The 130,619-nt window shown below is 29.7% G+C and overlaps 8 protein-coding genes and 3 long non-coding RNA genes across 21 annotated transcripts; 7 read left to right on the plus strand and 4 right to left on the minus strand.

The window, feature by feature from the left end:
- Positions 1-11,627: 11,627 nt before the first annotated feature.
- On the minus strand, positions 11,628-15,630 carry LOC114367890 (eukaryotic initiation factor 4A-3-like). Its single transcript, XM_028325132.1, has 8 exons — positions 15,223-15,630; positions 14,186-14,426; positions 14,003-14,083; positions 13,078-13,185; positions 12,829-12,948; positions 12,556-12,723; positions 12,174-12,260; positions 11,628-12,064 (listed from the first exon to the last, which is right to left on the minus strand). Exons 1-8 carry the CDS (start codon positions 15,525-15,527, stop codon positions 11,951-11,953), a joined length of 1,224 nt encoding a protein of 407 aa, XP_028180933.1. The 5' UTR covers positions 15,528-15,630; the 3' UTR covers positions 11,628-11,950.
- A 3,637-nt stretch (positions 15,631-19,267) lies between these two features.
- On the plus strand, positions 19,268-23,299 carry LOC114367518 (ATP-dependent zinc metalloprotease FTSH 2, chloroplastic-like). 2 transcript variants are annotated; one of them, XM_028324718.1, is made up of 5 exons: positions 19,268-19,400; positions 20,236-21,426; positions 21,497-21,810; positions 22,014-22,254; positions 22,671-23,299. In XM_028324718.1, exons 2-5 carry the CDS (start codon positions 20,254-20,256, stop codon positions 23,007-23,009), a joined length of 2,067 nt encoding a protein of 688 aa, XP_028180519.1. In that variant the 5' UTR covers positions 19,268-19,400; positions 20,236-20,253; the 3' UTR covers positions 23,010-23,299. The 2 variants fall into 2 exon arrangements, with proteins under 2 accessions (XP_028180519.1, XP_028180520.1); XM_028324719.1 differs by lacking the exon at positions 19,268-19,400 and adding an exon at positions 19,448-19,682.
- A 3,467-nt stretch (positions 23,300-26,766) lies between these two features.
- Positions 26,767-35,553, plus strand: LOC114367517 (potassium transporter 10-like). 4 transcript variants are annotated; one of them, XM_028324714.1, is made up of 9 exons: positions 26,767-26,970; positions 27,658-27,812; positions 28,971-29,196; positions 29,673-29,918; positions 30,483-30,533; positions 30,684-30,944; positions 31,062-31,229; positions 33,269-33,523; positions 34,124-35,166. In XM_028324714.1, the coding sequence occupies exons 2-9, from the start codon at positions 27,690-27,692 to the stop codon at positions 35,164-35,166; spliced, it is 2,373 nt and encodes a 790-aa protein (XP_028180515.1). In that variant the 5' UTR covers positions 26,767-26,970; positions 27,658-27,689. The 4 variants fall into 4 exon arrangements, with proteins under 4 accessions (XP_028180515.1, XP_028180516.1, XP_028180517.1 ...); XM_028324715.1 differs by having other exon boundaries at positions 26,767-26,965; positions 27,653-27,812; XM_028324716.1 differs by having other exon boundaries at positions 26,767-26,965.
- Positions 35,554-53,501: 17,948 nt separating this feature from the next.
- LOC114425645 (ethylene-responsive transcription factor ERF098-like) lies at positions 53,502-54,100 on the plus strand. Its single transcript, XM_028392588.1, has one exon. The coding sequence runs from the start codon at positions 53,552-53,554 to the stop codon at positions 53,948-53,950; it is 399 nt and encodes a 132-aa protein (XP_028248389.1). The 5' UTR covers positions 53,502-53,551; the 3' UTR covers positions 53,951-54,100.
- A 6,309-nt stretch (positions 54,101-60,409) lies between these two features.
- Positions 60,410-61,037, plus strand: LOC114425420 (ethylene-responsive transcription factor ERF098-like). Its single transcript, XM_028392344.1, has one exon. It carries the CDS (start codon positions 60,466-60,468, stop codon positions 60,832-60,834), a length of 369 nt encoding a protein of 122 aa, XP_028248145.1. The 5' UTR covers positions 60,410-60,465; the 3' UTR covers positions 60,835-61,037.
- Positions 61,038-76,814: 15,777 nt separating this feature from the next.
- Positions 76,815-77,336, plus strand: LOC114425736 (ethylene-responsive transcription factor ERF098-like). The gene has a single exon (XM_028392687.1). It carries the CDS (start codon positions 76,853-76,855, stop codon positions 77,264-77,266), a length of 414 nt encoding a protein of 137 aa, XP_028248488.1. The 5' UTR covers positions 76,815-76,852; the 3' UTR covers positions 77,267-77,336.
- A 5,765-nt stretch (positions 77,337-83,101) lies between these two features.
- Positions 83,102-83,783, plus strand: LOC114425639. The gene is made up of 2 exons (XR_003669259.1): positions 83,102-83,320; positions 83,471-83,783. It is a non-coding gene; the product is annotated as an uncharacterized LOC114425639 (long non-coding RNA).
- Positions 83,784-87,699: 3,916 nt separating this feature from the next.
- LOC114425123 lies at positions 87,700-88,513 on the plus strand. The gene is made up of 2 exons (XR_003669195.1): positions 87,700-88,034; positions 88,210-88,513. It is a non-coding gene; the product is annotated as an uncharacterized LOC114425123 (long non-coding RNA).
- A 1,074-nt stretch (positions 88,514-89,587) lies between these two features.
- On the minus strand, positions 89,588-91,793 carry LOC114425622. The gene is made up of 3 exons (XR_003669253.1): positions 91,693-91,793; positions 90,327-90,549; positions 89,588-89,740 (listed from the first exon to the last, which is right to left on the minus strand). It is a non-coding gene; the product is annotated as an uncharacterized LOC114425622 (long non-coding RNA).
- A 15,584-nt stretch (positions 91,794-107,377) lies between these two features.
- LOC114425430 lies at positions 107,378-108,211 on the minus strand. Its single transcript, XM_028392358.1, has one exon. The coding sequence runs from the start codon at positions 108,109-108,111 to the stop codon at positions 107,818-107,820; it is 294 nt and encodes a 97-aa protein (XP_028248159.1). The 5' UTR covers positions 108,112-108,211; the 3' UTR covers positions 107,378-107,817.
- Positions 108,212-113,500: 5,289 nt separating this feature from the next.
- LOC114367277 lies at positions 113,501-127,061 on the minus strand. 7 transcript variants are annotated; one of them, XM_028324431.1, is made up of 11 exons: positions 126,765-127,061; positions 126,387-126,527; positions 126,000-126,087; positions 122,897-122,965; positions 121,396-121,498; positions 118,631-118,987; positions 117,526-117,635; positions 116,378-116,854; positions 116,124-116,288; positions 114,862-115,277; positions 113,501-114,293 (listed from the first exon to the last, which is right to left on the minus strand). In XM_028324431.1, the coding sequence occupies exons 6-11, from the start codon at positions 118,963-118,965 to the stop codon at positions 113,667-113,669; spliced, it is 2,130 nt and encodes a 709-aa protein (XP_028180232.1). In that variant the 5' UTR covers positions 118,966-118,987; positions 121,396-121,498; positions 122,897-122,965; positions 126,000-126,087; positions 126,387-126,527; positions 126,765-127,061; the 3' UTR covers positions 113,501-113,666. The 7 variants fall into 7 exon arrangements, with proteins under 7 accessions (XP_028180232.1, XP_028180234.1, XP_028180230.1 ...); XM_028324433.1 differs by having other exon boundaries at positions 126,312-126,527; XM_028324429.1 differs by lacking the exon at positions 122,897-122,965 and having other exon boundaries at positions 126,387-126,544; positions 126,782-127,061.
- Between the last annotated feature and the right edge of the window lie 3,558 nt (positions 127,062-130,619).

The raw sequence follows: 130,619 nt of genomic DNA on the forward strand, positions 1-130,619 counted from the left end.
ATATAAGATAAAAAAGAGAATGTTTGAGTTAAACAATTTGTTAATATAAATTTTCATTTGAAATAAAATTAATTGAATTACTTATATGAACACCATCTAAGGTTCTCTAACATGCAAATATTGATTTGTATAGTTGTGTTGTAAAAATTCTTCACATTATCAATGCATTATATATATATATATATATATATATATATATATATATATATATATATATATATCATTATAACTTTGATAACTATTATATTATTATATAATTTTCAATTAGATGATGTTGTTTTTAAAACTTATCGTTGAATTGAAATTTTTTCCACATAAATTATATATGCAAAATAAACGTAATATAAATATTTTAAAATATATTAAAATATGGATCATTTGATTATCTTTTTGTGATTGTTTAATTTTGATAAAATTTGACACAGACGATCTTGATAACATGTAGATATAATTCAAAATGATGTAAATAAATAAAAATTACATTATATATTAAATTATAAAAATGGTGTAATAATTATCAAAGTTATATGGGTCTAATTTGATCTATTGTCTCTCTCTCTATATGCATAATAGGATGTACTAATATTAAATTTTGAAATTTTTCAAATAGTATTTATAATAATATCTTGTTAAAAAAATATTCTTTTAATTACTAAATTAAGTACTATTGTTATATAATAATTTCCAATACAAAATTTTATGAGATTTATAGTTTATAAATATATAATTTACTAGAAATTATTTTTTATATTTTAAATAATGAAAATCAGATGGTGTAAAAAATATTAAATTGTATAAAATCTTATGAATATAATTTAGTTTATAAAAGTATAAAATTTGAAGGAAAAAAAAGTATAAAATTTAATGGTTAGATTAAAACAAATATTTCTTCACCAAAAAAGAGATTAATAAAATATTAGTTTACTTTTGATGTCCATTAATCTTATCCTTCTCTAAATATGAATTAAAATAGCCATCTTAAGGAATTATATGACTTTTAAGAAAACTTGACTTATGTGTTTTAATATTGATTATTCATTATATGATCTACTCCCTCTAATTTTAAATATATAAAAAAATCAGACACATAAAAATGTTAATTAACTTCATTTAATTTTTCCAATTCTATCTAAAAAAATGAATTACATTCCTTAAACCATCATTCACGATAAAGAGAACTAGCATAGTCGAGTACAGGGTATGAATAATTGTAAAATTTCTAATATTTTTTTTAATTCGTATGGATAAAAAAAACAATAATTCACGCTAATTAATGAAAGAATTTAATTGTATGAGTACTTGTTTCAAATGCAAATATTTTGTATATTTTAATGATCACGTGGTTGATATTACAAGAAACAAAGGTCATTCGTAAAAAAATGAAATAAAAAATTAGAATAATATCATTAAATAGTATAAAAATAGTTAAAATTTATTTACATTTTAGACTATCATATATGAGTTTTTTCTTATTATTTTCAAGACTAGAGGAATTATTCCTCCATTTTCAATCTTTTGTTGTTTTGCATTTTGTTTTTTTTTTTCTTTCAAAATTTTGATTGTTTCAGATTTTCAATATGTAACTATGCATTTTCTTCCAATTACATCCTTACATATAGTGCAGTAATTAAGGCTATATTTAGAGGAGCATTAATCACTTTGATTTTTACAAGGTACTTATAGTGGAGCATTAAAACTATTTCTTAATGAAATAGTATAGAAAATTGTAAATTAAACAATAAATGGAGATATTTAATTTTACTATTTTCATTTTAAGATTATTTTTTTAATTGTCTTTCATTGAAACTTGATATTAAAAAAAATTCTTAGAAATATAATCTTAATTAATTAAAAGGTGTTTTTGAGTTAATATCATTAAATAGAATAAAAGTAGTTAAAATTTGTATATATTTGAGTTTAAAAAAAAAATTATTACTTATATTTAGGTCCGAATGGAGTACTTATTTATTTGTGTAAAAAAACTTAAACAATCAAATATTGGGAATTTAAGATGTAATAACTAATATTTATTATTTTTATTGTCACATAAAAAAATTAAAAACACTAGCTAATTTATTAGTATATCAGATCCAGTTAATTTATTAATATATGCATTTTTTAAATATGTTTTATAGTGCTTTATTAAAAATGTAAATTATCTAGTTTTATGAACAAAAATCTAATATATTGTGTATTTTTTAAATTTAAAAATCTGGCTTGAACAATATCTGTTTATTAATTATAATTCTATTTACTTTTCAAATAGAAAAATACTATTAAATTTATAGTTTATTAATTGAAAATAAGTTTTACTATATAATTTACTCTTGAATGTGTATGTGTACGTGGTTAATTGACACAGAGTAAAATTCTTAAAATCGAATCTAATTGTTTTTGTTAGAAAGGTGTTTATATGTCAACAAAAAGAAAAAGAAGAAAGGTGTTTTTTTTATTAAATATTAATTATTAATTTTTGTTACTTTTTTCATCTTAAAAGGATTAAACGTAGCTCTTAATTTGAGTGACTCATTATAAATTTTTGTGTTATTTTCTTTCCTATTCTTTTATCTGTCATGCATTATTTGTGGACGGTCTTGATAAAGAAGTGATTTTTAATAACAAAAAAATCATTTTTTCTTTCTTTCAAAATACACCACTACACTACACATAAATGACACAATTCAACCTCCTTCGGTCCTTCTTGTGTGTATCGTTGTTTATTTCACTATGTTAATTTGATCAAGTTTATTTTGTAATTTTTTAATCATATTTTGGATAAAAAAATAAAGAGATAATATAAGGTGATAACAATGGAAACAAATTAAATATTAAAAAATAAATAATTGGTCATTAAAAATAAAGTATTTTACCTTAAATTAATATATATATATATATATATATATATATATATAATTAAAAATTTATATAAAAATAGACAATAATGTGAGTTAAAACTTGAAAAAATATAGTTTTTGTTATCGTAAATCGATGACTCAAACTAATTAATTAACCCTTTTAAATTGATTCGATCTATATTTTATTTTATCCTAAATTTGAAACCAATCCAACATTTTATCCTAAATGTGTACCAATCCAAAAAAAATGTATACAGTTTTTTTTAATTCAAAATAACATATTAAAATATTTTAATATAAAGTAGATAGGTATAATATATGAATGTTAAAAAAGAGTATCTCCAATTGTATTTCTTAAAGGATTTATTAAGTGAAAAAAATTATTTTCCTATTGAAACAAATTTATGTGGCAAAAGAGTTTTTTTAAAATAAGATTTATATTTTATGTAAAAAATTATTTTTTAGCAATAAAAAATAATACTTATGTGATACATAACAACATTATAATTTAATTATTTAATTATAATTAATTAAAAATAAAAAAATATCATAAGAATAAAAAAAAATATTATAGAAAAAAAATAACTTAAGAAATGTAATTCAAAAATTCTTATTAAAGATGCTGTTATTAGATGTGGGCATTCCTAGACGGATGGAAGTGGGGTTTAAAATTGACCGTCAGGAATGAATTTAGTTATCCTGTACTGACATTGAAAATAAAATTTTAATTATTTTACAATATTTTCCTATTAATACTCCTATTTCCTTTAGAAAGTATATATATTAAAAGTATTTTATATTTTAAATATAAATATTTTTTATTCAATATTTTATTTACAAAATAATATAATATTTGAATGAAATTTTGTAAGAAAATAAACACTACTCTAATGTATAATCACTTTTGCTATAAACATAGTATAATTTTATCTATTGTGAGTAAATTAATTCAGAAAAGAGTTAAATTATTTATATAATATCTTATAAAGTATTTTTAATTCTATTTTTTAATTTTAATTTCTCTTAATTCAGTTAATTGTATGAAAAAAATATATAAATTAGTTATATCAATATAATTTCTCGTTCATAATATTGCTTAAGTTGTGCAGCAAAGTTGTATATGGCTTTAATCGTAGGAAACTCAATTCTCTTTTGACACAGGCAATTGGGTTTCTGAAGTTAAATGTTGTGACTGAAACTATGCAAACCAAACAGTGAAAACCTTATTGAGCAGTGCTGTAATGATTGGCTTTTGAGACCGAATTCAATTTGGAAAAATAGAAAAGAAACAAGTACACTTTCTTTTTTACCAATACACAGTAATTGTGTTAGCTCTTCGAAAAATATAGCCTGTACTGTCCAATCAATCATGCTGGTCAAATTCAAATGATATTTATTCAGTTGCGTCAAAAGTTCACATTCCTCTTGGCTGTTATCATGCAACAGTATATCATTTCAAAAAAATAATAAGGGGATATGTGGGGAATAAGAATAATGCTTGAGATGTAAAGTTAAAAAAAGAGAGTTTAGTATCACTATTACATGTAACAATCCTATAATTAAATTGTATAATACATATTACCGAGTTAACTAAATTTGTTTACTAAATACGTTAAATTTGATAATTGATGGTCACCATCCATCACATATGCCCTAATTACTTTTCTTATTAAAAAATTATAAAGTAAAAGATAATGTCTTATTCTAAGATAAAAAAAAAACTTTTGAATTCAAAGAACACTTATAAAAAAATATTTATATTTATCTTATTTTAAGGAGAGATGCAAGTGAATGTTACAATTTGTGATCTATCAAACTGTTTTGCTCCACTCTGTCAAGCCCTTGGGTTCATATATGCCCTAGCTAATTACTAGAAACCTATTTATGTAAAATAGTGATGTATTATTTTGATTTTTTAAAATATCTTAGAGAATTATAAGAATTCCCGGAGAAAAAATCACAAGCCGTTATACAGTGAAAGTAATCCAAGTATAAACAAAATACAAATGATACAACATGTACAAATATAGCTATTTGCTCAAATATATATATTCACACATTTGCAAAGTATTTAACAAATTCAGAAATCACTAAATGTGTTGATACTATATGAGGTTAATTAATTACAAACTTAGGATTGCCTGGATTATGCACATGGTCAATTCAAAATCACATATTTTTATCTTTACTATTCTAGTGAATGGCATCATCAAGGCATAAACAGTGTTATGAGCTTAGGGTTGTGTTTTTTTCTATACATAGCTCAACCTCGGTTTCTAGGCTGGTCATATGACCAAAGCCTCATTCATTGGAATCTATCCAGAACAGTAGTATTCATGGTCTGTTCCTCATCCCCTCTACTATTTCTTTATTATGGATTTTCAGTAGAGAAGACACATATATAATTCCAAATTCGTCTTAATGCTGCTGGCATTTGTAAAATTGCATATGGCAGAGTTTCTGGTGGAGAACATTCGCTAAACTAGTGTGAGTGTCATACTTATATTAAGCAAATAAATTAAAGTTTCTAGTGAGGTTTTTGTAATCTTGATAAACCAGGGTCACAGAAGAATGTGACAAAATAGTGAAAGGCAAGAATCCGATGCTGACTAGAAAATTTGCCTTTTGCATTCTAAGCTTTGACGGTGAGTTTTGAAACTAGTATTTATTTATTCCATAATGTTACTAATATTATCTATGACACTTTCTTTTTAATATTTTTTGTGATGGAATGGAATTTATTAAAAATTATTAATTTTAATAATTTAATTACTTTTAAATTAAGAGTTATTATCAACAAGAAATAAAATCTATCAAAATTAATAATTTTTAATCGATTTCGTCAAATAAAAAATGTTAAATCAGAGTATCGCTGACATTTCTATTAGTATTTATTAAAATGGTTTGTTTTGTTTGCCATGTTAACTCTCTGGTTCACTTATTAATCGTTTTAGTTGAAAATTGGAATGTTGGTTTTAACTCTTTAAAGCTAAGTTAATCCAATACTCTTCATTACCTATTATTTTTCCACTTATTTGAAATATAAACAAATATATTAAATATAAAAAATTCAATTAATTTTATTTTATTTAATAATATTATCTCTAAAATATTATTCATTTAATTGAAGTATTAGTTTTAATGACACTTTTTTATTCTTGATATATCAAATGTTAATGAAGGATAAGTTGAAAAAGATAATTTTTTAATTAAACATGACTAATTAACTTTCTTAGTTAGCCGGACATGTTTTTTTTCCTTCTTATATTTGAGATCAAAGGAAGTACATACGTAATGTTTTCATGCATATGAAAATTTGTGCATATACCTTACTCCCTCTATCCCAAAATAATAGTTTTTACTTATTTTATATGAATTAAGAAAAATTAATAAATAGATAAAAGAGATTAATAATTTTACAAAATTAATCTTACATCATCACTTATTCATTTTTAGATTTATGGTTTATCATTAATATAGAAGAGATAGAATTGGGAAAAAATAATTAAAGTTACATTGAAAAACTAAAATGATAATTATATTAGACAAAAAGAGATTTTCTTATACAACAATGTAATGAGATGAAGGAAGTATTGCCTATTGCGAGACACTAATTTTGACGAGTAAAAGAAAAAATAATTATTTTTCATCTTTGGAAAATTTAAGATAAGTTATTTAGTGCATGTTTAATTTCACATTGCATAATTGATTTTGGATAGTTTCTCACATATTCGATTTTATGTTAGAGAAGATATCAAAATTAATTTTGTGTTCATAATTGATTTTCAATTGAAACAACTTTAAGTAGCTTTTGTGTTGTATTAAAAAAATTATACTAAATTTTACTTCAAAATTAATTCTAACTAAAATCATCAAAACATAAATTGCATTACTTCAAATTCAATTTAATTTTATTGAGAATCAATTTTGTCAACATCATTCAAACAACACTTAATTCCTAAAAAGTTGAAATCACTTCTATTTTTTAAAATTTAATTTAGCAACCTATATAATTGATAAGTACATACATGTTGTTGTAGTTTAATCAATAGTCTCAAATGTCTAAAAATTTAATACTCTTAAATGTGTAATTATGTCTAAATATTAATAAAAAGTGTTTTACCTTTCATTCTCTCGTCTCAAATATAAGAAAAAAAAACTTCATTTATTAATAAAGTTGTTTAGAATCATTTAATAATATCAATTTCATTTAAATTAAATATTTTCCTAAATTACCATCTTGAAGCTTGGTATTAAAAATAAAAGAAAGTCGTTCAAAACAAAATTTCAATTAAATGAAAATATTTTAAGAATGATTTTATTAAATAAGATAAAATTAGTTAAATTTATTTATATTTAAAAAAATGAGTTTTTTTTTCTTATTTGAAATAGAAAAAAATAGTTATCTTAGACAACTTTAACAAAATTATCTCTTACATAGAATATTCATTGTCTAGAAAAAAAGTTAACATTCTTTATAATATTATACATAGCAAATATATAGCATAACAAAAGTAATGAGATTTTTTTTACATCGATCACATAATTCGTAGTATTTTTTTATATAAAAATGCAAATATTTATTTATATAAAGAATACACTAATTTGTGAAGCACCTAAAACGCAAGCCAGAAAAAATGTTGAGTGGTAAAATATTTTGAAAGAAAAAAGAGACGAAAGATAGATAGCCGCAGCCTGAAAATGTTGCGCAGCAACAGCAAGTTATATTTTGCTCTAAATATGGACTACAAGAAAAAACTCGAAGCATTATATCATATGAGCATATAATTTTACTCTCCTGTTTAATGTTTTACATGTATATTGCATGTGTGGTGAAAATTTTAATATTTTAGTGTATATATATAGAGAGTATTTCTAAATTTTATAATTATTATTTGATATTATTATTTATTAGATAATATTAGTAATTTAATTAATTATATTATAATTGTACTATTTTTGCTTGAGCCAAACTATTATTATCAATCTTTTCTCCAAGTATCTGACAAAGAAAAACTACATAGAGAATTCATACAAGAATACTACAAGAAATTCAAGCATTAGTGACAAAATTTTGTGCCTTTAATATTAATATCACTGAAATTTTTAGTGACAAATTATATGTAAATTACTTTGTCACTATTATTAAGGTTTTTTTATTCAATAATTATTTTTTAAATGATTCATATGCACTCAAATAATTTAGATTACATTAATTTTTTTCATTTATTTAGTTGGTTTAATTTAATCTCTTCATTATTAAAAGATTCAATTTAATTCCTTAATTTATAAAATGGATGAAATGTTGCCATTTCCATCTAATTCAATTAACGTCATTTTACAAATGATTATGGTGGTAGAAGGTATTATCTAGTCATCGTAGAAGACTATACTAGATTAACATGGCTATACTCCTTAACTCACAAAGATAAATAGAAGCATTCAAAATGTTTTATATATTAGTTCAAAATATAAAAAAAATAAAATTGTATCACTATTATTAAAAGTAATCATGGTAGATAATTTGAAAGTGAAAGTTTTATATCATTTGTTGAAAAGCATGATAATCCAGCTCATAACTTTTCTACACTTAGAACACCAACAAAATAATGTTGTTCAAAGGAAGAATAAAACATTACAGGAATCACACACATAAAAACTATCTAGTTGAATAATTTTAGGTAAAGGCATTTAATATCACATGTTATGTGTTAAACAAAATCCCCATCACGCCTATTTTAAAAATGGCTATACATAAATTTTGAAAAGGAAGAAGACCCAACAACATATTAACATATCTTAATACATACTTTCGGTTATGAACATTTTTTTCTTAACATTAAAGAACAAGTTGGAAATTAAGTTTTATTCTGGAGTGAATATAGAAATATTTCTTGGATATTCAGAAACATCTAAAGCCTATATAATTTTTATATATATAGTTTATAAATCTAAACACCTTTTGTTATTAAAGAAACTATTCGTGTAATTAAGTTTAATGAATGCTATATAATATCACATTTTGAAGATGATTTTGTAGGTTTATGAATGTCTAAATAAAATGGAAGAAGCAAAACCAACAATGAAACCAAAAGAAAATATTTGGATAACCCAAGAACTACCAATGTTCATTGCCTATCAAAATCAACCATTTAAGGCACCGTAACATGCAGTGTCAAGATTAGATTAGATTGAAAGATTATAGTACCTATTGGTTTGGTGTTGCAATGTTAAATTATGATTGAAAAAAGTGGTGTGCAGTGATTTGTTGTGAAGAAAGTGAGATAAATGATTCAATAATGAAGTTGAACAATTTCTTTTCTACACAAGGGATGCTTGCTTAAGGGTGATTTCGATCCAATCTCACAGGATAATTAAGGCTGTTGACAGTTCTAAAAGCTGAGTTGAGAAAATATTTTTCATTTTCATGCATAATTAAGAAAAGGCCAGTTTACTTGGATGGAAAATAAAAAAAAACAAAAAAAAATGCTAAAAATATCTAAAAAAACAAAAAATTAAATATTGATAGTTACTTATGTAAAACATTTAGTCAAACTTGTATTAACACTCCAATGCACATGTGACATGCCCCTGTTATATTACTCTACTTCTGTGCCCATAAAAAAAAAAATGTTACTCCTTTTTAGAACCTTTCCTTGATGACAGGATTATTTAGGGAAGAAGGTAACGATTTGGAGATTGTAGGATTGTCCTGTGGTTGAGCTGAGTTGACCCGTCCAGGTTGGTGGGCCAATATTTATTGGGCCCAAAATTCCTGTATGAGAACAGATGATGCTGATTCAGCTGTTACTTCCTGCACTTCCTTAATTTCTTCCTGCCTCTAATTTGGAATGTAAAATTACATTCCAGATTATTCTCTTCAAAATGTTAATAAGTGTAAGAAGAAAATTTTAAGGTGCAGAAAGCAACTGCCTGCTGCTTCTTTCTTCGATACCATACATGTCTGGTGGTTGCTGCAGGTTGTTTCATAATACGTTCCTTGCCCTTAGAAGACCAATCAGAGAAAACAATAACCGGGTTGGTGAGGATTGTGGCCTTTTTGTTTTGTTTTATTTTGCTAAACGTGTCCTTACTAAATAGGCAATAGCAAGTATTGAATGAACAATATGTTTATGTTTCTAATAAATTAAATATTTTACTCTTAATTAGTACTTCTCATTTCAAATAGAAAGGGAGTTAATTTAACTTAGTTGAGTGTAAATTATTGTAGATTTTTTAATATCTGTTTTTATTCCTACAAATAAAAATAAATATTTTTCATTTCAAATTGTTAATTAATATTAATTTTACAAAACTAGTTGACAGTTTTTCTTTATAGGTATGGGTACTTTCACTTGCAAGTCTCATGATAGAAAAGAAATAAAAAAATTGGAGAAGTATTAGAACTAGACAAACAATTACTCACTTTATTTCAAAATAATTGTCACCTTTATGCTTTTAGTTTGTCTTAAATCATTATTTTAAAAACCGAAGAAACATTAATTACATTCTGTAACTTCATCATTACTTTTTTTTAATATACCCACTGAGTGAAACAACATTTTTAGAATTGAAAGGTAGTATTGTCAAGATAAAGCTATATTTTCCTAATTGAGTATTTGATGACTCTTAAAACTTGTGTATTCTATAAAAAAGTTAAAATTGTTTCTAAACATAAGTATATAGCAGATTAAAGGCTTATAAGGATCACAGTAAATGGAATTCTTGCTGTGTCATACGCATGTGTACGAGTTCAAAGATCCCATTTACATGAAAATGGATTACCTGCAGTTGTTATTTTAGTTTTTGGTAATCCAAAATCCATGCAAAGATTCCATTTACGATGTTGAAGTATCACCGCACTGTTCTTATGGTGTTAAAAGTTAAAACCAGGGCTGGAAGTGGAACCCATATTGTTGAGGAAGAGCACTTTTCATCATTTCATGCACCTGAAGAGATTCCCATAGGGTTACAGGCTACTTCTGTCTCATCTTCTTTGTTATTTTCAATAGTACGTCATCATATACGTGATTGCTGCAACAAATTTGTAGCACTAACCAGTGATACCACTCGTCTTTCACGTGTCCATAAATGGAATTGTCAACACAACTCTTTCTAGTTTCTAGAATATTAACAAATAACAATTTTATAAATATATTACCACATTAAAGAGGCTAGTGGGAAGATTTATTGCAAGCCTAAAACTGAAGGGAACTTGGGGATCTGGTCTCCAGTCCAAAATATTACACAGCACAATTCAGGGTATTGACAAGTATCGACCCCGTGAGTTGAATATAACCATTATAATTAAATTCAATATGGTTGTTAAGTGAAAAGAGATAGATGTTGAGGAGAGAAATAATAAAGATATAAATAGAAAAAAAGTAAAAATAGGTGAGAAATAAAATGATATGTAAAGTTTAATTAAAGAGAAATAGAAAAAAGATGAGTAAAAAAAGTAAGAAATAAAACAAATGGATTCCACCATTTTTAAATTTATTTCCACCTTGTTTCTCCTCCACCAAACACCCAAATATTATTTTCATCCTTCTAATATTATTTTCATCTATCAAACCAAACACAGCGTTGAGGCTATCAAAACTCCCAAGGCCGCTCACCTCATAAAAACCTTTTCTGATCCATTCCATTTTAAAAATTGCATTCTCCACGCAAAATCCCAGCACTTAAAGCATACAAAGTTAATATGTGTGAGGTTTCCTTAAACCCCAGTTTTTACCAGCTTCAATAAGACAACTGCAGCAAAACTGTATATGCTCATAAAATAATCAAAATCCAAGTCAAGATATCACCTGTCATTTGAAGCATAAAATTACAAATTCAATATCAAGTGTAATACATTAGATAAAACAACTCAACAAAATTTACACATTAATCTCAATTTTCAACCTCATCAGCAAAGAAAAACACTACCTCTGGTACAGTCAATCACTCTATGGTAAAAATTCTAATTTGACCAAGTGTCAAAGTTTACAAGAGCATCACAAATGTATTCCATAGCAAGAAACCACATTCAAACACTACTCCCTACCACAAGATATGACAAACCCACTTCATCAAGCACACCAAGTGACAATTTATATAAGATCAGCAACATTCATTGGCATTTCATCAATCTGAGTACTGTAGTATTGTTCAATGTCTCTCAAGATCTTGATGTCATCACTCTTCACAAAATTTATTGCAACACCCTGCAAACCATGATTCAGCCAAATTATAACTAACATATAACATTCAACAGCCAGCAGAAAGAAATCAACATATAAACATTAATTCAATTAGTTTAGAAACTCCCAATACCTTTCGTCCAAAACGTCCAGAGCGACCAATTCGATGAATGTAAAGCTCACGATTATTGGGAAGGTCATAATTGATAACTAGAGAAACCTGATAACAAAAGCAAATGCATGATCAATACCAGCAATTAATTCCTCCATGTACAATTCAACAGCAATTAAAAAAAGAATTTCTCAATAAATTTTAATTGATATTAGTCAACTTGGTTATTATCAAAAAATTCCATTCAATTGCACTTCTTAAGAACAAAAAAAATTGCCATTATAAGCAACCAAGAATAGAGTTATGACTCGTGACATATTATCACAAACAAAAATGATGTGAATTCATCTTATTCTACACATATGAAAGTAAAAGACACAGAAAGATTGGTGTCACAACTTGCCTGCTGTACATCAAGACCACGGGCCCAAACGTCAGTTGTTATTAGCACACGGGTTGTTCCAGCACGAAATTCTCCCATAATAGCATCTCTTTCTTTCTGAGGCATGTCACCGTGCATTGATGAGACAGTGAAATTGTTGTTACGCATTTTTTCAGTTAACCAGTCCACCTTTACCAAGAGGATATAAATATTAACATGACAGAAATGATCTAACGAGCAAATATAGACACAGCATATAATCTATCCCAGGAATATATGATAGTTTTCGTTTACCTTTCGCTTAGTATTACAGAATATAACAGCTTGAGTGATAGTGAGGGTATCATAAAGATCACACAGGGTATCAAACTTCCATTCCTCCCTTTCGACCGCAACAAAAAATTGCTTGATGCCCTGTCAATGTGGGGTGGGGCAATTCCATCAATATCAATTTAAAAATCAAACATTAATAAGAATATGAAAATTGCATCAATATCCATTTAAAAATCAAACATCAATAAGAATAAGAAAATGACTGCTTACCTCCAATGTCAATTCATCACGTTTTACAAGGATCCTTACAGGATCTGTCATGAACTTGTTTGTCATCTCCAGTATTTCATGAGGAAGGGTAGCAGAAATCAAACAAACCTACACAGTATAAAAATGATTTAGACTTCAGAGACTACAATATGCTTCATAATATTATTCACGCTTCAAAAGAATACAAAACAAGATTGATCTACAAAATTGCAGTAAGAGCAATATGAATACACATCAGTTCAGCAACCTGGACTAGAGAGCCTGAAGATGCATCCAATTAAGTTATAAAATAAACCTCAAAAAGTAAACTTTCGAGTAACTGAGACAAAATGTTGCAACAGCTCCTCACCTAGCTACTTCATTTAAGAATGGTGTAACAATCAAATGGTTAGTGCTAGCCACTTATTGAGATGAAAAGCAGCATCTCCATGATTTGATCATTAACTTAAACTCTCATGTCACTGATTTTAGGCCCTGACTTTTAATGAATTGAAAATTTGAACCAACTAAAAGTCATTGAGTTCTGGCTTGATTCATTGCATTTCTTTCCCCATCAGTGTCACACCTTCAGATGATGTCAAGCCATTAAACTCAGTTTTCTGACAGGCATTGGTGCACAACACACTTTCCCTATTTGTTAGCAAAGTTCTACTGAAATCATTTTTTTTTTCTATTTTCATTGTCATTTCTTAAGCTGTTGTCAAGACACTTATGGCGTGTTTGAGTAAAACATATGCACTTATAACTTGTAAGCTTTTATCACACGAGAACTTATATCAACAAATTTATCATGTGAACTCACTATAAATATTAAACTAATGCCCAAAATTTACTATCAATGTGCACCTTATAAGATTTCAAATTGCAGAAATTTGTTTCCAGAATTCAAATACATTAATAGAGACGAGGACAAGGGAAAGAGAACCTGAAGGTCAGGTGGGAGATATCTATACACATCATAAATTTGATCTTTAAACCCTCTGCTCAACATTTCATCAGATTCATCCTGTTATCAAAAAGAAAAATATAAGACATTCCTTGATAGAAGACAGGAAAAAAGAAAAAAGAAAAATGCAATCAACTTTGACAAGTGGAAAAACAAACTCACAAGAACTAGCATCTTGATAGCCCTTGTGCGTAATGTTCTCCTTTTGATCATGTCACAAACTCGGCCAGGAGTTCCAGACACCACATGAACTCCATACTCAAGTTTCCTTATGTCTTCTCCCACACTTTTACCTCCAACGCATGCATGAGCTTGTATATTGATGAAATCCCCAATAGCCAATATAACCTTCTCAGTTTGCGAGGCCAGTTCCCTCGTTGGTGACAATATTAAAGCCTGAACCCTGTCAAAAATTAAAAAACAAACACCCCATGTAAATACCTACACAACAAAATCTAAAATATATCACACTCAGTTAGATGTGAAGCACACACAACACCTTTAACAATACAGTCTCAGAATATGTTTGAATCGAGGATTTCAGAGAGAACTGACAAACAATAAAGCTTTCGTTTTCAAAATTACAGTTATTCAATGATCCAAAAAATGAATAATCAACCGGTATCATGACAATCTATCAATTTCCTTCCTTTCCTCTTAAAAAACAAAATCTTAGTTTATACAATATCCACTTAAAACTAAAAAGCAACTCTCTCTCTCTCTCTCTCTCTCTCAACACCTCGCCCTGTGTTTCTTAAATCCACTTCCTACAGTTGTAAACCCCTAACATAGAAATTCAACCTCTTCAACAATCGCTTAGTAACAAACAGAACGCAAATAAAGGCCCCAATCTCGATTTCAATCACAACATCGAGGCTTGTGGGTGTCTGTGACTGAAATGCAACTGCAATTGCAGCTTCATATGCCTCATTCATCATCAATTCCAAGCAACACAACGAAAACGCAACCACATTTAAAACCTTGGACCCTCTCCCAACACCTCCTCACTAAAATTTCATCTATGTCCACAATTTCCAGTAACACAAAAAAGAAACACAACGAAACCGCGACGGCAACTTAAAACCTAGCGCCCCGGGCTTCTCAAATCCACACCAACTCGTCGCAAAACCCTAACCTAGAAATATCATCCAACAAAACAGAACGCAAATAAAACAGAAGAAACCGAAGGGGACACTCACTCTCTGACAGAGGTATCGACGACCTGGCAAACGGTGAGAGCAATCATGGAGGTTTTGCCCGTTCCGGATTGGGCCTGGGCGATGACGTCACGGCCCTGAATGATCGGAGTCACGGCCCGCTGCTGAATGGCTGAGGGCTTCTCGAAGCCGTACTGGTAGATTCCGCGGAGCAGATCGTCCTTGATCCCCATCTCCTCGAAGCTCGCGATGGCCTTCACGCCCTCCGTCGTCTCGAAGTCCATATCCTCGGCGGGGTTCGCCGCCGCACGCCGCCGATTCGCCGGCACCACCGACGTCGTCGCCATCGCTGATTTGTTGGAAGAAAAAAAAAAGGGTTTGAAAGAAAGGGGGAACGGATTTTGGAGAGGTGTGAGGTTACAGTGCTGCGAGCCCTAGAAAAGGTGGCACTGTATATTATTATTGATATATTGATATACATAACCTTAGTTGGGTCGGGTAAGGTTAAAGGTTGGTTAAAAAATATCATGATAATAACCCTATCTAGATAATTTTGTGTCATTGAGTTAAATTGTTGAGGGATTAATAATAATGTGATGCCTTTCGGTTCAACTTAAAATTAGCAGAATTTTTTTTTCTTTTACATATAAAAATTAAAAATATGTTTTTTTAAAAAAGATAAATTAAATTAAAGATGTGCTAGTTTTACAAAATAATAAAAATAATTATTTCTTGCAAACAAGTTAACAAGAGTTTAATCAGAGTGTCGTTCAGAAAAGAAAAAAAAAAAGTTTAACCAAAGTGTATTAAAATTTGAAAGGTTTCAATTGGTTTGATGATTAAAATAAGATAAAATAAAATCATATATAAGGATATGATACGAGTAGTATATGATAAGATTAAGTGTAGAATAAGTTTTAATTTTATCTTGGTGCATATTAGATGACATTTATATTTAAACAAAATTATTTATATTTATGTAATCAGTTTTCTTAAAATTATATAAGATTTTTAAAATTATACTATATATTATTTAAATATTTTTCTAAAAAAACATTTGACTAATAGTTATTTGATTTTTAATATTTTCATTAAAAAATGTGCTTTAAATTTATATGTCAATTTTTTTAGTTAAAAAATAGAGAAGGAGAAAAATAAGTTCTCAAAAGTAATTTGTTTAACAATTTTTTTTATTATTAACGAAATGAGTTAAGTTTGTCATTGTAAAAAAAACAATTTTTTTAGACTTTTTGTAAAATTAGGTTTAGTATAAATTTTCTTTTAGATTTAAGAGAATATTTATACAAATTGGTCAACCACTATATTAATGTTTAGAATTATTTTTTTTCTCTGCAACATTCATATTAATGATTGTTCTTCCAAGTTGAGTATGGTAAGGTGGAAAAAGAGGGGGAGAGAAAGGAAGAGAGTGAAAGTGTGAGAAGAGAATGCAAGTTTTTTGGAAGGGTGAAAGTGCATGATTTTTTTTTTTAAAAAAAAGTGGGATCGTCCAAAAAAAGATCCTACAATGAGCTTGGAATTATGCAAAAATAGCTTTAAAGAGCAACATAATCGATTATATTGCAAATTAAATTCTTAATAACCTAATTTCAATCTTCTTAATTACTTTTTGGTTGTTCTTATAATTGATTAAGGTAGGTTTTTTCCCTTTAATAATAATAAGACTTAATAATAATTTTAGTCCCCCAATATTATAATTGGGTAGTTTTGGTCCCCAAGTTTTAATTAATTGAACAAGTTAGATCTTCCAAGTGATATGACATATCTAGGTCATAATTCAAGTTTTGTCTGACCGAGTATCCAAGCTTCTCAAGTGGAGAGTTGGTGACAGTAAAAGGTTTAGCATTTGGAAGGATCCATGGCTGCGAGATTCCATCAATTCTTATGTAGCTAGGCCAGTTCCTGTAACAGAAGATTGGAGAGTTTCTAACCTTATTCATGGTATTTTGCAGCCTGTTGAAGCTCTTTGCCAGGCCATGAGGTGGGTTTGTGACTTAGGTTTCCATCAGGTTATTTTTGAATCCGATTGTAAAGCTGTGGTTGATAGTTATAATTCTCATTGTACAACATAATCAGAAGTAGGTGCTATTATTAGTTTGTGCAAGGATAGACTTTCTACTTACTTTACAAACATGGAGATATGTTTTCACTAGGAGGCATGTAAATTGTGTTGCTCATTCTTTAGTTAGGGTGGCACAATTCTATGCTAGAAACCAGATTTTTTTATTACATTCTCCTTTGTATTGAAAATCAGGTGATCAATTATATGAACTGAGTTTATTCCCAAAAAAAAGAAAGTGATATGACATGTGAAGGAGAAAATGTTTTCAAAAGTGTAGTAGATGTGGATAGAACTTCCTTCCTTATACTTTTACATGTTATCAAAAAGTGTGGTAGGTGGAGAAAGAACTTCTTTCATTTCAATTAGACTTAACCATCAGCTAACAGGTGTTGTTGATTTACAAATAAAAATCATAATATATTTTAAATAAAGAATTATAATTTCAAATTTAAGAAGACCAATTAATTAAAAAAATAATAAATTAATATTTTCATTTGATGAAAAAGCAAGAATTTATACATAATATTACCTGTTGAGGAGAAATCCTATTTTATGTATTATTTTTTCTATCTTGATGTTGTCGAAGAATATTTATTAATTTGTCAATTAATAATTTTAAATGAAAATTTTAGCTTGATCACCTTAATTAGGTTTTCCTCTTATCCATATTTTCTTTTAATCACAAGCCTTAAATCCAAAAACTTTTTTCAGAAATCTATATCCGGTTCCACTCAGATCAATTATCTTAGTTTAATTTTATATAATTTTAAATTAAAATTAAGTAAATCTATTTTCTTTCTAACATTGTCAAAAGTATTAAAAAAATACATGAAACCACTATAATATATATAAAAGTTAAGTTATATAGTTTCCTTTAAAATCTTTTTCATATATATAAAATTCATTAAAAAAATTGGCAATTTAATTAAGTATTTGTTTAGCAATGCAAAAAATAGTACTCCCACGTATTAAATAAATTTTGATAAGGGAAAAGAAAATCCAAAATTTCCCAAAATAAAAATCTTATTAGATTAGGAGCAAGCGATAAACACATTTTCCATGAAAAAGGGTAAACATCTAAGTTCCTCAAGTTTACACTTGCTAACAAATTTGTCTTGTATTATGAAAATCACCTATTTAGTCCATAAATGTTAAATGTTATGACAATTTGGTCCAATTATTAAAATCTTTTCATTTTCGTTAACAACTGTAGCCCACGTGGCTCAAGCTGATCTATGTGACAAAACAAGTGTATAACATAGGTGCAACTAAATTGTCATTAAACAAAAGTGTAAAACATCACAAAAAACCTTTTCTTGAATATTTCCTTTTCTAAAAGGCAACCCCATCCACCGGATCATACCTCACTCCTCTCTCCTTGTTGTCGTGACGCAAACCATTCCTAATGCCGGTTGCACTTCCTCCGATGGCCACTTGCTAGAATGTGGAGGTTTGCCACGCAACTAGAATGCGACGCCATCCCCACCACCCAAGATCTAGAATGCGAACACGGCATACATTCTTCCTAACGCAGATTACACTTTTGTCTGGTGGCCGCTTGCAAGAACACGGTCAGAAGTAACGACCAGAGCAGCACGACAAAAACACAGTGCCAATATAATGAGAACGCAACACGATCAATTTGTGAGTTAGTAATATTTGTTAGGGATCAATTTATCAGTAAATATATACATTTTGGTGAAAAATTTTTAGTCTAAAATGATATGGAAAACCAATACATTAAAAGAAGAGTGACAATTTAGTTTAAAATGATGTAGAAAATCATTTTGTACACATGTATTTGCAACGTAAATGAGTGTGAGTCACGTAAATTACATTCGTTAAAAGAGATGGATGAATTTTAGTGGTTGGACCAAGTTATCCTCACATTTGACATTTGTAAATTAAATAGGTAATTTTCGTAGTGAAAAAAAAAATATCCGTAAATTTAAACTACAAAGAATAAATTGATGATTTATTAAAAAATAAAACACACATTTCCCGTTCACATCCCATTTCTCTTTCGTTACACGTGCTGTCCCAAACCGAAACACGCCTCTTGCACCGAATTGCTTCTTCAACTATCTCACTTCTCTTTCACTTCCTTCATACTCTTTCTCAGATTCTTTGTTTTGAGGTATGTGGGTTCTTCTTCTGCCCCCTCCACTTTTTATGGGTCTATGCCATCTTTCGTAGTGTTGGGTTCTTCTTGTTTTCAACCTTAATTATCAATTTTATTTACTTCTTATTTTTTTTATTTATTTTTTGTTAATAATTTGATTGTTGGAATTGTCAATGGTGGACCCTTTGAGCCAAAGTGTTCATATTTGAAGTTAAATCTTTCCACCAATTGGACTGAGACTGCTTACAGTTTCAGAATTTGTCAGAAAAAGCTTGTCCCGATTGCATTTTTGTTCCTGTACGTATGTACTACTATCATACTTGGTTCTTGTTGATATATTTTATTTTATGTTATTTGCTTGTTAAATTATCACGCACTTCTCCTGTTGAATGGTTTGATGGAAGAATAATTGACACAGACTAATAAGTTTTAAGTTACTGCATACCATTATATTAAGTTTAATAAGTAGTTAAGTACATATGTTTTGATTCACTAGGAAAGGAGAAAAGCAAAGAATTTATAGTTTAGGAGGTACTTTTAAACATGTTGTATATCTTACTCTTATGAGTATATTCATATCAAATGCTGTACTCTGAGATCTGAAATTGGCTTCCTGCATGATCTGCCCATCTGATCGTTCTACTGAATTTGTGTTCTTCAATAACTTGTTACTTTTAATATCCAGAATTTCCCAAGGGCAAAATTTATGTACGAGTTTTTTTTTGTTTTTGTGTGTGTGTGCTGATGTTTTGTAAGAAGACATTACTTGACAATCACATATGGTATTTATCCAATATGCCTTTTCCTGCTAATCATTGAAACAATCAGTGTCTAATAATTGATATTTTAGGTACTCTTATTGATACGGATGGCAGCACCATTGGCATGTGTTGTTGGGAGTGGTTTATCCATACAGAGTAATAAAATTGGCAAGGACGTCAATGGAAGATATCTCTTCTCATATCATAGGCTTTCAGTACTGAGTAAGGAGTCAAAGACAATATGCATAAAGGCTTCCTTGGATCAAAGGAAGCATGAAGGTAGAAGAGGATTTCTGAAATTGTTGAATGTGGGAGTTGGCTTACCTGTATTATTAGGAGGTGGGAAAGCTTATGCTGATGAACAAGGACCTTCCTCCTCCAGAATGTCTTATTCTAGATTTCTTGAGTATTTGGATAAGGGTAGAGTTAAAAAAGTGGATCTGTTTGAGAATGGAACCACGGCTGTTGTGGAGGCTGTTTCTCCTGAGTTGGGTAATAGGGTGCAGCGAGTGCGTGTTCAACTTCCTGGACTTAGCCAAGAGCTTCTTCAGAAATTCAGGGAAAAGAACATTGATTTTGCAGCTCATAATGGCCAAGAAGAGACAGGTTCTCCATTAGCTAACCTGATTGGGAACCTGGCTTTCCCTCTGATTTTGATTGGAGGATTGTTCCTTCTCTCGAGACGATCGTCAGGAGGGATGGGAGGTCCCGGTGGGGGCTTTCCTCTTGCTTTTGGTCAATCTAAAGCCAAGTTTCAAATGGAGCCCAATACTGGAGTGACATTTGATGATGTTGCTGGAGTGGATGAAGCCAAGCAGGATTTTATGGAGGTGGTGGAATTTCTGAAGAAGCCTGAGAGATTCACTGCTGTTGGGGCTCGCATACCAAAAGGTGTTCTTCTTGTTGGCCCTCCTGGAACTGGGAAGACACTTTTAGCAAAGGCTATTGCAGGTGAAGCAGGTGTCCCATTTTTCTCAATCTCAGGTTCTGAGTTTGTAGAGATGTTTGTTGGTGTTGGTGCTTCTCGAGTCCGTGATTTATTCAGGAAGGCCAAAGAGAATGCTCCATGCATTGTTTTTGTTGATGAAATTGATGCTGTTGGAAGGCAAAGAGGTACTGGAATTGGCGGAGGGAATGATGAAAGAGAACAGACCCTCAATCAACTTTTGACAGAAATGGATGGATTTGAGGGTAATACCGGTATCATTGTCATTGCAGCTACTAACAGAGTTGACATTCTTGATTCTGCATTGTTAAGGCCAGGACGATTTGATAGACAGGTAAGATTATATTAGCAAATGCTTAATGTGTTTATTAACAAGCAAATCGTTGAACATAGTGCTTTTGCAGGTAACGGTTGATGTTCCAGATATACGGGGAAGGACTGAAATTTTAAAGGTTCATGGTAGCAATAAAAAGTTTGAAGCTGATGTTTCACTTGAGGTAATTGCTATGAGAACACCTGGTTTTAGTGGAGCAGATCTGGCAAACCTGCTGAATGAAGCTGCTATATTAGCTGGTCGGCGTGGAAAGACGGCAATTTCTTCCAAAGAGATCGATGATTCTATTGATAGGATTGTGGCTGGAATGGAAGGAACTGTGATGACAGATGGAAAGAGCAAAAGCTTAGTGGCATATCATGAAGTTGGGCATGCTATTTGTGGGTAAGCCAAAAATCAGGGTGTAGTTTTGTCTTTCGAGTTAATGTTTATGATTGCAATGGAAGCAAGGTGTTATTGCCTATATAAATTCACGTTACACTTGTATATATAAGTAATAATCCAGAAAAAACAATGGTTCTCATTCAGAAGCTGTTTTTGCAAACAATTCCAAAAAGTTGTTCTTAAATATCTATCTGTACTTGCAGAACTTTGACTCCTGGTCATGATCCTGTACAAAAAGTAACCTTAGTTCCTCGCGGGCAAGCTCGTGGTCTTACTTGGTTCATTCCTGCTGATGACCCAACTCTGATCTCTAAACAACAACTCTTTGCAAGAATTGTTGGTGGACTAGGTGGCAGAGCAGCAGAGGAAGTTATTTTTGGTGAGTCTGAGGTTACAACTGGAGCAGTCGGTGATTTGCAGCAAATAACCAGTTTGGCCAAGCAGGTTGGTGTTCATGACTTTATTTTCTGTTGTGATGTATCACATTTCTCTTGTTCTCTTTCTTTCTATTCTGCTTTTGGCGGGGATGAATGCTAGCAGTGATGTAGACTCTACAGAATTGGTAATGTAATCTGAATTGGGATAAATTTTATCAGTGCATTCAGAATTTTATATTTTAGTTCTAATTAATTGGCGAGAGCTGAAAAAAGGTCATGCCAAAAGATTTCTTTAATGCTTCAAAGTTCAACCTATAATTTTTTGTCTTTAACTGAAAGAATGTTTTTTTTTTTTTTCAATTTTGAAGGATGAATTTTTAATACTCGTTGTCAAAAAAATCTTTCTTATTTTCCTACGTTGCCCTTCTGATTACAACTTTGCCACACCTCTGCTTCTAATTAATGTAAATGATACTCTAGCAGATGGTAACCACATTTGGAATGTCTGATATTGGTCCTTGGTCACTCGTGGACTCATCAGCTCAAAGTGATGTTATCATGAGAATGATGGCAAGAAACTCAATGTCAGAAAAGCTTGCTGAAGACATTGATGCTGCTGTCAAGAGACTCTCAGATGAAGCATATGAAATTGCGTTGAGCCAAATAAGGAGCAACCGCGAGGCGATTGACAAGATTGTGGAAGTTCTATTGGAGACTGAGACAATGTCTGGAGATGAATTCCGAGCTCTCCTGTCCGAGTTTGTTGAAATTCCTGCTGAAAATCGGGTCCCTCCTTCAACTCCCTCACCAGTTGCTGTTTGAATTGCCTATATGCCACTGCAATGTAGTGTAGCTTTCCACTTACTGAATTTTCTGAAATTGTGAAATATTTGTAATATACCCCTGGCTCCAATTTTAGTAATGACAAGATCCTAGCTTGCTTCTTTATTTCTTTTTTCTTGTGTTGGCAACGGAAAATGTAAGTTTCTTCACAATTAGTACATAATGTAACCTTAGTGAATAGTAATGATATTAACTCATTGTATCATTGTAACTGGTGAGATGTAATGTTTAGTTTGACTATAAATGTAATGTTTACACAAGTTCCCTCATTTTAGGCTCCACAGTAAAGAATGGCAACTTAACAATCTTGTTGGATATCCATGCCACAAAATGGTGGTAAAAATAAGCTTGGGTACCATGATGATTGATGATATTTCAAGTAATTAGGTTTATTCAAGTAAATAATTGAACGATTATCGTCAAAGTCAAAAGTGTGGTGTAGCGATGATTTTTTCTGCCCCTTCCATAATCTTGTGTGATTAGGTGTAATCAGTAACTAATTGAATGATTATCATCAAATTAAAGTCAAAAAGTGTTGTGTAGCTGCGGTTATTTTTTGCCCCCCCCCCATTACACTTGGATTGATATAATTGATGTTTCATTAACGGACAAGGGCACAAGGGCAATAATGTTAAGTGATGTACGGCTTTTTGGACTGATCTAACATTGAAGTTTCATGATTAGAATAGAGGCAGAGCAATGTTTGGTGATAGAGAAATTTTTTTGGGAGACGTAAGAAAATTCTAAAAAGATGTATAGTTAGTCAAGGGACTCACTCATTAAGAAGCAGATAACACCTAGAAGGAGGGAAGGCAAGGCTGTAGATAACACCTACTGGGTTCAGTTAGGGGTGCAATAATTGCTTAGGGGGAGTGAACACAGAAGGCTGAATTATATTTTTAACACTGATATATATCTAAGTTTTTTTTTCTTTTTTTGATAAAGAAAAATTTAGGGAGAAGGAATGATGTCCTAATTTAAGGTAGAGAAAATCTTTGAGCTCAAAAGAACACTTGTAGATTTACATTTATCTCATTCCAAAGAGATGAGTGAGATTTGAATCTGTAACTTGTTAGATGTGACACTTTATCTTACTTCACTCAATCAAATGAAATTAATATAATGATCATGCACATAAAAATAAAAATAAGATATGATTGGGGGCTGGGTGAGAAAACCCAATTCCCAAACGAAAGTGGGGATAAGTCTAATGTTTGGATTCCTAAAGAGAACAAGGATGGAAAGTGGAGAGACTAAACCAGTCCTTCCTTGTTGCTATGTTAATTATATCGATAAAATTGCTAAATAAGAATTTTTGAAAGGAAGATAGTATGTTTACTTTACCGTAACTAAGAAAAATACCAGTGGGTTGCACTAATTTATTTAAATATAAAAATAGTTTAATATGTTAAGAAATATTTTTCCTAATAATATACAGTTTATGATATATTTATTTGGTTTTAAACAATATTATTAATATGTAGTTTACATAAAATCAACAACATGACAACATAATATATATTACATATGTTATATTTAGTGAAAATACAATGTAATCATATTGTTTTAGTTCATTATATTTGTATTTAATAAATATAGTATTTTATATATAGCCAATTTTACTTGTATATATAAATCAAATACCATATTTTAAACGGTTATATTTTATAATAATTAATAATTTTATTAATAAAATAACTCAAAGCAAATAGTAGAACTTTAAGTTGAACTCGTTTTTTTTACAATAGTTTGAACTCGATTTATTTAAAACTTTGAAATTGACTCACTAATGATTTAATTTTTCTTATTCAAATCTCTCCTTGACCTTGTATTATTATTATTATTATTATTATTATTATTATTATTAATGCAATATTAAGTAAACGTCTCTATGCTGAAAGGTAAATTTAAAATTAAAATAAAATAATTTTGTATTATAGACTCTTTTAAATAATTAATTTTTAGTTTTGGAAGTTGAACTTATTAATTTGGTTTATAAAAGAAGTGCTTACTAGCTTATAACTAATACATTCATTTGAATATTTTTTTTTTGTTATTGAGTGATATTTACGTACGTGAGATCCACTAATACGAGTTATCTCTTTCCTATTTATTATTATTATTATTATTATTATTATTATTATTATAGATGTAAAATATTAATTGATTTTTGTTGATGAGTCATGAATGATAAAAGACTTGACTACTCTTAACGAGGGTCTATCTTTCCAACTTAAAAAAAAAAGAGTCTAATTTTACTCAGAAATGATAGTTGATTTCTATTTATTATTTAACAACATTAATGTAAATTCTCTCAATAATAAAGAGTATGCAACTTTTCTTTTGCAAACATTTCTTGTGTTTTAACTAAGTAAATGATTGAGCCACTACTAAATAAAAAAAATCCCTGCCGAAAAGTAATGGTTAAGTAGTTAATGCGATGAGATTAAGATTATGAGAACAATTGCTCTGTATTATATAATATATAATTATTTTTGCGACACATCTAAATTAATGTTATTATTATTATTATTATTATTATTATTATTATTATTATTATTATTATTATTATTATTATTATTATTATTATTATTATTATTACGTAACTCCTTTTTAAAGATATTATATCAGTCATTGATAAAAAAGCTAATTAGACTAATGATCGATAAATTCAAGAGATCAAATTCCTCTAAAAAAAGAGATAAAGTCAATAGATCAAATATTCACTTCATTTAACCCAAAAAGTTAGTAACAGAGAATCGGTCCAAAACTAATAATAAACCATGTTGGTCAATTATTCTATTTTTTTTTAATCAAGCAAAAAATATTTTGTGAAAAAGAAATTCTAATTTCAAGTTGTGTATAAAAAAATATTATTTAACATGTTAAGTTGTTCTCGATCGTGCTTTAATGGTACGTTTACCCTGTATCATCTGCATGATTGGACTTGCATCGGATCGAGCATCTTATACAAAACAATGAAAGCATATGCCGTAATTATTTTATATTAATTTAATTTTTTTTACTTAAGGCTTAATAGTAAAAATAGTCTTCCATATTTATTTCAACTCACTAAATTAATCCCCGTATACTTTAATTCACTAACTGAATCTTTGATTTTCATTTTTTTTTGTTTAATATAATTATTTGAGTGCTCAACCAGAACTTGAATGTTGACAAAAAGGTCATGTGTCATAATCCTATTATAATATATGATTGTTAATATTACTTATTAATCGTTAACGTTCAATCGTAAGCCGTAAATTCAAACATTACAAAATGGAAGATTTAAGTAGTAAATTAAATTAGAAGAGGATCAATTTAACGAGTAAAATAAACAAGGAGACTGTTTTTACAGTTAAACCTTTATTTAATTAACGGTGTAACGATAATAACACTTGGAATATCATATACATCTTTGACATGCCGCAATTTTCATCAGACAGCACTAACTTATGTTCTTGGTCATTAGACGTCACGAAATTAAAAGATATGATAAACAATGATGAAAAAAAAACCAGGTTGGAACCGAACTTATCGCATCCATCGATCCAAGTCCTTTTCATTTTAGCGAATAAGAGTACCAAAAATTGTAATAATGCATTCAAATAATATAAACAATCCAAAGAAACAAAAACAAGTGGCTGCATGCATTGGGTCCCACCCTCTGTGTGTGTAGCATGTTATTTCTCTCTCTCTTGGTCAGTGATTTTTTTATCTGTTATATAAGACACTGACAGTGTTCAGCCTTAACGTTACCCTTTTGGTATTCTCTTCCCCAGGAAGTGGAACTATCTTGTGTTGTTCATGTTTAGATACCTGATGAACCTGAGTTTGGTTTTTGGTTTTGTGACTGACACCAATCCGATAATAATACTGATTCTTTCTGAATATCCTTCTTTGGGTGACAAGTATCAGATTTTGTGACAGTTGAGGTGAGGTGAGGATTGGTTTTCACTTTTCAGCTTGTGCAATTCTTGAATTTGCAATTCTGGTTTTCAATTTTTGAATTTGAGATTATTATGATTTATGAGTTGAACATTTTCCTAATCTTATTTGATTTTGAATCATTGTTTTGAGTTTGGCTGAAAAGCAATATAGAACAAAACTTAGGTGAGGTATCATAATTAGGTACTTTTGGCTGTGTTTCTCCAATGAGAATTCGAGTTTCACCTTGGTAATGCAAACCTTAACTATATGGATTACCTAGTCCAATTTTGATTTGAGAACAACATTAAAAGCACTTATGGAACTGCATCTAAGTTTTGTCCTTGAAGGCTTTTGGTGATGCTAGTTATATTCTTCTTATGTCTGTAGTCGGTTTAAATAAGCTTTGCTTCAGTTTGTTAAGGCTAGGGCAGAGTAGCCTTGTAGATTATATGTTGATTCTACAAATTGGGTTTGCCATTTTTTTTTTCCTTCAAAGATGGGAATGGTTGGTGATGGAATCAATCATTGAAATATTCAATTTTGCTTGCTTTTCCAGATTTTATGTTAGTTTGGATCCTTGGTTCGAGTAGGCATGAATTACTTAAGAGTTTAGTAGTTAACATTCAACTTTTGTGTGTGTTTTGGTAACTACACAATTGCACATTTTGTTACTTGTGTTTTCTTTTTTCAAGGGTAGAGAAACTGCAGAAGTATTGAACTGAGCACTAAATGGCTTCAACTGGGTTTGATGAAGACGGTGATAACAGAGGCGGTATGTGGGTTTTGGAACAGAAGATTGACCAGCCAATGGATGAAGAAGCTGAAAGGCTCAAAAATACGTACAGAGAAAAAGTATGATGCAAATCCCCTTAACATGCTTTCTCTTGATGAATTCAGTTTTGTTTATTTAGGAGACTGCAATTTATCAATATCATATTCAATTAAAAAGAAATTGTGATTAATGTAGATATCATCATATTTGTATATTGAATAACAGGGCATTCAGTGCTCAATAAATGCTTAGAATTATGAGTGCGGAATCTACAACCCTTTTTTCTCGTCAACTATTTTCCAGCACTTGATATCTGAACCTTTTAACATCAGTCCAGGACCAGGTCTCCAAAACGTTTGAGCTTAGATAGAAGCAAGTGAAATTGTGAATGGTTTTATATCTTTAACAAAAGTCCTTTAATGAGAACCATTTGAGCTTGGGAGTATGGACAATTCACAAGCCTCCTCTACCTTGAGCTGGAATTCAGCTTAATCATAAAGAAGTAGGTTGACAAAAATCAAACTCCTAACCGCTTTGTTATATAGGCTTTGGTACCATAAGATTTTAGGATAGCTGGTCCTTGATATGGTAGTACCTGTACTAAATACCTAAAGATCTTAAGGAAACAACAATCTTAAAATTACAACATACCTGTATCATAGCCAATTCCCATATATTTGCTTTAGGCTTTAGAGCTATTGAGTGAGAAAATATGTATATATAAAACCATTCCTGGGCTTCCATCTAAGCTGAAGCTTTTAGGGAGTGAGTTGGTCCTTGACATGGTATTGAAGCTTATGCAATTTGGTGGTGGAGCCGCAGTGGGGCAGCAAGGATTAGACTTCTGACCACTTGGTGACAAAGGCTCTCAAGCCAAGTTAAGAACCAACTCTCCTTTAAATTCAAGCTTTTAGGTGCACTTGAATGGTTTTATATTTTTAACAAAAGTTGTACTTTATTTGCACAAGTCCGACCTTTCACTCTAAATTACATTCTGGAGCATGGATTTGCAACCGTCAATCTCATTTTAAATTTAATACTTACAAGAAATTCAAGTATATATCTAAATGCTGAGTAGACTAAGAAATCCACACTTTTACATGTCAGTTAAGTGATTATTAGTTAAACTTTCAACCAGGATTTTTTCATTCTCTAATTCTCTTATACAGTTTCGAAAGATACTATGCTAGCTATTGAATTAGATATATAATTCCTTGTTGTTGGTTTGATTTTTTCAGAAACTTTCTACATTGTTGCTTCTGCGGCTTGCATATCAGAGTCTTGGAGTAGTTTATGGAGATTTGGGAACTTCCCCCTTATACGTTTTCTATAATACATTTCCTCAACAAATTGACAATCAGGAGGATGTGATTGGAGCTCTTTCTTTGATTATATACTCTCTTACTCTGGTGCCACTGCTCAAATATGTTCTTATTGTATTAAGAGCAAATGACAATGGTCAAGGTATTTGCTTGACTTTGGTAATTAATATATTTATGGTTGGACTAAGGAAATCCTAAGTGATGATGTAGTATAACTTAAAGGTGTGATAATCAGCTCCCTTCTCTATCTGAATGACATTTTCTACCAATAACATTCCTAAAAAATGCATCTGTACAGAAAAGATTTTCATCTTGTATGATAATGCCTGACAGATCCAAATCTGAAAAGGGATGGATATCTTAATAGCCAAAAATCTTCCCTTCCTTTATGCCTTTCCTGGATTAGTTACAGAATGTTATTCACAATTACAATATCTTGTTGGTATATCACTATCAGGTACTAGTTTAGTCTAGAGTGGATCATATCTAAGGTTTTATGAGAAAGCTCACTTTTCAATTAAAAATCTAAGTGAATTCCTTTAATAGCTCACATATGGCATAATAGACAGATGCATCCGTTGACACTTTTGTTTTACTAAACTTAGATCTATGGAGCAGGTGGAACATTGGCTCTTTATTCCTTGCTCTGTCGACATGCAAACATCAGAACCATTCCCAATCAGCATCATACTGATGAAGAGCTAACAACATATAGTCGGTCTACCATCCGTGAGAAGTCATTTGCTGCGAAAACCAAGAGATGGTTAGAGGAAACATCTTATATGAAAAATATCATTCTTATGCTCGCCCTTGTTGGTACCTGCATGGTGATTGGAGATGGTATTCTTACCCCAGCTATATCTGGTATGGCTTCTGTCTGAAGCTGATCTTCTCATTTCTACTTATTTGTTAAGTTTCTGTAAATGCAAACTACTGAACTTGCTGTTTACCCAAATACTATATCTGTCAACCGATTTAAATGCTTCTGTATTTTATATGTCAAAATGTGCAAATTTACCAAACTGTGCTTGGAAATTGTAAAATCATTTTATGAGGTGAGAAAAAGGGGCAGCAATTAGAATATAATCTGAAACTGGTAGTATTTTGAATGGCCTTATATATATAGATTACTTGGTCCAAAATGACTTAGCAAGAGATGTATTTAAATGAAGCTTGGGAATGGCCTAAATACAAGATCTTAGTACATTATTTGTAAAGCTTGTTTTCTTTCTTCCCCTTTAAGAATGGATGATTTAGAAATTAATTTCATGTAGTTCATCTCCTTATTAGCTTCATGTATGTTGTATTGCATAAGGCTCCAGATAAATGAATCAGCTTCAATTAACATTTTTCTTTTTTTGCTTTAGTATCATCTTAAATACATTTCCAGTGAATTCAATATATTCATTACAAGATCTTCTGTTGTAGTTTTGTCTGCTGTTGGTGGCATCAAGGTGAATCATGCTGATTTGAGTAACGGTATGGCCCTACACCTGTAATGTAACATTACATTTTTCTTCTATTTGTACCATTATGTGTGTCAAGTATTATATTTTCAACTTCATCTATTTTATGTTCTTAGTCTTGAAAAGTTTTTTTTCCCCTCTTTTTTTTTTTTTCCTGTTACAGGAGTAGTTGTGCTGGTTGCTGTTGTAATATTAGTAGGGTTATTCAGCGTGCAACATTATGGTACAGATAGAGTTGGTTGGCTCTTTGCTCCAATTGTCCTACTTTGGTTTCTACTAATTGGAGGTATAGGCATATTCAACATCTGTAAATATGGAAGCAGTGTTCTAAAAGCTTTTTCACCACTGTATATATACCGCTATCTACAACGAGAAGGCAAAGATGGTTGGCTTTCCCTTGGTGGCATTTTGCTCAGCATAACAGGTATCTTCCACTTTTATAACTGTTGAATTCCACCTTTTCAGAAATGTTAATTTAAGTGAAGTGAATACATGTTTTGAACTTTGGTACTGATTTGTGAATTGTGATGATTTATTTCAGGGACAGAGGCTCTTTTTGCTGACCTTGCACACTTTCCAGTCTCTTCTGTACAGATTGCATTTACTCTGCTAGTGTTTCCTTGCCTTCTTTTAGCCTACTCTGGACAGGCTGCTTACCTTATGCATAACTTGGACCATTCAAAAGATGCGTTTTATCGTTCTATTCCAGGTTTGTTATATTTGTCACACTCTATATTGGAATTTCCACTTGTAATACACCTGTGCTGTTTAGAATATGATCAACAACCATATATTGATACTAGAGTGCTATCAACACTCTTTTTAACACACATTCCACTATTGGTTGTAACTTGTAATTTATTGAAAGCTATAAAATTTGGAAAAAATCATTAAATGAGAAGTTGAATCCATTAAAATTTAAGATTTCTAATAAATTTTAGCAGTAAATAGTGTATTAGAGAGTATATTGCTAGTATTTTTCTTTCTACATTCTTGTGATAAACTTCTTGGTGGAAGTTTTCACTTTTATTTCTCTTTTAGCTATTTTATGTTGACTAATGTTAGAGATGTTGTAAAAATATGAAACTCCTTCAAGTTTGTGGTGAAATTATGGTTTTAGATTATTTTTTCTTTGTTGTTAAGGGTTTATAGATTGAGGACTTTGGACAATAGTAAAGGACCTCATTTGTATTACTTGTGGTATGATACTCAAGTGTTTTGGGGAGAAGGTTAGATGTCATTACCAGATGGGGCATGATACCTGGCTGGCGGACTCAATGATTTGGAGACCTAGTGAGGGGGACCATTTAGGAAAAAAGTTGAAGAGTACATAAACTTAGGGCCCATTTGTTATAGAGTTTGGCTGATTTTTTGTTGTTGTTGAAATTATTAATTTTAAATTGATTGAGACGTGTGTCTTAATCTTAACCACACATTTTAAATTGAAACACATTGATTTGTCTAATTTGCCAAATTAGCACTGAACCTCAGCTGATTGGATGTGTGCCAAGGAGAATAAAAAATTTATGTGGTATTTACCAAGAATGTCGAGTGTGTGGATCAAGTTTGTTTTATCTTATAAGTGGTTTCAAACTTCAAACTAGTATTGTTAAAACTACATTGGCCAATATATATATATATATATATATATATATATATATATATATATATATATATATATATATATATATATATATAAAGTCCAAATCAAATACTATTTCATAATACTTAGGTTAATTTAAATTTTAATAAAATATTACAATGTTCATTAACAATAATAATAAGCTTACATTTAGAATAAAATGGAAAATGAAAAATTAATATAATATAAAATTATAAGAAAATAAGATATAAATACTTGTAATTTAATATAAATGACTAAATTATAGGTTTTATATAATAAAATAATTTATATATATGTGTAATCTTATTGAGTAATGAGTATGTGCTTTTGTTCGTCTTAATGTTTTAGATTATATTTTAAAAAATATTTTTTTTAAAAAATGATTTGAATTGGTATTCTACATTGGTTTTGTACCAATTTTTTTGTTTTTTTTTAATCAATTTTGGATCGATTTGATCCTTTCTTGACCAGTTTTGAAATAGTTCGATTTTTAAATGCAGTTTTTACCAAAGACACGGACAAGATTTGTGACTTAGGGGGAGGGGGGTGCTAGTTGCCTCTTCTAAATTTCCATTGGCTATTTTTTTTTTAAAAGTTTAAGCTTAAGGGATAATTTTGTGCTTAGATCTAATTAACTGTATAACGAGAAACGTTAGTAACACCCTGCCTAATATACATTTTCGAAGACACTCTTTATTATAAGCTGAAATTTATTAAAAAATATAAAATTTTCAAGTTTCACTTCTTAATTGACAAGTCTATGATTCTGTACTTTTTAGTAAAACCAATAAAAGTAAATAGTGGATTAGAAAGAATATACGAGAGAGAGAGAGTGTTGCTGACACTCGTGATGGTATCGTTACAAAATTTAAACTTAAGCACAAGTTAAATGAATTTGTGCATTATACTCTTGCATCAGGGAATGTCTTAGAAATCTTATAAAAGTATAAATAAACCATTCACATACCTTCATCTAATTGTTTAAACTTTTAGCATATTTGGTTCCCACAATTTGTGATAATTTTCTATTTGTTGTCATTTTTATTTTTCTTAAATGTTAAGTGTGAGGGAGAATGTGGAAACTAACAATATTTTTCTTATCTTGATTATCCTTAACTCTGCAGACAAAATATACTGGCCAGTATTTGTTGTTGCAACATTAGCAGCTATAGTTGCAAGCCAGGCCACAATATCCGCAACCTTTTCAATTATTAAGCAAGCCAATGCTCATGGCTGTTTCCCGAGAATAAAAGTTGTACATACATCAAAGAAGTTCCTTGGCCAGATATATATTCCAGATATCAATTGGATCCTTATGATTCTATGCATTGCTGTTACTGCTGGGTTTAAAAATCAAAGTCAGATTGGAAATGCATATGGTAAGTTATTCTTCCCTTGTTAAATGTTGTGAGGCTTACTTTTTCATGTTTCTTTTATATGAAAAAGAAATTTACTAGAAAGGATATAGAAATTACAACTTCTAGGAGAGGTGTATGAATATGAAATCATTAGAAAGAGCAAAATATGGTAAAATGTGTTTTAGGTTCCTTAAATTTTGGTCAAAATTGGTTAGTTCCTACATTTTTATAATGGTGATTTTGGTCCTTGTATTTTCTTAAATGTGGTGAATTTGGTCTCTTCTTAGGTAAAAAATGAAACATAGGATTAGGGACGAAATCCATCATATATATTTTAGAAACATGAGGACTGAAGCCACTATTTTTAAAATGTCGGCACTAAAGCCAATTATGATCAAATCTAGAGAGACTAAACACATTTAACCCAATCAAAAGGCAATTATAATTGCTTACTTTTTTTTTTGTTTTTTTTACATCAAAGTGTATAAGAAGTACTACATATGCTGATTAGGAAACTATAATTGTGCTTGCTGTTTACTACTGTTCCTCTTATTTGCAATGTTATTACAAATTTTCCTTTAAGGTGTGCACACAATTATACAAGTGCCATTGTAATAACAGGTACTGCAGTTGTGCTAGTCATGCTGGTTACAACATTGCTTATGATTTTGATCATGATACTTGTGTGGCGCTGCCATTGGATTCTGGTGGTGGTGTTCACCGGCTTATCGTTGATTGTGGAATGCACATACTTCTCTGCTGTTCTCTTCAAAGTTGATCAAGGTGGATGGGCTCCCCTAGCAATTGCTGGAGCATTTCTTCTGATCATGTATGTCTGGCATTATGGCTCAGTGAAACGCTACGAGTTTGAGATGCATAGTAAGGTCTCAATGGCATGGATTCTCGGGCTTGGACCGAGTTTAGGACTTGTTCGTGTCCCGGGAATAGGGTTAGTATACACAGAGCTTGCAAGTGGAGTACCCCACATCTTTTCACATTTCATCACAAACCTACCAGCCATCCATTCTGTTGTTGTTTTTGTATGTGTGAAGTATCTCCCTGTCTACACTGTCCCAGAAGACGAAAGATTCCTTGTAAAGAGAATTGGACCCAAGAACTTCCACATGTTTCGTTGCGTGGCGCGATATGGATACAAAGATCTGCACAAGAAAGATGAGGATTTTGAGAAAAAGCTTTTCCACAACCTCTTTGTGTTTGTCAAGCTAGAGTCCATGATGGAAGGGTGCTCAGATTCAGATGACTACAGCTTATATGATGAGCAGACTGAGAGGTCAACACAAGGCCTATTGAACAATAACACAAACACAGCTGCATTGAATATGGATCCAACAGTTTCATCAGTGGATTCAATTGTATCAGTCTCATCTCCATTGCACATTAATGCTACTATTCAATCCTCTGGTCATGTTAGCAGCCACACCGAGGTCGATGAAGTTGAGTTCTTAAACAACTGCAGGGATGCTGGGGTGGTTCACATTCTAGGAAACACAGTTGTCAGGGCAAGGAGGGATTCAAGATTCCACAAGAAAATAGCTGTTGATTATATATATGCATTTCTCAGGAAGATATGCAGGGAAAATAGTGTGATCTTCAATGTTCCTCATGAGAGTCTATTAAATGTTGGTCAGGTTTTCTATGTATAGCCTCTACTCCTCTTCTCTTGGTAATTCTTGCGTGAACATTGAGTTTATAGGCACATTCAATCAAAAGCATGTTAAAATAGTTAATAATAATAAAATATGTATTGAAATCTATATGTTAATATTGTTTTAATATTATTCAAAAGCTTTTGATTGATTGAGTTTATAAACATCTTGATCACACTAATTGTTCCACTTGAGCCCAAGATAAGTAAGATTTATCATTTGTGACAGTCATTTTGTGTACAGTTGAGCTTAGTGTAGCATATGAACAACTCCTTATGGTGTGCAGTGTGTACTATCCAAAGGGAATGTCTTCAGAAGAATGACTTTGGGTAATTTCTGTTGAATCCTGAAATTCATTATTCATTTGATGTTCCAAATGCATCACTATGTTGTTCAACTCTTCTAAGTTCTAACACTAGCTAGGTCGTTCCACTTAATGCTGCACTGATGACCATTTTTTTCAGTGTGATATGTATGCTGTCTACGTCCTTGAGGTGGAATACATTAATATTTGCATTAAAAAAACTCAAAAGGATTCAACTATTGTAAAATAAGGGATTTACTTTAGGAGATAAAAATCGAGTTATAGATAGTTATTGACTTCAATCAATGGTTGAGACGAGGGTTGATTTATATATTTTATGAATCTGAGCTGAAATAATAGAAAGTCTCTTTATGTATACTTATTTTAAAATATAAATAAATATTGTATAAAAAATAAGCAATAATTTTATTAAAAATAATAAATTTTATTACATTAAGTGAATAACATACTTTATCACTTTTAAGCAATTTTAATAAAGTATATCATTAAAATATTCCTACTTAAATAAGAGATATGGTATTGATAAACATTTAGAAGGGAAAAGAAGATTAACAACACTGTTTTTTGAAAAAAAAATATAAATTTTGGACATTTGTTGCTATGAACTAAATTGACTATTTTTTTTTTGACAAATAAACCAAAGGGATGTAAGACTTTACGAGTGAGAATAATTTATTTAGTATAAGAACTTGTGTTTGATTTTTACTTTGTAAAATTTTTTTGGATCAAGGACAATCACATATTGCAAATAAATTAGTCTATGATCCAGTAGGTTGGAGATATCTATAATCTCTTACCTGGATAATAAAAAAATAAGAATGAATGTAGTGAGTTTTTTGTCCTCATGAACTATTTTGATTTTTAATTAATCCTTAAAATTTTCTTTTTTTAGTCCATGTTGAATTTCACATGATTAATTCTACTCTTTTTTAAAAATAATTATTTATTTTTAGTCTCTCATTTATTTGTTATTGTTTAAAATTAGCTTTTAAGAGGGTCTAAAATAGGAAAAAAGGGCAAACATTCAACCTCATAATAGGGTTAAAATGGCCAAACCTCTCTACGTCCTATAACTAAAAATAAATAAAAAAGACTAAAAATCTAAATCTAAAATAGTTGAAGAACCAAAAATTTATTTAACGGTAGCTTTTTGTTTTCGATAAGTCTCTTCCTTGTAGGCCTTTTGTTCAAAAAAAAAAAAAATGGACACTAAAATATAAAAACTAAAATAAAATATCGTTTTTTATATAAAAACAAAAAACATATATAATATCACAAATATAAAAACTCGATTGATGTAAACTACAACGCTCTGCGACAAAATAAACCAAAAGGATGGATTGATAATGCCATGTCTGCGGACAACAAAGTGATGATAACCAATTATCCAATGTGCAAGAAATAGAGAGAAGATAAGGTCAAAAGCAAAGACTTTCAGTGGGATTGAATTAAATAATAATTAATACACGAACGACATGATGTGTTGATTATTTTGAATTGACTTTGCAAGTTTAAGGGGAGAGAGAGAGAGAGAGAGAGAGAGGTATATCTGGTCTTCTTTTTCAATTCGAATTTGTATAAAATTTAGGAAGAAAAAAGAGGTGGAAATTTCTTTCCTTTTAATTAATTCCTGAAAACTCTTCTTTATTTAATTAGGCTTAATTTATATTTATTTTTAATTTTTATTAGTTATGCTAGTGAAAATGCAAAATAAGATTCTCAAAATACTTTTCATGTGAGGCAAAAGAAATAGACTCTTAAAGAACTTCAGAAATTGTTACATTTTACTTATTATTTGTTAAATTTAGAAAAAAGGATTCATAATTAAGAATATTTTATAAAAAATAATTAATGTAAGAAATATTCTGAATTGATTATTATAAAAAGAATTATTATTTTTCAGTATATAAAGTATGATTTTTTTGTCTGAAAGTGTATCATATTTATTTTATTCATGATCATCATTTATTATTAAAATGTTTGATTACACCGATCCAAAGCCTCTCGTATTTCTCTCCCTCTTTTAACCTATCACGTCCTTTCTCTGTTGCTTTCCCCAGGTAAACCCTAATCATTCCTCCATTTGATGTTTTTTTCCCCTTTTAGTTCAGCTGATCATGATAGATCTTGTTATTTCATGGTGTTCAATCCATGGTGTGTCTACGTTATATTGGGTTTTTTGTGCTGTTAATTAAAAAGTTTTCACTTCGCTCGAAAGGGTTCCAAAATCCAAATCATATAGTATAAGGGCTATCTAGCTACTTGCTTCATGCCAATTTTTTTTGCCAATTAACACGAATATTCTGAGAACTACATACACAATCCATTTAATTAACCATGTGTTGAACATGTAACACATGCATGTAATATGTATTAAAAGTTATTTAATATTTAGGTTCTTTATTTAAGATATGAGGTTGAATCCTTAATTTAAACATGAAGTGGGATCTGGAGATATCATTTTACCAAAAATGGAACCCATCCGATGAAAAAAGAATTACACCTATTGATTATACAAAAAAAAATGTATGTACTATGTAGGTTTCAAACGCCTTCACGGGTTCAATACTTCAACTCTTCTTCAATTCTCAATAAGGTCATGCATGTTGCTAGCTAGAGCTTCATCAACCAGCCATGATGCACCCAAAGTTGACCAATTTTTGTGAGGCAAATTAAGGGAAAAAGCCACACCCCACATCTATTCTAATAGTGTGTTTTTGACCAATTTGGCATGATCTCGACGTTCTAATTCATATGGTACGTGTTGGCAAAATTGACGGGGTCGGAAGAGAAAACAATCTTTAGCTTTGGCTTCGTAGGGATTTCGTGGAGAGAATGGAGAACGGTGTTAAGTACTGTTGTGGTGGTTATGGTTGACACGAAGAAAAGGATTTGAATATGAGGTAGCTGAAAGAGAAATGGACAAAACAGGTAGCACTATAATTCAACTAGCACTAGTAGTTCTATGTTGCATTGGAAAATGGAAATTTTCACCAGTTGGACGAATTTTACCATTCATAAACCGATCAAATTTAGATAAAATCATTATCTATTATTTCTCTCTTAGCTAAATTACTTATGTGCTCCTTAACATCACTCTAGGTAATAATTTGGCCCTTTATTTATTAAAAGTTATAAAATAATTTCTTAAATGATATTTTTTATATTATATTTATCCTTTTCGAAATACTAATCATTTTTTATTTTGATTTTTGTTTATTGATTCAATAGGTAAAACTTGTCCATTAGATTTATTTACATGAAAATGATGAAATTAAACTAATATTCAAATAAAAAAGGATATAAACATGATAAAAATCATAGAGAAAAATAAAGGTCAAATAATTTCCTAATTGATTTTGGATACAAGTTGTATTATAACACTTTTTTATTCTAAGACACATACACTTATGATATTTTTTAAACATATTCACAGCGAAATTTAATTAAAAGAATGTATCGAATTTTTAAAAAATACTTATTTCATGGTAAGAATATTATATGTCAAATATTTATAAACTTAAAGAAAGAAAATCAATAAAAAAAAAGCATAATTCTATGCAAAACAAATCTTGGTGTTCTAAAGTCTATACAAATCATATTAAATAAAATATGGTGAAAAACTACTCATTAGTTTAATCCTTAGATTAATGAATAAAAATTGTGTCCCAATGTTACATTGTTTCACAATATCCATAATTCTAAAATTAATACTAATATAAAGTGGAGACCTAAACTTCTCATGTAGCTTCATCATCATAAACCTTACCGAGACTTGCCTGCAAGGATGACATTCAGGCAAAACACAAACAAGTCAAATAGACGGGAAGTGAGACACATCTCACAATAAATTAAATAATTAAGGAAGTCATTAAGACATAAGATACATTTATAAACAATTATGTTTCGCAACACAAGCATGCCTCATCCAAATCAAACATTTCATACACAAAGTCACACATGAAATGTGATGCACATTGGACTCATAGACTCGTATGCATGTGTTACCATTTTGGAAAACACTGTGAGTGTAGTCTGAGAGTCCATCTAGTTGGCGAATTGCCACATAATGGGTAACTTGACACTATCACTCTCACTGAGATGACACTGTCGATGATGCATTAGGGTGTTCCAACCTTGCAAGAATATTACAACGCATGTGATCAACATGAACTTAAAGGAGATTTCAAACCATTGCACCCTAAGGTCAGAGTCATAGGTCAACTCATTCATGACCTCTTCGGTTATGTTCATAAACATCATTCACTTCAAAACAGATGTGCACAACATGATGCATGGTTAATAGACAATATGCATATGGTTTATTTTCAAATTCCCTTGAATATTCCTATCCCGTAGGGATTGGGTTCTCCTAACATTTTTCACAACAAATACACATCATAACATATTACTTTCACATATACCCGTGGACATCATGCATTTAGTCACAATATCAATCACATTCACTCATTTTCACAATAATATCATCACATCACTTTATTCATTAAATCATAAGTATAAATGTCATGCATCGTACTATCACTAATTATGATATCAATATTACACAATCATTTTTTTTCCTACGTTACTATGACCTTCATAGATATAATAACCATGTCTAGAGTTGTACTATTCCTACTAAGTCGATTCTTATCTCTTTAGAAAGATAAGACAATTATCTACAACTTCTATGTTGTCCTAAAAATCTCTTTCAATATTTTAGAAACCTAAAATTAGGAAATATACAAACTGACTACATAATTCTGACAACTTAATCTTTACTTACTAAAAATGCAATATCTAGAGTTATATAAATCTTTTTTTTGAGTGAAATCAAATATCTTAGCTAGACAACATCCAAGGCTACAACTCTTATGAGGAACACAGTCTAATTCTATCGTTTATGTACACGTTTTGGTATTTTAAGTTAACATTTTCTATCAAAAATCATCATGTGTCCAACATCAACTATCAATTGATTTCAAGAATATCAAAATGACAAAACATTAAAAAAATGCAACATTCAAATTCACCCAAATCATAACAAAACAAAGTTTTTTTAGGGTATTCACAACCCGTCCAAGAAAATAAACTTGTTATAATCATAAGCCTAAGATCATACAATCTACTCGTGGCTCATTACCACTCATACAACAAAAGAAAAAGAGACAATCCATTGCCCCTAACCTTAAATGAAACAATTCCTCAACAAGAAAAAGGAAGACAATCTCCTAACCACTCCCAAGAATGCATTGGCCCAATGACGTCGTCCACCACAATCTCCACAACAACTCTTATTATGGAAAAAACTTGGTTGTGATTTAAAACATAATCTCAAGACATCTAAATTCCCCGAGTTTGAAAACTCAAAGGAAAATATAAAAATATTGATTATGAGGCTTATTGTTGCATATACGACTTATTGGTGTCCTTTATATATAGGGGAAAATAGGGGTTCATGAGGTTATTTTGCCCAACATGGGACTTAAAGTGTTTTTCATGATCATATGACCTACTGGGGAGTTGATTTTCTCTAAGATAGAAATTTATTTTGGTTTCTAAGGTTTATGAATGAATTGTAACTTTTTTTAGCAAGCTTTCCAACAATGCAAACAACACCTTAAACAGACAACTATAACTCAAGATATGACGTGATCTTTCTAGTGTTGTCATCATAAAACAAACACTAGACTTAGACAACTTTTCAAGCATTTTAACTATGAAGTTAATCTAATACTCTCTTAACACCAAATATAATATAATAAAGACAAATACAATCATCACAACAACAATAATAATATACACAAAATACACATGTGTATAGAAATAAACACTATCACAACACAAGTACATGCTTATGACAAAACCAATAATACACAAATATAACAAATATTTACAGAAAGATAACAAAAGGATTCTAATAAGAGTTCTCCTTATGGTATATTCCTAGTATTCAAAACTTGGGGTGTTATGTAACATCCCATTTTTTTCGTGAATTAAATTAAAAATATTTTCATTTAAAATAAATAGAGTTTTAAAAAAATGATGAGGCTTTTGTAATTAAATAAATAAGAAGAAATAATTTTATTAATTAAAATAATAATTTGAGAGAAAAAAACAGGTGTTTTATTTATTCATTGGGAATAAAATAAAGTTCTTTTTTATAAAATAATAAAAATAAATAAATAGAGTAAATAATAAGTTATAAGTACCCTAGCTATAAATAGAGACACGTTAGGTCAGTTTTCACCCCAACGATGCCTCCTCTTTTTCTCAATTTTATTTTTTCCTCTTCTTCCAAAACCCTCTCTTTTTTCTGCATAACACCAAACTTATCTCAGAAAAACGACGATCTCTAACTCATTCACCGTTGGATCGCCGTGAAATTTAAGAACCATCTTCACAACTCAATTCCGAGCCTTCTAACCGTTGAGAATTATGAAAAGATGTCGAAGCTGATAGAAATACCCTTCGCGTTGTAACTTTTTCTTTCCCGCAGAAACCCAAAATTGTTTTGGTAAAACTATAATCTCAAACTCGTTAACCGTTGGATTGCCATGAAATTTTGATATGTGGTTCGAGATTTAATTCCACACACCTTGACTGTTGGGATTTACAAAAGACTTTCTGTGAACAGAGAAAGATGCATCGCACGTAGGACCATGGAATGGACACTTCAATCCTTTCTCCTTCTCTCTAACGTTTGGGAACCCTAAAAAAACAATCGGAGGAGGAGCTCTAGAGAGCACAAAAAATGTCACAATTGATAACGGAGAACGCTTGAGTGACTACATCAAGGTAAGGGATGAGTTATTCACAATTGGGGATTAGTGAGAACATGTGTAGGGATCATTAGAGTATCAATTGAATGAGTTTTGGGGTGTTTCCATAATTTTTTATTTTATCCTTATAATTATATATGTTTGATGAACCAGTTGATGTCCCAATGAGAAATTACTGTGAAATTGATATATTTTTGTGTTGAGTGTGAACCCTTAAAAAAATTAAACTCTTTTTATTAACGTGAATTATATTCTAAATAATATTATTCAATGACTTATTTTATATAAATTATTATCTTGCTCTAATTTTTTCCACGATGATGATCAACATGTTATGTGTATATATTTATTGTAATACTAAAATAATAAATTAAAGAAAGTTGTAAGGTTAATGTCTAATGGTAATTTCTTTTGATGTAATATTAAATTAATTGTTATAAAAACTCTTTTGATTAAAAATAATGTAGCTTGATTTATTTTATATATATATATATATATATATATATATATATATATATATGTTTTTTGTCATGCAAATATGATTATTGTGTGATGTGTATATGAGTTATGAGGTGTAATAAATTATTATAATGACATTATAATATTATTACGGAGATTGAGTAGTACAAAGTGGAATGTGTAAATTTGCGAGATATATGCAAACATGAGATGATTGATTGTGACATTATGAGATGTTAAATTTTGGGCATGATATTTGGTTGTGAATACGTGTATGTGTTTAACACTTTTGTGACAATAATTATGTTATGAGCGGTGAATTATACAATAATCCGACCAGTGTTGATATTGAGAAAATGTTTATTCCCAGTGTTAAAGAGAAATCGTAGGTTTCCTATTTAAGAACCAATGTTAAATTGTAGCGCAATATGTTGAACGTGTTTAAAACACGAGTGTGAGGTCGTGGGTATTGTATAATTCATGAGGAGTGTCTATAAATTGAATTTGTGATGAATTATGGAATAACATGTTACTTTGAGATTATAATATTGTTATTGAGATTGAGTATAAGTGCAAAGTTGAATATGTGTTAATATGTGATATATATGTAAACATGTGATGGTGGATTGTGACATTATGAGATGTGAAATTGTGAACAAGTTTTAGTTGTGAACAAGTGTGTGGTTAACACTTGATGTGACATTACTTGTGTTGTGAGATGCGAATTATACAATAACCCGACCAGTGTTATGTTGAGAAAAGTGTTGATGCGCAGTGTTAAAGAAAAAATGTAGGTTTCCTATTTAGGAACCAGTGTTAGAAAGTGTAGGTTTCCTATTTAGAAACCAGTGTTAAATTGTAGCGCAATGTGTTAAACGTGTTTAAAACACAAGTGTGAGGTCGTGAGTATTGTATAATTCATGAACAGTGTCTGCATACAAAAAAATTATTTTAGGGGTTGGACCTGAATCAAGAGGGAGAGGCCCTGACGGACTCTTCGAAGTTTGGGCCTTAGAGGTAAATACACCGGTTTGAGTGCTCCTTTAAGCCTGTATCAATTACACATGATTGGAGCATTCTCGTAAAACAACGTGACCCTGACTTATCTCCCTCTGATTTTACTTAGTGAGAGTAACCTAATATACCCATGTTGTGTGTCTTATATATGTACTCCTAAGCGCCCTAGAGTGATTTTTCACTGACATGGTATCACATTGCATATAAGCTTGAGTCTTAGCATAATTATTGCATACGATTGCTAATTGTTTATTATGAAATTGATGTGTTATTATGTCTTGATCGGAGTGTGTAATTCATGTGTAATGTGATTGATGATTGAAAAGTGAATTTTAAATGAAAAGTGGTAGAATTACGTGAGTTATGTTTAAGTAAGTTGTATCTCATTTATATGATATGTATATCTAGTTGTCTTGTTTCTCTATTAGTTAGGAATGTAATAGCTCACTCCCTGTGTGTTGTTTGTATTTAAATTCTGTGATGATCTTGAACTTTGTGTTCGGGAGAGCAGATGACTAGGTGAATTGCTTTTAAGAACCTTGTGTTCAAGGATGTCAGGACACAATGTTCTGATAGGATGTGACATTGTGGTATAGGTTTCTATATTAATTGTATGAAGTCTTAGGCGGCCTTGTTTGAGCCGAGATGACTTTATTATCTATTTAGACAAGTTTGAATATAATGTAAAAGAAAGTGAATGTGAGCCTTTTATCTTGTTGAAATGATTTTATTTAAATGTGTTTTAAAAAAATTTAATTAATTATGATTTCTTTTCCTTTTATTAGTACATATATGTATGGGGTAGAGGGTGTCACATGTTACATGTATGATATTTACCCATTCCACATTTATAAATGAGCAGAAAAAAACTTGTTTAATTTACTTGTGTGCAGTCATATAGGTATAATTTTTTTATCCGCAGTGAATATTATCTGCAAGTATGATTTTTTTGTCATCCTACAAAATAAAGGATGAATTGAGTACTTTCAAACATTTTTATTATTAGACCCAGATCGATCATCAACTTGATCAGGATACTAGGTCACTAAGATAGGATTCAACTCAATAAGTCAATATTTATTTGACTTGCATGACTTGGTATATATTAAAAAATTATTAATAACTCATAAATGAGTGGTGCCATGGTTACAAAACATATTCGAATTTCATATTTTAGAGATGTGTAAATAGCATTAATTTCTGCATGTAGTGGAAATCAACATTATCATAATTTAGATTTCAAATGCTAACGCTAATTCCTATTCAAATACCAAAGTTACAATTCATTCAAAGTTTAAAGTTAATGCAAATCAAAATAGAGCAACAACATAATGAAAAAAAAAACAAAATATAGTCACAAATTATAACAATTCATAACTCATAGTCACAAATTATAACAATTCATAATTTTAGCTTTAAGTGACTTAGTCACAAAAATATAACGCAGATCTAAACAAAGCAACAACATAGTAAAGAGGATGAGAAGCTCAAACCTATATGAGTTGTGGATCCATGGTTTTAAAAAATATAATGCCAATCAAAACAAAGCAGCAATATAATGAAAATCAAATCAAAGCAAAACACTGGTCTCAAAGTTTGAACCTATATGAGTTGTGGTTTCCAGAGACTAAGAAGTGAGGACGCCAAATACTGCTAACGATGCAAGTTGTGCCAACGAGGGAGGTTGCGTCGATGAGGAAGGTTGTGTCAGTGAGGGAGGCAACTGTTGTGAGGAGAGGAGGTTGTGTTAGGGTTTCATGAGGGACACTTGAGTTAAGAGAAAAGAAGGGTTATAGTTCTCAAAGTAGAATGAAACATTGGCTTTGTAATAGAGAAATTTTAATTTTAACTTTGAAGGCCATGAAATGACATCATTTTGACTTTTTTAAATAAAAAATATGCAAATGCAAGACTCGTTGAGTTTGACTGAGTTACACTAGGTCACGTGTGCACCTGTTTCAACATGTGCCTCAGACCAATGGGGCACCTGAGTCTCAAGCCAAAGGGTCGACCCAGGAATAGGGAAAGAGTGGGTGATGGGGAGAAAGTGGGCAACTTGCCCTTTTTTTCACGAACCCACACAACAATTTTGAAGCTAAGAGTGTTGTACTAAACAATATCGTTCGAGTTTAGGGTTTTACACCAAACGATGCGGTCAAAGTGAGGGTGTTCGCCATTTGTGATAACCATACATATGCCACTATTTTAAGATTTGGAAATTTTGTTTTATCAAATTTGTTTCCTATTGGCTTTCAATTTTTCTGTTGAACTTGGTTTCTTGTTATTTTGGTCTTGTAGATTTGGTGTTGTTTGGCTATATGGTTGTGCTACAATGGTAGAGAGGTTGAAGATGAATTGTGATGCCAAAAGTTGTGGTGGCTACAACCAAAATGGTTCAAAGAAGAAGATGACTAACTTCAAAATAAAGATAGTGACGATTTTTAATTATCATTATTTTAAATTAACTTTTTGAAAATTTAAAATTAACAAAACATTAATGTTGTTAACAAGATATGGGAAAAGAATGAAAAGAAAACTTTTGAAAACATAAAAAGAATCAAAAGAAAACTTTTAAATTTTAATGTATCAAAATGAAACAATAATAAAACATAATAAATAAAAAAATGATATTTAAAAAAAACAATAAATGATAGTTTTCTTTTTTGCACAACAAAGAAATATATTATTAATGATGATGAATTTTGTCACAAGAAGTGTCAGACTAACACAAGTAGAAAATACAACACGATTAGAGGTATTCACAAGTATAGATCACTTGCGAATTTAAATTAATCCAAATGAATCCAAACAATTTGAATTAATAATTTTTTATACTTAAGTTAAATCCAACCCAATCTATTTAAATTTATTGAGTTTTAGATTAAATAATAAATTAATTTGGGTTGAATTTTATTTTTTTTCTTATCAGATAGGATGCTCCTAAATTGGATGATAGCTTGATTGATCTGTACAACGTGGCCCCTACAGTATTTTTAGCCTCATAATTTATGCATACAACAAACGCTGTCTCTTTGTCACAGAATTATTATTGGTTGCAGCGTAATTCTTCTGCCGCTATGATTTTCTGCATATTTAATGGTATTGTTTGGTTCACGTTGATGGTAGCATCGGGAACATCACTCTTATTTGCTGTTTTTCGAATATGCATTGCTTGCAATTTTTTCTTAATGTTAGACTTTTTTTTCTTTGTTAGCAGCAGCCAGCAGGAGTACTTGGCTATGGTCAGATACTTAATGCGGACTATGTGTCAATGGTTTTGACTCTTGAGTGTCATTGATACTCAATTTCATAATTAGTTAGCAAGAACCGAATTGAACTTTTATTAAAAAAAGTTATAAATGCATTTTTAATTTTTCTTTATTCTTAATTATAAAATCATTTTTAAAAAAATTATTTATCTATTTTTATAAGATTTTTTTCCAGATGCATTAATAATTTTTCCCCTACATATTTTTATTTAATTATTTTATTTCTAAATATTAATAAGTCACAAGTAAGTCTATTTAATTATTTTCTTTCTAAATATTAATAAGACACAAGTAAGTGGATAAAGAAAAAATGAAAAAATAATTTTAAAATAATAATATAAATAATTAACAAATTTAATGTGATAATTATTTTTCTTAAATGATATAAATTAATTTCAAAAGTATTATTATTAAGAACAAAGAAAATAATATGATTTCCCATAAAAAAAATTGCCTGATAATAATCTTAAATTAATGTCTTTAATATAATTCTTTAATTAGGCTTCATGCCTATATAATAATCTTCCGTTCGTTCACTAATAAAAAAAATAATTCTTCATTCTTATTTATAATTTATAATTATCCAATTTATCAGAATTAAAAATAGTGTGTGATTCATTTTTTTTACAGGATAATTCATTTAGTTGATAATTATAAATTTAACATAATTAAATTTATATATATATTTTTAAACATACTCTTATCATTAATATTTTTTTTAATTTTTTGTCAATATAATTAATTTAGAATATTTTAATATAAAACTAATTAAAGCAAAATGAAAAACATCATAAATTTCGTATTAAAAAAAAACACTAATTCTATTTTAAATTTTATAAATAGGAATAAAAATGGTAATTATATCTTAGGGTTCTTGTCACAGTCCTAGCATATTATTGGCAGACTGACACTAATATCGAAGGTTGTCTCCCTTTTCTACCTCTCTTTAGTTGAAAAAAATTACTTACCAAGACTATATTTCTTAAAAACCAAAATTAATATAATAACTTTTTTTATGAGAAATTAAAACTATTTTTCTTACTTTAATTATAAAAACATCTTATTATGTTCACTTATTTTCCACTACATAAATTTATAATTCATATAAAATAACGAAATTAATAAAAGTTTGTTTTACTTTTTCTTATATAAATACTCAGGTTAAACATATAGTTTAGTTTTTATAATGTCATGAATTCTTAATTTGTTTCCTATAGATAAAAATGTATTATATCAATGCTTATAAGTGTATAACTTATCAACTTGGTTATATATGTAACGAATTGTAATTTGGTCTCTAAATTTGTAACTCATTCTAAATTTAACACTACATATAAGGATTAAATTATGAATAAACGACAAATATAGGTATCAAATAAAAAATGAGTTATATATGTAAAAGTCAAACAAAAATGTGTAACGGATTTAAGGATCAAACATATGATGAGGATGACCAAATTGGAATGCTTATATATATAAAGACTAATTTAATAAATTTTTACATATAAAGATTAAATTGAGAATCAACAGTATGTTTAAGGACTAAATTATATGTTTAAATAAATATTTAAAAACAAAAAAAGTAAACAAGTAATATTTTTTAATCAAAAATAAAATCAAAAGCATTTTTTTAAACCGAACAAATGTGTCATATTTTTTAATAATCCAAAATGTATTTTAAAAAAAAAATTAATAAAGACAATAGTTTAATCTCTGTTCCCTTCTTTTACAAAACTAGTGAGTATAGCCGCCTAAATTGAAAGTTGTAGATGTAATGCATTGCATTTCAACCAACCTCTTTGTCTGAGAATCTTAAATCGCATTTGTTCCCCACCTACTGGTTCTGCTAACCTACCATTGCAAGATTTTGCAGGATCTTCTTTTCTTTTCAGCATTTTAAGTTAGTCGTGTATATATATACATATTTTATGAAAGGTGTCTCAGTTTGATTAAGTTAATAGAATCATTATAGGTATGAAAGTTCTCATTTCAAATATTTAATGGTATTTGATATACAAAATTAAAATTAAAAAAAAATCGCACCAGTTAATTTTTGTGTTTGTAGGAAAAAAATTCATATGCTTTTATAGGGGTAAAAACACACACACACATATATATAAAAGGTAACATTATTGTTAGTATTAATAAAAATATGTCAACTAATTTTTTATTTTTTTTTGTAATTGTAAGTTATACATAAATATTTTTTCGTGTATATATTGCTCCCGATCGTATTACTAAAAAGAAATATTCCTATAGGTAGGCTAATAAAAGACATTAAGATTTATGTTAGGTAACTTTTAACTAACAAATTAAGATTACTTTGTAATCCATCGAGGAAACAAATTCTCAAATTTTTCAAGAGTTTAAATTCTTTGTATTGTTAGTATAAACAAATTTGATTGTCAATCAATAAACAATTAGTAGTATGATTAATATGATTTTTAAAATATTTGTTATAAAAATTAATAAAATTATCATGATAATTTAATTTAAGATTAATTGTATGACAATATAAACAACTTTTTACAATATCAATACATACACCATTTTCTCATTTATAAATATATATGAAGCATCACGATCATATTATTTTACTTATCATTTTCTAAGAGTTATAGTGTATTAATTATTGAAGTTTAACGTGCAAATTACTTGAATCTACATTATTTTATAGATAACTCATCAGTTAAAGATAAGTCATGTCCAGGACAGATGTACATACATTTTTAGGAGGGGCCTTTTATTTTTTTAATATATATGATATTTTGAAATTATGACATTTTTAAAATTTTGATTATAGAAATAATAATATTTAAGAATGATTTATTTTCATTTTTTAATGCATAAATAATTTTTTATAATATCATTGTAAAGATAATGAAATAATTAATTTCTTTTTCTTAGAAAAATATTATATTCTTTTATAGTTTTTATTGTAGAGATATTATATTTTTCTCTCTCTTACACAATTTTTTGACCATCATTTATTTTTATTATAAATATTTTTTATTTATAATTTATTATTATTTTAAAGGATATAAATAATTGCATTTACAATCAAGTAACATTATCAGTCTTCTTTTTTATATTAATTTTATAATCAAAAGCTATTTATTAACATTTGTCAATGGAATACACAAAAATATTTTTGACTTAAACACAACTTTGTTCTTCCTAGCAATTTTACCAAATTCACAATTTTAGTCATCTTATTTTGAAATAGAGATATTTTGTCTCCTATTTTAAAAAATCAATACTATTTTAGTCAAATATTTAATTTTACTTACATTTATTTATTTTATTTCTTACATTTGAATTAATTAAATAATTTATTAATAATACTTAAATGAATATACATATTAGGTCTAGGGTTTAATCGAATCGAAATAAAAGAAATAAAATATATGAAAAATTAAACATTAAATAAAAAATTGTGAATTTATTAAAATAAAAAAACAAATTAAATATCTCAATATTTAAGATGAATGAAAAAAATTGCATTTTGAGTAACATAGGAACATCCAAACTATGTCTTGAGGTTCCTAACACATTTTAGACGTTGAGTGCTCGTAGTACTAGTACTTCACATTAGTGTAAACTTTTCAAAAACAAATTAGATATTATAGAAACAAACCTTAATTATTAGCATGTGTAATAATGAGGTTTTAGTTATGAATTTAATTAGAGAACCTTAATAATATGAAAGGTTTTTGCATTATTATATGTAATTATAGATTATTCAAGACTTTTAATTTACATAATGATTAATTTAAAAATCATATTTATATTTTAATTAATTGACAGTATAAAAGTTTTTATGGTGAATATACAAAAATAAATCCCTTACTTTATAGCATAAAAATTAACTAATTTTGATTTTTTTGACAAATAATTAACTTATTTTGATATGAATATTTTAACAATGAAATTTCTTAATCATGTATAAATAAACCAAATGTGCAATCAGAATAAAAAAGCAAATGTGCATTAATTTTAATGAAATGAAAAGGTTATGAAATTATTTTCGGAAAGAACAATTGAATAATAATACAATTTAGACCAAATCATCACCCGCACCGGATCAATTTAAATTATGTTGACGTCAAATCAGATCATTAACCTGCAGCAAGTCCAATGATCTACAGGAAATTAATTTGAATAAAGTTGCGGCTGACTTAACTACTCCTCCAGCTAACTAATGAATCTAATAAATAATATAGACATTAAGTTTTTATTTTCCCTCTTACTGATGTAAATATTTTCTTTCTAAAATGCCTAATTTCTATTGAAAAATGTAGCTAGTTTTCTCTCAATCATATATATTTTACAATGCAATTTACATCAAATCACTTTTAATAAGATTTTATCTTTTATATTAAAAAATAAAATTTCTTCTCTCAATCAAATTTTTATTTATTTATAAGATTTAAATTTAACATCTTAATTAAAACATAAGAATTTAGTTTCAGTACTCAAACTAATGGCATGCATGTTAATATAAATCATATATGCGGAAATTAAGTTGAAATAAAATGAACATAAAATAAAATAAGATAAAACATATATTACAGTCTCTGTTCTACTATTTGGATATTTATACTATATAGTATGCATAAAAAACTTATTATTTACATTTTAAAATAGAAAAATAAGACCCTAAAAATAATAGAAAGAAATAAAAGAAATGAACACAAAATAGAGTAGTAAATTGTATATATACGGATAAAATAATTTTTTTATATTATTACACAATCATAAACCCATATATTTTTATAATAATTATTTTATAAATCATATCAGATGACTTATAATTAATTATTAGTGTAATTTTTTTACATGCACTGTATAAAAGTTAAACTCTACAAAATAAAATCTAATGTATGAATTTACGTAGATTATGGGAACACATTTTTATAATAATTATTTTATAAATCATACTAGATGATTTCGATTGTTAGTTTAATTTTTTTAACACTATATAAAGGTTAAATTCTGCACAATAAAATCAAATGTATGGATTTACGTAGGATTATGGGAACACATTTTCCTCTGAATTTCGATTTTTTTAGATAGTGTTTACTATTTTTTTTTAACTTTTCTTTTCTTTAAAAACAAGTTATATTAACACATGTTCTTTTAAAAAAACTTATATTTTATAAAATAAAAAGTAACTTAATTTTCTGTTGGATATTTTTCCAATAAAAACAACACTACTTTTCTCCCTTTCTCTCTCCCTCTCTCCCACTTTCATGCCCTATCTCTTACTCTCCTCATTTTTTCCTCAAGCTTCTCTACCCACTTTTGTTCTTTTCCGAATTATTTAATGAATTTGAAATAACCCCCCATGTTTGGAAGGTTTGAAATTAGAGGAGAAGGATGGATGAAAATAATTTGGTGTGTTTGGAGGAAGAAAAATAAGGTGAAAAGAATTTTTAAAATGGTAGGACTAGCTCATTATCTGTTTTTGTCTTGTAGGTTTGTTGTATATTTGCAATAGATTTCACAGTTTCTTACTAAAATTTTACTTAAAAATATTAGATATTAAAAAAAATGGTCGAACGTAATCTTAATACTATTATACAGCATTTTATAAGTATTTTTTTTATTATTAAAAGATAGAGTTATAGGGGTATTCTAAGTTGTCTACAAAATTCATGAAAGGTTATATTGATCAAAAGGATAAATATAGACGAGTTATAGGATCAAAACACCAAAATGAAAAAGGACATTTACCTTTAATTTACTAATCTTAGTCTTAATCATGTCTATGATTTGAGTTTATCAATTTCAACACACCATCAAACTCAAAAGGCATGCACATCCTGAAACACAATTTTGTTACGTATATATATGATCCAAGTTGCATGAACATACCATAGCATGCCAAAAAAGACAAACATGACACAACTTTTTCCCCGTTAAAAAGAGAACTAAATTGGACGAAGTGAGCAAAGTAATCATTATTAGGTAAAACCCTAAAAAAATCAAGTCACGAATAAACTAAATTTTCACCCTTCAAAATTTTTTCTTACGTAAAGTAAGAAATATTATCTTTTCTCCACCCTTCAAGACTCATAAGATTCTGTTCACTTTACCCTAAAAGGATCCAAATAATCTCTATTTTTTTCAACCTAGTCGCCGCCCCATGCACCTAAGAGAAAAAGACCTCTGAATGTTGGATGTTAACGTGACGAACTATGCACAACACATGGCAAAATTTGTCCAGTGGACCCCTTCCACAAATATATATATTTTTATTTTCTAGTTCTAGTTCATTACATAACATAAGCGGAGTCGAAGAATCAAACTTTTACACTTCTCATGAAAGCTAAGAATAAAGTCAAGTCACAAACAAAAAAAACTTAAACCTAGCTAGAACGCAACGTAGTTTTGGCATATATATATATATATATATATATATATATATATATATATATATATATATATAGCCTCATGGAAAAGAGTGTTAAGAAAGAAGCTAAAAGTTAAAGAAACAAAAGTTATTTGGTGCAAAGAGGAGGTAACATATGGAGGAGGCACATAAGGGGGATGAAGACAAAGAGAAAAGAGGGGAAGAAGTGAAATACCGCGGCGTGAGAAGGAGGCCATGGGGTAAGTTCGGAGCAGAGATCAGAGACCCAACGAAACCTACAGGAAGACAATGGTTAGGAACATTTGACACGGCGGAAGAAGCTGCTAGAGCTTATGATCGTGCAGCCATTGAATTGAGGGGTGTTCTTGCAATCCTTAATTTTCCAGATGAGTGCTATTCTCAACTCCCTTTTGTATCATCAAACCCTACTAGTACGGCTAATGGAAGTTCTTTTGCTCCAACACATAAGGAAGTTATTGAGTTTGAGTGTTTGGATAACAAGGTGTTGGAAGACCTTCTTGAGTCCGAAGTGAAAAGAAGGAACGAAGACTAATTGGAACTCATTTTTTCCTCCTTTTGTATTAAAATCTTAATTTGTGTTTTAGGGTTCAAATTGATTTTCAAAAATCTTCATCCTCCCTCCCCCGTTTTTTTACTGTCTTTGACATTGATTGAATTAATCTTAATCTGTATGCTTTTAAAACCTCGTGCAACAAAATCTTATAGCAACCTATAAATATTTTATTCGGATGGACCCCGATATTTTCCTGAAATTGTGGTCCCTTCCTGGGAAAATTGGTTGTAGATAGTTCAGATGTCTGGGTATTTGGAAAATTTGTCTTTCCAATAGTTAATGAAGTGGGATTTAATATATGAATACCTGAAATCTCACAATTCAAGTTCAGATGTTTCTAATTTATGAAATTCATGAGTTATGTTAACTTTAGTTAACGTGTTTAGTTTTATACTCCCTCTACTTCTTTTTCTACTTATAAAAATATTTTTAAAATTTTTTTATAATATTATTTTCTAATTTCTAAATACATTAATTTTTTTATATACACTTACTTAATTATCATTATGAGAAATAAGTGAATAAAAAGAGAATAAAATAGTAATTTTAAAATTATAATATAAATAATTATCAAATTTAATACGATAACTATTTTTTTATTGGTGTGATTCGGTTGAAAAAGTCTTTTACTGACAAAGAGAGTAACTACTAAATTTTTTTGCATGATGATTGTTACCTGATGGTGAAACATTGTATGTTCTTACATGGTATTAATTGTTGAACTGCATTATGCTGAGGTTCAACTATCCCTTTTGAAAGCTTCGTCCATAGCATTCCCCTGAATTTTGTCTATCAATGTTCTTGGTAACCTTTTAATTAAATACCTTTATTACATAGCATTAAAATGTTTGACTTGAGTAATTAAAATTGGTTATTTAATTATGCTTTCCCACACACTGAACTTATTTACTTTTAAGGCTATCTGCAAATTGGAGATTTTTGGCAGATGATGGAAAATAACGAGATGCTGTAACCTGAGAAAACAGTTGGCTATCTTAAGGTTGGTAGCTTCATTACATTGCTTTTCCTATTTTTCTAGCTCCTAGTTGTTCCCTTATAATCTATAATATATAATAGATATTAAGTTAGAATTTTTCAGTTTTAAATTTCTACTAATATTGGATAATTTTGTTTTTATCATATTACAAAGCTAGTATTACTTTTTATCCTAAGTGTACTCCTAATATTTCATATTACAACCCCTTCTTATATACGAGAAATTATTCGATAATCTAAAAACAACACATTTGATATCACAATTTAACCCAAAACCTTAAAACTTAGGTTTATGAATTTTTTCTTAACTTATATGATATTTAACCTTCTCATTTCTACACGATGTGAGACTTCACCTCCTACTTATACTTCAATAATCTCTCCATCAAGTGTGAGGTTAAGTTATTTTTATACACGAGTATTTTTCATGGTGATCATTAGAGTCCACATGCTCTAAATACTTGTACTGATGTAACACTTGCAGGACTCATTGTCTAGCCTCCATGCATGGACTCATCTGTCAGGAAGACTTTCAATACAAGGGATCTCTATGTCCATGGATTTGTCATCGCCATCTTACCCATCTGAGTTGGTTACCAAGTCGAACAATCAACTCTGATACCAATTGTTGTACAATTGAGGGGGGTAAACATCAGAGAAATTTACATCAATGAATTATAAACAACCACGTAAGTGAACTTGACATTACATTTTAACTCAACCTTACGGCTGGGGTTTATACGTCTTTCTTTTATTTATATGGTGTTCAATCTTTCCATTCTTATATTATGTGAGACTTCACCTCATATTTATACTCCAATAAAATTAAATAAGTATTCAATGTTAGAATCTCATTTTTGAAGATAATATATTATTTCTATATAACAATCATATATGTATCAAACAGATACAAACCACACAAATCAATGACCTTAGTTCTAGTTTTTTTTATACGTTTTAGTTCTACTAGTTGGTCTTCATACTCTGTGAAATATTGTTTAGTTTTTTGTATTTTTATTTTCATTTAGCATATTGATATTAGATATTATCTCCTTCTAAAAATGCGATCGTCATTAGCAAGTCCTCTAATCTTTCCATATGATGTCATTATTAGGATAAAGTTTCTTTTTCTCTTCTTTAATTTCTGATTGTATGCAATGAGTACAATTAAGTATCAAGTTACAATAACTTAATTTTACTTTTGCTATCAATCGATCCTTTTACTAAATTGAGTGGTAGTCTAGTGGATTGAATCAGCTACGTTAGCACATATATTTCCTGTATCAGTGGATTGCCTCAGCTACTGTATTTTATCTTGGGGTATATATATCCTTTTATATATTATGTTTAGCGGGATAAATGTAGGCTTTTTGGTACCAGTTAATTAATTTATATATGCATAATATGCAGCAAGTCTTGTCTAATAGCTCTTTTCCTGGCAATTCGATGAACATTACTTGTATGCTTTAATTTATTCAACAGAAACCTTTTCTAATATATATTTTCCTAGTAAAGAGAAATAATTTTACTTTTGAGGTCTTTGCTTTATAAAAGTTATATTGGACTTGGATTAATTTCTGTTGAGTAGGATGGTAGTCATTAATTTAATGACAAAACGCTTTCTTAGGTTTAACTATATTCATTTGGTCAGAATAATTGCAACAACATTTGTTTTTAGGTTTTATTATTTAAATAATTTTATTTTGATCCTTATAATAGTTACAATTTTTTTTAACTATTTTAGTTCTTGTTCTTTAAAGTTCTTTAGCGTTATTTGAGATGAACACGAATTAAATAAGTCATGTTACAACGAGGACTAAAAGAATAAAAGATTATAATTATACAAACCAAAAGGAGATATTTTAAATTATAGTGACTAAAAAGAAAAGTTGTTGCAATCATAGGGTTAAGCTAAAAGAAAAAAATAAATAATTTATCCTTTTGATTTGTAACAAGGGAAGGCTCGAACATGAGTATTTGTTTTCTTGATTACTCCTCTAGATATTTGTCTCTCCATGAGTAGAATGCGATTTTGGTAACTACGCATATAACTTACTGATCATGAATCTAGATTTTTTTTTTTTAAAAAAATGAATCTAAAAAATTATATACTAGTACAAATTGCATTAACAATCATGAGTCTATTGCATTTTTCTATATTTTTTTGAGGCAAAAGAGGGGCAAGCAAAGTAGAAGATTGGCTAAGGCATCCTACAACTATAGGTCGACACCACCCAACCTAAAGTCACAAACCGTTCACCCATAAATATATTGAAAATGTTATAGGTTTGTGAATTATAACATTAAATCTACTTTGATAGAATACTATGATTATAATTAATGGATAAAATCATATGTTTGAACCTTAGTATAACTATTGTAAAAAAATGTAATAGATATGAATTGTGAAAGTTTATAAATTTTAAAAATATTTGACTAAAATTATTCTATTTATAATAAAATACTATAAATTAAAATACAAAAGTACTTGCATTCCTCTGTTTTAATTTTATTATTTTGATAATGATTGATAAACATTTTATTATAATTAATGTCCATTGAATAAATTTAAATATTAATTAAAATAATTAAAAGTTAAATATCTTTTAAAATTAGATTATCAGTTATATTTTGTTTTTGTTTAACAAAACTCTTTATCAAGAATATTTAACTTGAATTTGAGACTTCTAATTCGAAAAAAAAATTTCACGTCAATCAATCCACATGTTTAATGGTATAGAAAAAAAATATTTGATTTAAAAGTTTACAAAATACATGTCATAAAAATGGTAAAGTTTTTTTTTTCAGTCTTAAAATAAAAATTCAAATTTATAATATAAGTACTGTGATTTCGTAAGAAGTATGGTAGAATTTGCATAAATACGCTTGCATTTGGTTATTTGTGAATTAAGAAAAAAAAAGTAATGCCAATAATTTGACTGAAATCGCGGGATACTTGCTTTTCATGCCCATGATTCTTATCAAACAGCAATTTCCTTTATAATATAAGATTTGAGATGGGTTTAGTTATATATAAAAGTAAAATATAAGTGGATCATATATAGTAGATTCTATAGTTTAAGGATTATATATATAAAATAAATTGTTTACATGAGCCAATAATTTTACCAATTTTTTACGGAAATAATTGGATTTACTAATTGATTCCAAGTAAAAATGAGGTTAAATAGTCTCATATTCAATAATCAATACAATTTAAACAATTGTTTTATTTTGAATTAATTCAATCATTAATATTATGACTATCACATTTAATATTTAATTTTTAATTTTTTTCGCATATTATTTATGTGTAAAATTATAATTGTTATTTTTTTATAAAGTTAATTAAAATTATACTAAAATACATAAATACATATGTAATAAATTATAAAATATTAAAATCTTAATAATTATTTTTTTAATCATTATATTCTTTATTCACCTTAGGAAAAATATATATGGCTGTAATTTTAATTTTATAAGTTTAATCTGTAACTTTTAATTAAAAGTCATAATTTTTAATGCTGGAAAATATTTAAGGTATTATACTCAGAAGTTGTAAAATAAATGAAAATTATTTCCCTAAAGTTTTTCTTATAATAACTCTTTACCTAAAGTGAATTTAAAAAATAATTATTAAGGCATTAATATTTTATAATTTTATTATAATTTTTTTATTTTATTTTATGCATAAATAATATGAAAGATAAATTAAAAATGATATCTTAAATGTAATAATTATAACATTAATGATAAAATTTTAAAATAAGACAATTTTCTAAATCTAATTGATTATTTAAGATAATGTTATTTAACTTGATTTTTACTTAAGATAAATTAGACAAACTTCTATGAAATGAAAAGCAACTAATTTTAATATTTGTTTGGACAGATCAACTAATTTTAGTATTAAATGCTGTAACACAAGATAAATGACATTTCTTAAGCTATATCTTAATCTTAATCATATACATTTAATTATAAATTTATATTTTAAAAAGAATATGAAACTATTCTGAAAAAAAAATCGAATTGAATCATAATATACAATTCAGGTCAAATCATCTACACAAGATCAATTTGAATAATATTAATGTCAAATCAAATCATTGACACTCCAAGTCAAATATGATCTACGACATGCTCATAAAAAAATGATATACATTTTTGAGTTAGCTGGTTGTGGGTTTCTGAACTGCATCTACCTAGTTAATCTAATAAACTCATAAGAAAACTAGTTAATCAAATAATTAATACCGCCGTTAAATGAAATGAATGGTGTTTTTTTTTGTTACATAAATGAATGGTATAAAATAGACCTTGTTAAATTGTCGACAAAAAAAAGACTTTGTTAAATTAAAATACGGAAATTAAAATGATAAACTATAATAGAGGATTAACCAAGCAGTGGAATTCGTTTAGATAGTTTGCACAAGATTTCGATCTATGTTTTTTAGATATTTTCATCATGGTATAAAAAAAAAGAAAAAAATGTCCATATATCTTTTAAATTGGAAAAACCAGAATATAAAATAAAATGAAGGCATGATTACATTTTTTTCCAAAATTTCATAATATCTTGAATTTTATCTTCAATTTTCTCCCGTTAATTTTGTCGTTCAATTTATAAAATATCGCTAAATATTTTCCCTCCACTTAGAAAAACTGCCACAAAATTGTGTTGATTATTACAATTTTACAGAAATCTCGCTACAAATACTTTATACGATTTTTGTAAGTGGGGGAAATATCTGTAATGTTTTATAAATTAGGGACAAAATTCGCAACATCAAAAAACTTTTAGGACAAAAAATACTATTAAACCTAAAAGGAAATGCAAGCACTTACGTAATTAATGTAATATATTATATATGGGGGCCGGGGCACATCCGAACATTCTCCACTGAATTTCAAAATTATTTTATCAGATTCTTATTTAAGTTTTATTGCTTTTAGCTTTTAGCTTTATTCTCATTATTCAAATTCTTTCCTCATGTAGAATAAAATATATTATCTTGTCATCGCTATTCAAACCTTTTTCAATTTTATAAGGTTCGATCAATAATTGTACTCTAATTTAAATAATCCACAATCAAAATAATAAAATAAATCTCATCACTCTATTTTATTTCGACCCAGGCGCCACCTCACCTTCACTTACTAGAAAAGACCTCTGAAAGTAGGACGTTAAAGTGACGAACTATTAACATCATGCAACAAAATTTGTGCATTGAATTGGAACCTGTCCATATATATCCATTCTTGCACCAGTTCTTTCCAAGATTATAAAACCAAGTCAAAGAAGAGTCGAACTTCTACTCTTCCTCGCTAAAGCTAAGAATCATGTGATTGATTAGGATTTAGGAACAAAACAAAAATTAAAAGTTAGAATATAAGGCAATCCAATTATAACATATATACCCTGCCTATAAATACATACATAGGCATAAGCATAAGTACTGATCACGCCTCAAGTTATTTTAATTAAAGCAAAAATGGAGAAAGAGAGAGGAGAGGAAGAAGTGAAGTACCGTGGAGTGAGAAAGAGGCCATGGGGTAAGTTCGGAGCAGAGATCAGAGACCCAACAAAACCTACGGGAAGGCAATGGTTAGGGACATTTGACACTGCTGAAGAAGCTGCTAGAGCTTATGATCGTGCAGCCATTGCTTTGAGGGGTGCTCTTGCAATCCTTAATTTTCCTCATGAGTTCCATTCTCATCTCCCTTTTATATTATCAAATTCTTCTACTAAGGGAAATGGAAGTTCTTTTGATAAGGAAGTTATTGAGTTAGAGTATTTGGATGACAAGGTGTTGGAAGAGCTTCTTGAGTTAGAAGAGAAGAGAAGGAATAACGAAGACTAAGATCACTGGAGTACTATTCATTGTTTTGAGATCCCCGGCCCCTTTTATTTTCTCTAGTTCTCCACTTGTATTAATATCTGAACTGATGATTTAGGGTTCGGATTGATTTCCAAAAATCTTCCCCACCCATTGATTGAATTAAATTGTGTATGCTTCAAAAATCTTACAATTAATGCAACAAAATCTTTAAATGATTCGATGGACCCCGATAATTCTTGATGATATATATCTTGGTGTCTTCCTGAGAAAATGGTTGAACGAGTTTTTCTAATTTGCATTCCAACCTTTACAATTGCATTCTGAAATTGGCTGCATAGGATAGTTATTTAGAGGTGGGTATTTTGGAAATTTTGTTTCTTCAATGTGGTTAATGAAGAATTAAAGTTAAGTTACCTGAGATTGGATGATAGATACCTTAAATCTCAGAGTTCAAGAGTAATTAAAGTTTTTCGGGTGAGGATACGTTGATTATTTGGATTTTTTATGCCGATAATGGCACGCTATTTCAGTATGTGCTCAAGGTAGTGTTTGGTTTCTCAAATTTATTCATGTTAACTTTAGTTTCGTGTTTGGTTTCGGCAGGACAAGTTCTGTATATGACATATGTAATAACTAATTAAATATTTGCAAGCATGATTTTTGCTGCTTGGTGGTTAAACCATGCACGTTCTTAAACGCTATTATTGAACTGCATTATGCTGAGGTTCAGTACCATTGATAGCAGTAATGAACCTCAAGCACAACATGGACCAAGACACAAGCCTGTAAGGAAGGTCACTACCCCAAGTTACTTGAAGGATTATGTCTAGCGGATGAAAAGTTGAGCTGGCATTAGTGTTGTAGTGCTGTAGTGCGGTAGTGTTAGCCTTGTCTGTCATTTACCATTGATTCCATTTTCTGTTAAGATCCTTGTTGACACAAGAATACAAATTTTGTTATAGGAATCACTACTATATATAGACTACTCATGTAATAAGGCAGATATGAAAATTACCTTATCCAAATTAGTGCTCTGGAGGTACTGGCCCTCGCAGCCCAGACCCTTTCCCTATCTCCCTTCCTTTGCCTTCCTAACAAAATTGGTGCTCTTGTTGAGTCATGGCTGAATCCACTTGATCCAAAACCAGTTCTGATAGATTGGAAGATGTCATTTCCAAATTAGCCTCCCATTAAATCACCCTTGGTGAATCTCTTCATGCTATGACGCTCAAATTAGATGAACTCATTCAAAAATTACCCACTTCAGATTCACCTTATCACTCTCCATCATCTTCTTCCACCATGTCATCCCCTGCTTCACCTTCTTTGTTTCATCGCATCAAACTAGAGGTCCCTCGTTTCAATGGTATTGACCCTCTTGGTTGGATCTTCAAGATCAACCAATTCTTCGAATACCATTCAACACCAGAGATCGAGCGCCTAACCATTTCTTCCTTCTATATGGAAGGAAGAGGCCTTGCTTGGTTTCAATGGATGACCAACAACAGTCAACTCACTTCTTGGCCCACCTTTCTCCAGGCGCTGCAAACTTGCTTTGCTCCTTCGCAGTACAAAGATCCTATCGGTGCTCTGTTTAAATTAACCCAGCGCAGTATTGTCAATGCTTATCTCTCAGAGTTTGAAGACCTCGTCAATTGGATCATTGGCCTTCCACCGCCGTTCCTTTTAAGCTTCTTTATCTCCGGCTTGGCTCCCGAGATTCGTCATGAGGTCTAGACCTTGCAGCCTCTGACTTTGGTTTAGGCTGCCGGATTAGCGCGCCTTCAAGAAGAGAAATTCCTTGAGAGCTGTCGAACGTGGCGAGGACCTTTCACCCCAGTTTCTTCCGCCAATTTGTCACCGTCATCGTCGCCAGTCATGCCTTTATCCCCTTCACTTTCATTGCCTCCTCCAATAAAACCTTCTCCACTTCTCGAGGTCAAGCACTTGTCGCTGGAAGAGTTGGCATTACGACGGGAACATGACCTTTGTTTTAACTGCAACGAAAAGTTTCATCGCGGCCACTGTTGCACCTCCAAGGTCTTCTTGTTGATTGCAGATGAAGACGAGGGTTTTTCTTTAGATAACCCTGACTTGGACTTGTCACCCGACCCGCCTGACCCACCCACGGTACCTTCGACCCAAATTAGCTTACACATTATGGAGGGTCATCTTGCTCTTGAAACATTGCGACTATTGGGCCTGATTGCAGAACATCAAGTACTGATCCTGGTTGATGGGGACAATACCCACAACTTTGTCCAAGAACACCTGGTACAAAGTTTGGGCCTCCCTATTCGTGTCCTAGTTGGAAACGACCATCAACTTCATTGCAATTTGGTGTGCGAAGCTGTTTTGATTCAGGTTCAAGGGGTAACCTTCACTGCTAACCTTCATGTTCTCTCTTTGTCTGGTGGGAATTTGGTCCTAGGAGTACAATGGCTTAAATCCCTCGGTCTAGTTCTTATTGACTACAATGCCTTAACAATGAAATTCTTTCATAATGAGCGCCTCATTGAACTCAAAAAGGACACAAATGCTACCCTTCATCCTCTTACACCACCTCAATTGCATCGTCTCATTCGTACAGAGGGTGTTAGTGCTTTCTACCATATCAGCTTAATTTCCACTGAGCTGCCTTCATGCCCAACCTCTATTGCCTACCTTCCACCATATATTCAGACAATCTTTTCCCACTTTGATTTCTTAGTCCAACCACCCACCTCTTTACCACCTTCAAGACCTACCAATCACCATATACACCTTCTTCCTAACTCAGAGCCTATTAATGTACGACCTTATCGTTACCTTCATTTTCAAAAACAGAAAATCAAAAACCAAGTTGCTTCCATGTTACAGAAGGGCCTCATTCTCCCTAGCACCAGCCCATTTTCCTCCCTTGTTTTGTTAGTTAGAAAGCACGATGGTACTTGGAGATTTTGTGTTAATTATCGCGCGTTGAATGCGATTATGATTAAAGATCATTTTCCAATCCCTACTATTGATGATCTTTTCGGCGAGCTTGGTGGCGTGACTTGCTTTTTGAAATTGGACCTTCTGCCGGGCTATCATCAAATTTTGATGCACGAGGCTGATGTTTATAAAATAGCTTTCCGCACACATCATATGCACTATGAATTTAGAGTGATGCCTTTCGGCTTATGCAATGCCCCATCTTCGTTCCAGGCAACGATGAACAGTGTTTTCAATCCATACCTTTGTAAGTTCATTATTGTCTTTTTTTTTATGATATTCTGGTTTACAGTAAGACCTTTTGCGACCACCTTAACCATTTGACGAAGGCATTCCAGGTTCTTCTCGGTGGGCAATTCTTTTTAAAATTATCCAAATGCTCATTCGCGCAGTCCCAAGTTGAGTACCTTGGCCATGTCATTTTGGCAAAAGGGATTGAACCAGTACCTACTAAAGTCCAAGCTATTCAGCAATGGCCACCCTGTCATCATCCAAGGCCCTGAGTAGTTTTTTGGGTCTTGCTGGGTTCTACCGAAGATTTATTCGTGGGTATGCATCAATCACATAACCAATCTCTTGGCCAGAGGTTCATTCACTTGATCCGCAAAAGCTCAAACAACTTTTAATGATTTAAAGGCAGCTCTCACTATTGCTCCAGTTCTCATGTTGCCAAATTTTACATTGCCTTTCATTATGGAAATCGATGCTTCTGGTGTAGGTATAGGTGTCGTGTTGTCACAAAAAGGGCATCCCATAGCATTTTTCACCAAACCCTTTAGCCCCAAAGTCCTGCGTGCCTCCACATATGTTCGGGAGCTCTTTGCTATCATTGTAGCGGTGAAGAAATGGCGCCAGTATTTATTGGGCCATCCCTTCCTAATTCTCACCGACCACCGTAGCCTGAAGGAGTTGATGACGCAGGTGGTACAGACACCGGAGCAGTAAACCTATTTAGCCAAACTCCTCGGGTATGATTATACCATCCAATTTCATTCAGGAAAGGCTAATGTGGTTGCAGACGCTTTGTCGTGCATTCCAGAGTTACCTCCAAACACCCTATTATCTTTTTCGGTGCCCTGCTTAACATTTCTTTAAGAACTTAAGCAACATCTTGCCAGCAACCATGCTTTCAATGCATTAGGACAGGCTATCTCTACTATGCCTACAGAACACCAAGATTATTCACTTGCGAATAATTTGATTATGCACCATGGTCGCATTTGGTTACCTTTAGCCTCACCTTTCACCCAGACACAGCTTAAGGAGTATCATTCTTCACCCATTGGGGGGCATTTCGGCATCTCAAAAACATTAGCACGTATTCGTGAGAACTTCACGTGGCCTGGAATCCGAAATGATGCTGAGAAATTTGTTGCCTCTTGTGTTGATTGTCAGCATGCCAAATATGAGACTAAGAGGGTGGTTGGCTTGCTCTGTCCTCTCCCAGTACCATTTTGACCATGGGAGGATCTCTCCCTCGATTTCATAATTGGGTCGCCTGCTTTCCGTGGACACACAGTTATACTCGTGGTGGTAGACCGGTTCTCGAAGGGTTTTCATCTAGGCATGTTGCCTACACACCATACTTTGCACACAATCACCGTTCTTTTTATGGATATGGTCGACAAGATCCATGGTATGCCTCAGAGCTTAACTTCTGATTGTGACCCATTGTTCCTTAGCCAATTCTGGCAAGCTTTATTCAAATTGAGTGGTACATGTTTACGAATGAGTTTGGCTTATCATCCGCAATCCGATGGACAGACGGAAGTGCTTAATCGTGTGATTGAACAATGCCTTCACGCTTTTGTTCATAACAAACCTTCATTGTGGGGTAAGTTTTTGGGCTGGGTAGAATGGGCATACAACACTTCATGTCACTCAAGCATTGGGGTCTCACCATATGAAGTAACTTTAGGCAAGAAACCGTTCAATTTTCCTCAATACCTCGCGGGCACATCCAATGTAGAGGCAGTAAATGATCTTCTGTCAAATATGGAGGTTGTCTTTGCAAAAATTCGAAAGAAATTGTTGAAAGCTCAAGAAGGTATGAAGCACATCGCAGACGCCAAACGACGGGATGCTACTTTTAATCCCAGGGATTGGGTGATAGTCAAGTTACGACCGCACCGCCAAACTTCTGCTTCTAGAAATACTACAACTTATTCTAAGTTAGCAAAAAGGTATTACGACCCTTATCAGATTTTGGAGCGTATTGGCAAAGTTGTGTATAAATTACAACTACTCGAGGGTGCTTGTATTCACCTTGTCTTTCATTGTTCCTTCGCTCAAGCTGTTTCGCAATACAGATTCTGACATCACTGCTCCTCTGACTTTGCCAGCTACTTCACTCGATAACCAACCCATTATCACCCCGTTGGCCATTCTGAGTTCTCGTCAAGGACCTGAGTCCAAGCTTCAAGTGTTAGTCCAATGGGATGGGTTGTCCCCTGATGATACATCATAGGAAGATTGGGCAAACTTACAGTCCTTGTATTATCTCGAAGATAGGCAATTCTTTGAAGTGGTGAGAGATGATGGCAGTAATGAACCTCAAGCACAACATGGACCAAGGCACATGCCTGTAAGGAAGGTCACTACCCCAAGCTACTTGAAGGATTATGTCTAACGGATGAAAAGCTGAGCTGGCATTAGTGTTGTAGTGTTGTAGTGCGGTAGTGTTAGCCTTGTCTTCCCTTTTATCATTGATTCCATTTTCTGTTAAGATCCTTGTTGACACAAGAATACAAATTCTGTTATAAGAATCACTACTATATATAGACTACTCATGTAATAAGACAGATATGAAAATTACCTTATCCAAATTAGTGCTATGGAGGTACTGGCCATTATATTTTTTTGTTTGGGTCCTTTATGTTTAAAGGACCCAAATAAAAAAATATAAAAACCCAATAGACTAAAATAAATTTTTTTTATTGTTTTTATTATATTGTGGCAAGTTTTATCTAGGCCAATGGATGCCAATCCACTTGGTATAGCGAAGACATAATAGAAAAAAGATAATATTTTACTTACAATAAACTTCATTTTTTACTTTCATAAATAATATATATTAATAATGTAAAAGTTTTTATATTATTATTTAATTAATAATGATCATGTATAATAATTTTTAATTTTAAAATAATTATCTTAAAAATCATATAAAAGAATAATTTTGTATTTTTTATGGTGTAAATTTTTTTAACTGATCGACAATGCATGCCTAAGTTCCCATCAAATTATATACTTTTCTCTCTTTTCTTTTTATTTTTTTACAAAATTCTAAAATTAAATATTACGTAGAAGGAATATTATTCATAAGAATAAAATTTCTTTTTTTCAAGTTTTTTTTAAAGATCACCTGATGCATTCATGTATGCCCCTGTCCATCATGTTCTTTGAACATGGATGATGGCTTAGAAGACAATTGGATTATAGGGGGAAAACAGTGGTATGTTAAAATCAGACTCTATTAATGGAAATCTAAATCATTTTAGCTAAAGTTGGTGTATATGCTAATGAAGCAGGGGCATGACTTAAATTCTGAAGCAGGTAACCCATCCTTTTCAGGAGTTACTAGACAACTAATTTTGGAAATAGTAAAAAATATACTGATAGTTGAAGTAAAAGGGTACTGTACTGTGTACCCTTCTAGATCAAGATGACTTCAAGGAATTAAGATGTAAGAGGTCATACAATATATATACATTGAACAAGATTTGATTACCAATCAGGGACAAAACAGAGTTTTCTATCCTAGTGTTAAACCACAAACAACTTACCTTGATCATTTATGTCACATCAACTGCATAGAGTTGAGACAAATTTGGCTTCTAGTATTCATTTTGAACAAATTTGGTCTCCAATGTAATATTTTTCTTCAATACAGTTCGACTAATTATATAATCTCAATTAATTATTGATTGCTTCCGTATACTTCGTAGGTGTCCAGTATTTATTGATGGCTTTTCTGTTCAAAAAATTATTAATTATTTCTTTTGTGAAGAAGTAGTCAGAGTAAGGTTAAGGTTAGTTAAATAATTAGTTGCAACTTACTTAAATGAGATTTATACTTTTCCTTCCAATTTTTTATTTATTTAAATGTGGTATTAAATAATTAAACGAATATTACGCACTTAATTACTTTCAATCATTTTATATACTTTACATGTTTTTTCATCTCATATTAACATATCAATACCAACAAAGATTAGGTTAATAAGTAAGAATCAGATTCATATGACAAGAATATGGATTCAAATTTTGTTATTTATGTGAAAATTTTATTAATAAGTAATCTATAAATATCTTTATAATCTCTTTAAACCTTTAAATATTTTATGATTTTGATGAATTTCTCATACTTAAAACACCTAAACTTGATGTAAAAAAATGTGACCAGATCAATTAACCCTTAACTACTAGTTAGTTAAGTGTTCACAAAGGTACGAAGCAGGGAGTTTGTTTAAGATGTGCATGATATAATAATGAAAGTACTGGAAATTAATAAATGCTTTGCCTCGATGGCTTTGTTGAAACAGGGGAATAGCTAACCACTTTCTTTGGACTGAATGCATCGACTTTTAGGCTTTACTTAGGCATTACTTGGGCTTTAGTTTAGCCAATTTTAATAAATATGTTTCGGCCTATAAAAATTATTTACTTCTTTATCGTTATCAAGAATATCTTTGTTCTAGCTTAGCAGCTAGGAACATGAGTGGTGGCTAGTTACCTTAATCAGAGATTGCTTTACTACAATGTTATCAGGACATATAATTCATTGATCTATTGAATGATGACAGTAACACCTAAAACTCATTTTCAGACACAAGCAAATTATATGCCAAAATGTTTAGTAGTTTTCTTAGTTCTTATATAGTTATATGTGTAGGTTCAGCAAAGGGAAGTTGAAAGTTACTTAGAAGTGTCAAATGGGAACTGAAAGTTAAAAGACTAATTTAATAACAATATTTTTAGAAAACTAATAATAATTTGATGATTTTAATATTTAAGAAGTTAATTTAATAATATTTTTTAAAGGAAGATCATTTTAGAGGCAATATAGTTAATTATTTTATTTATAATAAAGCTGGAGCGTTACTAGCTAATTTGTTTCGAATGTTTTGTTTCTCCTTTAATCATACTGAACTGTTATATAAATTACTTTATGTTAGGTTAATTCTTATGCTTCTTACTAGATCTCTAGCCTTTAAGTTTTAATAATAGTAAACAAAATATGGGATAAATATGTTTTCGTCTCTCTACATTTTTGGAAGTTGGATTTTAAGTATTGTTTTGTGATAAAAGATTAATTCTAAACTAGTGGGAGGATTAAATTGAACCAAAAGATAAAAGATTAAATTGATTTAAAAAATAAATAAATAAAATTTAAACAAGATAAAGGACTAATTTATAATTTGGCATAAATAAAATTTCCTAAGCTTAATTTTAATCATATACAAGAAATTTATATTTGAAAAGCTTATGAATTATTTAAAAATAAATAAATTGAATCATAATACAATTCAGGTCAAATCATGTGCACCGGATCAATTTCAGTAATTTTAATGTTAAATCAAATTATTAACACGGCAAGTCCAATGATCTACAGCAATTTTGAATTAGCTAGGTTTGACGGTTTATGAACCACAACTAATTAATTGATCTAATCTAATAATTAGTATCAAAATTAATATTTGTGTAAAAAAGGAAAATTAAGATTTTGTTTGAAGGAATTATTCAATAACTATTTATATAATAAAAAAGGAATCAATTTTTTCATAAATTAAATCTATTTGCATATTTTAGCTTTTTAAAAATTAGAAGAAATTATAATTTATATTAAACTCTTTTTTTCATAAGTACTTAGTAAAAAGTGTATTCAAACATGGTAAGTTGAAATAAAATGAAAAAAAGAAATGAAAGGCAATAAAATTGAAATAATATTAAATAATTTTTTCTATTATACTTTTAGTTATTTTGATTGTGGTATAAATAAAAGAAAAAAAATTATATCATTATTTTTCAAATTAGAAAAAAGAATATAAAATGTAATGAAACGTACGACGTGCGTACATACGTAAGCTGATGTGGGGCACATTCTGTGCTCAATTTCAATTTTTTTTAACACTATTCTCATTATTCAACAAAAAAAAAGTCGTAGAAGTTTCAAAATGGAGTTACTCTCATATTTCAATTTTTTCTATTCTCACTTTTTCAAAATGGAATGAAACGTACGACGTGCGTACATACGTAGTCAAGTTTTTACTGTTTTTAACTTTATTCTCATTATTCAACAAAAAAAAGTCGTAGAAGTTTCAAAATGGAGTTACTCTCATATTTCAATTTTTTCTATCCTCACTTTTTCAAAATGGAATGAAACGTACGACGTGCGTACATACGTAGTCAAGTTTTTACTGTTTTTAACTTTATTCTCATTATTCAACAAAAAAAACACTCATGTAAAACAAACAAATATTATCATGTCTCCTCTATCATAACTTTTTTGAGCTGTCGATGTTATAAGATTCAATCATTCTACTCAAATAAATAATCAACAATTCCAAATAAGGAAATTGTAATTAACCAATATATATTTTTTAAATATTATTACTAATATCTTTTTTATTATTAGTTAAAACATATATTAAATTATAAAATAATAAGTTTTTAAATAAATAATGAGACTCATAAATTTTAATAATTTTTGATAAAATTCAATCATTAAACAAATATATTCAACAGAATGTTAAAAAATATATTATTAACATTCTTCTTTCAATTTGTTCTTAATTCAAAAGGATGTTAAAGTGACGAATAAGACAAAATTTGTGCATCGGACCCCATATCTGTCTTTCTCTCTCTAAATTTTTTTTTAATAAGGTTCCAAAAGTTTAGGACTTAGTTAAAATAAATTAGTTTAAAAACTTATTTAAAAATTAAGCTCAAATATTCTATTTATCCATATAATATATAGTCTACTTTAATGGTCGAAAGAAAAAGAATGGACGCCAAGCCCTGCACGTGTAAGGATGATATATTACATAAAATGTCATATTTACTTTTTACGTTTCAGCTTTTATATAGTTAATGTTATTCACTAGATAATTTTTATAATATATATTTTGTATTTCTCTATATCACACTAATCATCTTATTATATACTTGATTCTTCTTCTTTTTTTTATCTGTTTTCTTTTTTGGTATATATTGTTGATTCATGGAAAAATGTAAGGAAATTTTTAACAAGTTGAATTATTTATGTTTTATTTTTTTTTCTTGATCTTTTATGTTTTATTTGAAATTATATGAAATTATAGACCTTCAATAATCCGAGTCCAATGCCTAAGGAGAATAATATTAACATTCAACAATATTGGATAAATTTTTTTCATGAAGTTGACAATGTGTAATCTTATTTGGTTATGATGTTTGTTTAGAATCCAATAAATACTTATGTTTTTATGCTGAGCTATAATATTAAATTTATTTGTGTTGTGTATATATTAAGGTTCAATGACTATTAGAATTTGTTTAGAATATTTGAGTAGAATTTGCTTACATGCAATGAGTATATATGTATTACATTTGTTTTATCTTTTGTGTGGCTTTGATATTTGTTTACGTACATTTAGAGGGAGATAAATAAATAAAATGTATTATATAAAAAAATTAAACATTTTAAATTGGTTTTGACGAACAATCATTCTAATTATTTTTTAGAATAGTTAAAGAAATAATTATTCTAAAAAGAGATTTAAGATTAATTAAGTTCAACAATTATTTTGAAAAGTCACTTTTTAGAACGATTTTTTTCACTAACAAATCTAAAATGATAACATTTTTAAAATGGTCCTAATATGAACTGTTCTAAATATTATACAAATTAACACGGGATTATATGTATAGGGTATAGTATACTTTGTATATATATTTCTCATTTGGCTGAGAACTGCTTCACTTCTTGTGACTTTTCTCAGGTTTCTTTAATATGATATTTTTTCTTTGCTGAGGAAAAAAAAAACATTACCATGAGTTTTGTCAATCAATTCTCTTGACAACCTTTTTATGGATACCTTCATGACATATCTTGTAATGCTATATATGAAATAGAGTTAAGTTAATTAACAGTAATTTTTTAAAATGCACTACAGAATTTAATTGTTTTGATTTGATTAACTAAAATTAATGGTTCATTTATCCTTTCCCAGAACTGAACTTATTTTCCTTTAAAGCTTTCTTCAAATTGGAGTTTTTTTTGGCAGATGATGCAAAATAATGAGATGCAATGTATAACCTGGGAAAAAACAGTCGGCAATATATTCCAGGTTGATATGGCTTCATCTTGCATTGTTTTTGCTAGTTTTCTCTTGTTAATGGCCTTTATAATCTAATGGATATTATGTTAGAATTTTTCTGCTTTATACTTCTACTGATTGGTTAATCTTTTTATTGAGGGCTCAGATAATTTTGTGTCGGATCATAGTATAGAATCAAGTATCCTAAGACCTACGACGAGTAAAAACTAGCTAGAATTACTAATATTATTATAAGTTAGGATTCCCGTTACTTTCGAAATTATTAGGCGATCTTAAATTATCACGTGTCCATAATCCCAAATCCACCTCATTTTATAACGCGCGAGAAAAAAATTAATAACATTTTTTAAGGAAAAAATTAATAACACATATTCACGTGTTATGTAAATATTAGTAGAAACTATGATGGTTCAAAACTACCTATTAACTTCTCTTAATGATATTCTTCAACGATTCAATGTACTTTCATGTTCCTCATTGTATAATTAAGTGTGTATGTACACTTTCACAATTTCATCGGATTACGTTCTTGGGAAGGATATCATTAAGAGGTACATGCAATTTATTTCAATTTTAATGCCATGCATAGATCCATTTTTTTTATAACTGAAACATAGATCCAGTTATTCTATTGCATTGTTTGTACCTCAACTGTGACAAGAATATTTTTCTTATCATTAGCCTATTGGATATGCATGCATGATCAATTTTTGTTGTGTCGTCGTTAATTGTTCCTTATTTATTGGTTTTAATTTTTCTTTAAATAGCATGTAATGAGATTGGACACTTGTTCTACTCTCATTCTGAAATGGTTGCAGCTAGATAATTTTCATATATATATATATATATATATATATATATATATATATATATATATATATATATATATATATATATATATATAGATAATGGTTAGGTAAATATATTGGTCTTTAATCTCATGCATATTTTAAATTATTGAACTGATATTGCCTTATTTGTTTTGGGGATAGGTCGTGTTGGTGAAATGTTATGTATTTTTATTTTCATTTAGTATTTAGATACTAGATATTATCTCGTCCTAAAAATGTGTAGTCATTAGCAAGGTCCTCAATTAATCTTTCTATCTGACAACAAATTGGGATAAAGTTTCTTAGTTTTTTTTAACTATATTATTGGGTGAAATATATATAGTTTTTTTTTTACTGAAAATATTTATTAGTTTTATCGAGCACTAAATTTATTGGAGTTATTGATAAAAAAATAATGATTAATATTTTAATATATTTATGATTTATAGTTGATTTTTCATTAATAAATAACCCGTAAAATTTATTAAAGAATATTACGTAGAATTAACATTATTCATAAGAATACAATTTTTTTCTATTTTTTTTAAGGATGGCTGCATTCATATATTTTTGCTGGCATGAGTGTCCATGTTCTTTGAACATGGATGATGGCTTAGAACGCGGTTGGATTTATATGGAGTCGATGAATGGTATGAAAAGCTAGTCTTTAATGATGGAAATCTGCATCTTCTTAGGTAATTAAAGTTGGTGCGTTAGGAAGTGTCCCTAACAATTTATGCAAATGAATCGGGGCATGACTTAAATTCTAAAACAGGTAACATGTCCTTCTCAGATGTTATTAGGCACTAATGTAATAATTTTGGAAAACTAATATATATATATATAAATTACACAGACTCTTTATGAGGTTTGTCCTTATATATTACACTCAATATATCTCTGTTTTTGAATCCTATCATTACACCGACCTTTCTTCTTAGGCGTTAAAAATATTATCGTAGTATCGAATGTAATAATTAATAACATCTCTTAATTTGTGTAATTTACTCAATATATTGATAGTTCAAGTACAAGGCCGGTACTATGTGCCCTTCTACCAGTACCAGTAACAGACATAAAAAGGATTCATATGGGATCTTAAACCACAACTACAACTAACTCTTGACCTTGATCATTTATGTCACATCAATTGCATAAAGGTGAAACAAAATTGGTTTCTAGTTATCTATGTAGAACAAATTTAGTTTCTAATGTAATGTTTTTATTGGTTGTTTGTTAGGTTTTCGGTATTTATCGATGGCTATTGCCGTTTCTTCTATTCAAAATACTATTAATCAATTATTTCTTTTGTGTAGAAGTAGTCATCTGATTAAGGTTGAGGTTTAGTTGCAGAAATTAGTTGCAATTTACTTTGATGAGGTAGTTGACTGTTTGTCTTTTTGTGTATGCAACCCTTCAAACGTATGTTTTGGTCAATGAAATTTTTTTCACTCTTTATCTTAGCTAGTTAGCAACGTGAGTACCACACTACTTTGCTACTCTCAATGATTCTATATAGTTCCCAGGAGTGCTTTATTGTACTTTCAGTCATTTTATATCAGATCACATCAATTAACACTTAACTACTAGCTCTTTAAAGGGAGCTCTATGGTGCACTTGGATGAAGTTGGTGTATGCAGTAATTTTTCGACTTTAGTTCTGTTTCCTGTGCTCCCATCAGTGGAATCAAAATATTGACAGCACTTTTCTACACGTTTGCATTGCTTCTTTGGGACTATATATACAAGTTGTCAACGATACCTTCTAGCTAAAAAGATCGGCAGCACTTTTTATTTTATTGGGTGTTAGGTTAACAATATATTGTAGAATTTTTCTTTACATTATTGCTTCCCTGGCTCTTCTGACAAAAGGGAATTTTACATTTGCAATTTCTTTGTACTAATTGTAACATCGAGAGAAATATTGAGTTGTATTTTATCAACAAACAAATGTTAATTTATTTGTTTTATTATAAATATCAAATATCAGTGAGGAAGCATTTAAACTAAGACTTTTCTTCTTTTCTTTCTTCACCCTTAAACTTTTTCTTATTTTTAATCACCAAGATAATATTTATATTTTCTAGAATTATTATTAAAATGAGCTTTCGAATGTTATTCAACTCAATAGAGATGCATGTATAGCTTCATACTTTTTTTTTTTAACTCAATGGAGAAGTGTGTGTATATATATATATATATATATATATACACACACATGATGATGAGAAGAAACAGCCATAACAAGTTAACAACATAAAATAACTCGGCATATTCTTGAAAAAGAAGAGCAGCTATGTGGCATGCAGAGTGTCTGTCACAGTAGAGAAGACCTAGCTAGAGAAACATATGCAATATGAAGGCCATTTAATTTAGTAGAAAAGTAAGCCACTATAATAATTATTTTTTATGCGTCTTTTGAAATAAACGTGCAACGTAATAACAGTAAAATGGAATAAAAAAAAAGAGGCAGGGATTGCTAATGGATGAAGTTTTGTGAAGCTTCAGAGAACCAACATTTGTAAATGTCAGATTGGGAGTGATATGATTGAGACAAAAATGAAAGTCTCCATAAATTTATATATAATGAAAAAGCATACTTTTCCATCTAATCGTATGTCTTTTTCTTTTGACCTATACATAATTGGCCCATGTAACCAATCACCTAACAATTAATGCTAAAATAATACAACGATTTAAATATTAAAATAGGATATTATTACTTAAAGAAATATTAAAAGTAACTTTTTAATAAAATACAATATTTAATCTTAATAATATTATATTTTACAGTATTTTTAATTTTCTAAATATATTCTATTTATTGATTTTGTTAAGAGCGAGAAGATATATTAATTCACAGCTAGATATTGGAAGTTCCTCATGACCTTGCTTTGGGACATGAAAATCAACTAATTAATTTTAATATGTATACTATAAAGATAAAAGAAATTTATTAACAATTGGAAACGACATATGAAATAATTTTCGAAACAAGGGGCGTTTTGCCCCATTCATCTACCAAACAAAGAAAAATAGAAGACATCTTAACCGATTTTTCTTACTAGAAAAAAAGTGGGAATCATGGTGAAATGCAGGTCAATTCAGTAAACACCTGATTGATATTAAAGTCAAATCATGTTGTTTAACAGTCCATTGGGCTTAGCAAATTTGAATTAGGTCGCGGTTAATTAATCTAGAAACCATTTTCGATACGCACATGAAGTTATCGCCACCCCACATAAACCTAATAGAAAAAGTGTACGGAATATATTTTTTTTATAACGAAAAGTTCACTTAAGTTGAAACATGCGAGTAAAACATGTCACAAAACTATAAAAAAAACAGTTATAAATATATTTATAGATTATCTGAGTCAGAACATATTACAAAGATTTAAAGAATACTTATAAATATATTTATAAATTATCTATTAATAAAATTATCATATTAATAAGAGAAATTGAACTCATGTTTCTTTTTAAGATATGAGTTCATTTCTTGGATCAACTTTTATTAATAAGTGCACGGAATATTCAATACTACAGTCACGAACTATATAAATCATATGACAAAATACTATTCATCACCTTGTCCAAGTAGTATTTTTCTTTTTCTGTCTACACCGGTCCAAATATTTTGATTCCAGTTAACGTAAGTCGAGTCGGTATATGAATCGAAGTTTTACACTTCGTCGCGAAAAAAATTCTTCTAAGAAAACACGCCAATATATAGTAGGGCCCAACATAAATTAATTGAAGTGGAAGAAAACGTGTGACAGAATTTTCTCAAATAGGTTTCTTATATATACATGCACAATTGTATGGCATATGAACCCTACTCAAAATAATGCAAAGGAAAACTAGAAGAGTGTGTTAAAAAGGAGGGACCAAAGTTTTAATCAGCAAATAATAACATGGAAGAGGCACGTAAAGGGGAGCAAGAGAAAGAGAGAGGAGAGGAAGAAGTGAAGTACCGTGGAGTGAGAAAGAGGCCATGGGGTAAGTTCGGAGCAGAGATCAGAGACCCAACAAAACCTACGGGAAGGCAATGGTTAGGGACATTTGACACTGCTGAAGAAGCTGCTAGAGCTTATGATCGTGCAGCCATTGCTTTGAGGGGTGCTCTTGCAATCCTTAATTTTCCTCATGAGTTCCATTCTCATCTCCCTTTCATTTCATCATCATCGTCTTCTTCTTGTTCTTCTACTGGTGTCATTGGAAGTTCTTCTAGTGCACAACAAGGGGAAGTTATTGAGTTTGAATATTTGGATGACAAGGTGTTGGAAGACCTTCTTGAGTTAGAGGAGAAGAGAGGGAAGAAAGAATAACAGAAAGTGAACTATTTTTTAAAACTAGTGTCTCAGTCTTCAGTATTTCAGAGTTCATATTGATCTCTGAAAATGTTCATTTTTTCCACATTTTTAGTGTCTTAGTGTGTTCCTTTCGAATATATCCAGGTTTCACTTGGCAAATTAAATTTAAAATTTATAAGCTAGCTTAATTTTAAATTTATAAGTTGCTATTATTATTATTATTATTATTAAGACCATTTTATGTTAATATTGAACGTTAAGTTTTTGTTACACATGGCAACTGGCCCAAACTTGTGATACTCGCCCCGACTTTGACGGAGAAAACTCGAGTTGACTGGGGTCGGATTTTCCCCAATAACCAAAGTCGGATTCGAGGTCGGAGATGGGATTAATAATATCCACCCCGAACCGCTAATAATTAATTTAAAAAATACATTTAAATATGAAATTATTATATTAAATTTTATGTTGGCATGTACAATTTAAAAATATGTTATGGTTATTTAAAATTTCATTTTTTATTTTATTAAAAATTATCTTTTTTAATAAAATTTTATAAATATATCGGGGACGGGAAAAATCCGATCCCATCAGGGACAGGAATAAAAAGTAAATATACACCCCGTTGAGTGGAGGAAAATGGGGAGTCGAGCCGGGGGTGGGGTAAGCAAAACCCACCCCCGACCCGCCCGTTGCTATACCTAATTTTTGTATTTGTTTATGTAAACCCTTACAATTTTAATAACATATTTTTATGCACTACTTAATTATTTTTTACTTAATTGTACGTCTCTTCATAATATAGAACCATTTTTTTTTTCATAATTACCAAAAAAAAACATATTTTACATTTTTTAAACATTTTTTCAATGACTTTTATATCCTCATTCTAGTATAGAAAGACTTATACAACTTGAACCTATATATGTTCTCAACAATCTTGTAAATTTTTTAAGGCAAAAGGACAACAAAGGATGGTCTTATATATATAAACAAAAAACGAAGAGATTCAAACCAGTGCATCCAAACCTTAGAGGTCCTTTTGTACCCGAAACGTGTCTCTGCTTGTTGTTGCTTTAATTAATTAATTAATTTCATCTTAATTCCCCTTTTTTTTGTCTTTTTTTTCTGATTGGGATATGGTAGCCTTTGTTAGTTTGGAGTTGACCCAATATGTTTGGGCTTTGTTGTTTTTTGGTAGCCTGGATTAAAGGATGAGCTTTGCTATTCTCACTCCAAACTCACTTTTTCATCCCCAAGCTTTACTTTTCTATTTTATTTTTTATACCAAAAATATCCTTGATGAAAACATGTATCTATTAAACATTATACACAATGAAACCATATTTCTTTTGGCTTAGGGGGTGCATTTGTATACACAATAGAAATACACTTCCATTATGTATATTATTTAATGGAAACACATTTCCATTGAAGAACATATAGAACGAAACTGGGAAAACATGTTTTCACTTTATATTTTGAAATTAACTTTTATGCTTTTAATTATTCACTAATGCGTGAGCAAAGCACATGTTTGAATCGGTGTAATTAATATAGACCCTTGATTTATTATGTGCAAACTCAACTATTTCCTTTTTCTGATCACATCTATGTATAAATGCTTTTATTTAATTAAATAATATAATTTATGATGCCTTTTTTTTTTATCATGCATTTTAATTTTTTTATTGATAAGAATTGAACATGATATCAAAAAATTACAACAAAGTGCACTTTAAGTCCAACATATATAAAATTAAAAATGTATTTAACCCACCAAAAATACATACAATTGGATCCATACAAACGAATTAAAATACTAAATGCTGCGAATACAAAACAGAAATAAGAATCAATCATCGATGATGGTCCTCCTCCTTTGCTTCGACCTCTTAGGTGCACACAAATGTCATGTTTAATTTCCTCGTGCAATGCTGAATGTCTGCACACAAATGCCCTAATGGTCCACGAAATTAAAAAGAGTGAGATGAACAATAAAAATTTTAAAAATTCATATTTTTACTCTATTTTAATTTAAAACCTTTATTTCTTTTTCATTTGCGTTCTAGGTTTTGAGCAACTTCATCCCACTGTGTTTACCTAAAAAGAATGGAAACAATTATATATATTATTTAAGGTTTCATTGTCATACATAATACAAATGAGAAAGATATGGATAATTACCTTGCATGAATGATAATAGCTAGACAAAGACTCCTTAAGTTACAACAAAGGGACTTGTACAGGGTCTTACAGAATGTTCCTATCTCAGCAGAATGAGGTATTGATATTGAGAAACATGATAGAGCTATTACATGCACTAATCCGTGCATGTCTATGGAGCCTTGCGGAACACATGTAACCTTCTGTTCACCAAGGGTGCCTATTAGTCTGCCTAAGCATATCGGCACACTTGGTCAGCATGCATAAGAATTTGTTATATTATTTAATTTGTTTATTTTACCAGTAGTATATATGTATATTTTTGTTCTCTACACATTTTAGTTTCCGTACTTTGTAAAATTTTAGTTTTAGTCTCTTATTTCACGTTTTAATATTTTGGTTCCAGGACTTTTAAAATTTAGTATTTTTAGTCTCTCAGGATAAATGTCATGTAGAAAACAATGTTAATAATATTTGTCCTAATTAATGGACTAAAAATATTTATTTCAATTAAATAATTTTAAGAATAGAAGAGAGATACTGAAAATAAAATTTTAAGCTTAAATATATTTTTGGTTTCTGTAATTTAACCTTTTTTCATTTTTGTTTCTATATTTTTTTTATTTTAGTCCTTACAAAATATATTTATTTTATTTTTCATTTTTAAAGTACTTTAAATAGTATTTTGTTATTATTCAAAGTCTTATCTAAAATACTTTAAGAACAAAAAATAAAACAAATATATTTTGTAAGAATTAAAATAAAAAAATAAATTACAGGAATTAAAATGAAGAGAGTGTTAAATTGTAGAAATAAAAAATATGTTTAAATCAAAATTTTAATTAAATTAAGGAGTATTTTATGAATGATCTCATTAATTAAGTTAAAATTAATTATAATTTTTTTATATTTAAGATCAACACTCCATGTTTTTTTCATTTTCTTATATTCGACAAAAAAAATTACCAAATAAAGTATTCTAGCGATTCTCTTGTATGTTGTTAAAATATAGGATAGTAAATGATGGCTTGAATTTCATTCATATTAAAAATATGGAAATTTGATCTGAACAACTGAAATCATAAGAGCTATAATCATTCATTTAATAAATTGCAGGGGTAGTTTGTATTTATATAAGTATTCATAAATCATCATGTGGTAGTTTGTATTTAGGACTAATAAATATATACATTTATTCTACATAGATAATTAATTATGTACATGATAAGAGAATTCAAAAATAAAGTGATCATCACGCACTTCATTTACTGAGGAAGAATTTGTTCTAATAACAGGAGTGGGCATGGAACTCATGTAGATCGATACATGCATCACGCTCCATCTACAAGTGTCATGGATAATTAAAAGGAAAATGTTTAATGAATACCCATGTGATATCTAACACTTAAACAGAGAGAAAAAAAAGTAAAAATATTAATGATTAATAAGAAGAGAAAGATATAAAAAAATAAAATGTGTTGGTTGAATGTTTAAATCCTTAATTTCCACAAATAATATACTTGTGGATCCCGTTAATTAAGAAGGAAATTAAAATATAGAATTTTAGTTAATTAAGGTTAGGTAACAAGTCTCTTTCTCTGAGAAAAACACGCAAGGGAAAAACGGACAATATATTTTCTCTGACCAAGATCAAACAACCACAGTCCCTTCTGGATTGCAGTATGGCTGACGGAGTGACAGCTTTTAACAGTTGGAAGGAAAAATATGTTGTGTTCACAACAGAAACATTCGATTTTGACCAACAAAAAACCTGAAGGAATATATATATATATATATATATATATATATATATATATATATATATATATATATATATATATATATATATATATATATATGTGTGTGTGTGTGTGCGCCCCTTAAGGATCCTAAGGAAAGTTACACAGACTCTAAACTGTAAATGACCCTATAATTTGGAGAATATTTACTTGTCCACAAATAGAACCCGCATATTAGTTGTCAGTGTATATATATGTATAAAGCTAAATTCTTTTGTTTTTATGAAATTCATTTCCATATAAGTCATTATAGAAACTAATAGGTTAAAGTTAAAACTGGTTTAAGTATTACGGTTTAAATCTTTGAACACCTTAACTTACAAGAATATGTTTGACCAATTTTTTAAGATTTTTTTTATTTTTTTAGGTTATATATTTATACCAATTTATGGAAAAAAATAATGATTAAATAATAATCTTTCACTTTTTAATCTATTAGTATATAAACATATAATTAACTAAATAACTATCCATTTCTGTAAAAAAAATAACTATCAATTTATTTTAAAGGATTTACATACTTTTAAACCTAAAAGACTTTAAAAAATGAAATAAAAACAAACGGTAAAATCTCCTGCTGTCTGATATCATTTACAAATGACTTAAATATATTTTTGTTATTTTAAATTTGAATCTTTTTTTCATGTTGAATTCCAAAATTTAATTTTTTTTTTTTTGGTTTCTGAATTTCAAAAAAGCTTTTTAGTCCTTCTCCGTAGAACAAAATAAATATCTCAATCACCCAAAAATTTTAATGAAATTTTCTTTTACGAAGATGAACTAAAAAAATATTTTTTCTGAAGTTGAAGGACTAAAAAAATAAATTGGAAATTAGAAAAAACAAAACAAAAGTAAGCCAAATTTAAGGATCAAAATGTATAAGTCCCCAAAAATATACGAATGGAGAGTCTAGCTACCTGAATTGCCCACAATAGACGTAACAAAGAAACACATGTAGTTTACCACTATTATTGAAAAGCTTCCCATATTCAAAGAGTCAAAGATATAGCTACTCCTCCATTAACGCAATACAAAGTCCTGTGATATTATTCGCAACTGATACTTCCACGAAAAATTAAGTGGTTTCTACAACCCAAAGAGGATAAGCTAGCACACGGCAAGACCTTGTCTTCTTAGTCACCATAAATTAAGTGTATCTATTGCTTTCCACAAGCATGGTCAATTTATTTGGGTTAGTTTTCAGAAAAACTCATACGTCAGTCATATGTATGTCACAATGTAAAATATTGTTCCCTGTTAATGGCTATAAAATTACTTGGTATGTTCCTTCCTTGAATATTGTTGACATACAGGGTGCTTGCTTCAATTTTTCATCATAAATGCAATATATATATATATATATATATATATATATATATATATATATATATATATATATATATATATATAATAACACTATTATTATATGCCTTTATTTTACAATTTAAGTTTCTTGAAATAGTTTACAGCATAATATTACAATTCTTATGACCAAATGATCTATAGTTTCACACTTATCACCTCATTCTTTTATTGAGAAATAAATTGAATCGTAATTCAAGGTGAATAACTATGTATTATATTCATATTTCAAGTCCAAAGGAATATTTATTAGGAGATATATAAGAGATATAATATAAAGCTATTTTTATGTTTACCTAATAGTTTAAGGTTTGGAAATAATTAATTTAATTATGACTTAAAAAACCTGTTTAGTATTACAATATGATGTATATGTGGCAACGAAAAATGTAGTTTAATATCCATATTAATCACCATCAAATTAATTACTTGGTAAGTTCCTTCTTTGAATGTAGGCACAGGGAGGCTTCAAATTTCCATTATAAATACGTCTGTGTGATATTGGAAGTAACGTGTGCCAATTACACAACTGCCAAACAAGCCATTACTTAACAAACTTTAATTTTGTTTTTCAAAAGCCCTTACTTAAAATGAGTTCCAAGGACACCAACATTCAGAAGGCCCTTTGTCCTACAAAACCCCCACCTAAGAGCACTGGCTCAACTTCTTCAAGCTCCGGTGGTAAAAAGCCACCATCTACGAAGGATATATTTTATCCCAAAAATAGATGATTTCTCAAAAGGTACTATATATCTAGCTATGATAATTAGGAATGACACCTTTTCTATTCGTTTTAGTTCATAATGAGTATCATATATATTTAGCTATAAATTAGTTCGTATGCATTTGTTTGAGAGTCTTGCTTATTTCGTTAATTTTGATCTTCATGCAGGTTTACGTAGATGCGCTCAATAATATATATTTGAAGCATTGATTCTAAAAAGAACGAAAGCATGGTACTAGTTACTAGTTAGGTTACCATAGTCTCTTTTCGTTATTTAGGGTTTCCATGTGTCTGCTTCTAATAATGGAGATTAGAATTGCACAGTTCGTAATCCCTATTAATTACATAGCAAATACTTTGTGAGCTACTACCATTTATTTTGGTTTGTGTGCTTTGTACTCATCAAAATTAAAGTTGAGCAATAATGGTATACAGAACTAGCTAGGAATTAACAAAGTTAATGATTTAATTTTGTGTTTCTTATTCATGCTATCGTTATTAACAAGCTAAAAGTCAATTAATGTCTTAAATCTTTAATTTTGTTTCCTTTCACAAGTTCACATCTTAATACAGTGATGAGTAGGGGAGAAAGTAAAAACATATCCCTCTTAGTTACTAATAATTCTCTTAGTTAATTTGCAGTCATATATGGATTCAGTCATATCTCTTGTGAAATATGTAATAATAGAATATTGAGAAAAGTACATCAAAAGAAAATCAGAAAGAAACACGAATAGAAGGATTGCTTTTTTCTCTCCTTTTTGGTCGGTGAAACGGAAATTCGGGAGATCTTAGCGCAGTTAAAGTGCAAAAGCTAATATTCAATTCATACGAGTAATGCACAACGATGCAAGTCGATAATAACAGTATGTTGGAAATCTTTGTCAAAATAAATATAAAAATATATATTGAAACTAGCTTGCAGAAAAATAGAGAATTAAAATTGAAGAATGAAAATCTTCATTAAAATCCATATATTGATAATATCTATAAATAGACTTACAATCAATTAGAAATTCCTAAAAAATCTAATTCATCATCAAAATTATTTGAAATTACATTATATTAACTTACTGAAACAAAATATATAAAAGATAAATATGCAACAATAACAAAAGCTCAATCTAAAACTTAGTCAAAATTTAAATTTCAAATGAGACAGTTTATATCATAACTCTACCACTCCTCCTTGAGCTTCGTCATGAAAATGCTAAGTTTTACCTTCATGAATTTCTGAAATGTTTTAACCATTATGCTAGTAAGTTGTCATCAATTTCTTAGCCTAAACCATTATTATCATAACCAAATATTAAGATTTGTCATCTCAAATTCACCAAGTTTGAACATTAACTACTTCAAATTTATGTGATAAAATATTTCGCGCCAAACATCACTCATCAATTTTAACAATAAAGCCATGACATTCCACTAATCCCAACTTCAAATGAAAATGATTTTGAATCATTTCAACCTTTTTCATTTGTGTTCCATGTTCATTAGTGATAAAACACTATTTTTTTTTGAAAGAGACTATATTTCTATTCTTATCATTTGTGCAATACTAAATTTTTCTTGATCTAGTTTCAAAATTTAAATAACATCTTTGACAATTATCTTACCTTTTTTAGTTGATATAAAAATTACTTGTTTTCCTTTTACTTGTACTATTTCACCATTTCCTAACTTGACTTTTGGTTGAATTGATTTTTCAATGAAGATAAAAATTGGAAGACATTGATCTTGTGGCTAACCACTATCAATGAATCAATTAAGTATCCAATCCATGTGAATAAGTTCTTATGATGCCATAAATAAAGTGTCCATCATCGATGTTATCTTCAATCAATTTTGTAGGTTGTTTTAGTTCTTGCTCATATATTTTTTTCTTTAATCTACAATAAATCTCACTATGACAAAGTTTATTGCCAAAATTATAGTGAATAAGAGATTATGTTTGTACTAACAATCTTCTTCAGCATGATTGATTCTTTGGTAATCAGGATAAGGCAAAAACTTATTTTTTTTCTTGAAGAACCTTCAACTTTTCCTTTGTTGATATTGAAAGATTGAGTTTTCAAAATGTCTTCTATTGTGTTTACTCGAAAGACACCTTTAATAGCTTGTATACTTCTCATTGAAATACTTTGCTCTTTGCATGAAACTTGCTTAATTAATTATGTAATTGCGAGACTCTTCAATTACAATAAACTTGGCTTCAAACATTTAAGGCATCGAAATCATGAATTTTTTTATTTTATTTTAAATATTACCTCGCGCACATTTAACCGAAGTTGATCCAGTGATGCTTAAAACATTCTGCATATCTATTTATTAATCAAATTGTTACTATAAGATTTAAAAGAAAAATCAAATTTGAGACATTTTTCTTTTACAAATCCAATTCACTTCCTTCTCTTGGATTTCTTTCCAATTGTCTAACAACAAATATATTAATTATTTCAAAAGAAAATGTTTAAATAATATCACAAAATTGATACTAAAATGTTATTAAAAATATTCACTCAATTTTATTTATAACGTTTGAATATTGTTATTATATTTATTGATATTTATTTAATACTTTTATTAAATCTTTAATAATCTAATCCTTATGTTTACCAATTTTCTAATAATTAGTAATCGGTTATTATTATTATTATTATTATTAAATGAAAATGACTATTAAATTTTATGATTTTCTTTTTGGAGTTCACTGTAGGCCTTGTAATTGGTGTCGTCGCCTCGTGAAGAAATTGAGATTCAATCGATTAACTACCGTGAAAGGATTGCAATCATTACTTTCTATTCTCCACCGAGCAACCATGCTTTGGACAGGCGCAGTATGTGTCAAGATCTTCATCCTAACTTCATCACTATTCTCATTCTCATCGTTAAGGAGACATTAAGTAATCATATTTTCTTATAATTACACACTTAGAGTTATAATATTAGCATTTTTGTGATATTTTTAATTTTTTCAGACAAGAAAAAAGTTATGCATAAGAAAATATAAAAAAAATATATAATGTTATTTAATCACAACTCATCATATAATAAATTTATTAATTTTTAAAATAATTTAAAACTTTCAAACAATCTTTACATAGTAGATATTAAACGAAGATCTATAAGGATTTAATCTTTCTTATCATAAATATTTCATTTTATAATAACAATTATCATCCTTTTCAATCAAATTAAGTGAGAGATTATGTTTTTTTTTCATTGGTGTCCAGTTGCGGATCCAGAATTTTTCTAAATGGGGCAAAAAATATTTTAATATTTTCTCAGACAGTAAAAGGTATTAGAGAAATTCAAAATAATAAAATTTAATTTAAAAGATAAAATAGAAAAAATTAATATAAATTTATTTTCTTTTTTATCTTATAACTTTTTACATTCATATTTTTTTTAAATATCCTATGGGAGTTACATTTATCTTTTTTATAAAAAATATTCAAAATTTACTTTGTGGGAATAATTGTCCCGTTGCCATTTGCCCTGCATATAAATCCGCTCTAGTGTCCATAGTTTTATTAAAAAAGATTAATTATTGAACAAGTCAACAAATATTTTATACCTATAATATAATAATAAATAAATATATAAGAGAATATTATAAAATCCATTTTTTTAAAAAAATCATTAAATAATATAGATTTCGCTGACTAAACTTATTAAAATATATTTTTTACTTGACGGTGGTATCATAAACCAGATCATACGTGAATCTCCAGCATCAAATGAATCATTAAATATGTTCATTTTAGTATATGGAAGAGAAGAGGGGTTGACCTCAGTAGTCATCGAAAAGGGTGCTTTCAGACTAACGTATGATAAATGTCTGTTCAACAAAGAAACAACCGTTGACCGAATCATGGAATTCAAACATATTAACTACCCTATTTAATGTTAATGTTTTTTTTTGTTTGTCGAAAACATTAACTACCCTATTCTTAACTAAAATCAACTCCGCGTAAGGATACACATATGCAAGTGATGTTCGTGAAAAAATTTGTTGAATCACAGTTAGATTTAATTCTTCAATTCATAAAAAAAAAAGAGTTTGATTAATTTGAAATTTAATAAAATACAAATCAAATTTAATAAAAAAGTTGTTTTCATTAAAGATTGAACTGAAATAATATTTAAATAATTCAACCTAAATTAATTTGAGCACATGAATCTCGGTCAAATAAAACCCAAATGCACGACACGTTGAAGATCTATGCTTACCTAATTAGTCGCCACTTTGTATAATTTTCAACTTTTCATATGTTTATCTTACGTACAAAATGTATAAGCAAATATTGTATTTGTCTTTTCATATGTTTATTTTCATATATATATATATATTAATGGAAATTGAAATTTCTCTGTCCATTACCATTCGATTGTATAGTAAGTTCCTTTTATTTAAAATGTGGCCATGAACGCGTTGTGTGGTGTACAACAACCAATATAAATACCTCTTCTCATCTATATATCTTGTGCATTTGAAGTTGTATCCAAAGACATAATTAGTTAACCCTAGCAGAATTTGGTTTTGATTTGCCAAAAGTCCTGTGTAATAACATCATGAGCTCCAGGAGCGTCAATATTCAAGAGGTTCTTCTTCCCACTAAGCCTCCACCTAATGGAAGTAGCTCAACTTCTTCAAGCTCCAGTGGTAAGATGGGTCCAACTGCAAAGGGGATTTTTTATCCCAAGAACAGATGATCTCTCGTAAAAGGTACTACTACTACTAATAGTAATATCGTGATGAATTATCCACAAAGTAATTACAAACTTTTATCTCGTTTGTTTAAAACAATATTCGTACGTACATTTGGCTATAAGTTAACTTGAATAAATTAATTAATTATATATGTCCTGTTTTTTTTTTTTTCTTCCTTTTTTCAATGCAGGTATACGTATATTGAAGGGACCAATATTTGAAGCATATATATGCGAATGGGAATGTAATTGAAGCATGTTGCTAACTAGTTTACCATGATCTAATTAGGCTATTTAATTAATTTGTTTGTTTGTATGTTACCCTAGAGTTCCCGTGTGTTGTCTTCCAATAATGGGATATTAGTATTTAGTAATATAAAGATCGAAATGTCTTTTTTTTTTCTTTTTCTTAACAAGAGTTTCTATTTATTAGCCAGTACTTTGTGGTCATATTTAATATCTATATATCAAAGGCTTATGAATTTCACGGGTCAATGATTTTGCATCTGCAACCTTGCAAGTGCAAGTGTGCTACTGTGCCTCTTCTATTTATTAGCCAATACTTTGTGATCGCATCTAACATCCATCAATGGCTTATGAATTTTGCTGACGGGTGGATGATTTTGCATCCTGCAACATGTGCCACCCGTAGAGGGCTTTTCATTATAGACAGCTTCCTTATATAATGAGCAGTGAAAACATCCAAGACTTCTCTACTAAATAATATTTACGATTAATAATATTATAAAGATAACAAAACTGAAATATTACTGTTGCATTTTTCCATATTCGATGGTTATTAAGGTTTTTCTAATTTACAACAACACGGGAGAGAGAGAGAGAGAGAGAAACTGGATACAACTAATATATGACTATAAGAAAATAAATTTATGGTGAGGGTTGGGAGAATATCCGATGTTGGTCATGAGAGAGGGGATGCAAAATATGCTACAGGAAAACGGATTGCAACAAGCACACATGAACCCATATGTATATATTACAACAACTTATAAAAAATTAATAAATAATTTTGTAACTATTTTATAGAAGAATTTTGTAACTTAAAAATTTAGAAAATTAATAATTAATATTATTTAATTTTTCAAAAAGATTGACCTTAGGTTCCTATAAATACAAGCTACTTTCTATCCGGCAATAAATATGTACCCAATAATTGAAAGACCCTCAACAATAAATATGTACGCAATTTTCCGCTTCACTCGCCCTTTACTCGCCCTTTCCCCCTCCACACGAGATCAATCATTGGAAGCTTTTTAGCTTTAGGTTCATGTTGTTGTTGTGAATTAATGAAGTTAAAGGAACTTGGGAGATTGTTTTATTGTTAGTGTGATAAGATGTATAATGATACTATGAAATGACTTTAGTGGTGGGAAGGTTACCACGGTTGTTTTTAATAAAATAATAAAAAAATTAATATCTTTATAATTTTTTTATTAATATAATTTAAAAGAAGAAAATTTTAAATGCTTTGAAGAAAAATTGATTTAAAAACTTTTATATTTACAATATTTTATGAAGTAACCATATCAACATATTAGGCAAAATTAATTAATATGAAGTTCTTCGTATTTATAATATTTTATTTATAAATAGTTTTAGAGTCTAAACAAGTAATTAAGAAACAAACATTGAATCTATAACAACTAATAGTACAATTTGTTGTAAACTTTAATCCCACATAAGTTCCACTTGCAAATAAACCTGCAAAAAAGTTGAATAGTGAATATGAGAGATAATAGGTTAATTCAACCACCAACCCCAAACAATGCAAAGCAAATATAAAAAAATCAAAATTATTCGGACAATCAGGTTAAGTTAGATAAAATATATATAGGTTAACTAGAGTTGACAAATATGGGTCGGTTTGCCCATTTCAGAGATATCAGCATATATACATTAAATAAAGAAATATCCATATACAAATTAATAATAAGGTGTGAATTGCTTTTCATGTCTAAACAATTTTGTGCGAAGGTACATGTAACAAAAAAATTGGAGAAAACTATTTTTGTCCTTTATACTTATTATGAATTTCCTCTATCACTTGCATGCTCGTACGTACGAGACCTCTTGGATCAACTTAGAGATAGATCAGCTTAAATAATTTCCTTGAGATTCTAAGTTTAAATCTCATCGGTATCTGTTGTTATACACATACAAAAAATATTCACTAGCATGCATGGTCCCTTTTATTATATATATTATTTTAAAATTATAAAAAAGAAAAGGAAAACTGATATAATTACCATGGAACAAGTGCTACAAAGAAAATATGGTCAGAGCATACCTATTTGCCATTTCATATTGTTTTAACCTGCATGAGTAAAGCCAAGAGTTAATATCGACCTTGGCTTTTCTTAGAACCCGTTTTTCCTATGGGATCTGCCTTGTTTCCCAAATGATTGCTTGTGCTATCATGCTTTTTCTCAGAATCATTCCTAGAGGCAGCAGAATCTGCCTTGTTGCCCAGATAATTGCTTATGCTATCGTGCTCTTTTTTAGAATCACTCCTAGAGCCAGCAACAGAGTTTGAGGAAACAAAATCGAGTCATCAAAATAATATTTATGATTATTAATATTATATAAATTAAATAAAAAATTAAAAATATTTTTTCTTATGAGTGATTTTAAGTAGGTTTATATTTTTATACTCCCTATAAAATGAGTAAATTTTAATTTTGGTCCTTATAAAAAAAATCCTTATTGTTAGTCCCCTAAACAAAAATATATATGAAGTAAATGTTTTTTTTATCTCTATTATCATGTGAAACTCATCAAAAACTACTTATAAGTGTCATCTCATGTGATACTCAATGATACATACAATACCATGTCAACATGTGACACCTAAAAATTGTTTTTGATAATGTTATTTATCTACTTCAAAATGAATACTATATATTGACTTATATTGGAAAAAAAATTAAGGATTGAAAATAATAATTTTAGATTTTGCAAAGGATGAAAACAAAGAAAATGTTTCTAGAAGCATCAAAACCAAAATTCATTCAGTTATAGGACCAAAAATAGTGATTTCAATTCCTAGAGCGATGAAAAATTATAATAAAAACTCTTATTTTATAAGGATTAAAAATATATTTAATTTTTTTAAAGATTTTTTTTCTAGAAATATCCTCCTTCAGAGACAAGAATTTTTTCTATATTTCTTTTTTTATTACGAATATTTATGAATATTATATATACTTAAATTTTTTATTTTAATTTTTACCAAACAACCAAAAAAATTATTTCACTTTCCATTTTTATTTCTTTCCCCAACTAAACATAATAGAAGTGTGATATTAACATAAAAAAGTTAATATAATAATAATAATAATAATAATAATAATAATAATAATAATAATAATAATAATAATAATAATAATATCACCTCCCATAAAAACAACAACTAAATATTATCATCTTTAATTAAAGTGTTCATTTATACTCTTTCAACAAATTAAAATTATTATTAATGATTAACAAGTAAACAGCTCTAACATACTATAAAAAATTATTAATACTAACTATATAAGTCGATGCGTAATTATAATTAATCCTAACAATTAAATATGAATAGTAAATCAAGAGGAAAAATAATTCTAAAAGAATTAGTTGTATGTATGTATGTCATAACTCAGATCTACAGATACCTAGAGGCAGAGCGTTGAGATTGTGAACTCATTTTTACCGAACAGAAATACAAATAACAGACTAGATTTTCTTTTGGGTGTACAGATGTAGTAGTACTAGATTGTTTTCGATGTGCACTCGATTTTTTTGGTGCACATATTTATAGATGCATGGTGCATGCATAAAGGAACGTGCTGTGTAACTCACGGTAAATTAAGCCTCTCATGCAGAACTGGATTTTCATAATCTCACACGAAACAGAGTAGTTGAAGGTTGAAAATTTGAATTCCTGAGTTGAGTCTTAATCATTTGAATTTAAGGTGAAATTACTAATGTTTCTCAACGTTTGATTATGTGTAAAAAAAAATTCATGGTAACTTATTTTTCTTATAAAAAAAATAGAACACGCACTTCTGTTTATAGTTTAGAAAACTGAGCATGAACGAGTCGTATGATACTCTCCCAGTTTTCTCATCATATTGTAATATAATTTTTTTTTCTCTATTCTAAGATCCACTGTTAAACTTCTCCCGTATTACATGCGAGGTAGCCTCTAACTCTTGCATTTCTTCGTTTAGTCTAAACTTTTGTACATGTCAAATAATTATTTTACTTTCCAAAATCAGATGTACTACTTGATTTTAAGTGAAAATACGCTCAAATTTATGATTATTTTATATATCATAATGGACTTTAGTTAAAAGAAAGAAAAAACGTGTCTTTCATCGTGATGAATTTGGCCCGTACCGTGTTGCAATTTTTTTGAGTGATTTGCGTGAAAGTGGATATGCATTTGCGACGTTTGAAGGTTCAGTCAAAAGTTGTTAACGTGCTGCGTTAGTATATGAATTCAAACTTTCAAAATATAATATTGGGTTCTACATTCTCTATCTGATCCTATATTATGCAAGAAACTGTAAATTCCTGCTTTATTTCCCAAATATATGGACTGCAAGTGCTAAATCTCTTTACTTTGGTTTAGTACTTTAGACTTTGAAGAGATTAATATATTTTTCAACCATAAGTTATTTTGAAATTTTCATCATAAAGAAAACTATATGAAAATTATGGTAATAAAAACTCAATGAAAACTCAATCGCAATTGATATCATATACTAGTTGCATATATTAAAACTAATTTACCAAAATTAGAATTTAATAGGATTGACCTAGCCGTAGAAGATAGGAATGTTCATGGATTGGATTCTTAAATAATATGTATGAGATCAAATATTCAAATCTTAGTATGATCATTGTATAAAAAAATAATACTATAATTAATTTCTAAGAAATTAAATAATATAGCAATATGTACAAAGATATTGGAAGAATATAAAGTATAAATTTCTTTGGATTAAACGGTGATTAAAGTCCTATAAAATATTACGATTTTTATTCAGTATATCATTTTCAAATTTTTGTAATTTAATGAAACTATTCTAAGTGGTCTCCACAAAAGGGTTCATTCATCGTCTTTCACCCCAACACCTTCCTCCTCAATCGCGCCATTGAAGCCGAAACCAAATGCAACTGTCTCCGCGACGCCCTTTTAGCCATGAACTATTTGATAAAATGCCCCAATGTTGTCATATTGTTGTTACTTTCTATAATGCTCTTGTTGCTTGTTCTATCATGTTGTTTTGAACTCCCTTGTGAATGTGCATGTCAAGTGTTGTAACAAGTAAATTAATTTAAGTTTAACTTTGTATTTTAAAAATGTTATTTTTAATTATTATTACTCATAGAATGTATTTTAAAGTAAATAAATTGAAACAATAAAAAACTTGGGTATTAATATTAATCTAGCATTTATTTAAAATATAAATAAAATATTTTCTTATATATATATTAATTATTTTATTTATTAAATATAATATACTTTTCACTTTAATGATATTATTAATTATTTTTAATTAAATATGTTACAATTAATAAATTTGATAAATTTAATATATATTCAATAAACACGTCACTTTCATATGAAACTATGTACATTAAAAATTTATTATTGAATATAAAGTAATTATTACAATTTTTTAAAGGTACTCAAATTAGTCATTGAAATTCAGCATGAACTAAAAATAGAAAAAAAAATTAAGAGAGAATAGAAATCAAAATCTAAAATATATAGCTGAGTAAGCAAAAACTTATTACTAATATTTTTCATAAACTATATTTTAGAGTAATTAAATTCAAATTCATATTAATATAATTCTAGAATTATTTAAAACTTATTATTGAATATAAGTTAATTAGTACAATATTTTAAAATTAAGGGACTCAAATTAGTCATCCGAAAGGACTAAAAATAGACAAAATTTTTAAAAGAGAATAGAAATCAAAGTCTAAAATATATAGCTAAGTAACCAAAAGCTTATTATTAATTTAACCTTTAATTATAAATTTTTAAAATTCTTATTTTAATTAAAAAATTTCATAAACTATATTTTAGAGTAATTAAATTCAAATTCATATCAATACAATTTTAAATTTTCTTAACAATTTTTAAAGTTCAGGCCTTACAATAGTGATCTATATCCAAGATCACAAATATCCCAATAGTGTGTGTGGAAGCATTTAAAATTCTTCATCCATCTTTAATTTTATCCTACGTAAAACATTCCAATTGTTTAAGTTCCATTAAACAAATATCCTAATAGTGTGTGTGGAATCATGCTCTTTCTCAGAATCGTTACTAAAGCCAGTGACATTTCACTGTAATTTTAATGAGTAATTTTTAAGTATTTAATGGTATTACTTAAATATTAATTTTTTAATAAATTGTCTTTTATGATTCTAAAATTAATATATGTTTCCTAATTTATTAATAACACTTTTTAGGTTTTGAAGTTATCATAACTTTAATGAATTTTTTATGAATTAACCATAAAGATTTAAGTTGTCATAACCTAAAAAGTATTATTTTAATATCCACACTTATTAGTTGCATTTTACTTTTGTGTAAAGTTAATAAATTAATTAAAATTATCACAAATAAATTAAAAATCTATTCTTTAATCATTCAATTCAAACATAATCTTAGCTAATTAAAACACACCCTTAGATCATTCAAACTTAAGTTATAAACTTATAATTAAACATTCAAACTTAAGTTATAATTAAACAAAAGTAGCGACATAATCATTTTTAACAATTTTAACAAAAGTTATAATTAGACAGCATGTGATGGTACTCTCTAGCTAAGACCTGCCAAAAATATGATATAATGACATCAATTAATTTATAATTATATATTATAAATTCTAAAGAACATAGATAGTATAATGCAATAAAAGAATATAATATATATATATATATATATATATATATATATATATATATATTTCTTTTTATCTTTTTATTTTAATCACACCGATCATATCATTTTTCATACCAATATTTATATTTCTTTTCTTTTCTTTTTATATCTCATTATAGGTATCATTTAGCATTAGATGTCCATGCATTTTTTCCCCATATATTAAAAAATTGTCATAAGTAAGATCTACATTTACTTGCGTTGTGGTGATGAACTCATTTTGTTATTGAACAATACAAATTACAAATAATAGACTAGCTAGATTGTTTTCGATGTGCTTTCGAGACCTATATTTATAGATGCATGGGGCATGCAAAGGACCGTGTTATGTAACTCCTGGTAAATTTAAGTCCCATGTACAACTCGATTTTATTATCACACGACACAGAGTTAAGTCTTAATCAATTAAATTAAGGTGAGATTGCTAATGTTTCTCAACGTTTGATTATATCTGTAAAATATGTAATGGTAAATTAAAAAAAGAGACCACAAGGAAGCTCTGCTTATCGTCTATAAAACGGAGCAGGAACGAGTCATGATACGCAATCTCAATTTTCTTATATTATAATTTTTCTCTATTCTGAAATCCACCATTAATCTTCTCCCTTATCGCATGCAAAGTTGCGTCTTGCATTTCTTCGTTTATTCGACACTTTTGTACATGACAAATACGCTAAAATTAAATTTTAAATTTTCAATTACTTTATAGATTATAATGGAAGCCTTTTCTTGGTGAAAGATGTAAGAATTAATGTCTCATGTGAGAGATATGTGACTTATGTAGGGACTAATAAGTAAATAATTAACGATTAAAAGTTAAATTGTAATTGGGCTTAATAGGAGAAATTTCTAGGATTAACTGCTATTTGATGAGAGTAGTGATTATAAAAGGGGCTTAATACCCACTAACGTGAAATAAGGTCCCCTTCCTGACCAGAAAGTGTTCTCTCTCACCCATAGTCATCACGAACGAAGAGAGACAGAAAAGAAAGACCTAAGGAAGTGAAATCTTATTTCTCTCCTTTTTCAAGTAAATCAGAGTGCACTGGAGAGAAGTTCCTACGGAGAAAGGTACAAGTCTTCCTATGGAGAAAGATATACATCATTATCTATTATTGTTTATTGATTGTTTGTGAGAACCATAAGTTTCAAGCTCCTTGATTCCCTTGGTGGCTAACATAATGGACTAAGTGATTTCCTTGATTCTTAAGTCTCGTTTCTTCCTGAACTAATTAACATTCTGTGCAATTCATGCACATTCCATTTATCTTTCATGGTATTATAGTTCATTTAGAACAGGTCAAACTTAGACGATAATGAGTTTAGAATAAACTGAACAAGAAAGTTATCATTCACAACCATTATATTCCCAAGGTCTTAAGTCTTGCTGCAATGTTTGTCATCTCAATGACATATTCATTCATAGTACGTGAACCATCAAACTTCATGGTGGTCAATGTACTCATTAATGTCCCAGCAACAGACTTATCAGCTGTTTGAGAATACTCTTCCACTAATCCCATAAACTTTTTAGCACTTTCAATTTTAGGGAGAGTTGTCTTAATATTGTCTGCAACAGTCATTCTCATCAACATTAGGCTGAGTCTGTTAGGTCTTTCCCAAGTTTTATAATGAACTTTCTCTTCATTGCTACTAACATCAATAATAGTAACAAACTTCTCTTCTAACATAGTAAGATCATGATCCAAAACACCGAGGTGAAATTGGACTTGCTCATTTCAGTCAGAGAAGTTAAGCCCATTAAAATTGGCTCAGATGATGCATAAGAATCCAATGAATTCAAAACATGTATTACATAATAAAATTCACATAAGTGTTTTGAGACATAAAATACATGTCATACATATGATTCATTCAGATAACGGACAATGTATATTGATGTTCTCCTTTAGGTGATACACCAACATACAACATACAAACATAATGATGCTAATAAAATTTTAACATTATTTGGCAATTAAATATGCACCAATTAGTAGTATCTATTTCCTTTGGGCATATAAATAAAACTAATGATACACACAAATCGCCTACAATTATATTCATTAATTATAAGAACAACTAATCAACCTTTGGGCGATCCATAAATGCCTTATAACAATGAATTTCAATTACCCATAAACCAATAACCATATAATTTAGCATCCATTATTCTATGAGTAATCAAAATAATCATTAATTTTGGAATTAAATAACCTTACAAATTTGGCCACTTTGATGACTAATAAATTTAACATACATTTAATTCCAACCAAGTATAATTGAAATAATCATTAATTTGGAATTAAATAACCTTACAAATTTGGCCACTTTGGTGACTAACAAATTCAACATACATTTAATTCCAACCAAATATGTATGGCCTGCACATACTTATTGCTATTAACAATTCATAGTCATTCTATTAATTTCATTCCAGGCCATAAAATAATATTTGCATTTATTTGTGTTTTTGCATTCAAACACGTTCAAGCAAATATGTAACTTTCAATCCTTTAATCACGTTCAACAATAATTTTTCAGGAAAAAAAAGATCAAGTGGGATTGGAAATAGCAAACATAAGGTTGCAAATAGCAATTTCTAAAATTTCATATCTTCCTACAACAAACAACAAATGTATATGCGCACGCAACTTTTTAAAATTGAAATTGAATCTTTACGTTTAGGTACACTTCCTTTCTTTCACCATTAGAAGTAAAAACTTTCTCCAAATTTAATATATACATGTCGTGCAGCTTTCTCTCCCATAATCATAAGTTTTCAAATAATCTTTCTAGAAAAATTGGTATTCAATAATAATAAAATATTACCAATAAAATAATACATGCAGTGGAAAATAAAATTCCTAAATTTCATAATTAGGATTTATGCATAATTGAGAGAAATTAAATTATCCCTAAATTTCATAGTTAGGGTTCATACATAATTGAAAGAAATTAAATTATCCCTAAATTTCATAAGTAGGGTTCATGTATAATTGAGAGAAATTAAATCATTCCTGGAGAATCATAAATTTCATAACACATGCTCTGATACCACATGTAAAAATTCTTAAGGGGTTTCCTAGACTATCAATGATAGGAAACAACAGGATCTTGAAAATTATGGTTCTCACAAACAATCAATAAACAACAATAGATAATGATGTATATCTTTCTCCATAGGAAGACTTGTACCTTTCTCCGTAGGAACTTCTCTCCAGTGCACTCTGATTTACTTGAAAAAGGAGAGAAATAAGATTTCACTTCCTTAGGTCTTTCTTTTCTGTCTCTCTTCGTTCGATGGCTATGGGTGAGAGAGAACACTTTCTGGTCAGGAAGGGGACCTTATTTCACGCTAGTGGGTATTAAGCCCCTTTTATAATCACTACTCCCATCAAGTAGCAGTTAATTCTAGAAATTTCTTCTATTAAGCCTAATTATAATTTAGCTCTTAATAGTTAATTATTTACTTATTAGTCCCTACATAAGTCACATGTCTCTCACATGAGACATTAATTCTTACAAAAGATTATAATGGACGTTAGTAATAAGCAAATAAAGAAAAAAATTGACTTTAATCGTGATGAATTTGGCCCGTTTCATCTTTGCAAGATTTCGACTGATTTACGAGAATGTGTAGAGGCATTTGCGCAGTTTGAATGATCCAGTTAGTTGTTAACGCGCTTTGTTATAGTACATATGAATTCAAACTTTCAAAATATAATAGAGTTCTATAATCACTGATCCTTACTGTGTAAGAAATTGTAAATTCCTGCTTTATTTCCAAGATATATAGACTGCAAGTGATTATTATATTTTTCATCAATAAGTTATTTTGATTGTTTTCAGATTATATCGATTACTTTATATTCTTTATTGGCTGTTCATTTTGGGGTATATTCTGATCCATTTGTATAAACCTTTACTACAGGATCACATTTCGTGCCCTATGAATAACTTGTTTTTGAGTTTGCCTTCAAAAAATATTATTTTGAAATCTTCAACATAAAGAGCAGTATATTAAAATTTAAATATCAAAAACACGATTAGATTAATTGATATCATATACTACTCAGATAGATTAAACTAATTTAGTGTAATTAATTTAAATAATAATGATAATAATAATAATAATAATAATAATAATATGGATAAATATATTGGAAAAATATAAAGTATAAAAATCATTAGATTGCATGATATCTAAAATATTATGATTTTTTCTATCATTTTAAAACTTTGTAATTTAATCCTTAGTTTATCTTTTCATCATGTAATCCCTTTGTTTATTTTTCGTTAATTTTGTTTATTAAATAACATTTTTTATTTAACTTTTGGTATATTAAAATATGAAAAATTTAACTTACTGGTCTAGAGTTCGAATACTCAAATTGAGTATGGAACAAATTATGCGGGAAGGAGGATAAATTCTCCATAAAGTTTCTCTAAATATCAAGATTTTTTTCATTTACTAAATTTTCATCTAGATAATTTTAATGCAATAAATTATGGCATATTTTATTTTCTTTTACATTTATGTCACTTTAATGTTTCTTAAAAAATTGTAATATAGATGTTTAATACAATTTCAATTTTTATCGTAACAGAGATAATTAAATTGTAATGCATTAAAAAATTATAAATAATTTCTTAATTTTTTGTTTCAAGAGTTTAATTTTTTCATAGCAAAGCCTATCTAAGTATCAACAGTTTCACTCAGAAATTCATAAGGGCAAAGCCACTAGGCAGTTTTCATAACATGTGCATGGGCACTTTTGTTTTTATCTTAGCCTTTTTATAAAAATAAAATCAAACACTTAAGTACAAAATAAAAACTTAGAGAATTTCACCTAAAGAATTCCTTTATTGGTTCAATTGTTTCTTCATTCGATCCTTTGAGCTTTTTATAGTGAGTGTTGATTTGAATGTTGGAGGTTTATTGTTTTAGAAGACACACATGTACGTATTTATGGACGACCATGATTCTTGGTGCTGGGGCATTCGTGGTAGATCTTATACTGCTGCTAAAGCTTACTCTATGGCATCTTTTCGTACAGTTTATATTTTTTTATGCTGGTTTATTGGTGAAAAAAAATGTAATTATCCTTGATATAAAGTAACACTTCATGTCCTTTCAATAAAGTTCAATTTTTCCTTCAAAAGAAAAAAACCGGGCTTTTGAAATTTAATTATAACATCCTACTTTATTTATAAACAATTAAACAAAAATAATTTTTACAGAGAAATTAATAAGGACTTATATATGCGAATAAAAAAATTCGTAGCCTATTATACAACAACAATAGAATTTTATCTCCCTTGATAAAATTGACTACATGAATCACACTATTAAAAACGTATTTATTTACCTACAGTAATATTTTGTTCTTCAGCCATTATGGGCAAGATTAACATTAATGTGTAATCAATTAACACAAAAGTCCTAAGATTTTACATAAGCAATAGACTACCATTTTGTAAATGATTAGCGCGCCGTGGTTAAAAACCATCTCCAACGTAACGTCCTTTGCCTCAGACTCAACAACAACGGGCCATGCTAGAGGGAAATACTGATCATTGTCATCTCTATCCACTACAACCAGCAGTTGCCCTCCAAAAGGGGTCTTTAGATGGCATCCATCCACCCTGACAAATGGTCTTGATCTCGGCAAAAATCCTTTCTTACAACCATCTAATCACATATTCAACAAACTAAATGTAGGTTCCACATCCAACGTATTAATGTTCAATTGTATCCCTTTCTATGTATTCAATAGCCAATTTCCTAGTCCTATCTGCCCAGGCCCAAGTAATACAAACAACCTAATTCATTCTAATGTCATCTTGAATGTCAGGAACTGTCATCCTTAAAGAAGCTCTGGACTTGTCTTTGATAACCTTTGCCATCCATTTTGGTCTTCTATTTTTGTTGTCAAACACTCTTCCACACTAATTATGACCATCAATTAAAGTTTGCATCCAGAAAGTCTTCTTCCCTATGTCACCTAGCTAACCAGTACCTTAAATGGGCATCCCTCTTTTTACACCCCATCCTTACTCTTATTGTATCATTCTTGACAAATTTCAGTTGCATACCATTCAATACAACATGCTCAGCCTCACTTTGAACTTGAAATCTTGAAGCTAAGGGATCTAAATTCCATGCCAACTTTGAACTTGAATTCTTTACACAACTCCTTCCTCAAAACAAATTGGTTTTGGTTTTGGAACATCATCAGCCTCACTGTCATCACTGTCACTAAATAGTTCTCACTAAAATAGTCATCTTCAATTTTGTGCCTCTCATTATCTGCAACTGACTGCTGATGTATTCCAGCACCTAAAGTCACATCAATGCCACTTCCCCCAACGTCTTCCTCCAAATTGTTGTCACTGCCACTTTCACTTCCAAATGGACGTTGCCAACCCTAACCAGTTGACTGATTGAACCTACCGACACTGTACCACCGCCATCTTGTTCCTTCCTATCCTTCTGCATCCTGTCATAATCAAGCTGCTCAACTATGTCAGCACTAGACATCGTGTGTTCAACATAAATATGGGCTTTACATTTGTTTGTCAGTGCGAATTTAGCCAAATCCATCGCATCTAAGTCATTCATAAAATGTTTCAAGTTGCCTTCGAATTTTTTATTCTCTGATTTCCACCAAAATTTCATGTTCCCATCATAGACTAAATTCTTCAATAAACCAATGCCTAGAAAGAAGGACCATCTATCTATGTCGAGGCCATGGAAAGCATGTATTTCAACATCAGCAAAGTGCAAGGAAGACTAGAACTTGAATTTCCCCTATATGATGGGACTACAACGGTGAAGGCTCCTTCTCTATGTGTCATATAGTAAAAAAATATATTACTTGATTAAAATAAAAAATACATAATTAACAACTACATTAGAAATTTAAAACCCAAATAAGAAATCCCCCCAATTGGGGAACCCTAAATTCACCAAACCCTTGACCAGATAACCCTAAACCCTTTTTTGGGGATTAATTAAACACATTTCCCATTTAGAACGAAAACAACTATTTAATTACATAACTCTGAAAATCACCATAGTAATGTCTGTTGGAGAGAAGGAAAGAAAACCAAGGAATCACACACACTCAAAATGATGAGATGAATATTATTGAAAATTGAATTACACATTAGACCATTTATATAGTCTAAGTACAAATTTAACAGACTTAACAAACTTACAATTATGCATTATATCTAATATATTCTGAATTACAACTATCACACCCCCTTAATTCAAAATCTCTATAGATGACACTCCAAGCTTGTATCTCAATACTACGAAACTGTTCACCTTCAAGTCTTTTGTGAGAATATCCGCAAGTTGCATTTCAGTACTGCAGTACTTCACGTCAAGTTGTTTTTTGCTCACTTTTTCACGAAGAAAGTGAAGCCTTGTCTCTCTGTGTTTTGACCTTCCATGTGCTACTAGATTCATGGCCAAGCTGATAGTGGATTTGTTGTCCACATACAATTTGATTGGCCTCTGAATTTCTATCTTCAATTCTTCAAGTAAAGAGTCTAGCCATAGTGCTTGGCATGCAGCATAGCATGTTGCAATGTACTCAGCCTCGCACGAAGATAATGCCACTCAGGTTGTTTCTTTGAACACCAACTTATTGGTGCACCTAAGAACTTGAAGAGATATCCTGTAGTGCTCTTCCTTTCCACCTTGTCTCCACACCAGTCTAAGTCTAAGAAGCCCATCAACATAGTTGTAGATTCTGAAATTCCAACCTGACCTGTGAGAGCAGTTTGATTAGAATCCTTAGGAAATAGAACACCATAGTTGAGTGTTCCTCTGAGATATCTCAAAATTCTCTTTGTAGCAACCCAATGAGAGGCTTTAGGATCGTCCACAAACCTACTAATTAGACCAACTGCAAAAGAGATGTCTGGTCTTGTGTTGCAGAGGTATCTCAATGACCCTACAACCTGCTTGAATAAGGTACTATCCACTGATTTTTCTGACTCATCTTTCACTAATCTCAAGCCTGGTTCAACTGGAGTGGACGTTGGGTTGCAGCTCATCATCTTAAATCTTTTCAGCAGGTCTATTGCATACTTTAGTTGGTGCATAATCAAAAGTCCTTTGGCTTCCTTGAACTCAATTCCAAGGAAATAAGACAATATCCCCAAGTCTGTCATCTTAAATTCAAGCTTTAAACTCCTCTTGAATCTCTCTATATGAATCTGATTGCTCCCTGTGATCAATAGATCATCAACATACAAGCACATAATTATCAAATCATCTTTGTCACTCTTCTTTACATAAACTCCATATTCCTTTTCACACTTATGGAAACCTTGTTTGACAAGAAAGGAATCTAATCTCTTGTTCCAGGCCCTTGGAGCTTGCTTTAGGCCATACAATGCCTTATATAACCTGAACACCTTGTCTTCTTCACCCTTGATCTCAAATCCAGGAGGTTGCTTTACAAAGACCTCCTCTTCCAAAGTACCATTGAGGAATGCCGACTTTACATCAAGCTGGTATAGGGGCCAATCTCTACTGTGGGCTAGAGCTATTACAAACCTTTTGGTTTCTAGCCTAGCTACTGGAGCAAACACTTCTGAATAATCCAAACTAGCTCTTTGGAGGAATCCTCTTGCAACCATCCTTGCTTTATGCCTGGCAACAGTTCCATCAGGCTTTAATTTCACCTTAAACACTCACTTCACATCTATTGGAGACTTGTTTGGAGGCAAGTCAACAAGTTTCCAGATCTGATTTCTTTAAATTGCTCTCAATTCCTCTTCCATTGCAACCTTTCAATGGTCTTGTTGCAATGCATCTTTGTGATCAATTGGTTCAATATCTGCCAAAAAGGCAAAATGCACAAACTCACTTGCTTTCCTCTTTGCTTCTGCCTTCTCTTCATCTTCTGTCACTGCAGCTTGCCTAAGAATGTTAGGCATATCAACATGATAATCTTTATACTTCAAAGGTAGGTTTTTATCTCTCTGTGGTTTTTGTTGCACAGCAGCAGGTTCCTCATGATAAGCTTCTATTTCTGCTGCTTCACTGAGTCCAGTCTCATTGTTCTCTTCTCCAAACAAAGTGTTGATAGTGCACTTCCTCTTCCAGTCCCAGGAGCCATCTTCATCTATCACAACATCTCTGCTAATAAAGATCTTGTGAGTTAGCGGATCATACAACCTATAGGCACCAGTTGGATGATATCCAACCAATATCATAGGTACATTCTTGTCCTGAAGCTTTTTTCTCCTCTCATCAGGCACATGCTTGAAACACAATGACCCAAACACTCTCAAATGCTTCACTGTAGGCTTCCTTCATGTCCACACTTCTTCAGGAACTCTATCTTTTAGCTTCTTTGTGGAACACTTATTCAAAATGTATGCTACAATGGACACTGCTTCTCCCCAAAAATCTGATGGCAAGTGCTTTTCTTTCAACATACACCTTGCAATGTTCATCACTGTCTTGTTCCTCCTCTCAGCCAAACCATTATGTTGAGGAGTATAGGGAGCAGTGATCTCGTGTATTATACCATGATGAGTACAAAAAGATTCAAAATCATTGGATGTGTACTATCCTCCACCATCCGTTCTAATGATTTTGATTGACTTTCCACTTTGATTTTCACTTAACACTTTGAACTCTTTGAAAATAGAGGGCACTTCACTTTTGGCTTTAATCAAGTATAACCACATCATTCTACTAAACTCATCAATAAAGGTTACAAAATATTTGTTACCTCCCATTGAAGACACTCCCAGTGGGCCACATACATCAGAGTGAACCACTCCTAGCACTTCAGTTGCTCTTACAGGTGATTCTGATTTGAAAAAGTTCTTGGGTTGCTTGCTTGTCAAGCATCTCTCACAAATCTTATTGGGAACTCTGATCCTGGGCAAGCCCTATACTAACTTTTGTGACTGAAGTTGATTCAGTACCTTGAAATTCAAATGCCCAAGTCTTGAATGCCAAAGCCAGCTCTCATCTTCATTGGCAGTTGATGCATACACTACACATCAATATTATTCATGTTCACCTGAAAAGTTCTATTTCTAGACAATGGGACTTTAAACACTCTTACATCACTTGGATCTAGTAAATCTAGAAACTTGTTTTTTAAGGATGCTTAAAATCCTTTCTCAAGAAGCTGGCCCAAGCTCATCAGATTACACCTCATATTTGGCACATACATTACCTCTTCTATTACTGCAAGGCTTCCATTACTCTTTCTGAAAGCAACATTCCTAATTCCCACACTTCTGATAGTACTGTGATCTGCAAACTTTATAGTGCATTTCTTACTGTCATCAAGACTCACTAGCCAACTCAAATTACAAGTCATGTGATTTGAGCAACCAGTGTCCAAATACCATGTTTCTGAATCTCCATTACTGCTAAAGTTGCAGGTGGTTGTCATTAATACAATTGCTTCTCCTTCTGAATCACTTTCACTATCATCCTATTGCTTTGCTTGTGTCATATGAGCCTCATTTTTACTGTATTTCTTCTTCTTCTCTCTTACATCTACACTTCCACATTCATTTGCAAAGTGTCCCCAGCCTTGACAATTGTAGCATCTGATCTTACTCTTGTCAAACTTTCCTTTTCCACCCTTATTACTTGATCCTGGTTCCTTTTTTCTCTCATATGATACTGATTGATCCTGATCAGAATCAGTATGGTCATGTTTGCCTTGAAATGAAGAGTCTTTCCTTCATGCTTGTTGCCCTGCCACTTAATATTTCCTCTCCACCTTTTGTTCATTCCTCCTTGCTTTGGTTTTACTGGGCTTCTCTCATTCATTTTCAACTCATGTGCCTCTAGAGAGGTTTGCAGCTATTCAATTTTCATCTCAGATAAGTCCCTGGCCTCCTCAATTGCAGCAACTCTCCCATCAAATCGAGGAGTTAGGTTCTCATCACCTTCTCGACCAAATCTTGATCCTTGAATTTTTCACCACATTCTTGCATTTGGTTTACAATTCTGAGCAATCCTATGAAATAATCACAAACCCTCTCATTGTCTTCCATTTGGAGGAGCTCATATTGTCTCTTCAAGGTGTTTAACTTCACCTTTTTTAACTTGTCATCACCAGAACAAGCCTTTCCAAGAATGTCACGTGCTTCTTTTGAAGTTGTGGCAACAACGATCTTCTCAAAATGTGTAGAATCAACGCATTGATGCAAGAAAAAAAGTGCCTTAAAATCCTTCTTCTTAAAATCCTTCAACGCTTGTCTTCGAGCATCTGATGTGGTGGCTTTAGGTTCTTCAACTCCATTCTGAATAACCTCATACACATCCTAAAATCCAAATAGAGCCCTCATTTGCGCGTTCCATTAATTTGGACCAATTTTTCCCATCAAGAACTGGTAAGTTTCCAGGTGTGTAACCATTCATGATACTATCTCGATCAATCTTCACAAATCTCTTCAAGAGTACACCAAGAATCTTGCACAAGATCTGAAATCACACGAATCTTGAGAATCAACACTCAACAAGATCGTTTCACTCACAATCTCACAGCTCTCAACAGTTTACACTTGAAGGATCCTCACAATGTTTGAATCTCACAATCCTCTCACACTCAGATTTTTCACTCAAGAACCCACTTCTCTCGTCCCTCTTGGTCCCTAGTACATGGAGCTCATGATACCGATTCTATTGGAGAGAAGGAGAGGAAACCAAGGAATCACACGCACTCAAAATGATGAGATGAATATTATTGAAAACTGAATTACACATTAGACCATGTATATAGTCTAAGTACAAATTTAACAGACTTAACAAACTTACAATTACACATTATATCTAATATATTCTGAATTATAACTATCAATGTCATCCAACGGAGTCATGATTTCATCCAATGGAGTCGTGATGGGGACCAACAACCAAATGTCATTGAAGTATCAAAACAAAATCTCCACTAACCCGTTCCAAGGTAACGTAGACATTGTTCAAACGAATGCACTACACTGTTCCATCAGCAATCTTCATTCACACAGTGGAGAAAAGCAAACAGAGTTTTTGCCTTTGGAACTTAGCAACACATTGAAAAAAAAATCAATTAAAAAAATTTATCCATCTCACTCAAGTTAACAACTTAACAAAGGTGTTAATGTTTACAAGGAAACAAATTGCCATGTCACCAACGACATTAATGTTAACCAAATGACTTCAAACAAAATTTGTCCAGACTAAAAATAAATATAGATCATGTTTAAAGAAATAAAAATATATTTAAGACTTTATCGTCATCAATCTTATCCATTGAACCATGCTTAAGCTCATTAACTTTTGAAATTTGATTATAACATGCTACTTTATTAATAAACCATTCAATACAAATACAAATATACAGAGAAAATAAAAAGGACTTATGAAAAAAATCCACAACTTATTACACATTTATATTTTATACAACGACAATAAAATCTTATCTCATTAGATAAGATTAATTACATAAATTACACCACTGTAAGCTAATTTATTTATGTATCTAAATTCATATATACTTCTTAGTACATAGAAGATCTTGCTTGTAAACACTAGAGTCTAAATAAGTTGTAAACAAACATGTGATTTCTAAATAAAGTAGTTTTAATATGTTTAGACTAGAAACACTTGTATGAAAAAAAAATAAGAGAAGATATAAAAAAGTTTCTTCATAAGAAGTATAATCTAATTTTAGAACTTTTATTTGTATTAGCTTTTCAAAAGCATAATTTTTTAACTTATGTATAAGTTAATTTTAATTTATGAAGAATTTTTTTAAATTTTTTTTATGGTATTTTCTTCTCCTTATCCTGTTTTGCCTTTTGAACTTGCGTAGCCCATGGCACCACCTAGGTTGGGAGGAGGCTGTTTCACATCACCTTGTGAAGACCAGGAACCTGTTTTGCCTTTTGAACTTCCCGTGTTGCCCATGGCACCACCTAGGTTGGGAAGAGGCTGTTTCACATTACCTTGTGAAGACCAGGAACCTGTTTTGCCTTTTGAACTTCCCGTGTTGCCCATGGCACCACCAAGGTTGGGAGGAGGCTGTTTCACATCACCTTGTGAAGACCGGGAACCTGTTTTGCCTTTAGTACTCATTCTTATTGAGTAATAGTGTAATACAAATACAGGGATGTGAGTAACGATGTGGTGAGTAAACTATATTGTTCTGTATGTGCATTGGAGGCTTGTTCATGTAATGTGCTTGTGCCTGCATTTATATGCATTCAAATGCAGGATGCAAAGACAAAGGAACTACCATGTAATTCATGCAGAACTGCATGCCCTAATTTCATAACCACACGAAACAAAGTATATGTGGTTTGAAAAATTGAATGCTCGAGTTGAGTCTTGATAATTTAAATTAACGTGAAATTAATTGCCAATGCTTGTCAACATTTGATCATATAAATAAAACCAATTTCGTGGTATATTTATTCATAAACATAGGAAATTTTCTTGTGGTTGATTAGGAAATAGAAAACAGCTGATTTTTATTTTCAAAGAAAGAATTCTGAATTCCTATAAACACTAATCATCATCACTTGTCCAATTTGGAAGATTAAAGAAAACTTCATTGAATTGCTTTAACAGATTTTGAATGCTTCGGTCTGTCTTTGTAATTTAAATTCATGTGAAATTTCTAATGTTTTCCATCCTCTGATGATAGTCGTAACAAATTTCATGGTAAACTAGAAGAAGAAAAATAATACACGGCAACTCCTATTTTATATATGCCATCTGAGTTTTCTCATATCATACTATTCTGAGAACCACTATTCTCCCTTGTTGCATGCAGATTAGTGTCTTGCATTTCTCCGTTTATTCGATGCTTTTGGTTAGTTCCTTCTTGCAAGTTTTCCTACTGATTTGCGTGAAAATGGATGTGTATTTGCGATGTTTGAAGAATTGAAGGATCGATCGGAAGTTGTTAACGTGCTGTGTTAGTATAAGAATTCTAACTTCCAAAGACCTAATCAATGCACGCGTTCTCTAATATGTCTTATTATTATTAACTAAGAAACAGTAAATTGCTGCTTCATTTCCCAAATATGTATATACTGCTTAACGCGAATGCAAAGTCTAACGGTTCATTAATTTTGGGACCCCACTGCACTTCACCTAGATTATCATGAAATAAAAAATGAAGTAAATTCTTCCATTATTTAGCGCCCATCATATAATTTTTTTTAAGTTCATACGAAATATTTTAAATTTTAATTTTAATTTAATTTTATTAGTACATTTTATATTTTCATGGAACTATATTAGTGGAAGAAGAATATCATTTTTATGTAGAATTGATTAAATAAATACCCTTACAAATTACATATTTGGTTCAATTGTACATTGATTGATGATATTGATGTATCTTTTGTGATATATAATGTGTTTAGATAATACACAAGAATCAATTTTGCTTAATAAATCATAACCATGAAAAAGTAAAAATAATTATATATTATTTGTCTTCATCATGAAAATTTAATTAATTTTTTCCTACCGTGAATCTAATCAAACACACACATTGTGTAAAAATAGGAGAAAATATTATGAAGACAGTAGAAGGTAGGGATATATAGGACCAAAACCCTTATACTTTAACAACAATACTTCATCATAGACAACCTTGTTGTAATGGATTAACTCGTGGTGTAATCGACTAAAGCATGAATCTGGTTGCTCTCTTTTATACAATTCAAATTAATTGACCTTGATTTAAATAATTAATCCTAGATATAATTAATTAAACCAAAAGCTTGCGTTTTTCTAACTTAGTTGTTGATAATGTAATCAATTGCATATTCAAGGTAATTAGTTATATCAACAACAATGATTTTTTAACTAATTTTTTTATCAACAAATGTTAATTTGTTAGTGATGTTAGTTTTTGTTAGTAGAGATGATTGAATGTGTGACCTTTCATCTCTCCCCTTCTCCTTTAACCATTTAATTCATTTATATATTTGATTTTCCAATTAACTAAATAATTTGTGTATTTGATTATAAAAATGAGGTCACTGATAGACAGGAAAGTCTCACAATTCAAGGAGCACTTATAGTTGTACTTACATTTACCTCATCCAAAGAAGTGAGTGTTGCAGAATTTACGAACCACAATAACCAGAGTAGATCATGTGGATTGAAATATTGAATGTTGACCAAGTTGAGTTTGAACGTGAAATTAATTTCTCATATATTGTTTAATCATAAATGTAACCAATTTCGTGGTATATTTATTGCATACAGATTGGAAATTTTATGCTCAGTTTATTAGGAAACAGAAAGCAATTTTTTTATTGAAAAATCTGAACCCCTTTACTCACTAATCTATCCCTTGTCTAATTTAAAAGATTGAACAAAACTTCAATGAATTGTTTTAACAGTTGTCTTGTTTTTATTATTCCTATTTTTATTTTGAATGTCACTGCGAAATGTTCAAAGGTTTAAGAAAAGAAAAGGAAAAATAGAAGATGAGAGCGCCGTTTGTAGGAATATATATAAGAATTTTGTCATAAGATTTTACTATGCCGATTGATTTGGTTGATGTGATGAGGTGTATGTTTCTATGAAATGTACAGCCTATTTTATACATGACAAAAAAAAATTTTACTTTCTAAACTAATAAGATATATCATTTGATTTTAATTAAATTAAATAAACTAAAATTCTTCCAAACTTTATTGGTTTTTAAATTAAATAGCACCGAATCTTCTAGTTTAATAGTGATGAAATTGACCTTTAATTACCTTGTTCTTGTTCCATGTTTTCCAGCGGATTTACGTGAAAATGGATAGCCATTTGCGCTGTTAATTTGAAGGATATTCAATTTGAAATTGTTAACGTGTTGTACTGGTATAAGAATTCAAACATCCAAAGGCATAACAATGCGTTCTCTAGTCTCGGATTCTTACTATGCAAGAAACTGTAAATTGCTCCTTTAATTCCAAAATATTTTAGACTGCAAGTGCAATTCTTGTAGTTTAAACAACATATTTTATAGTAGTATTTTACAGTCAAATATTCCCCTTTAATTTCTTTCCTTGTTTATTTTAATTTAATTCTTTGTCAATTTAATTTATTGTTTTCTACAATCTTTTCTAAATTTTTTTTTAATTAAATATTCATATATCTAAGTATAAACAAAATCATTGTACATTTGATATTCGACTTCTATTTTAACTTTATTATTTGTGACAATTTGATGTACTTGTTAATAATTCAACAATAAAGTTTTGGACATAATTGATTGGAATTGTTTAAAAACTTTACTTCAAAAGATGGATTTTGATGATGTGTGGATTGGTTGGATTAGTATGTGTTCAATCAATGGCGATGAATGGAGAATTAGTTGGTCCTTTTATTTTCGAGAGAGGTCTTAGTCAGGATGACTCACTTTCACCTTGTTTTTTTTTATCATTTGTATGGAGGGTTTCACTTGCCTTCTACAAAAAAATAGAATCAAAAGGAGACTTACATAGTATTAAGGTGTGCAGGGGAGCTCCTATCCTCACACACTTTTTTTTTTTTTTGCAACACAGATGATAAAGAGATCAAAGTGTTGAAAGAAATTTTAACCACTTTTGTGCTAGCTTTTGGTAAAGCCGTCAATTACATGAAGGCGATGATTTATTTTTGTAGAATTTGAGTAAAGCCGTCATTAAAGAAATTTGAGCTTAATTGATAGTTAATTTTGATTAAGAATAATTAGAATTCCTATACTTTACTATTATTTTTAAGGAAATAATGAGGAATTTAATATCATGTTAATTTTTTATCAGCAGGGTTCAAAAAAAGAAAATTACAAGTGCTTTAGAGGAAAATTGATGCAAAAACATAAAGAAAAGCCTAGAAGAAAAAGTTGAAGATTGGGATCACTTGTTTAGCGTACAAGATAGGTCCAGCGCGCCTCCTCGCTTAGTGGACTGTTCAAGCTTAGCGCAAAGAAAGCCCACGAAGAAGCCCAGCGCTTAGCGTGAATCTCACGTTAAACGCGTGATCACCACCATACTCGTTAAGCCCAGAAGACCCACCTAGCATGAGATTGCTTGAATTTTAAGCTACCTTAGGCCTATAAAAGGAGTAGAAAGCAAAGGAGGAAGACACTGAGACTCAAGCTCTCTAATGAATACACCCAAAGTTTGAGCAACTCAAATAAGGGAAACCCTCCTTCTATAGTCATTTTCTCCTTCTCTTTCTTTATCCATCCATTTTCTTCTTCTATCTATATCAGTCCTTGAAGTGTAAAGTCTCTCATAACAATAAGAGGCTAAACCTTCATTGTTGGGAGCCTAGTAGCTAAAGGTTCTTGTACTGTAATTCTTCCTTACTATTTGTTTAATGTAATGCCAATTTTTTTTTTTGTGCTTTATTGTTATTGTGTGGCTTAATCATCCATGCATCTATTTAGGGATTAGGCATTGGGAAGCGTTTAATTTCTAAAGAAATAGAAAGAGCATTTAAACAACTCATTGGTAGGGATAGAGTGATCTTGTTTTGCATATACATACATCTCCAAACTTCATGTAATTTATTGTTTTATCTCTACAAAGGGATTTGAGAGAGAGAATAGCTAAAATAGACTCTTCATCACAAGGGATCGAAGTTGAATATCTTAGTAGATGTAGATGAAAATTAAAATAGTATTAAATAGAAAAACACATTAATATTACATCAAGGATAGTTAAGCATGCTAGGATCCAACATATTTAAATTATGAAGTTATCATTTATATTTAATCATGTTATTTTACTTATTTTTTATTTTCTAATTCTTTCTTTCTTCTTTCCATTACAAGCAGTTGAAAAACTTGTTTGATGATTAAATAAATAAGATTTTTAAGTAGTTTATGACATTTTTTAAATGTTATTCGAAGTAACATTTTTAAAATGTTAGTTTGTAAATATTTATGTTTTATTTCTTTTTCATGATTAAAATATTTATTAAATTTTATTATTATCCTCTTAAATAAAATATGATTTAATTATTTTTCACTAATTTCTCCTACACATTTTTTATATCACACGATTTATTTTAATCATTATACTTTAATATTTAATTTATTATTTTAATATTATACTTCAAAAATTGACAATAATAAATATTAGATTTATTTTATTTTTTTACTATTTTTAAATAATTTATATCTATTATTACACTAATTAACATAGAACTATAATTTCTGGTGTATGGTCTTTCTTTATTTTAAATTTGATTAAAATTATTTTAAGATATAGTATAATTTATAGACGAATACATAATATTAAAAAATATAATAATTAAAACTAAAAATATAATGAAACAAATATAAGATCGCGCGCGTCTCTTCCAAATGTCCAACGACATCAATACTTATTAAATAAATAAATAAAAGTCAAATGCATAAAAAATATTAAAAATTAAATAAAAAGTCGCATAAGTTAAAACTCTAGATAAAGAAAAAAAAAACAAGAAAAAAATATAATACACTAAGTTACAAACAAAGGAATGAATTGGCATAATACTGTTGAAACATAATAATGATATATAATATTGTTTGCTTCACAGTGGAACTGGATCACGTTAGACAATTCAATATTATCTGTCATAACTCAGAAATATTACAACTCTAACATCTCACAACATGATTCTTGGTTACAACACTTAGCTTCTACTCATCTAGAAGATATATGAATCATTCGTTTGCTTGGCTTAAATAGATTCCTGCAATGAATTGTTGAGTAGATGATATCTTTCCATAACGAAAATTGCAAAGTAATATATAGAAGAATAGGTACACTTGCAAGTATTGAAATTGAATCAGGAACCACCTTCAAACCAGAGTCGTACGTTATGAAGAAGGCACTGCCAAAGGCTACCATCATGCATGTTATGGAGATGAACAGAGTTACCAATCCACATATTAACTTGAAGGGCAGTGACTTGTGAAAATCATACTCCGCATAACGCGAGATGAGAATTGACAAGAAGATTAATATTGAAGTTGCAGATGAGATGAATGCAATTCCATCTGATATTGCAAACACCAGGAACGATGTTTTGTCCAAGTAATTTGGTTTTTTCGTTTGATCATCGATGCCACCTGGTATGTTAATCGCAGCAGAGAACACTGCTGTAGCAATGACAGTTGAAATAAGTATACAGAACTCAGCAGTGCGTTTCATCCAATCTTCTGCTTTTCTGCGCAATCCTTCATGTTCCCTTGTGAATAATTCCTGAGCGGTTTTGTCTTCAGAATTTTTCAACATTATGAATGATGGTGGCATTATCTTCTTCACCTCCTGTCATGTATATGTGTTAACAATTGGTATAGATTAATCAACCTCAAATCTTAATAATTAATCCCTCACTTTCTCAATTGTATTTTCCATACTTGTTTTTTCGTTTTACTGAATTAATGAATTTATTGTAATCTTTCTATATAGCGAAACCTCTTTTTAATGTTCCTTAGTTTCGTTTAAGTACAATTTATATTTTAACTATGGTTATATAACTGTCAACTTAAACCAAAAATTAATTTAGAGAATTTATATATTGATTAAAAAGATATAGGGGTAAGTTGAAAAACAAATATTTTTTTTATCTGTAAAAATTAAAAATAAATAATAAAAAATTTATAACAATTCATATATAATGTTCAATCAACTCAGCTATACATCTCTTGCTAGCTAATTAAAAGACAAATGTAATTAAGTACATGAGTAAAGTATATTTTACCCTTATTAGCAGGAAAATTCATGATTCCTATTTGTTTAAAATGACGATTAAAGAAACTTAAAAACACACATGGGATAAAAATGTAATGGTGTACCGTGTGAAAATGCAAAGTCAATAAAATAAAGGGGTTACCTCAAACCATATTAACTCGTGGGACATTTGGAATGCTGCTCCAGAAACTAATTCAAGTCGATCTGATGGGGCTAATTTTGCTGCCAAATGCAATAAAGTGTTGTTTCCTTTCACGAAACCTTCTACTATAATATCCTTAATTGACCCTATTTCATGTACGACATTGAAGATGCTGGCATGGCGATGCGAAACCGCTGTGTGAATTATACTTTGCTTTTTGTCATCCACTTCCCATATCAAGCTAGGGTGAGCACTAATAAGCTCTGACAAGAACCCAAAATTACCAACTTCTGCAGCATCAAATAGTAGTTGAGAAGGTTCACTTATGATCTTAATTGCCTCTTTGAGGGTTTTTTCCCGAAGAATTGTTTCCCAGAGAAACTTAACCAGTTGAAAAATTACATGTTTTTTCATGCCTGTAAATATAAAAAATTTCGTATTAAAATGAAAGACATAACAGTTATTATTAGAATTTGAAGTAAGATATAATTCATTCTTACAAAATTGACCTATAAAATTAGAGATAATTCTCCACTTATATATAGTTATATTATTAATTGATGTGAGATTTTTAATACACTCATTTCACATCAAAAGCTAATATCTGAGGTTTGCTGGACTTGACTCAACATTTACAAGTGATATAATAGTTAGAATAAGTTCAAATATAAACTTATGATTTAGATTTAAGTCTAATTCAATTTTATAAAATTAATCTGTAAGAAGAATTATCTATCACTTATATACACTGATAGATAAGGGGGTGGGGAAGGGGCAAGCTAGGTCTTAGATTCCTTCCATTCCTATCTCTCTTAAGATTTTTTTATGTCTATATGAGAAAAATATTAAAATTACAAATATTAATAAAAGAAAATATATAAGAATTCTTTTCCGTTGATATATGCTTAATTTTAATTTTTTAGTAGTAAATTATATATCTAGCTTCATACATAAAATTAATAATAAATTATTTTGTTAAATTTATTATTTATTAAATAATTATATATTAGAAGTTAAATATTGTGTAAAAAAAATTTCGCATCCTTTGATATACCTTTGGATACGTCCCTGCTTATATACCACGCACAGATGTGGATTCATGTCCTACAAACTTCACCAACCTATATATACATATATGTAAGGCTTTAATTGTCTCTGATTTGTATACTTTAATTTATCTTCAGCAATTAGTGAAAGTAAGAATTTATCAGGGTTGATCATGATGGGAGTTTGTTGCTCTGAACATGAAAGTAAGAATTTACCGGGGTTGATCATGATGGGAGTTTGTTGCTCCGAACAATGACAACAAGAATCCAAAGGGTTTTGATCATGAGCCATAGCCAAGATATGCAACGCTGTGTCATTATTCAGATGATCACGTGCATAAGCTAGCTCTTTACACTCTGTTGCCATTTTCAAGGCCAAGTCTGAAAAATATTTTTGGATATTTAAACATAAATCATCAAATCTATAAACGTAAGTGCTCAAATAGTTTTTTAGACATGCAAATACGTACGATAGTTGCGGGTGGTGATAGAAGTGAAGAACAGTGATTCCCTGTCCTTTACGTCGAATACATCTTTGGTCTTGTCGTACAGATACTCTACCATGTCGCATTTTCTTTGCATGACAGCAAAATAGAGAGGGGTATGATCACCTCCACCCCTGATTATAGGCAAGTTTTCAACTCTTTGTTTCAACAATTGAACAATTTCCATGTTCCCTGATGCAGCAGCGAAGCAGAAGGCGGTGTTTCCCTTGATATCTTTCAATTTAATGTCTTGGTTGTCGAGTTCTTGCAGCAGCTCCTTCACAAAGGGAGCATGGTTTGCACCTACAGCAACATGCAGAAGTGTAGCCCAACCAACTGCTATTGCTGCGTTCTTGAGTCTAACATCTTTTTGTAAGATGACCTTGGCTGCTGGCCAATTGCCTTCTAGAGCAAACTTGTAAAGAGGCACACAAAGGCTTAGAAATTTGTCCTTTGCTTCTTCTGAAAGTGTAATTTATCACTCATAATTAAATTTAAAGATTAAAACGATAACATAGAGTTTATCGTAAGCTTTTCGTTAACAAAATTGGTCAATTACCGGTTATGTTTATATATCTTTTGTTGTCAGTCTATCTATCTATCTCTTCTTGCATATCAAATTTACCCCAAATGAGATATACTTTTGTATTTTTCTTCAGGTATAATAGATGAAAGAAAGATCATTCATGGACGCCTAAATGCTAATTAGCACCTACATTGAGAAATAGAGAAGAGAAAAAATAACTCATAGGCATGATATAATAAATAAAAAATAATTAGTGTTAATAAAATGTGTGATATACATAAGTACGGTATGTCATTATATTATGTCTAGGATGAGTTTCAGTTTGATTGTGTGAAAAAAAAAATAGAATGAAAAAAATTTAGAATATATATATATATATATATATATATATATATATATATATATATATATATATATATATATATATATATATATATATATATATATTAAAGTAGTGTGATAAAAATGTACCTATCCAAATAAAAATTTAAAAATGTGCTCTTATCTCTTAATAATTTAAACAGAATCAAATCATCCCTAATTAAATTAATACTCTTTCCTTGTATTCCTGGTGAAAACTAGCTTGAGGGAGACTGAGAGAGAGTACCGTCTGTTGCCTCTATAAACTCAAGGTTAGGACGATTATGACGAGCTGATGCGGCATTGCCCATTTGCGGTTGTTGTTGCTGAGTTGGAAAGTCGACAACTGTCATTTCCCTATAAAAGCCAATATTGCAAATAATGGTGTGTACAAATAGTTGATTCTGGATTGCCCTTACAACTTGAGAAATTAAATAGGAACAATTAGTGAATATATGAGTAATGATACGTAGAAATTAACTCTTTTTACTCCTTCCTTCTCTTGGTGTTAAACTAGAATTTCTGTTCATCGTTTTTTTCTTCTAAATAATACAATTATTCGTATGTATAAGAGAGAAAGAGAAAGAAATAAAAGAAAATTGTGGAATGGGATGGACGATATATACGATGAACAAAATAGAAAATAAAAGGGTTAAATATATTTTTTATTTATTAAATGAGCAAATTTTGATTTTTAGTTTTTATAAATTAAATATTTGCTTTGATTTTCTCATCCTCATAAATCTAGAATTGAATGATTGTTTTTTATCTTTATTATCATATACTCATGCTATACTCATTAACCGTTTGAGTTTAACGGATGGTAAGTAACCACATCTAAGTGATATACACTATTATTTGTGATGTCATACCACTAATTTTTTTTCTAGATTTTTAAAATTAATGAATGTTATTTATTAAACTTAAAATGAACGCCGAGATAAAAAAAATGGTGATTTGAAATTTTGAAAAATGAAAGTTAAAGATTTTTTTATAGGGATTAAAACCATAATTCATAATTTTCCAGAGATCAAAAACATTATTTTTTTTTATTTTTTGGGGATGAAAATTAAAAAAAAAATTATAGGGATTAAAATTAAAATTTTCTTATTTCATAAGTACTAAAATCATCATATTTAATCTTAAAAATGATATTATGTAAGTTATTGTACAATTTTGTCATATAAATATGATATTTCTTTTAATTTTATTTATAATCCATTTTTTGCAAGAATAAACTATTTTATGATATGTCAATACGTAAATGCGTTCACTAAATGGAGAAAAAGTTCATGTGGCATTCAGAAATTATTTTTATCTTTCAAAATTTTGAATCTACAAAAGCACTTCACCTTTCAAGCTCGTCCCACGTTTGCTTGGCTGTTTTGTCCTTTGAGAATTTTTCAAAAGCATCTTGATTCATGGCACGGCATAAAATATTTCTTGCTTGTGCTTCTAGTTCCAAATTCTTCATGTCTTCTTCATCGTATTCATCTTCACTTTTCTCCACTTCTTCATTGCCTATTAGTTTTGTTGGAATTTTCGGTCCATTTTTTATCACAAGCCAAAGCTTAAAATCGATAGATCGTATGAATATTATCATACGCTCCTTCCACTCAGTGTAATTTTTGCCATCAAAATATGGTGGCCTCAAAATAGAATGTCCTTCACTGATGATATTACTCATCAAATTTGCAACACTGTTGAACCTACAAGGACATTTTCTTATATTATTATGCCTAGAAAATGTTAATTGGGTGGGATGGGGGTGACTATAAAAAAAAAAAAAAAAAAGTGGGTTGGAAAAGCATGACATGCTCCCGGGGTTGTTATAACCAGAGTTCAGTTTCAATACTTTCAAAATATGAAACGTTAAAAAAAATAAGTGAAGAAAACTTTAGCAATGCATATCACTTATCTAATAAATGAAAATAGAGAAAAAAAAATTTAAGGATTTTAACGTGACAAATTAATGACACGCAAAATTTAATTTATTTTTTAATCAACCCAATAAATAATACTACTAGAAAATAGACTTTTAACTTTAATTTTTTTCGACTTTTAATATTAATTTTTAATCAATGTTGAAATCATTGATGTTAACAAACTCAATGTTAACATCAATTTTTTGATAATCGATGTTAATTAATATACAATACATGACATCAATTTTTTAAAAAATCGATGTCATATAATACGCAATAAACCTCAAAAATGTAAAATATGCAAAAAATAATATCGATTTTTTCTAAAAATCAATGTTGTGATCCATAAATCAACATTGATTTTATAAAAACTGTTGTTGTGTGTACTCACAACATTAGTTTTTCTAAAAACAAATGTTTGGTGCACTCACAACATCGATTTTTAGAAAGAAAAAAATTATTGTGAGTGCACCACAACATTGATCTTTTTAAAAACAAATGTTCTTGTATGTCATCTAGTAGCTGTCGTCTTGCATTCAAATAGTTTGTACAAGGACAAAAATATTTTCAGTCCTTATCTGGTTAACTTCTTTCTAAAGCAAATTGCAAGAACTATTTCATGTCTTCCTCATACGTAGGGCTCTTACAACTTGTATTCATCCAACTTCGATCCATCTAATTAATAACTTTATGATACTCTCAAAGTTTGTGATTCCATGCAAGAAAATCTCATTTTTCATTAAAGATGTGATCCTATCCTATATAGGAAGAATTTTTTTTACAGTAGACTCACGTAAATGTTAACTTTCTTTTCATAGATTTGACAAAATTTCAACAGGATTTCACATTGATCTCAAAATACACGACATGAAGTGATGACATGAATTTCACCACAATTAAGTATGCATCCGAAGAATAAAGTGAAATGCACTATACCAAAATTTAATCAAATTTTAAAAAAATAAAGTTAACTTATACGTATGAATATACTATAAAAAATGACTCTTCTCAAACTGTTCAAATGGACAATTTAAGATTCAATACAACGATTAATCCAAACTATCCAGAAGAATCATTATATTGAATTTCAAATGAAAAACTAAAGTTTATCAAGAATAAACATTAATTGTATATAAAACAATAGTCATTAATCACATAAAAAAATTAAAAAATAGTCATAAGAAAAAATAGCCTAAAAAATATGAATAACATTCATATCTATGATGATAATCACTAATAATCTCCAACAATTAATGTTCATGATGTCAAGTGTAAAACAAAATTTGCCTACAAATGACTTTCAACATTGAACATTAATATTTATACCTCATCTAGTCAAATGACAAGATTTACAAAAATTAATTCCTAGTCATATATATATATACACGCACACAAAAGGGAAAATAAAGAAGAAGAAAAAAGAAAGGACTAAAGTTTTGTAATAGATTGGTGTAAACAAATCTTTGTCTGTAAAATAATAATTATTTGACTATTCAAAGGTGTCACAGTTGTGCTATAAGATGGATATAAGATGAAAACTAATATGATGAAATCTTTGTCTGCATGTAAAACATTAATTGAAATCTTTGTCTTCTTTGTATATGGTGATGAAAACTAATATGATGCATCATATACAAGAGATATAAGATGGATATGATGATTAAAAAACAAAAAACAAAGATAAAAAGTCACATGTTGAATTAAGAAAAACTAACATTTCAACCACTAATGTTTGCATTGCCTAGATAATAGATTATATGCAACAGTTTAAAGGTTAGAACTGGAATGGCAGAAAAAGAGATGAGGGATGGTTGGTGATATGGCAGAAAGAAAAAGGCATTCATATTGGTTAGCAAGTTTGGCTTCTTAATTATTTCTTCAATCACTTTAGTTAGCACTAGCATACATTCGCTTATAACTATCTATGTTATTAAAAAACACACGACATTATTGATTTGAACAAGTTACATGATTTGACAATAGTGTAACCTTTTTTAATGTAATTTTTTTTTATCATTTCCTTAACTGTACGAATTTTTCTAAGTTGGTAAAGTGTAATATGGTCATACATACTGTTAGAAAATTATATATAAGAACAAGATCTAGCAGAACACACAAAAATTGAAACTATATAATTAAATAGCATATAGTTAAACACTATCATCTCTAATATTGATGTCAAAGGGTCGTACCCTGAGCCACTTGAAGCAAAACAGACCCCTGTGATCAAATCACTAGATTGGAGATTGGGTTTCAAATATGCTGGCAGAAGCTCCTTAATATCCAATTCTTCAACTGTTTTGTTACAATAAAAATTAAAAAAGAACTCAGCAAGAATCCATGGTCATGTAAAAAAAACTGACTAGGTAGTACCAGCGAAATAATCAAGTAAATATATAGTATTAGTTCTCAAGTTTCTTATTATTCGACACCTAATTAATCTTTCTTTACAACTTGATACGAAAATCAGGAATCAAACCTGATGTCTTAATTAAGGAATTTAAGTATCAATCTACTCGTGACAACAATTTTTAGTATAATATTAATTCTTTAATTAGTGATTTTATTATCTGTTACTAGCCAATTAGTCCCACTCACGTGCATGACCATATAACGAGAGGGAACAAAATACTCTGAATTAAATAGTAGTCTCGGTTATTTAATTTATAATTTTAATATGTATTTAAACACTATACAAAAGTAACCAAACTATCTATAATAAGAATTAAGTTTATATTCAATTGGGATCAGACAAAGATCAAAATGATTAAGCAATTAATAAAAACCAACATGTTGGATTGAATTTAAAATACAATCTACCAAAAGAAACACAAATATTTTGCATCAATGTCTCTCTTCTTGTTATTATATTGCAGTAAGAGACATGTTCAAAAATAGAGTTCATGTGACAATGCCAAATGCATGTCAGCAATCAGGAATGAAAACAAATATGCAATGAAAAATCTAAAAGAAATGCTCACGGAACATATATTTTGTAAGAGATCATGTGATAGAACAGAAATGCTCAAGGATCAATACCTTCAACATCAAAGCAACAATTTTCTCAGCCTAAGTACAGATAACAATACTATTCTTACAGAATTTTAGCCGGTAAATCCATAAAGTCATTAACCTGTCTATGCACGAAAACCCTCCCAATCTCAGCAATGTCACAAACCCAAACCTTCCCAATCTCAAACCCAAACAATAGCGGTGAAGAACAAAGAAGAAGACAAGGCATTAAACTTGTTTTTGTCAATACATGAGCAGACCAAACATTCAAGGAAGAACAGAGAAGTGGTGGCATCAGGGAGCTCAAGCAGTGACAGTGTGATAACTGTTGTGTATCGATATATTTTGAAATCAAATTATATAGAAATTGGTAATTTTTCTCTCTTATTACTTCCTTTTTTGTTTAAACAATTGAAAATTTAACATCAATTAAAAGTTTTGTGAAGAAAGTGTAAAAAGTTGGTGAAATTATAATGTTTGGTGAATAATTCGCGAAAAAATAAAATAAAGTAAAGCCCAAGAAGCAAATTAAAGATCTGAAGTTGTTCGCTTAGCACGTCTTAGGCGTTCAGTGTGATACACAGACTCAGCGAGTAAAGCACGCTTAACACTAGGAAGTATGAAAAAGTTTGGAATGAGAATGTGCGCTTAGTGCGAGACACACAATCAGTGAGAGAATACCATCATACTTGCTAAGTGCGATAAGTGCACTTAGCGCGAAGGTTGTATGGAAACTAAGTTGATCTGCACCTATAAAATAAGGAGAGAAAAGAAGGAAAAGAAACACACATAAATTTTAATAGAATATAATTCCTTATAAAAGGAAAAGGCTAGAAAAAGGAGAAATAATTATTAGGAGTTATTCCTTCCCTTCATTTCCTTTCTTATCTATCCCCTTTTCTATTCATAATCATCTTGCAATTGTAAAACTTTTTATGATAATGAGAGGTTAAACCCCCTTTGTTGGGAACATAACAGCCAACTACTTTTGATGTAATTTCTCTTCCTATTTATTTAATATCATTACCTTTTACATTATCATTTTCTGTGCTTAATTTTATTGTTTATGGTTTAATCATTCATTTGCATAGTAAGTTTTAGAGATAACATTGGGAAATATTATTTTCTAAAAAAACTGAGAAATAGTATCTAATTAGTATCTAAATGGGAAATAGTAAGTTTGATCACCCATTCTTAATACAATTTAATTGTTTGATCTTTCAAAGGGATTTGAGAGAAAAAATAAATAAATTAGGTTCTTTCACTTGAGGACTCTTAGTTAGAGTATATGAATAGATGCATGTGTAAATTGAAATAATTATAAGTAGAGAAAAATCAGTAACATTACATCAAGAGTAATTTTGATAGGCTAAGTTCTCAATATTTTCATATTTTGAATTTAACTTCTATAATATTGGTTTTTCTCATCTTATCTGTTTTTAATTAATTAATTTAAATTTATGTTTAATTTCTTCTCTTGTTTATTTTAATTTAAGTTTCTGGAAAGTTAAGTTACTGTTCTTCTACAATCTTTTTCAAATCTTTTTATTTAAATATTCATCTACTTAAATGTAAATAAAGTTCATATGGATTCGACACTTGATTTTCTGTTTAAACTTTATCAACCATGAAAATTTAATACACTTGTCAAGTGACAGCGGTGTAAGTGACCTAAAACGGTAACAGCGACAGCAAAATTAGAGTTGCACAATGAACTAAGAAAGGGATGGACTTTGGAAAGTTTAAACAAAATGAAACAACGAGTGAGAACTGAAAACATGCTACAAATTTAAATATATAAAATTGTTGACATTGGTTTTATAAAAAACTATTGTTAACATTAGCCTCTAGCGACATTGATTTTTTTAAAAATCAATATTAACAGTAGTTTGTTGATATTAATAAAATTATGTTATTTATAAATATATCGTTGCATTTTTGTTAAGATCAATTTTATTTAAAATGGATATTAATGTAGTGATGTTAAAACTAATTTTCTAGCAGTGTAAATATTCTTGGTTCTTTTATTGCAATTTTTTATCATTAATTTTTTTAAAGGAAAATCTGGAATATTATAAAGAAAAGAAGCCACTAATTGTGAGCTTAACAAAAGTTACAAGGATCTGCCAACCAAACTATTATCAACAGAAAACAGTAAGAAAAGACATAAGTTATAGTTGTAAGCATGCCAATGAGTTTAAGCACCAATTCATGTAAGACAAGCCATTCACCAAACGACTCCTCCCACATAAGGCAAGCAATTTTTTTATCATTATAATTTCATTCACTACAATATATATATATATATATATATATATATATATATATATATATATATATATATATATATATATATGTTTAAAATTTACCAACGTAGATCCACTTTTAAAAGGAATACGTTAACCTATACCCAGATATATTTTTAAGTGGGTGTATTTTAATAAATCACATTTTTTTAACGAAACAAATCACATCTTAGTTATAATTTGTTAATATATTTATAATATAATATGCTAATATATTCTTTATAAAAATAAGTGAATATATACTAATAAACTCCATAAGTATTTACAAAACTATTATTATTGTGAGAAATAAGAATTATGAATATAAATAATTAAATTATATTTAAATAATCAAGATTAAAGAGAGAAAAAAATACTTTTTTAAGTTATAACCCTCAAAATAGGGTGCTATGTTGTTGATTTTGTTTTAGTAGTGCGCTCGAGTTTTATACATATAATTGATATTAAGTATTTTTGTGAAATTCATTATTTGTTAATTATTTATTAAAATTTTAATATTTAATAATTGGGTGTAAAACAAATTGAACCCCTTTGATGCATCTTTGAATTCCTCCCCTCTTTGACAATTATTATAACTCATATTTATAAATAGTTCTTATCCAATGCTATCCTACTACTAAGACCAGGGCCGACCCAGCTTGTCGTGTTCGTCGGAGGTGTGATGACACAATGTTAATGATTAAAAAGAACCCAAAAAAATTTAAAAATAGATGTTCATATATTATTTTTTATATTATTTTATGATATTTTTATAATTAAATCAAAGTTATTATTTCATTTTTCATCTTTTTTTTGTTTAAATTAAAACGGGAGATGTGATTAAAAATATTAGTATATCGGTTGTTAATTTTTTTTTATATTACCTTCACAAGTCTATATTAAAGAAATTTTCAGCTTACTTGACATAAATATGTGATGGATTTATCATAATAAATTTTAAAAATGTTTATTTTTTTTAAAAAAATGAAAACAAAAACTCAAATCATAAAGAAAATAAAATTAAATGTCAGCATATTAATAAAGAATCAAAATATGTGTAAGCTTTAATATTAAATTATATTTTTTATAAAAAATGATTGTGATAGAATTAGAGCATTTTTAACTACAAATATTTTCTCTACGGTTTATTAACGGAATAGGGACATATATCTTTGTACTCGTGCATGCATATATCACTTGTTAGTGTTAAAATACTTTACTTATGTATTGAAGTGTAATTTGAATTGGAGCTTACAAATTTTTCATTTGGATCATATTTTATATTTTAAGAACTATTCATGGATATTTTTAATGGTGTAGAATAAATATTAGATTAAATAAAAATTATAGTAAAAGTTAAAAAATACTTTTAAGCTCTACTTTTTTTTATAAATATCTATAAATAGATGCATATATTAAAAAAATCACGGATATTTGTTTAACAGATACCCACACGAATAAGTATTTATTCAGTGAGATAGGTAGCCGGTAACTATTACCTATTTAAGTTTTGCCTGCAATGGTGTTTCCTTCTGAGCACCGATTCTTTCAAGTAAAAAGGAGTTCCCCTCAATGATGATATCCAGGCTGAAAATGAATTAAGGTGAGTCAATTTTAAAGTATGAGATTCAAATATCAGTAACTAAACTTTTTATACAAATTAATAGATAATATTAAAATATTATCGTAAATAACTAATAGTTTAATTTTAGCATTCTTTATAATATAAAAATCTGCTAACTAAAGACAGGATGAAAACAAAACATACAAGAATAATTGATACATAGGTATGGATGGTTTCTTTGATTTACCTAAGAAACGTGCAAAACATGGGGTGGTTAATATGCCAACCTACCAGTGAGATAGTACTGTTAGTACAAGTTTACCTTTACTTTTTCTCCCCCCTCCTTTTTTTTCTCTCCCCTCTACGTCCTACCCTCAACTTTTGGCAAATTATTGTACGACAAATTTCTTCCTTCCTAAATTGCGACTGAAATTTCAACTAGATGAAGAAAATGTTGAGGTACCTGCAAGAAAAAATAAGCTATAACATGTCAAATGGTAGTTAATATCTAGAAGAAGAAGAAGAGACTTGCCCTAATCATGATAATAGAAGAAAAGCCAAAGAACGTAGTCTTTTATTCTTTTTTTCTCTCCCCTCCTACGATCCTACCCTCAACTTTTGGCAAATTAGTGTACGACAAATTTCTTCCTTCCTAAATTGCGACTGAAATTTCATGTAGATGAAGAAAATGTTGAGGTACCTGCAAGAAAAAATAACGTTGGTGGTGCCGTAGTGTGTCAATTGAAGAAGAAGAAGAAGATGATGATGATGAGGACTTTGGGGGTGCCGTTGTGTGTCAATTGAAGGAGTGGAGAAGAAAGATAGTTGCCCTAATAATAATGATAATAGAAGAAAAGTCAAATTTATTCTCTGCTTGCATTATGGGTTTGGGATATTTGAAATTTTCTATATGGGATGACTCAAAAGCAACTTGCTTTTTCAAAAAAGCTGCTCTCGCCATTGTAATGTAGCGGAGACTTCGGTCGTCAACTGAAGTGAAAATGCATCCAAACGATTGAATGTTTTTCCAAGTCAGCTTAATATACTGTCGCAAGAGAATATTGAATCATATTTAATTAATGTGTGTTCTTTGGACAAAAAGAGAGTCGAAAAAAAATTAAAATTGAACACTAAAATAATATGAAATCCATATTTTTACATTTTACTTTAATTTAAAATTTTTATCTCAATTATCTTTCTTTTCACTTCTTTCATGTATTCTACCAGCCACTTCTTTTCTTTATTCTACCAGACCCTTAAGGAGAACTCATTTGCATTATTGTTGTACTAACGTTATGCCCTTGTCCTTTTTTTCTTTAGTTTTAGAATGTAAGAAAAATTGTAATAGCAAAAAATAATCATATTATTAATTTTGGATTTATAGTCTAACAATATATCATTTTATAAATTTATTTTAAAAAATAAATGTTGCGCAATGTAGCTAATATAAAATGTTTAACAATCTAATAATTTTGACCTATTTATATGCTTTTAACTTATTGTATATCTTCTTATATGATACAACTAGATTTTGTGCGATGCACAACATAAACATCAAATTTATTAATTTATTTAACGCTAAAAATAGCTTAAACATTCATAAAAAAAGGAAAAATTGTACTTGTTTTTTACTTTGTGTCTAATGTATATCACAATTTTTATCTTAAATGAATTTACTTTTATTTTATGAAACTAAAAAATGAAAAAAGATTTACTAAGAAAATATGTAAAATATGAAAAACTACAATATAATTAATAGATCACATGTAGCATTTAACTTTTGCAAAAAAAAAAATATACATAATTAAATTGAGTTGTACATTTAACATGTGTTATTCACTTAATATAATTACCTCATGTGTGGAAATAAACATAAGCAATTATCAAAGAGAATGTAATTTACTTGAATTTTAATTTTTATATCCGTTTAATGTCACAATTTTATGTTAAATATAATTACCTTTCATTAATAAATAAGAATTATTAAACAACTTTTATTAAGAAAACATTTGAAATATGAAAAATCATAATATGTGGGATTAATATATCAAACATAGTATTTAATATATGTTATTCATTCAATGTGATTTGTCCAAATGTAAAAATAAACATAAATAATTGATACATAGTGTGACAATTTTTACTTCATTTTACTTTGTATTCAAGTAACTCCATAATAATTCTATTTTGAATGTCATTGTCTATATTTAATGAAAAAGAACAATTGAATATCATATACTAAGAATATGATACAAGTGAAGCTCCTGAGGCCCAGGGTGAAGAGGAGACACCTGAGGCTTAGAAGGAGGCAGTCGAGGATACAGGTACTATTGATGTAGAAATGGATACAGACTATGTAGAAGATATTATTGTAGCACATGGGGACTTGGGACCCATGGCCCACACCTACACAGGATTGAGCGATAGGATCAGGACTTTATTTAATTCTCTTGTTTTACATACATTTCATTTCATTAATCTTTTGATTTTAACAGTAGTTTATGTTTTATAGTTTTTTTTTATACATGATAGAAATCTTGATCTGATTTGAATTGATTGCATGATATGAGTGAACTGCATTGTGAAAATATTTGACTTCAAGCAAGCTTGCATTATTTTGAGAGATAAAGCGTGAAAATGTTGCGCATGAGTGAAATGGTTAGTTTGCATGACAGGAAAGTAGGGAAGGAGAAACTAATTGTTGTTAAACCGATGAGTTGTGTGAATCTTAACTGAGAGAGCGACTAGCATTAATTATTGATTTTTGCATGAATCTTTGAATGTTGAATGGATGCATGATGTGAAAATGATGTAGGCTATGTTGAATTTGTTTTAGCTACTAAGCCAAATAGCCACCTTGTTTGAGCAAATAAAGTAAACCCTTGCACCTTGTTGAGCCAAACATAATTGAAATTGTCCTGAACCCTATGAATGATTGCCTGACACACCTTGTTCTAGGTTATAGGAGAGCATTGTCTTGAAAGAGATGTTTGGTTCAAATTTGGGGGAGTGATTATAATGAGTTATGCGCATGATTATAACTGCATCATACAGTCTATAAAAACAGTGGGAAAATGGTACAAGATCATTATTTTCTTTGCTTAAAAAATTGTTCTAAAGCAGTTATGCTTATGAGAGTACTATGTGATGCAAATAAGTGGTAAACATAGTGAGACGATTATAAGGGCAGGAAAATAGAAACAAGGGAATGCTCTCTTAAAACGTAAGTTTTGTAACTAAGAAAAACCATGAATTCGTTTCTAGCCCAGCAACATTACAAGCTGAACAAAGTCTTGGGATCCACATTGTGTATACATGATTGTATTGAATGAGATGGAAAGCAAAAGTTAGGAATTGTGTTAGTTGTTTAATTGAATCAACACTTACCTAAGACACTTGTGTGCATGAGAGAAATAGTGGCTTGTGAGGAAATAAGCTTAGTCAACCTTCCTTGATGCTTGTCATGCTTGCTAACTTACTCATCTCTTTTGCTCAATTGCACATGCTTTTATCTTTAATTGTGATGCATGCAAAATTTGGGGGAAATATTAATTGATGTTTGTGCAGTCATCGCAGTCACTGTGATCAGTGCTTATTGGACAAGAAATTAATCTAACTTAGCATAGTTAATTTCTTTTGCTTGATGACAAGCAAAACTTTAAATTTGGGAGAGTTTGATAATTCATATTTAGGAGTAAAATATGCACTAAAACATATGAAAATTGGCAATGTTCCTCCAATTTTACTACTTCTTTTTGTGTAAATCATTAGAAAGTTGGATTCCTATGAGTTTTACACAGTGGAGGTCTTAACATGATACTTTATATTGTTTTAATTTGAAATTTTGCAAATATCAAGTGAGGGAAGTTAGGAGGTGAAGTCTGAAGGCTCATGCTCAGCGCACATATCTCGCTTAGCGAGCGAAAAGTATCCGCCCAGTGTGAAGAAGAAACCCTAGAATCTACTGCCAATATTTTCTTGCACTCAGCACGCAATAAGCTCACTTAGCGCGGTTTCTCACGCTTAGCGTGCATCCAGCACGCTTAGCGCCCAATCACTTACTCGCGTTTAGTGTAGCCTGCGCGCTTAACGCGTATTTACGGATTGTGAAACCCAAGAAGCTTTAAAGTAGACAAAAAAAGGGGGGAAGAGGGGACGTTCTATAGAGAATGAAACATTAACCCTAGAGCCTAGGCTGGAGAAGACATTCACTAGCCCATCATTTCCTGATTTTCGCATCACATCATCCACTTTCCTTGCTTTTTCCACTTGTAGTTGAGCTCTCCATGTTAATGGAGGGCTAAACACTCCATTGTTGGAGAGTTTCCATCGAACTCTCTTGATGTAAAAACTCTTATTATCTATTTAATATTATTGGTATTGTCTTTTCTTCTTCCTATGTTTATTTCCATGTATTTGGTTTGATCGTCCATTTATATGCTATGTTAGAGTTTAAGTATTGGAAAATGCGGTTAATCCTTAGAACTTGGTATAGCAGCTAAAATTCTTCATTTCTAGGGATAGTGTACATGTGAAGTAATTTAGTTATAGCTTG

The sequence above is a fragment of the Glycine soja genome, chromosome 9, assembly GCF_004193775.1.
Source record: "Glycine soja cultivar W05 chromosome 9, ASM419377v2, whole genome shotgun sequence".
NCBI classification, from domain to species: domain Eukaryota; kingdom Viridiplantae; phylum Streptophyta; class Magnoliopsida; order Fabales; family Fabaceae; genus Glycine; species Glycine soja.

Excerpts from the sequence above, each read along its gene's own strand:
- LOC114425736 (XM_028392687.1), top strand. The coding sequence starts at position 76,853 with ATGGAAGAGGCACGTAAAGGGGAGCAAGAGAAAGAGAGAGGAGAGGAA.
- LOC114367517 (XM_028324714.1), top strand. The coding sequence starts at position 27,690 with ATGGCTTCAACTGGGTTTGATGAAGACGGTGATAACAGAGGCGGTATG. Across the intron at positions 29,919-30,482 it reads TCTTACCCCAGCTATATCTG|TTTTGTCTGCTGTTGGTGGC; the intron begins GTATGGCTTCTG and ends CTTCTGTTGTAG. Across the intron at positions 30,534-30,683 it reads TCATGCTGATTTGAGTAACG|GAGTAGTTGTGCTGGTTGCT; the intron begins GTATGGCCCTAC and ends TTCCTGTTACAG.
- LOC114425430 (XM_028392358.1), bottom strand. The coding sequence starts at position 108,111 with ATGAGTACTAAAGGCAAAACAGGTTCCCGGTCTTCACAAGGTGATGTG.
- LOC114367277 (XM_028324429.1), bottom strand. The coding sequence starts at position 118,965 with ATGAGTAATATCATCAGTGAAGGACATTCTATTTTGAGGCCACCATAT. Across the intron at positions 116,855-117,525 it reads GTTTATAGAGGCAACAGACG|AAGAAGCAAAGGACAAATTT; the intron begins GTACTCTCTCTC and ends TTACACTTTCAG. Across the intron at positions 116,289-116,377 it reads TATCACCACCCGCAACTATC|ACTTGGCCTTGAAAATGGCA; the intron begins GTACGTATTTGC and ends AATATTTTTCAG.
- LOC114425420 (XM_028392344.1), top strand. The coding sequence starts at position 60,466 with ATGGAGAAAGAGAGAGGAGAGGAAGAAGTGAAGTACCGTGGAGTGAGA.
- LOC114367890 (XM_028325132.1), bottom strand. The coding sequence starts at position 15,527 with ATGGCGACGACGTCGGTGGTGCCGGCGAATCGGCGGCGTGCGGCGGCG. Across the intron at positions 14,084-14,185 it reads CTATCAAGATGCTAGTTCTT|GATGAATCTGATGAAATGTT; the intron begins GTGAGTTTGTTT and ends TTTTGATAACAG. Across the intron at positions 12,065-12,173 it reads CTGGACGTTTTGGACGAAAG|GGTGTTGCAATAAATTTTGT; the intron begins GTATTGGGAGTT and ends CATGGTTTGCAG.
- LOC114367518 (XM_028324718.1), top strand. The coding sequence starts at position 20,254 with ATGGCAGCACCATTGGCATGTGTTGTTGGGAGTGGTTTATCCATACAG. Across the intron at positions 21,811-22,013 it reads GTTGGGCATGCTATTTGTGG|AACTTTGACTCCTGGTCATG; the intron begins GTAAGCCAAAAA and ends CTGTACTTGCAG. Across the intron at positions 22,255-22,670 it reads TAACCAGTTTGGCCAAGCAG|ATGGTAACCACATTTGGAAT; the intron begins GTTGGTGTTCAT and ends ATACTCTAGCAG.
- LOC114425645 (XM_028392588.1), top strand. The coding sequence starts at position 53,552 with ATGGAGGAGGCACATAAGGGGGATGAAGACAAAGAGAAAAGAGGGGAA.